The sequence below is a fragment of the Trifolium pratense genome, linkage group LG3, assembly GCF_020283565.1.
Source record: "Trifolium pratense cultivar HEN17-A07 linkage group LG3, ARS_RC_1.1, whole genome shotgun sequence".
NCBI classification, from domain to species: Eukaryota; Viridiplantae; Streptophyta; class Magnoliopsida; order Fabales; family Fabaceae; genus Trifolium; species Trifolium pratense.
The window spans coordinates 7,381,877-7,495,380 of record NC_060061.1 but is presented as its reverse complement, the minus strand read 5'-3'; the positions used below and the strand labels follow the sequence as shown (position 1 = coordinate 7,495,380).

The window sequence follows — 113,504 nt, the reverse complement described above, 5'->3', positions numbered from 1 at the left end:
AGAAATAATCAAATTGTGTGCGTTATTTTACATAAAATAAGGGACTAAAAAAAACATTTAAGCCAAAACAAATTTCTCTATACTTTGTTACTTACTAGTAGTACATTTCTTAATTTTAAATTGATTAATGAAAAGTTAATTAGAAGTCAAAGGAGTTTCAAAAAGGAGAAGTAATGGATATCCAAGGTGGCCAAATTGAAAAAGAAGAGACAAGAACATGACCATAGAGAAACCAAAAGGTTACAATTCAATACCACAAGGCTTAAAATATCATGACTAAGTCTTAACTTTAACCTTTGGTCCTATTGGAGAAACATGCATTTCTCAACTGGCCTAGATTAATCCTTTGCAAGGTAACATCCAGGTACCTTCCACATTGGCCCAGAGTTCTTATTTTGTCCATGGACGCCTATATGTCATGCTCCACATCACACATACTAATATAGGTTTACTATTTTGTGACTGTGATTTTATGAATGATCCATTTACTAATTATATTATATATAGATATAGATGAGACAATTAAGAATGTTCCGGTTTGATAAAAAGGATAAGTAAAAAATAGGCTAATGGGTGACATAAGCCAAATGCAAAATCTTGTTAATTAAAAATGTGACTGTGTGTTATGTTTAACTTATCCAATAATTTTTACTACACAGTTTCATTATGAACTGGAGGCCATCAGATTAGGCCACTAGCTAGATTATTTTTACTGCATAGCATAGCATAGCATAGCATAGCATAGATAATAGATGGTAGTATTAGTGTTATAGCTTTTTATTATAGTAAAAATTACAGCTGAATTATAGCAAAGGATGGCACGAAAACTAGTTGGGTCTGTGTGTTTCTCTTGTTTTGGCTATCTGATGAAAATTGTTCGTTCATCAAATGAGTCTGATTACAACTAAGACAGACGTTAATTATCTCCTCTTAGGATTTAGGCACATGAAGAAAATTCAACCTAAAAATTAGCCAATAAGTGAGAGAGTTTTAAAACTTAAATATCACATTAAACATTTTAATATATTCAATATGAGACTCGTAACACCTTCGTACCAACAATGAGTTAGTCTAAATAGTAAAACTTTTAGATATTTTAAATTATCAAGAGTTTGATTTCTAACTATTCTTGTGTATGAAAAAAAATTCAATTAGTACTACTAGCAATGATTATTTTTCATTTCAATGAATCAACTCGGATTAGGGCCGGCCAACAAAAGGTAGGCTGATTGCCAATGTCCAATGGATAGAATATAAGTATAGTATTATAGACTAGTACGGTACACATCTCTGTACTCACAGTTTGAAAAAAAACTCGTACCCAAATTTATACTCATATGTTAAGATACCCATATCCACATCTATATTCCCACCCTTGTGAATAATTACATTCTCATATTCATACACATAACATGAATTTTTATCCCTACTTATTATGAGTATTTTTTTTACAAATATCCATTGAATATGAGCTCAATTATCTATCATCCGGCTATTTTATGTCTCACTCACACTAAAATTAAAATGAACGGCTAAAATGTGTTACATGTGCATGTGTGCTAAAAAAGAAAGGGAAGTATTTGGGCTTAACAGAGATGAGATGAGATGCAGAGCATTTGGGAAAAACTGTACAGTGTGTTGTGTCGACCCAAAAACAGGAGAGCCCCCTCCCTACGACAACAGTCAACCTTTTTACCAAAACAGTCTATACAAGTGACGCAAGCCGTGACACATATAAGGGTCCCTCGCACGTGTCCTATACTCCATTCACGTATTGCCACGTGCTGTCTGCGTTCACCTTTACCAACGAAAAAACAACCTTACATGGTTTGAAGTTCGAGGAGTTTCTCTTGTTTTTGTGTCACTATATACACCTTCCCCTAACTTCACTAATCCCACGTGTATTTTTTATTCAACCTTTTTGACTCATCAATTTAAATTCATCCTATAAAACCATAGCTTCTTCCTTTCTTACAACTTCGAACTTCAAAACCGAATACAACCCAACCCAAGCCACCAAAAGAAGAATAAGAAATATCAAGAACAAGAACAAGAATGCAAGGTGGATTAGAGTTCCCACCTGGGTTTAGATTTCATCCTACTGATGATGAACTTGTGAATCACTACTTATGTAGAAAGTGTGCTTCACTACCTATTTCTGTTCCAATTATCAAAGAAATTGATTTGTATAAGTTTGATCCATGGCACCTTCCAGGTACTACTTCCTTTTACTTTTATGTGAAATTATACTACTTCCTCCCCTTTTTTCAGTAGAACATAATTTAATTTTTAGATTTATTGAATAATTAATATTAAAATATCTTTTTAGATTTATTGAATAACTAATATCAGTATTTCAATAATTTTAAAATATAAATTGTCAATGAGAATCGAACCTAAAATCTCATGCATACTAGTCACGTCACTGGACCTAGTGACTTAAAAACCTACATTTGATAGTTGAAATAAAATTTCAATCTCAAGTCACCAAATATAATTGCATACCATTGATTACAATGGGAATTAAGCTAATAAATTATTAAATTCTAATTTCATTTTTTTTTATGTATATAGAAATGGCTCTTTATGGTGAGAAAGAATGGTATTTTTTCTCTCCAAGGGACAGAAAATATCCAAACGGTTCAAGACCGAACCGGGCTGCAGGAACCGGATACTGGAAAGCCACTGGAGCCGATAAGCCGATTGGTAAGCCGAGGCCACTTGGAATAAAGAAAGCACTTGTGTTCTATGCTGGTAAAGCTCCTAAAGGAGTTAAAACCAATTGGATCATGCATGAATATCGTCTTGCAAATGTCGATAGAACCGCATCAAAAAATAATCACAATTTAAGAGTAAGTACATTATTAAATCAATTTTGTACACAAAAAAGTTTAATTTTTAAACACATTAATGACTCTGTATGTCAGCACATTACAATCAACCATATATATAATTTTATAAAATACAATATGTTTAATGATCTGACGATTACGATTACGATTAAATGCAGCTTGATGATTGGGTGTTGTGTCGAATTTACAACAAGAAAGGGAAGATTGAGAAATACAATGACACAAAACCATCAATGTTTTCAAAGGAAGTTCAATTTGAGAATGAGACGAAACTTAAGATCGAAATGAACGGCCTGGATGACTTTAGGATAATTAATGATCAATTATGCACTGACACGTCAGATTCAGTGCCACAGTTTCACACGGACTCAAGTTGTTCTGAGCACGTGGTTTCGCCGGATGTCACGTGCGATAAAGAGGTCCAAAGCGAGCCCAAATGGAATGAATTTGTTTTGGGCCCAGACCCAGTTTCAGCCTTTGATTTTCAGTTGAATTTTATGGATGATGGTGAAGATGACTATTTTACCCCTCAGGTTCAGTACCAAATGAATAATTGGCAAGATGTGTTTATGTACCCACCTAAGTAATCTTGATTTGTTATTTTCAATAGTAAAATAATAGAAATAGGTCATGGTCATGGGGTTTGAAAATGAAAATGACCCTTTGGAGGATAGGGGATCCTAAAATGGTAGGGGTCCCATGGGTATTTTAAATTGGTTGTAGACAAAAATCATGTTCATACCTACCAAACAACTACTAACTGCAACTGCAAGTGGAGGTCCTAGTGGTGCATGTGTGTTCTTGGGTAGGTGATTACTAGGGATTGTTTAATTTGGGATGATATTGATTTATGATTAGTATGGTTGAAGTTGAAGAAAAATGGAATCATTTTATTTGTAACTAAAAAACAATAAGCAAAATGATTTCAATTCTCAACTAGGTGGAGATTCAATTAGTCATGTTATTAGGGGTATATGGTAGTGTTAACATGTAATTCATGTAGAAAATTCTTGTTCCAATTCTTATTATTGTAGTAAGATTTTTTTTATAATGTTTGTTTTATAATATATAATCTAGTGATTTAATTCATTGGTGTATTCTTCTAAGTGAGAATATACAAGTAATTCATCACTATAAAAAAAAAATATACAAGTAATTAATGTATATGTAATTCTTCAAACATCAAAGGAATCAACAAATAAGTGAATGTTCTAAAAAAAAAAAATAGGTACGTTTGAGCCAACTTTTTTTTATGTGTAGAAGCTATTTTAATCGTAAAACTAAAAATAATAGCTTTAGAATTAAAATTAAAGTTGTTTGATAAATCTTACTTTTTTTAAAGAAAAAGGTTAAAAGTCATTTTTTAAATATTATTTTATAAAATTAAAATATATGTTTGATAATATATTATAGTTCTATAATATCATATAGTTTGTTTTCACAAAATAGCTCAACTACTCAAGCATGCATGCGTTCATTCATCCCCAACTAACAAACAACACAAAGGAATCAATCAAATGCAATATAAAGGGAGGAGGAGTTGGCTATGTGAAATCCCCTTCTCTCTCTTTTGTGCGTTTACTCTGTTTTCATTTTCATAGCTATTCTTTGTTTTTATTTTTATTTTCTCTAGTATTTTCTTTCTCATTCATTCATTCTTTTTTTTTTTGTTCCGTTTCTCCGATATTTATCACCACTACAAATAGTCTACAAACTCTATAGACTATTACATATCCGGTCCTTAATATAAGAAGAAATGCATTTTTTTAGATACATTTACTTTTTAATGTATTTAAAAATTCAACTTATTCTTATATATAAATTACTATTATAAATTTGATCTCTTAGTGTCTCACATGTTTTTTAATTCTCTTCATGCTCCATAACCTTAAATGAAAAGGGATGCTGAGTTTTTATTCTTGTTCTGTTTTGAGGTGTTGTCTATGTTGAATATTTCTCGTAATTTTTTGTTCATGAGACACCGTTGGTTTCACTTTTTAGAAACAACAAGTTTATGTCGTTTGTTGTTTTTCATTTTCTTCATTTTTTCGATCTCTACTTATTTTATGAGATTGAGCCGCCACCACTCATTGTTAAGGAGTCTCACTTGCAATAATGCAGATGTTTCATCAACTGCTCCCTCAACAACTCGTATATACGAGTTATCCATGTATTCCCCTAATAGTTTTTTCGGCAATAATGATGTGGCTGGAGCAAGTTCTGATGGTTTTAAGACCACAGCATAACCGGCTGCAATAGCTCCAATGATAGGATCAAGTGATAGCAAAAATGGATAGTTCCATGCAGAGATTACCAAGAAAACTCCTAGTGGTTTCGATACAATTTCTGCCGAAGAATGAAAAGTTGTGAGTGATGTTTTGACCTTTTCCAGAGCCATCAAATGCTTCAATTCCTTATTGCAATTTTAGTTTTTCGATAAGGATTAATCTTACTCTTATTTTTTGTTGTTGATTTACAGTCTCTAACTATTTCAAAATAATAAAAAATAATAATAATTTCAAGTTCAATATACAACCTCGTTTCGTGAAGTCTGTCAATAGAAAGATAGACAAACTAAATTCTTAACTTCTACACTATGACGCCCTCCCTCGTTGAATTTGCATGACCTTCAGTTTATCATTAAATCAGCTTTATACTAGTTTATGTTTATCCAGCCAAAAAAAAAAAAAGAATAAATTGACTAAATATCAATTAAACTCTTGTTTGATTCCTATAAAAAAAAAGTTAATGGATATGCACCGACGGTGTAAAATAGTTTTACACGATCGTCCAATAAACAACTATCATTTTGTCATGTTATATCAAGAAATTGGGGTGAAGTGGGGTGATGTGGCAGAAAAAATGGTTGATATTGGTTGACAGTGTAAAATTAATTTACACTGTTAGTGCATATATTCCTTTTTCTCTAAAAAAAATTAAATCAAATTAATAAATTATAAACTTAATTTTAAAAAAAATTTAGGTAAATATAACCCTTTTTATTAAACTTACACATTAACTATAATTTTTTATAACAATTTTTTAATTGGATGATAATTTTTAATGTTTTTATTGATATTATTTTTACAAAATTGCTATTTTTTTATAATGGCTTGAAGCCCAATGGGCTAACCCGACCCAGTCCAACCTAATTTTCATATGGGTTACATGAGTTTGGGTTAAAATGGTCTGATTACATTTAGGCTAGGTTGTCACACAGCTGACCGCCTAGAATAGCCACTTAGGATAGCCACTTCATTAATAATAGGGGGACCTGTTTGTTTCAGTTCTAAAAAATGTATTTTTTTTTGTATTTTTTAAAATAGATTTTATAAAATTGTTTTTCAAAATATTAAAAGTTTTTCTATATTCATTTTTTCTAAATTGAAACACTAATTTTGACATCATATAACATAAACATACATTATTCAATAAAATGATGAAATACCTAAAATAGCATTTTAAGAATAACCATTCAAACCAAATTTTCATTTGATGCCTTTATAAAAGTTTCTTTGTAAATTTCTTTTACATAAAATTATATTACACTATGAGAACCTATTTTAGAAAAATCTATAACAAATAGGCCAAGATCTTTTGCACCGAAAGATTGCTACCCAAAAGGATTAATGCATTTTACAAATACAATACATACTACTAAAATTATTGGTTCTCATGAGCTTAACTCAGTTGATAGAAATATCGCATATATAATGGAAGAGTCGGAGTTCGAACCCCAAACACTCCACTTATTGGATTATCTAGCCACTAGGCTACTAGACAAAAAAAAATAAAAATTATTGGTCCAAAAAAAATACTCACATAAATCTGTACTAACCTATGAAGTTAACATGTTGATTAGTTTGTGCAGTAACAAGTGCAGACGATCTTCAGAATTTTCCTCAACCCGATCGATTCAAATTTTCAAAGCAATATTTATCTAATATAATTAAGTTTGAAAATTGGACTGTTCAATCAAAACTAATCTATAACTTTATGCCTAGATCAACAAAATACTTCTTGTTTGTCTTTCACTATTTATACCCGCAAAGTAGCAATCTAATTTTCATCATATTATAATAATTTTTTGCTTAAATTAATAAAATTGGTGTGAACTAGGCCAGTGAAAAATAAACTTGGCTCCATTATGAAACGTCTCCCTATTGTTTTTGAGAAACACGGACTTATAATACTCAACTGAACGACTTTAACGGTGATGATTATTCAGTTATCAGTTTTTTTTATTGCCTGTAATAGTAGTTAACGAGCATCGAACCTAGGACTTCGTGCATACTATCCAAATTTCTCGCTACTATACAAAACCTAGTGGCCTGAGGTAGTAGTTGATGGTGTATGTTACTTCTGTTCCAAGCTTTTATTTAATCCTATGTTTTGGTGAATGTTTTCTTATTCGCTCGAAAATTATTTCAACAACAGATTATCGTTTAAGAATAATTTATTTTGTGGTGGCATCAACTTGCTTTGTTTAGCCCTTCTAATTCTAGATAAGTTCCTCAGGTTAATGTAGTCATACTAATGTGATATGACTAATATAATAACTTCTACAATCATCATAAGATAACATTATACACATAACACTATACACAAGTCATAAGCATCACACCATGAAAATGATTCATTAGTGTTTACCATCACCCTGCTCTATAAACTGCATTAATTCATGGTCTACTCTCTCTCAATGATATATCAGTCATAGATGCTTGAATTAGTAACTTTTTTTATGATCATAAACTGGCATCTCTGGATTTTGGAACACCATTGCAATCTGCTGGTCCCCATCCAATCAACTGTTTTTCGTTGTCGAATACCATCACTTTGTCTAGCATGGATATGTCTGCATAAACAACATCAACACTTACATAACATAATGCAGAGTTCAACAATCATTTTTTATCTATGTCACTTCAAATTTAAGACGTGTAGTGTCTGACACATGCTAATGTCAAACACTAACACGACCTGACATGTGTGATTATATTCAATTACGTTTTTTAAAAAAAAAATTATTTTTAAAATCTATGTGTCAGTATAAGTGTCGATGCTTCATAGATTATCATCCAAAATGTTATAGTAACAATGTAACTAAATTTCCACCTCCAATAAGGTTCAGTTCACCCAACCCTACTTCAGGGCCATTTAGAATGCCCAGACAAACATTTCCCTTGTTCTGGCAACAAAAAACAAATTGTTAGCATTCACACATATTGAAATGTGTCTGTTATTTGTTATAGCAGTTAACAAACACAGAAGTGTTTGGTAAATTAGAACTTACTGATATTATAAGATAAGCTTCAGGAGGAATCTCAAACTGAGGTTTAACTCTTCCACCATTGGTGAAACTAAGTGTTAGTGGCTTGAAGTATTTCTTCACTTCATTTAAGCTTCTGAAAGGTCTTTTACCGTGCCAACACATCGGTAAAGTCTGGTCATCAGGTGCAGCTTTTATTGGCTTTCTATTTAATTCCTTACTCAGCTGCATTTGAAAAGTTTAACAAAATCTCATCTTTAGCAACCTGCCAAATCACCAATATTTTCTAGTATATACAAAAAGCATATTCGACGACTAAACAAACTAACTAACTAACGAGAGGCACAGGAGAATGTTTTCGCAAATTTGGTTTATTCGAGCACTAAAAGGAAGCATAGTGAAAAATATTTTTAACTGACCAAAGTAATCAATGCTTGGTAAGCCTGAGAGTTGAAATAAGTATAGGAACTTCCAGTATCAAAAATAATATTCAGACTTCCCACACCAGTCTTCCTTCCTCCGAAAACAAGTTCAGCTGGTCCTGCCGAGTAATGTTTTCCTCTGATACAAACAACAAAGAAGATTTAAATCAAGATATATCATCAAATTATGATTCACTATAACTCGTGTATCAGTTAAAATGAGAATGGTGTACTAACGAATCTATAGATGAAATTGGTGTCCAACTCATTTTAGAAGAATCATAAACATTTCCGAAGAAGATATATCCTCCTCCTCGCGAGCTTAAACAATGTCCGATCACATTTCGCACCAGTCCCTGACTATTCAGCTGTGATACCAAGCTAGCTTTTCCCCTTCCAAGTCCAAGTATTCCATCTAAGGGATGGTAAGTAGAAGGTGAAAAAATCTGATCATATCCACATCTGTATAATGGAATTAGGTACATCAGACAAAAAATTTATAACATCCTAACTAAAAATCATATGGCATAAATTTTGGATCAAATATATTATGAATAAGCCAAATCTGATCATACGATAAAACTTAGGTACAGAGCTATAGGTCTTGTTCCTACTGTTCTTAACAAAAAAGATAGTACATTGTCGCGAACAAAGTTTGAAAGGGTGTAAGAAAAAGATAAAGCATAGCTTGCAAAGTAAACAAACCCGAGCGCCATCCGAACTTTAAGTTGGACTCCATTGGTGAAGTTGAGAAGGTAGACATCATTTATAAGTACACCAAGAGTCGAGTATTGATCAGCATACTTAATTTCGTAGTCACATTGATTAGGGTCTTCACATGTGTAGTCATCAGTAGGCTGCAAGGATGCACATATTGGATCCTTGCAGGGCACAAAGTCATTGCTAGGCTTGTAGAGTGGATGTGGTGTCTGAAAAAAATTATCAGCAAATTCAAATCAATATGACACACATTATATGCAAATTGTGAGATTTTTTATATAGTTGAACTTGAATATTATTACCTCAGAACATTGAGAACAAGGGGCATCACATTGAAGCCATGTGAGTTCACTACCAGTGTCAACATCAAGATAATAAGGCCTTGGTGGTTGGCCTATGTTGAGAGTAACATTATAGAACCTGCAAAAATTGAAATTTATGGTTATCTGAACACTCTAGTACACATCTTATTTGGATATGTACTGATGCACAACTGAGGTGGATAATTCCGATAGGTTCAAAATAAGATATGTACGGTAGATTTCACCTATTTAATATTAGAAAATCAATTTCAGTCCGACCTTAAAAAACTTTATTTATTTTTTTCCTTTCTGTTCTATAAATAAATTAACAGATTTCAAAGGGGAATGAATCTAATCATTGAAAAACAAGAAAGAAATATTCCACAGCTATGAATTTGGAGATACTCACATCACATCTTTCAATAAAAATGAAAATGTCATACAAAATATCATAAAAGATTAACACTTGAGAAAAGTGCTATGCTTTTTGAACAGAAAAAACATTATAAAAATGAACTCCAAAACATGAAACAAAACAAACAACATAGAAAGAAGTGAAATATCATACCCAACAGGATAAACGTTGCCATAAATAGGGAAAACAATTGAAGAACCAGCAGCATGGTTCATGAGACTTGGTCTTGAAGACATAGCTTCATCTGGTAGAATATAGTTTCCTCCACTTTTGCGTTTATTACCAAACCAAGCTGAACAAGAAGACAAGTTCAACATCATCATTGTAATCACCAATATCACCAATCTCACCTTACCTATCTTCATCTTCTTCTTTTTCTTCTCTGATCTCTAGTAAGGAAAAAAGCTAAAAAAAATTATTATTTTTTTATATTGTATGGATGAAAGAAAATGAAGAATGGTGGGGTTGAGTTTAAATATTTAAATAAATTAATGATTCGTGTTGGGAAGAGTTGGTTGTGTGTTTATGAAGGAAAGGAGAGAATGAATTCTAACATTAGAAATGGAATTGCTTCTTATGCTATGTTTTTTTTATCCCTTTTTCTTACTCACAAGACATTCACACATGAATCTTGCAAAGATTCTTTATGTTATGAGCACCCTTTGAATTGATATTGTAGGAAAAGAAAAGAAAAATAATTATAATTGAGAGAATGTGTGAAGAAGAAAAGTGAAGGTGGAAGCAATGCTAATGAGCAAGTGTTGAAATTTTAGTGTGCTGTTTATTTCCTGGAAAGTTCTTCCCTGCTCCTTCTATGGCCACTGTGATAATGATTGCCACAAAAAACAACAAAAAAGTAATAAAAAAAAAGGAAAAATTTTAATGAATTTATTTTGTCTTTGACTTTTGTTACTGTCAGTTTGTGGTTTTATATTCTTGAACACATTTTTTAATTTTTATACCAAAATATATACTGCTCCTACTTTTGAACACATTTTTCTTCTTAAATTTTAGTTCTAAGCCTTTTAAATTGCTACAATTAGCTTATTCTTATCAATACATTTTAAGCAATCCACTTTGCATTTTTATCTCACCATTAAGCATATGTTTGGTCTTGCGGTATGGTAGCAAAAACCACAGTGGCGACGTAGAAGTTCACATTTTTTGCTTCTGCGTTTTCACGGTGGAATAGTATTATGACGCGAAAAAACCAAGTTGGACGTATTTCCAAACATATGTAAAGTGTGTCACACTCCCTTTTCGTTACTTTTTAATAGGAGTTTATAACAGTTTATAAATAAGTCAGATTATAAAAATATTAAGATGCAATTGCTAATTTTGATTTATTTAAAAAACTTGTAAACTGTAAAGTTCTTTTAACCATTTTTACAAGTAATTGTTGATAAATATATTTACAGGGGCTTCTGGCCCTCCAATCCACCTTACCAAAACAAATGCAGGAACAGGACACATACATGTAAACATGCCTAGAGAAATCACACCCCATCACCAGAGACTGGGAGGAACAAGAACATTACATTTACATGTCCCTTTACTTAGACCATCCAAGCAAAGCAAGAATTATTGCAAAAATATTTCCGTCTAAAATTGCCCTCAACATTTTTGCCTTCTCAGGTGTATATGGTGGATACCTTATGTCTGGATCTGAATCAAAACCTTTATACAAAACTGCCTTCTTATGGCTGAAACTATCAAAAGAAAACTTTCCATGGTAACAACCCATTCCACTCTCTTCAACTCCTCCAAAAGGCAAACCACGAGTTGCAACCTACACCATTGTTGTACAAACAAGTTAATATAATGCCATTGCCTTCATACATGTCTATATCTCTCATCTGGGTGAGCCATGCATAAATATGTACTCCCTCCGTCCCAAAATATAAGCAAAATTAGGTCAACAAAAGTGAATGTATTTGGTCCAAATCTTTAACCAAATACATCAAGTTTCTTTGACCCATATTTGCTTATATTTTGGGACGGAGGGAGTACATAGATTTGATGAATGGGGGCAGTTACTTGTGTAGCACTGACACTTCAAATTATGTGTGTTTGGTGTGTAACATGTATCAGTGTCGGACACGGATGCATACATACAATTATACTCAGCACTATATCAGCCAACAACCAGAAAATAGCTCAAGCAAAGTTGAGCCATTTTATGTATGTGCCAATGAAAGATGCCAAAGAGAATATAAATTTTCCTATTGTCTACTGATGCACCACAAGATAACAATAGATTTATGAAAACAAAATCATATTTATAAAATAAAAAGTAGGAATTCAATAAATTTTCATGTATAAATTTCAGAATTAAAATAACTACATGCACGACAGCGTCGTTGATGAGCATCCCTCCAGAAGATATCTTATCCACGTAATCCTTCTTCAGCTGCTCATTGTTTGTGAAGAGATATGCAGCCAGAGGTTTTGGCCTTGATTTTATTATACCATAGCTATCTTCTATGTTGTCTACCTGCAAAAATGTGAGAAAAAGATACAAAGACTTAGATTTATGTGAAACATAAAAAAAACATAACATGTACTTTCCTTTATGATCTAGTACTGACAGTGATAATTGGCAATATTGGCCCAAATATCTCCTCTTGCATAACCAGAGCTTCTTCTGGAACATCCAATAAGATAGTTGGAGCAATCTTTCTGCAACATAGAGGAAGAGTTGATGTTATGGTAATGTTATAAATGAGTCATTCCAATCTTAATAACCAAGATGGGATAATGCTAACTCACAATTTCTTCTCATCCCTCTGACCTCCTAAAACAATTTTGTCAGATGCCTTATCCTCATCCAAGAGTTTCACGAGTCGTGCGAATTGAGTTGGAGACACAATACGAGACATATCTTTCGATTCTATCGGATCTTTCCCAAAAAAATTCTCCAACTCTTCTTTTAAAGCAGCTATCTGTTTAATGATAATACATCAAGAGTAGTACATTGTAACATCACGCTGAATTTTGTATTATATATAGAGCCAATCTTACAAGTGTTGGAGCAAAGTCTTTTCTTGTGATGATATAATCAACAGAAATGCATGCTTGTCCACTATTACATGCCCATTTGCCAGCAATTATCCTTCTAGCAGTGACCTGAAATTTCAATGATTATATTAAAGATGAAAATATGTTATTTTGGATGTGTAAATAACAAGCTCCAGAGATTATGTTACTTGTAAGTTGATATTTGAATCAACAACTGCTGGACACTTTCCTCCAAGCTCCAGAATTACTGGAGTAAGATGCTTTGCAGCAGCAGCCATAACAATGCGACCTACTCGAGCACTACCTGAGCAAAATCCGTTTATTATGCTTAAAACCTTATAGTGAAGTTGCCATGCTAATTGGACCAAATACATGTGATGTTTTATTATAAATTTAAACCTGTGAATAAAAGCCACTAATTACAATGATTTATTACAGGATATTGATATGATATTATCGGAAAAATTACCTGTGTAAAGTATCTTATCCCACTTCTGGTCCAGGAGTGCAGTTGTTTCAGGAACGGACCCTTCAACAACTCTTACTGCAGAGTTGTCTAGATAAATTTCTAGCAAATTTGCAAGCAGAGATGATGTTGCAGGAGCAATTTCTGATGGTTTCAAAACCACTGTGTTACCTGCTGAAATGGCTCCAATGACTGGATCCAATGATAATGCTGAAGGTAGGAGAAAAAATCTTCATCAGTGGAAAGGAAAGGATACAGACAGACAAGATGAAAAACCAATAAATTAGATATTATCAATATAAACATGCTAGATGACAGTGATTAAGATGAACCAAAGTTTTTCTCCATTGTAACCAAATGTGATGTGGATTGTGTGAAAGATGAACATGTTCTACATACAGAAAGGAAAGTTCCATGTTGATATGATCAACACAACTCCTAGTGGTTCTGATACAATCTCTGCTGATGATGGAAATGTTGTGATTGAAGTACTCACCTAAAAGAAGGCGAAAAAGAAAGTGTATTACTAATGAAGTCAAACCGAGTCATAGTCATTCTTATTCTTTGTTATTACCTTTTCAGGCTTCATCCAATGTTTCAGTTCTTGAAGTGCTTCATTACATGAAGATTTCGCCTGAAAAACCTGCGTTTAAAAAGATGGTAAGGTTACAAGATGATTACCATACAAATCGAAACATTAACTTAATGGCATCATGACAAGAGAGAACGGAGATAAATATTATGATGTAAGATTCTATTAACAATAACTTTGACAGAATTATCACCATTATCTACAAATGGAAAGAATTCTTCAAAATAACAGTTATAAATGTATCCATCCATTGCCGTTTGGACTTTGGAGTAACGGCTCTTCAAGTGCCTATTTTCGAGTCTGTGAACCAAAAAAATAGGCACTTGAAGAGCTTTATCCTTTTATATAGTGGTTGCTGTTAAGCTGCGAACATTTATGTTGCAGTAAATTGCAGCAACTACGGTTGCAATGCCGTTGTGAACTATAGAAACGAAAGAGGAAATTGATTGAAGACCTCAGTTATATATGCTTCTAGTCTTGGTTTAGAAACATCCTTATGAAGAGCATCAATAATTTCATTCTCTTTCTCTTCTAACATCTTAGCTATGGCCTCTAATTGTGAAATCCGCCATTCATAGCTCTTAGTCTTGCCGCTATCAAAATTATTTCTGAGCTCTCTGACAAGCAAAGCAGCCTTGTCTCCATCAAATACTTGCTTCTTTTCTACTTCTGATTCGGCAGATAGAGTTGCAGAACTCCTTCACAACATAAAAAAAACACTATCATTCTTATACAAATAAGTAAAATTAAAGCATCATGATCAAAATGTGAAGAGAAAGAGAGAGAGTTTACGACGAGTATGAAGAGACAACAACACAGCGAGAGTTGAAATGAAGTTGCTTAGGAAAGCACTTTGTGGTTAAATGGTTTGCAAAGAAGACTCTCCTATCAACCAAGGCACTGCTACAAATCATGAAGAACAACTAGAATAAGACACTCTCCAATTATGATGATGAAATATAGCTTTTTTGGCAACATAGTTTTGGTAAATAATCATTGGTTTTATTATGTATGAATTAAAGACAGAAGTAAAGAAACAAAAGAATTGGAAAAAGATGTACCTGGGAACAAGCAACGGTTGAAGACAGAGGCTTTTCATGGTAAAATTGTTTGTTGTCTTGTCTTCAATTCAGCTAGGAATTAGTAGTAACATAGAATTTGCATTTAAGGTTGTTGGTAACAATGAGGTGAGCATTGACTACCTACTTTATAGTTATAAACTGAGGGGGTCAATGGAATTTGTGTTGCTTAATCTAAATTTGGTGTGTTTTTAAGTTATAATTATAAGAGAAGAAAAGTAAAGTATATAGTTGGTGAAGGTGGATTATTGGAAAGGAGTGGCTATGATTTATTCTGTTACGTGGGATAATAAAATATCCTAAAGAAACGATAGTACTATATTGTCTATTTGTACTAATAGAGTGGGACGGCTCATAGAAAATGTTAGCAAAGGAACAAATTATATATAAGTCAAAATGGGATCTGTATGTGGCATTATGGCGGCATCGCGACATAGTTACTATTACTAATCTCTCTTGTTAAAAACCAATAATATTACTTGTATATAAAAATGTCAAACTTTGATGTAATAATTTTCTATTTTTATTTTATTCTTTATTTATTTTACAACTTCTTTTATCTAACCAAACAACCATTTAAGAAAAGTTACACATAAAAACACATGGGAAAATGCTCCCCCATGGCAGCAAGGTTTATATGGCAAAATGATTCAGAAACACAAAAACTGAGATCGGAGACCATATTCCGATACATACGGATGGGATACGTTTTGCGTTTTTTTTAAATAATTTTTAGTTCGGACTTTGTTTTAATAGCATTGCTCTTTAAATAGTCAACTGGGAGAGTAACATTGGAGCAGGACGACATAAGCATAAGTTGGTCCAAATCTTGCTTCATGCTTAAAAAAAATATCAAAAACTTTTTCACTATAAATAAATAAAAATTGAAAAAATTACAAATTGTTCTGTTTGTTTGTTGTAGCATAGTTTGATCTGACGATGAGGTCACAGACTCGCAGGTTCAAATCATCTTGGGGGGGAGCATTAGGATAAGTTCATTTTTCCTTGTACAAATGAAAAAGTATCGATACATTTGTTAGAACTAATTATGGAAATTGATTACACTTTCCTAAAACATTTGAGACAGAACCTCTTGGGCTGCCTTTCACGATGCTGGGATCAACCCAATCTGAAGATTTATTCAGCTCATAGAACTCACAAGGAACCCACAACATAGCATAAGCAAGTGCAAACACTTTTGACAGGTGCCTATATGAATATTCATATAACATTGTGTACATTGGTATATCAATATTCAAAACAAATATTATCAAATTGCACTTTAGTTGCCTTCCATTGGATATCAGATATCATCGAATGCCATCATCGAATTTATCATTATAGTTGGTCTCTAATCCACTGACCCCAACACAATATCATGATGTCTGTTCCATTGGCAAGTGATACATTGCTACTCATTTGGCCAATGGTTAGCAATTAATTGTGTCTGGATATTTTTCAATTCAAGATTGTACTTATGGAGTATACACATGTTCAGTCATTTATGTGTGTGTGTACGTCCTGAAATCTAGCTAAGGAACGCATAATTGCTATTATACGTCCACAAATATGATAATCAACCAAATATACTCTATAGTAGTTTCATAGTAAATATCTATAATCACAAAATTTAAGATGGCAAGGAAATAAAACAAGAGTTCAAAAAACAGATGGGAGGGGTGGGGAGGGCCGAGGGCAGATAGGACTAAACAAATATGGTAAAGCTCTGTACCAATGGATCACGTTGTATGAGCACTGTGCGTCCGAGAAGCCCATATTCCAAAGACAAGAAACCAGAAAACAAACAATATTGCCCAATAACGTGCAGGTCCATACTTGATTCTGGTAAGCACAAACTGCAATAACCAATTACATGAGAGAAACAATTAGATTGTCATTGGCACCAGAATTGAAAGAAAACAAATTGCAGATCAATTATGCATATGCCATTAAGATCAAACATCTTCTGTATTTGCTTTCATAGTTCCTGCTGATATGATTTTGAAAATGATTCATTCAGTTATAAGTTCCATACTTGTTTAAATTGAACAGTGAAGCAACACATACAATCACGGTCTTCTTTTATATTGAATTATTTTTAAAGCATAGTCAAGTTTTAGTCCCGCCAACAGAAGAGTCTGAACCAAGTTTCTTTAAAAAAGTACAGCCATGGAAGTACTTACGAAGCGGAAAAAAATCACCACTGTTAAAGCACAAACACCTCCAAGTAGGATATGAAGACCACTTCTTGCAATATTCTGGACAACAAATATAAGCAGCAGTATTAGTATTAGGCACATATATCACAGATATATAAAATTGATATGTGGCCTTCCAAATAGGTTTGTCGAGATTCGAGAAGGAAACTTTGAAAACTAGAAATGTGGATCTCTTGGAAAAGTAACTCTACATGTAAGTCCAAAATCTAAGTCTCCCATCATAATTGACTGATAGACATAAAATCTAGCATGAACAAAGAAGATTGTAGTTTATGAGTTTTCCTGTCATTCAAATATCCTTAGAAAAACATACCATGAATAGAATAGAAGCAGCTAATGGTGACTTATGCAAAGTAAAGGGGAAAAAAGAGAGAGGAAAGGCCTGCAGAGAATAAAAATTCCGGCCAATGTTCTCCCAAAAAGTAATTAAGTATCATCACCAGTCCAAAAGAAATAAATATTCAAGAATTAGAGTAAGTTAATTAATGATTGCTACGTTGGCATGGGCATGACATCAATTTACTCCAGTTCATGCTTGCTAGTTACAAAGCAGAAATCATGACCTATTTTACTAGATACTCATAAATGAATGCTTTACAGTAGCAAGAATAAAAATGAACAATTTCATAATATACACCACAGCCATAATCTTACCATTCAATTTCAATATAATCGACCATTTCATAGTATACATAAATGAAATTCCGAGATAAATCTTAAGGGTATGCTTAGATAGAGGAAAGTGTTGAGTTAATTGACCCTTGTTAAGGAGTTTATTGAAATGGGTAGGAAAATGAATGATTATCATCATGCCTAACTTAATACATGTATCACTATGAGAACGTTTGAAAATTTAAGGGCATATTTAAGCAGAGAAAGAACATCTAAGCACTATCTTCCATATAAACATATTAACAAGTTCAATTTTGCATACCTTCCCAACACGAGGAGCTATAAGCCATGCTAGGGTGATGGTAAGCAGCCCTGTAGCAAGCAGGATCCCTGTACACTCTACGGCCCACTTAGTTGCAGGACTCTGTACGGGGCCAGCTTCTTCGACAACAATATTCAAAGGCTGCTCAGAAACAAGCTGTGAAACTGAGTCCATGTTGCTACTGTTGTTAAAGTTATTGCTATTATGAGGACAAAACCAGAGTGCAATTTCACTTAACCGTTGCCTCCGGATAGCAGCCACAGCATCAGGATCCACGCCAGTATTTGTATGATCTTGTGCAGGACCAGGAACTCCATTGACAGTTCTTTCCCTCAATGATTCGTACTCTTTTAAAGAACCAATAACCTTATTGAAGTCAGATATTCTAATATTATTTGCTATATGTCCGCATATTTCACAAACGGTAGATCCATGGTTGATAAACCACTTGAGTGCACAAGCATAATGTACTAAAGCAAGGTCATTTTTACAACAACAACCAAGTTCAATTAACGTATCTTCATGAGACAAACCAATTTCCAAATCATTCTTACAAACGAAAACCTCCCCATTAGGGCCTACAAATTCCATCATCCCAGGTTTGCTTTCACGGTTTCGGTTAACAGTCACATCTTTTGGAATTCCCTTGTCAACATCAGACTTTTCATCCCCCTTGCTTTCTATAACCGGGGTGATACCCAAAAATTCTAGAGCAGCATCACCCCGTTTATCAGACTCAGCACACTGGCACACACGACAACTCGCCAAGCCCATCTCCCTCTCCAAACTAAGTCGAGATTGAGATTCTAAATCCCCGATCTCAACACTCGATGAACCATCCTCACTAACTTGTTTCTTCACAGGTGACTCATTTTCCTTGCCCATCTGATCAGTTCAATCTTTAGATTCAAATACAACACTTCAACTTCAAGATTATTGGACCATCGGTTGACAATGCTATCTTCTGCATCGAAAACTACCAAACCAAAAACCCGAAGCATGAATTGAGGCCTAATCAAGCAAAAAAGGTGGATGCAATTGCAAACATTCTCCAGTAGACTACAGAATTTGCAACACTACAGTGCAGATTAAGTTGTTGCTAAACCTGAAGCATGAATGTTAATTGCACCTTAATATAATCCTTTATTGAATCACCAAAAAAGAAAAATATAAAATAAATTATTGTGTGATATCCATCCAATCAGAATGCCTAAATTCAGATATTATAAAGTAAAATTGACGGAATAGAATCAACGAGTTGTTTGAAACTAAAATATAAAATAATATATAAAAGAGAGTGGGAGATTGATTAAATTAAAATTGATTTAAAAAAAAAAAAAAAAAAGTCAAAACAAAATTGAGATTAAATCCTATCACTATCAGAACAGCATAGTTGAAATGAACTTTACCAATGAGAACAAGGAAAACCCGTAGAATTCGTGAATCTGGGTTGATTAGAAATAAATAATGACATTAAGAAGAGTTTGGGTGTAACTTACTGTGAATTAGATTAGAAGAGACGAGATGAGATAACGGAGGAGCAGAATTGAATTCCGTTTTGTGTATTATTGGTGGTGATTATTACTTACTCATTCATTCACTCTAACGTCACGCACTTGACTACTACTACCGCTACTGTTTGTTTAAGTAAGTTTAGATTTTTATACTGTTAATTAATTACAATTACAGATTCCTCCACTTCTCAATCCATCCATTACGGTAACTTATATCCTTTTTCCCGTTTCGTGGCGCCACCCATTTATGTAATGTAACTTTTCCTAAACAAAGACTCACTCTCAAAAATGGAATATTTCATTTTCCCTCAAGTTTCTCACTCTCACGTCCCAATTATTTTTTTTTTATTAACTATTTGACTGTGAGGTAAATAAAATCTTGCCAAGAATTGTGGCTATCAAGAATCAAATTTGAATTTTTTTTTCAAGTGATTTATCCTAATTAAAGTTGATTAGTCACTTTAGTTCAATATCTTGATTCCCAATTTTTAATAATACTTGGCGGATTTTAAAAGATGTTATGAGTTTGGATTATAGAATCCATGTGAAATTGTTTGAATTTTATAAATGGCTTTCTATTTGCAGAGGGTCCACAACTTTATACGTAAATTATAATGTTTGATTTCCTATCGATGAATGAATATTGTTGAGTACACGTAAATAACTTAAAAAGATACATTTTTCTTGATAAAAAAGTTTTGGATTCTATAATTCGAACTCTGGTTTCAAAATTCAAACACGTAAAAGATTGAAATTTAATTTTACACAAGAGAGTTCCAAATCATGTATAGGGGTATTTGAATTATATAATCAATGGTAAAAAAAATGATGTTTTGATTCTAAAATAGTCGGATATAATCATGTATAGGGGGCAACCTCCAATATTCCAAAATTATTGACATAATACACGTTCGCATTTAGAATGTGAACGCTTACAAAACATATCACATTGTATAATGTGAACCACATCCAACACAAGCCCCACCACTTTCCCCCCACATTCTTATCAATTTCTTTAAAACGTTAAGCTTATTCAAAAACCGCCGAAATTTGAAACCCTCGTTAAATTCTCTTTTTCTTTGAATTTGTGGTTGAAACTCCCTTACAACTTACAAGTGAAAATTATACTCAACAAATAAGATGTTAATACACAGCTCATATTTACACAGTTTTGCATTTTATTTTGAGTTTAATTGATATGCACCGACGGTGTAAAATAGTTTTGCACAATCGTCCAATAAAAAATCATTATTTTGCCATGTCATATCAAGAAAGTGGGATGGAGTGGAGTGATGTGGCGGAAAACATGGTTGGTATTGGTTGACAGTGTAAAATTATTTTACACCGTCGGTGCATATCAATTAAATCCTTTTATTTTATGGGTATTGGTTCAGTTCACATTCTAGTAATCTATGGTATGAACCTTGTTTGTGTTTAATTGATTTTTTTATATGATTATGTTGTTAATTTTCATTCAATGTACTATATTGTTATTGTTATTGACAGATCTACATTTTTCTATAGTTTTTTATCAAACATGTTCGCACCCTAGAATTCGAATTTCATAAATTTTGATCAAACGAGGGGACATTTAAGAATCTTCGGAGGGCGCACGAGAAAAGAAATTCACCGAAAAAATTTACATTCATATAAAATAAAAGTCATATTTTTGGGCCTGTTAACCCAAATATTAAAATGGGCCGAGTCCAATCTAACTTGCCCTCTGTAGCCGTTGCCACGTACATTACCCTCCTTGTAAGCTTCTTCATCGTTCTCCTAAAACCCTAAAAATGGCGTCTCTGCAACTTCGTAGACTCTTACTCCGATCCATCCGTTTCCGTTCAATATCATTCATTTCTTCATCTCCGATTCAACCACCTCCTAATTCCCGCCACCAAATCGCTTCCAATTTTTCATCACATTTTCAACACCCAAACCTTTTCGCTCAACATTCACTCTTCCAAACCCAACACTTCTCATCAGAATCCGTTTCCACAGCCGAAAAACTCTCAGACGAACCGGATCCGATTGCCCGCGCAATCTCATTGGAGCTTCTCAAAGAAACCGACTCCGATCCCACCTCTGTCGCTCAGCGCCTCAATCTTAGCTTCTCACACATTACTCCAACTCCCAATTTGGTTCTCCAAACCCTAAATCTCTCCCTTGAAGCTGGAAGAAACGTGTTAGGGTTCCATCAATGGCTCACTTCGAATCCCAAATTCACACAAACCGACGAAACTCTATCTTACTTCGTCGATTACTTCGGTCGCCGGAAAGACTTCAAGGCAACGCACAAAATTCTCACCGGAGGCGGCGCTGGATCGAAAACATTACTATCGGCAATTGACAGGCTTGTTCGTGCGGGTCGTCCCAGCCAGGTGGTTCAATTTTTCGAACGAATGGAGAAGGATTATGGTTTGAAGCGTGATCGTGGTTCACTTAAGGTGGTTGTGGAGAAGCTTTGCTTGAAGGGTTATGCAAGTTATGCGGAGAAGATGACGAAGAATTTGGCAAAGGAATTTTTCCCTGATGAAGAAATGTGTGATTTACTTGTGGCGGGTTATTGTATTGATGGGAAGATTGAAGAAGCTCGGAGGCTTTCTGAGGAGATGTATCGCGGAGGGTTTGAGCTCGGTGTTAGAGCTTATAATGCCATGCTTGATTGTATGTGCAAAATTTGTCGCCAAAAGGATCCTTTTAAGCTTCATTCTGAGTCTTCGAAAGTGCTTGTGGAAATGGACCAACATGGGGTTCCAAGGAATGTGGAGACATTCAATGTGTTGATAACGAATCTTTGTAAGATTAGGAAGACTAATGATGCTTTGAGTTTGTTTTCTATGATGAGAGGGTGGAGATGTAATCCCAATGAGACTACTTTTCTTGTTTTGATTAAGAGTCTCTATCAGGCTGCAAGGTTGGAAGAAGGAGATGGAATGATTGATGGAATGAAATCTGCTGGGTTTGGAGCTTTTCTTGATAAGAAAGCTTACTTTGATTTTCTTACTATTTTGTGTGGCATTGAGAGGATTGATCATGCTTTGAAGGTCTTTGCTATGATGAAGGCTGATGGGTGTGAACCTGGTGTTAAGACTTATGATTTGTTGACGACGAAATTGGGTGCACATAATCGTATTGATAAGGCTAATGCTCTATTCAATGAAGCTCTTGGTAAAGGATTGCCTGTGACTCCCAAAGAGTATGTTGTTGACCCGAGATTCGTGAAGAAGAAGGCGGTTAAGGCTGAGAAGAAGAGGGAAACTTTGCCTGAGAAAATGGCTAGGAAGAGAAGACGCTTGAAACAGATTCGTCTGAGTTATGTGAAGAAGCCTAAACGAATGATGCGTGGATGATCTCATTTTTGCACTTAGAAATAGACTTCTCTGTTTGAATATTGTTTTTCATTTTGTCATGGTTAGTTTTACTCTTGCCTTGTGCTTGGCTGGTGTAATTTAAGAATGAAAATAATTTGTTGAAAAAATTTAAAATGCCATACATCTGAATGCTCTTTTATCAAACCCGGTAACATTGACTGTTGCATCTTGTATTTTTAATGCAATGCATTTGCTCCCAATCCCCAGATATTGCTACACCATGTTTTAGGTAGGGAATGACAACCAGTAAGCACTATCCAGAATGAGACTAATGAACTTCAGAAATACGTGAAACCCATTCCGAAACGAGCGGAAGCATCACCATCACTGCATGGTTAAAAAATAATCACCAACTGGATTTCCAGTCAAACTCATACTATGAAGTTTAGCTGTATGTTTTTCTACTGTTGCAGCATACTTTATCATTTGATTTTATGTCCTTATTATGTTATCTTGCAATACCATGTTATCTTTTGTGTGTTGATGAAGTTTATTGAAGGTATTTTAACATTTAAGAGTTGATGTTGACGAGCAATGCTAATAAAGTGTTATCAATATTTTGAACTATTTGCTTGCTACCCCAGAAAATCTGACATAAACATTCAAACAGGTTAATTACAATCATATGCTGTGTTCCAGCCTCTTTTCTTTCAAAATCTGTTACAATGTACACACACACACACACTGAGTAATTGGTTTGCTATCACTTAATGTAAGTGATGATGATTTAGTCAAAAAAAAAATGTAAGTGATGATTAGAGCTTCAAAGATTCGTTTTGGTGAGAAGCTCAAGCACATATCTAACCTTAGGCTAGAGTATTTCTATTAACATTAGGAATATATAGCGGGGCGGAACATATCTAATGATTTTGTTCCTTCTACTTAACTATTATTGTAGCTCATTTTATTGGAAGCTTTGATATTATAACATCAAACTGCAGACATGCCTGTCCATGCATTAGCTGGTGGGCATTGAATGAAACTGATTCTTTGATGAGACTGAAGATTTTTTTTTTTGGGTGAAAGTCAGATTGTGACGAATGAAGATTGTCTGGTATGGATAGATTGGTATGCATTCCGTTGCTGTTTAGCTGTGGAGTAGATTATATTGATGCACCTACACCGCATATGGTGAGGATTAAGGTGCAGATACCTCTGCTCTGGCAATGGATGGTGTAACACTACTTCTTTAAGTTCTCTGTACTTGGTTCAGGGTGTTCTGTGTTAAATGCTTTCCCCACTTCTATTGGCAGCTTTTGTGGGTGTCAATCGAAGTATAAGAAAAACAGAGTTGGTATAACAAGCACGTTGCACAGACTATAAAACTGACTCTGTTTTTCAGATTTTGATTTAAAAGATTCTGTTTAAGGTTTCTCTGTTTTCTGTTTGTTGAGTCAAAATTGGATACTTCATGACATTTATTGCCCATGTCATTTAACTTATTACCCTTTTATAATAATAATAATCAAAATCAACACAAACACCCGGTTCAGTGGTGATTGGCGCTGAACTTGGTAGGGAGGATCACGGTTCGATCCCCCGCAACTACGATCGGGAGGGGGTTGGAACCACATGATGCCAGAACTGACCTCCGAACCAGATTAAACTGGTGGTGAAAGCAAAAAAAAAAAAATCAACATAAACACCCTGAAACAACAAATATTGTTACCCCATTACATCACTTTTTTTGTAGCAACTGATTAATTGACCAAGCATGCAGTAGAAGACATTTGCTTGCATACTCAAATGTCCTCTTTCTATGAATCGTACGAATAAAAGTATAGCCATTGTACAAAATGCTAATCAGTGGACTAATTAAGCAGGTTTTTTTATGGTCTAATATGAAATTGAATCAATGTCGAAACATGAACTAGGAATCCTGGTATGTTTCACATGAACCTCTTTTTCTATGGCCACCAACAAAAAGGACTTGGTATTTATTTGATTTACTCATACTTACCTGAAAGATTGGCAGTGGCACTGACGTGCCAATATGTCCGCTTTAAAGATCAATCGAAAATCAAATATTATTAGTGTATCGTCTTTGATTTGGCTTAATAGAGAGAAATAAGTGTAAAATAAAAGCAACATATTTTATTTTTGCAGCTGAAATAAAAGAAAACATGCTACATCAAAATATTATTGTATCCCCTTGATATAATATATAATTAGAGGTTACTACCTTAGTGAACATATGTGTCCTTATTTTTCTTCATCTTAGTCTTGATGAACATTACATAAACATAAAATCCAAGGTAGTGAAAGATAATTGTACCCTAATCTAACTCAAACTCCCTTTAGTTGAAACCAATAAATTGTTACTGTTAGGAATTATGGCTTTCACCCTCCCTAATACCTTGTTGGCCTCTTTTGGCAACATCCTTCTTTTTACCCCACTCATGCAGCCTCAGGTGAAGTTCTGCAGCAGCAATCAGGAAATAAATAGCTTGTTTTGGAGTCAGAATATTAACAATTCCCTGCAATGCTCTCAGCCTTAAATCATCAGCTCTATGCAAAATCCTCATCAAACCTTCCACTTTAGGTTCAATAACTGATTCAATCCTCTCTTCCAATTCTTTCTTCTCATTCTCTCCTCCTCTAATCATCTCAGAAACCACATGAGACAACTCCACCATCGGAGCATCAGCCACCGTCTCCTGATGCTCGGCCATCATATCAGTGATTTCCCTATCTTCCCTAACAGTCCTCTTTTGCAAATTATCGAACTCAGCGAGTTGAGACGCCGAGAGATCTCCGAGGTCACATGTTTTTTGTCCTTGAATAAGGTCATTCAACCTTGCTTGAAATTGCATACTGCATTTTGAATATAACAAATGAAATGCCATGCTTGGTCTCCATCCACCAATCCAAAGAAAAGCCGCTTCTAAAGAGCTTAACCATGGTGGTGAAAATATGGACAAAACATCTTTCTTTGCACAAATTGACTTAGCCTTGTAGTAATGTTCATAATGCTCAGTCACCCTATCAACCAGTGCATGCATTCTGTCATTTGTGAGCTGAGATTGAGCTGATTTAGCTGCTACAAGTTCATTCAGATATTGGTTTTGCTGAACCATCCAACACTCATAAAACTTTTGAAAGTTTTCAGTACCATCAAAGTTAATGTCATAAGTGGAACTGCTTGGAAGCAGAGACATCACTTTTGGTGGTTTAGTGTTTTGCTCAATGTTGTTCTTATTGCATGAGCTAAAGAGCAATGTTTGCATGTTTTTATAGGCAAGTTGGTGTAACATTTACTCCGGCTATCAGTATCAAGGTTTCTTTCTGGCGCTGATTTTATATTACTAATAGACATTTGATTGGTTACTGATATGTGTGGTTCTTAATGAAAAGGTTTGGATGTGTGTGCGTGTGAGTGAAGACAAGTTGCTCAAATTGTTGATGAAATGATATAATCATAGTAAAGATGAGATATGGAGAACTTGAAAAAAATGAATGGCAGAAGTAACTAGAAAGCTGTCCAGTGCAGAGGATCATGTGCCACAGTGCCAACCTTGCTTCTTCAAAGTATTGATAACAAACAAGCTAAGTGCAAGTTGTATTATTATGTAATAATATACTACCGAGAATTTCGTACATCCCATATGATACTCCTATTTTCTAAAAATTCAAAGATAACAAAATATTTCAAATAAAATTTCATCCCAAAATACCATTAACATCAGTGCATATGAAAAACATAAACATATGTCGGAAGCCACCAAGTATGATTTAGCGGTGAAGAATTTGAGTAGTATAAATGAGATTTTAGGTTCAAATCTCAGGTGCTTCAATGTAACAAAAAAAAAAAGAGAAAAAAGATATGTTAGAAAAGACCAATCAACCCTTAAATATTTAAATAGATTTCATTAAGTGTACTCAACCCTTAAAAAAAAATTGTTCTTTAGTGAGAGCCGACTTTGATAGAATTTGAACTCAAATTTTCTTATATAATTTTCAAGAAGTTACTTCCATTTTATTTTATTTTTAACAAAATGAAGTTATTTCCACTTAACCATTAATAATCCTAATAATAATTACTTGTGGTTCACAAAATTAAAGTTTGAGAAATACTACTCTGTTTTTGGCTTTGTGGTTATAAAAATTCATTTTGAGTGAATTAATTTTGTAAAATTGATTCTAATTAAAATTGAGTCGAATGGTAATTTATATTTTGATATATTAATGTAAAAATAAGTTGAATAATAAATTTAAATGTAAAAATTACCTCTTTAAACTTAAAAGCTGCAAATCATAGCTTCAAATCGTTGAGATCTATCAAGTGTGAGTTAAGTTACACAATAGTTTGAAACAGTTGAAGTTGAATATTTTATAAGTGACATAACTCATAAACCTAATATTTTAAGGTTTTAGATGAAAGTGTTGTATTAAAATCACTTGTATGGTTGTTCAATATCCCCTAAGGGCACATGTTAAGCTACCTAAAAATAGAAATATAGCATTTAATGATACAAAGAATTTAATGTTTAGATAATTAAATACACCACAAGTTCAATAATTTTTTTCCACATTTATCTTCTTAACATGTGCCCTTAAGGGCACAAGTTAACATTCTCCTTAGTTTTATTATAATAAAAACCAAACATAGGCAAGTGGGTACCAAAAGTCCTAAATACGGGTGGAGTAGCAAAAATCTTAATTACAACAAAGTTTTTGGAGGCTTCAAACTTTCATGTTTCATACGATATTCTTGATGAGTCTTACTAGGACCTATTGACTTAAACATACTACAAATGGAGTACAATGACGATGTTGATTAGATAACGTCAGCAATTGGTGTGCATCTCAAAAAAGAAAAATCTAAAAGCGGTCCAATGTCGACTATACCAGTTTAATATATTGCAATGTATCTAAAAGCGGACCTATTTTAATATATTTTCTGGAAAAGTTCTAATATTTTATTCGGAAAAAAAGTTTTAAATATTTTCTGTTTTTTCACTCTTTTTTGTATCAGCAATACTTTTTCAGATGAACATTTCGAAACTATTTTCCCCAAAAAATCGTGAACTTTTTTTTCGGAAAAAATACGAAACTTTTTTCTCGAAAAAAGAACGGTAATTTTTTTTCCAGAAAAACTCCGGAAATTTTATCTGAAATCGGGAACTTTTTTCGGGAAAAAATAATTTTTTCCCGAAAAAATATCAAAAACGTTTTTTTCAAAAAATAAATAAATTAATACTGACATAATATCATATACACGTTCAATCCAATCCACATGACTCATTGGTGAGAGACCTATCATGGTCTCCCACTCTAAAATCCGCCTTAGTATTATAGCATTTGAGTCCTACTTTGACTACTTGATGATTGTTGTTATTTTATGTTGCATAGTGGCAGTGGCATGTTACTCACCTCACATCTAGCTGGATTTGAATTTCATTTGAAGATAAACCTGTCATTTTTAGTTTTAGAGGTGACCTTTAAGCGTGGTCAAGGGTGCACCATCCATCTACGGCGGATTCTAGCATGGGAGAAGGAAACATATCTCCCATAAGTAGGAGAGAATACCTGTTATAGCAGGTTCCACCGGTAATAATTTTTTTTATATTTAAAAATATAATATTATTTATTTATACTTTTGAAAAAAAAACATAATTTTTTTTGTAGGATATGATATTGTAATACTCCCTCCGGTCCTTTTTATAAGAAACACTTTGGAATTTTTATTTGGTCCTTTTTATAAGAAACACTTTGACACAATTCCATTTGTACCCTTATTAAATACAATCAAATAATTCATTATAATGCTAGTGCATTAATTAGAGAAGTCTATTTCCCATACTAGTCAAAGGTTAGTTTTGGAATATAACATAAAATGATAGAATCATTAATGAGAAAATTTACCTTCCTTGGTCTGTGTGATTTTGTCAAAGTGTTTCTTATAATAAGGACCGGAGGGAGTACTTCCTCCATCCCATTTTAAATAACATATTTGACCATTTCACACATTTTAAGAAAAGTGCATAAATAAAAGAGAGAGTTGTACATTTACTAAATTGTCCTTACCTTTTTTTTTTTATAATCAGTAGTAATGATTAAATTGATTGAGTATGCCACACATAAACAGGGCCCACATAAAAGATAAAATTGGAAAAATGGCTTTGAAAGTTGTATAGGTCATTTATTTTGGGACAAATCAAAGTCGAAAAAATGTCATTTAAAATGGCACGGAGGGAGTAAAAGTTGGTCAATAAAAATGGATGTATTTGATCCAAATCTTTAGTCAAATACATCAAGTTTTTTTGACTCACTTTTACTTATATTTTGGAATGGATGAATAATGTTTCCTGTCAAAATCTTTGTCATTTTGCACTATATTTTCCAACAATTTACAATTTTCAAGCATTTACTTTCAAAGTCTTTAGTTTCTAGCACTATCGTACTTTTATGCACCTTTTACATTTCATGCTCATTTTAATTGGTATAATTAGTCCTTCCAATTATTTAATATTGGCTCTTCTTGCCATGCCGCAAATCATCCATCTGTATATATCTATCATATATAGATTCTTTATTAGGCTCGACCCAAGAGACTGGCCAACAAAGTTGTTGCCTAGAGCCTCAAGCCTCTTTTTTTTTTCTTTCTTAAACATATCATGTTTGAGTTAAGTTCGCTAATCAATTAGATCTTCAACAATCACATAAGTGAATTTGATATTATTATCTTCTAACTCAAAACATTTAGATATTAGATTGTTTCGGTAAATATGAGGTGAATTAAGTTCTATATTATTTGAAAAAATTGAGGCTGACCACTTTATAATTAAGATGATTCATAAACCTAATGCTATACGATTTTGGGTTAAAATGTAGTGTCTAACTCACTTATATAGTTGTTCCATGCCTAATCCGCTGCACACATGAGCCAAAAGTTAACCCTAATTCTCTTTAATTTCTGTCCAAACTCATACCTTCAAGATAGAACTATACTAACTCCACAAAATTGAGTTGTTGAAGAGCTCAATAAATTACATGTTATCGTTGAATTTCTGGGAAAAAAGTAACATATTTGAGTTTTGATTCTTCATATTCAATGAACTCCAATGTCGTGTTTATACTCGTGAATTCTCAAACACAATTACAACTTCAATGTTAGGTAGACTAGTGGCTAGAAATTTCACTCTTAAGATAAATAAGTTGATGTCCAATATTCAGACTTCAACCCCTCAATATAATATGTTATGTCCCTTACCAACTAAACTAATCTCACATTAACGAAACAAACTTATTTTAATGATTGAATTAATAAATATCACCATTAAATCAAACATTAATCTAAATATGAAACTTATTAATCTATTTACATAGTTGAAATTGAAATAATCTTGCGCATAATGATTTGTGTGCATCCGTGGAAGCAGAACACCCATCCACATGATACCGCAATACCCAACTACTTCTTCTTCTTCTTCTATACTTCTTCATCGGTAAAACCAATCCTAGCTTCATTCTCATATTCGCTTCACAAATGTCACACATTGCTTTCACTACATCAGCCACACACGCCGCCGTTGCTTTTCACCGTAGTACGCTCTCTTTCTCTTCTATCAAATTTTCACTATTTTACTGTCAATTTAACACCACTCGATTCTCAATTATTTTTTTTCAAATCAGGCGGAGCGAAACAATGGAGTACACTATTTCCGACTACATGGAGAACCAGGGGAACCAATTCTTCTTTATTTCTAAACTCTAACAGAAAACGGTTACAGTCGCGGTTTTTCGCATCGGCAACAAATGGCGGCAATGGAGCTGTTGTGGATGAGATATCCGAAACTGTAAAGGCGCACACGAATTTCGTGTGGCCTGATAACAAGGTTTCACAGTGTGTTACTTTTAAAATTTTTTCGATATTTAATTTGAATATATTTTGCTAATTTGTTTGTAATTGATTAATTGTTTGTATGTTTATTCTCCGATTTATCGATTGCAGAAACCTAGAGTGTGCATATTAGGTGGTGGATTTGGTGGTTTATACACTGCTTTAAGGTTGGAATCACTCGAATGGCCCGACGACAAAAAGCCTCAGGTAGCTATTTTAATATTCAAACTCAATTCAGTTCTTTCATCATCATGCGTATGGATGTTGATGCAAAACCGCGATAGGAATAAACACTCATGAGACTGTTTGAAAGAATGTATGATATGTATATGCTTTACATAAGCTATTTCTATAGCAAAAGATAAAATTGAATTGATTTTTGTATATATATATATGCCATAAGCTATTTTCATAAGCTATCTTGGAGGACTTGTGAACATAAGTTGAAAAAAGCATATGAAAAATGTCATAAGCTGTTTTTATAAGTTCTCTCAAATAGTCTCACGAAATTTATGGTAGTAGATAAGCTCAAATAAGCCACTCCAAAACTTATGAAAACAACTTATAGTTTATACATATCACTTATATGATTAACACTTATGCTATATTGAGCTGTTTATCCAAATAGAGGCTAACTCAGATGATAAGCTGCCCCGTATATTTTGTTCTTCTCTTGGAAGTTGATTATACAACTATCATTATCATACTATCTTATATTATCCATGCACTGTGACTTAATTGTTACACTTTTTTGCATCTTATGGATGTTTTGAATATAAATGAAGTTCTTTATTTTATATGGAACAGATTGCTCTTGTCGATCAATCTGAAAGATTTGTTTTCAAGCCTATGTTGTACGAGCTTCTATCTGGTGGTATGAAGTATTATATTTATGCAACAACTGCAGTTTTCTTTGATTCAAATATGTTTAAGCAGAATTACATTGTGGAATACAGAAGTGGATGAATGGGAAATAGCTCCCTACTTCTCGGAATTGTTGGCAAACACTGGCGTGAGGTTTTTGAAAGATAGAGTAAAAGTTTTGCACCCCTCTGATCATGCGGGAGTGAATGGACCCAATGCATCTACTCGCGGAGGAACTGTTCATCTTGAAAGTGGCCTTCATATTGAATATGACTGGTACAATATGAACTATTTAAGTACCTCAGGGTATCCTGGCATCAATTATGTTTTATATGCTGCCTAAGATGATATGTTTTTCTCTGGATCTGTGATCTGCATTTTGACCTAGGTTCTTCAATTTATTAAAAATGAGCTACCTCTTGTGACCATGCTGTTTAGTTTATTCTTATAGTAATAATTAATATTTATGGGCAAGATCCTACTTTGTAGGACTCTGAAATGTTTCTTTAGCTATCTAAATTACCTGTAAAAGGAAAATGAACCCATGAGGTTTTCTATTGTTAAATGAAGTGCACTGGCAGTGGACAATATATAGAATTGTACTAGTATAGTATCTGTTGATTTGAACTTTTTTCATTTCTTCGTGCCGGACAGCCAGGCTGGTTCTTGCTTTGGGAGCTGAAGCTAAACTGGATCTTGTACCAGGAGCGGTAGAATTCGCAATTCCTTTCTCGACTCTAGAGGATGCTCGTGTAAGTGCAATGAAGGATGGGTTAATTATTTAACATCTCAGGACTAATATGCAATCTTTATATTTTTATTGATTTCACATGCTGGTTTCTCGTTGCAGAAAGTTAACAATAGATTAAAAATATTAGAGAGAAAGACCTTTGGTAAGGACCGCCAAATTAGTGTGGCTATTGTTGGTTGTGGATACTCTGGGGTTGAATTAGCTGCAACAGTAGCTGAGCGATTACAAAATAGAGGAGTTGTGAGAGCAATTAATGTCGAAACAACGATCTGCCCAACTGCTCCACCTGGCAATAGGGAAGCTGCACTGAAAGTAAGTTGTTTAGAGTTTAAATTAAATGCTTACTGGAACTTGAATATCTATTTTGTACATCCATGGGCAACTAGTTGATGGTCCTCACATTTTTGCTTTGCACTTCTCTCTATGGCATGGCAGTGAGATATATTGTTCTCTTTAAAATTTTCTTTTATACTATTTCGTTAATAACATGTAATTGAGTGAAGCCAGATATTTAGAGGCTACAGCTTTATGTTTGAAGATTCTAAATAAAATACAAATGAAAACGTTTTAGTGACTCTTAAAACTAAAAATAAGTGCCCAAATTTATGATGTGATTGTTTATTGTTTGAGTTGAACAAATGTAACCCAATTATATGTCGAGACAAGATGATCCTTGCTTAAGCTTGCTTCATTTTTTCCTAAGAAAAGTTGGTTTAGTCCTCTTAGAAAGACTTGATAATTTATTTGAGTAATTACTTTGTATGTTCCGGTAAGCCAAATTTGAATGCGTCCTTGTAATTTGAAATTTGTATTTGGGTCATTATAGTTTTCAATTGTTTTTAATACGATCTCCATGTTCACCATTTTGTTTAGCACTATGGGGATCCAGTCTTATTTAAAGTTTTAAACTATATGGTTCGATTACATAATTTAAACTGTAGGACCTAGTTGAATTTTCCTAAAAATCCCAAGCAATTTATCCTAAATATAGACTAAATACATTGGTTTTTCAATAAATCTAAAAAGTAACTTTTGCTTATAAATAAAGCCGGAGGGAGTAGTAAATTATTCAGAAGAAATAAATTCTGAGAAGTTTGAAATGCAAAATTTCTTCTATATAGCTTAAATAATTTCTATTCTCTAAAAAACACATTTCAAAACGATATGTGAATAACTTAAGCCTATACCATATAAGCATTAGCTATAATGGAATGCTACATTGGTTCCCCACGACGAAATTGAGATATTGAATGCTTTCGAAAACATCACCTATAATTCTTGTTTTTGTAGTTAATGCTTCTCCAGAATGATATTATCCCTTTCCTTAAACTATGGCAGCAGTATTATTTTCATACAATTAAATTTAAGTCCTTAAATTCCATTACCAATATTATTGCAACCAATGTTATGATTTCTGAAAGGAAATATTATATTGTGGATGTTAGGTTCTTTTGTCTAGGAAGGTTGAACTTTTATTGGGTTATTTTGTCAACTGTATTCGGAGGGCCGGTGAATTGGAGTCTTCAAATACCTTGACAGGGGTAGATGAAAATCGCATTGAAACAGTGCCTGATTTTGAAAAGTATATATTGGAGCTGCAACCTGCTGAAAGGGGAGTGCAGAGTAAAGTCATTGAAGCAGATCTGGTATTGTGGACTGTTGGATCCAAACCACCGCTTCCTCATCTGGAATATTCAGATGTACCATTTGTAATTCCACTTAATGCCAGGGGACAGGCAGAAACAGATGAAACTCTTCGTGTTAAGGGTCACCCACGGATATTTGCTCTTGGTGACTCTTCAGCATTAAGGGATTCAAATGGAAGGATCCTTCCAGCCACTGCACAGGTATAATTTTATTGACATTGTATCTAATGGTGTATTATGAAATTTATATATTTTTTTGACAATACTATCATCTTTATTTGCCGACTGTTTTTCTTTATTTTGCAGGTTGCATTTCAACAAGCAGACTTTACTGGTTGGAATCTCTGGGCTGCAATCAATGGGCGTCCGCTTTTGCCATTTAGGTATTGTTCCATTTAGAAGTTTATTATTTGCTAATAAAAATGGAAAAGCCATTATGGTGCTATACAAGTCCCCATCCTGGTGGTCTCCAGGGAAATATCAGTCTCGGAGAAGTTTGTTATTTGCTAATAAATTTGTTTAATTGTTTTGTAATGTAGACCTAACACTTTTTATTCTTAATCTGGGTGCTAGGTTTCAGAACCTAGGTGAGATGATGGTTTTGGGAAGATATGATGCTGCTATTTCTCCGAGTTTTGTTGAGGGGTTAACTTTAGAAGGTCCTATTGGCCATACTGGTATGTTGGCCTTATATGCTATTCTTCATTATGCTGGTAGCCTATTAAAAACAAAGAATAAGAAGAAACATAGGTTTGAACTTTCTCTTTTTATTTTTTGCAGCTAGGAAGATAGCTTATTTGATGAGGTTACCAACAGATGAACATAGGCTTAAAGTGGGGATCAGCTGGTTTACAAAGTCTGCTATTGATTCAGTGTCATTGCTACAAAGTACCTTATCCAAGGTCCTTTCAGACTCCACAACTCAATCAGATTGATGTATATAGCATGGCCTAGCAGTTTTATGTAGATATTATTATAGCATATTACCATTTAAATGTTATGGCCTTGTTTCTGGTGTCACAAATAACTGTGTAAGATGGGTATAATATAGATCCAACTATGAGATTAAGTTCACCAATTATTCAATTTAAGTGTTAGCCCTCATCTATGGCCATCAATTTTTATGATCGCTTTTGTAACATATCTGGTAATTTATGGAGCCCAACCATTGTCTCTCAACTTAGGAAGAAAGTTAGGTCTCGTTTACTTTGAAAAAGTTCTCTATTGTCATTTTCTTAAATATGTGTTCATTTTGACTTGTTAATAAGACGTAAGACTCTTGAAGTGCTAGCTACGGATAATGCATTTATGGAAATAAGGCATTTTCATTGTTTCAAAACAAAAAAAAAATCTAAAAACAATGAAAATGCCAATAGGAAGTTTCACAGCATTATTTTATCTCTTCCAAAATCTTTATTTTGGGATCCAAGTCATGGGGGGATTGAGTGTTGTCTTTGCCGTTTTCTCTGCCAGGTATGTATCTCTCCCCCTTGATTGCCTCTTCTACAGCACCCCTCTACCAATTTTTGGTCGGCCTCCACCTGAACCACCCTCTTCACCCTAAAACTCCATATCCGGTCCTTGATGACCTTTTTTTTAAGGTCCTTGATGACCTTGTCCGGAGTTTATTTGGAGTTAATCTTATGTTATTGCTTTGCTCCTTGTTTGTTTGGTTGGTGTGGCTTGCCCTTGTGCTTTGTATGCTAGGAGTAAATGCTTAATCTTGCATGTGGGTCTGTTGTTTAGCTTCGACCTCTCGTGCCTTGTGATCGGTTTGGATGTTGTTCCCTCCAGCTTAGCCATCAGCATGTGGGTGGTGCTTTTGTGTGTTTTCAAGTGGATTTATAGCTTTATTTAAGTTGCTTTGTTTGGCTGTTTTTTCAATTTTAGTTCTCAGTAAGTTTTCTGTAATTTATATGTTCTCTTTGCTTGTTTTATGTTGTTGCTGCCTCTGTTCATTCTTAGCTTACCATAAGCCTTCTTTTATTTATTATGGAAGAGTAATGCTATGGTCACACCAATTAACACACTACCTTTTATTGGTCCGCATCATCACTTTTTTAAAACTAGTAACTTGTAACTTGTAACCTGTGAAGGAAAATGTGGGAAATATAACATTTTTTTAATTATTATTATTATTATTATTATTATTATTATTTCATCACCTTCCACACTTATTCTCTCTCCTCCGAAACTGTGTATCTTCTTCATTCTCCACTACATTTTTTTTTCCGTTCCCTTCATCTTCCACACACTTGCTGCTGCACATGTTTGATTGTTAAAGCATCGACCAAAAAAAAAAAAAGCCATAGCTCCCACTCAATAAGGTAATTTTGTCAAAAAATTTATGAAGCATCAACAAAGTTGGTTGAATGTTTATTCTTACTGGTTTTTTCTTTTCTTTACCTGCATTTTGAACTGTCTGGAAGCAACTTCATATTATGTCTATAGGTTTTAGTGTCTCTTATTGCTCAAACTTTTGGTCATTGTTTTCACACTACATGTATATGTTTTTTGAAATATTAGGAATTAATGGAAGTTGTTGATGATGATGAAAATAGAGAACTTAATATTGAAGGAAACAGAGAGTATGTTGTTGATGATGATGAGAATAGAGAACTTAATATTGAAGGGCAAGAACCATACATTGGAATGGAATTTGATTCAAATGGAAGTCAAGAACCATACATCATCAAAACTAGTCGTCGTTCAAGGGTTTCTAGAGAATTTGCAAAAGGGTTGTTGAGGAAGTTAACACGATCACATGCTTACGAAACTAGAAATATCTAATCTAACATAATGCAACCCCCATTTCCCACTCAATACAAATTAAAGAAGGTAATTAAATGCAACCACACAAGTTTAAAATCAAGGACACATCGCTTCTTCTCATCCAATACAGTTTTTAGTTTTCATCCACACAAAAAAGTTGAGATCTGACCTCAATTATGTCTTCGCTCTCACTTGTACTGATCAAATTCCAAATGCAAAAAAAAAAAAAAAAATTACCTCCAATTGTTTATGACTTTTGTATAGTCACTTTCAAAATGTTACTCACATCCGTATTTTTGTCAAACTCTTGGCTAATACTGTTTTACTTTAAAGACAGATGATAATAAGTGGTTAAATATAAGTAAATTAAGTGAAACATTATACCTTGTTTCTGACTTTGTAGGGAACTTTTAAGTAGGTTATTGATATTATTAATATTTTAAAAATGTTTGTTAAATTTTATTCATATTAGTTTGAAAGTCAGAGATAAAATTCAATAGTATGAGATTGATGGAATATAACGGAATAGAGTAGAGTGAAATTAGATGAGCGGAATGAAATAAATCTTTCATTCTATTGTTTAAATATTTTAAAAATGATGAGAATAAAATTAAAGGTAAGTGATGGTATGAGATGAAATTTATTTCATCGTATTCCATTACATTATTATTTTTCAAATCCAAACAATGTAAGTATGAAACATTATTATTTTATTTCATCCTTTTTTATTATATTTCATTTTATTTCATCGATAGCCCTAATTAAATAATAAATTTAATCTAAAAATATCTTAAAGCCAAAGCGGCTGCTTTCACTTGCCATCCTTTAGGCCGGCTCTATTTATTTCTCATTGCCCTTTCCTCTAATCTTTTTTTTTTACTTATTTGATTTGATTATTATCATATCATCATTATTTTCCCAACTGTCATATCCTATCTTATCTTTAATATTCGTTGTACATTACATCAATATATGATACACTCTACATGTTAGTTGTACTTGTTTGCATACATGCCAAGCATATATCACATCATCATAAACTTTTTATTAGATCATTTTTAAGTTTTAATTACTTCCAAAGTGGTGAGTAATCCTGAAATTAGCACACACATGCCGCTATACTAAAAGAAAAATTGGACATAACAGTGCAAATTTTTTGTAATTAAAATCAACTTCTTACTAATAAACAAACACATGCATGCATGCATTCATGGATGTTGTCACGAGCTTGAGGTAATCTATTACCTAATAAAATATATGAATATGATGATTTACTTCAATTCGACTTGACTAGTTTGGTATAACTACTGCACATAAAGTGGAAGCTTGTGATGATCATTATAGCAAACAAATACATCTTGACCTGGTAAAATTTCTTTCCTAACCACGAAGCTTGCATGCTTTAATTTGTGTAAATAATCTTACCAAAACCATCATGAATTTAATAATATACTCATTTCGTCATAAAATATAAATAAAAATTGATCGATAAAAATTGATATATTTAATTTCAAATTTAGATCATATACATTAATTTTTTTGACCAATTTTTACTTATATTTTTAGACGAAAATAATATGTACGGAGAAAAATTAATAATATATGTCTTTATATATTCAGGAACTTTTTTGTTTCTAACAATTTCTTAGCCATATTGACTTTGTCCATTACCATCATATTGCAAATTCAAATCTAACATGGACCACATCCGAACCCTATATTTGAAAAATGTTTAAAACTACTACAAAATGTGTTTATTTGAAATAAATTTTAATGATATTTTTATTTTCACAAGTGAGATATTGATTTAATAAAATTTCTGTTTCTATAAAAATAAGAGAAAATAAATATGTTTGATACAAGAATTGACACTAATTAGACCACCATCTTACCGATAAATAGGATTATGAGTTATTATTTTTAAAACGTATCGTCGGTTGTCTTTAGAATTTTTAAATATAATTTTTTTTTAAGGTAGACCACTTATAAATGTGTTTTTTTGACGAACACTTATAAATGTGTTTTCAAACCAAAATTTAAAGGTCAATTTTAGAAGTTAAGAACATCAACTTCACTAATTATTTATAGGCCCTACAAATTCAAAGTTTTCTATTGCTTAATTTACACGACTTAGGAGATGGTTCCACTACTACATTAGTAGTAGATGAGAAACTTAATTACAATAAAAGTAACTTATTACTAATTTAAAACTTTTACAGAAGTTATGGCAAGGCATTAAATGACCGATTTTTGTAGGTTATATAGTACACCACTATAGACCTTGTTTATTTTTTAATTTTCTTTTTATCAATTAGTTTAGTGACTAAAATTTCATTGTGAATAAGTGAGAATATCATGTTCGAATCTCAATCTCTACATATTACATGCAATATTCTTACGAACTGGACAATTCTCATAGGATATATTTCTTTTTTTTTTTGGTTTGGTCAAATAGCAAATAGCCGTAGATAGAAATTTTACCTTAAAGGTGAATCTGGATTGTCCGAAGTTCGAACTTCGACTATTACATGTATAATGTGATGTCCATACCAACCGAACTAATATCACGTCGTATTAGAGTGAACCCATAAACATCATATCAAATACTACTAACAACTTTTTTGCAATGGACCACGAAAAAATTTAATGCAGTAATGCAAACCACGTAACTAGATATCATTATGCAATGGCCTGATTTGGAAAAATATATCTCGTCTTAACCATTTTTTACCTTTAATTTTTAAAAATAATTAGTAAAAACAATAAAAAAAAATCTGTGAGTTTAGCTCGGATATTGTATTATACATGCAATATTGTATTATATATGCAGGGGCCCGGAGTTCGAACTCTGGTCATCCCATTTATGCTTAAGGGTAGAATTTCTAAATAAAGGTGAAAAAACAACAATAAAATTTCTAAATTTCTACATGACAACAAAAAACAACAATAAAATTTCATTTTGAGTATTTTCTATACAAAATCTTAAAAATAAACAATTAAATGAAAATGAAATTAGTTTATTTTCTTTAATCAAACCAATCCTACTCCATCCATTTCAAAATATAAACAAAAATCGATCAACAAAAATGAATATATCTAGTTCAAATTTTAAATCCAATATATTAAAATTTTTTGATTCATTTTTTTTATATTTTGAGACGGAAGAAGTAAGTTTAGAAACAAACTAAATCAACCTCGTGGTTGTTTGTGGGGACTAGATCTTCAAAAAGTACTACAAAATGAGCTGGCCAAATTTTTAGCATGGTCACAAAAATTATAGTGCGCCAAAAGAACTTAATTAATAAACACTGTAAATTTTATATATATATTAGCAGGAACAAGAATAGCAGGAGGAATATAATGTTGAACTCTTAGTGTTTTTTTTTTTCATGCAAATTTGTCACTGTTACAATGAAAATGACATATTTTCTAGTAGTTATCATGCCAAATCCAAATCATGAATATAAAAACTAAGAATTTATATGTACATTGAATTAATGTATTAGTTCCACTTGCCATCACCGCCAAATCTTCTTCCTACAATATGCAATTTATTTTGTTGATATTTACATTTTTCAGTACATTTTCAAAGACCAAATACTTCCTTAGAGTAATGGGTTTGTTCAAAAGTAACCGTGTGGTTTATAAGCCTGTGAAGGATATGAATTTAGGACCTGATAGCACTGAATTCTATCTTCAAGCTAATGTCAAAGGTTCATAATTTATATTGTTTTTTTTTTTATTTTGAAAAAATTATTGATTTGAGTGTGACATGAAAATATTGGTATGTTTTTGTTTTTATGGAAAGTTTGTTATGATTTTTTCATTTCCTTAATTGTAATACTTTACAATTCTGGCTAGATGCAGAGAAGTTCTGTAACAACTCTGTTAGTTCAGAATGAAGTATAAGGTGATTGCTCTTTTTCCCGGTGTTGCTCAAACAGACAAAATACACTACCGGAAGATATCTTCCAAAATACTGGAAGATATCTTTCAGTAGGATATCTTCCGGTGGGATTGAGGGGATTCTGAGCAACACGGGATGAGAAGAGCAATACTCCGGTTTTGAATTGAATAGTTAATACTTATATCAAAATATTTGATTGTTTGAAAATCTTAATGGTTTAAGAATCATGATCATGATAATCATCATTTGAATTATAGCTCCAAGGATGACTGGAATTGTGGTGAAGATTGTAACTTGGCTGTTGGAGAGTAGAATATTTGGACCTTTACTAGTGTATATATTGAAAGGAAATAATCTTATTCATAAGGTATGTTTTTGGTTTATAGTTTCTTGCATTCTATTTTCATGAAATTCTGATTCAAAATAACTTCATCTTCAGCTTGTAGTAACACTTTTCATAGTAACACTTTTCATATATATTTCTATCACAACATTTTGGTCTTTGAGTCATGTAGATACAACTTAATTAGCATTTTCATCTTCCACAAGTTCTGAGCAAGTTTTTATTTTTTAAAAATCTGCAGCATGTTACAAATGCAGATTTAGAAGAACCACCATTATATGTTCCCTTACATCATTTTGAAGGTTTGTTATTTTCAACTAGTACAAATTTTTATTTTTATTTTGTTTACACCGCTAGTATCTTGTTCAAAATGTGTCCTCCCTATCAAGTTCAGCGCCAATTACCACTGGACCAAGTAACGATTGGTTCTAGTACAAATATTATGCTTGCAATTATCATAAATAAGAGTTAATTTTTGTGTTAAATGTGTCTATGAATGAATGATGCTGAATAATTTAGTAGTTGACTGATTTAAGTTTAATCTAGCAGATCATAAAGAACAAGAAGTCAAATGCTTGGATTTTAATTTAACTCCACCAGAGAAAGTTGAAGTTGCAATTAATTGTTTACCTACAACTTTTGATAAACCAATTAATGGAACAAAACCTTCATTGAATCGGTGGACCATAATGGACTATTTCAATGCTTACAGCTCAGGAGTCATAACACCAAACATGGTAATGTTACTATTTCAAATTTCACCTCTAAGATATTTTTTCTTCATGTCATAATAAGCTTATCATTATTGTGTTAACTATTAGTCATTAACACAAGTTTGCATAACCTTAATGTTTTATTGTTCAAAATGTTGCATTGAATGAATATGCTTTCGCAAATTCATTTGAACTTAGGCGATTATCTATTCAACAGGTTGCAGAAAGATTTATAGCTGCCGTTGATGAATCTTCGAAACCTCGACTTCAAATGGGATTCTTTATAAACTACAATGTTGAAGATATACTTAGACAAGCAAATGAATCGACTATTCGGTATCAGAAAGGTACTTTATAGAAGCAATTCATATGCCAATTCAAAATGAAGTAGATTGTTTTTTATACTCATTTGGCGGAGCCAAGGCCCAACAAGTCTGGGCAGTTGCTCGGGCTCTGGCCAAAAAGTTTGGTATTTTTAGGGGTTAGTTTAGGGCAAAACTGAGATTTTTTGTTAGACTATTTATATATTATGTCACATGTGAAATTTTGTCCAGGCTCTATAATTTTTCTGGCTCTGCCATCATTTGGTGTATGTTGTTTTTGTAGGGGAACCTATCTCTGTGTTGGATGGAGTTCCTGTTGCTATCAAAGATGAAATAGATTGTTTGCCATACCCTACTACAGGTAGTGCTGCTATGTCTATCAGTGATGTATTCATAATTTGAAATGTTGTAGCTGCTGATTTCATTATTCACCTTAAGCATCTTTAAATGGTGTCGTCTAGGAGGTACAAAGTGGTTGCACAAACAAAGGCCTTGTACGGACGATGCTGGCTGCATTACGCGTTTAAGATTATGTGGCGCCATGCTTGTTGGTAAGACTAATATGCATGAACTCGGTGCTGGAACTAGCGGTATAAATCCACATTATGGGTAAGAAACCTTGTGTTATACTTATACTACTTGTATTCTCATTTTGTTACATTTTTCGGATCTGCTGAGCAATCAGCTATAGATTAATGAATTTGTATTGTATCAGTTGATGACAAGAGCTTGTCTGTTTATTTACACTACACAGGGCTTCAAGAAATCCATATGATGCCAGTAGGATTGCAGGAGGTTCTTCTAGTGGATCTGCTGCAGTAGTATCGGCAGGGTTGTGTCCTGTTGCCCTTGGTGTCGACGGAGGAGGTATTTTTTTATGTATTTGTAGATGAAAAAGATAAGCTAATTATAAAATCATTTCACATATCTATTTTTTAGTTTAATTTTGATACCGTTTTATACTGTCAATAAATCACAACCAATCAGGTTCAGTGAGGATGCCTGCAGCACTATGTGGTGTAGTTGGTCTGAAACCTACTTTCGGTCGTATACCTCATGACGGGTGAGTATTCGATTTTGTTTTGTCATGTTGGAATATTCTGAGAGAGGATTGTGATTTGCAATGATTTAGGAGAATGATATTTTGTTACATTCAGAGTTATTCCTCTAAACTGGTCAGTTGGGATGGTGGGAATACTAGCAGGCACGGTCGAGGATTCGTTGATCACGTTAGTACAAGTCGTTCCTACGCTATTTTTTCTTCTAGTAACTTTTAACATTTGCTTTAAAGCTTATAATATTTCAATATTTACAGTTATGCAGCTATCAGCGGCGAAATTCCCTCACATCAGCCCTCTGGTGTGCCAGTAAGTTCAAGTGATTTTGATCACTGATTCAAGTTCATAAATGACATATTTGTTTCGAATACCACATTGCTTGTGAAGTTCAACAAATTGGTCTTAACTGATAAATTAATGAAAATATTTTGATCCATACCTTAGGCCAAGATAAATCTTCCAATACTGCCCTTAACAAAATCCATATCTAACATCAAGTTGGCAAAGTATGGCAAGGTCAGAAATACATTTTTCATGACTTGAGCTTGAATATATTGATTGGTTATTCATTCATAAATATTGGTTATTCATTCATAAATATTGGTTTTTCTAACATTAGTCATGTCCTTCAACCACTAATTTCATAAATTAGTGGTTTGATGATTGCAGTGAAGATGTCAGAATATGCTGTTCACATGCTTTGAAAAAGCTCCAGGGTCGTTATGGTTGGAAGGTACCTTAAAAATATAGGCCAAAAATAGCTTTTGAATGTTGTCTTAATTAACATATAGGCTATAGCCTGTTTGGATAAGCAACTTAATGAAGCGCTTATACCACAAACGCTTATTATATATGTGCTTATTGTATGAGTTATTTTTAAAACAAAAAATAAAATAAAGTCAAGCTGCTTTTGTATAAGCTATAAGCTGTTTTCATAAGCTATCATGGAGAGCTTATGGAAATAAGCTGAAAACAGGTAATCAACATGTTATAAATTGTATCCATAAACTCAAATAAGCCGATTCAATGGACCTTTCATCAAGTAAAGTGATTACTTGCTAACTTGGCAATTTTGTTTTACATAAACAAGATTGTAGATGTCACAATACCAGAAATAGAAGTGATGCGCCTGGCGCATTATTCAACAATTGGATCAGAGTGTCACACTTCACTTGATTCTTTTCAAGATAAGTATGACATTTTAAACCCTTCAAATTAATCTTTATTGTCCTCTAGATTGAGGGAAGTTATGATTACTGACATTACAAAATTACTACTGAAGAAATTTAGCAGAATCTGGATGGGATGTAAGGGTAGCACTTAAGATCTATGGTGCTTTCAGCAGCATGGAGTATATTAAAGCTCAGAAAATTAGGTAACTTATGACATAAGTTTCTTATTAAGTGATGTGAAAAACATAAAGTGATTTCTATTATTTTAAACCTTAAACATTTTATGATCGCAGGAACCGCCAGTTGCAGTTTCACAAGAAAATATTTTCCGAGGCGGATGTCATTGTGTCACCAACAACAGGGTTTGTTCCATTTTCTCAAATTTAAGACATAATTTGTTTTAACATCTAGCAATTTTATTTTCTTGAGTAACATATGCTTAATACATACGACAGTGTCACTGCATACCCAATTCAAAGTGATGCGTTGAAGACCGGTGAACTTGACTATGTCAACGGAGGTATATAGATTCGATTTAATTTATATGCACTAAACAAATGGTATAATGAAAAAATATGATTGAATGCACGCGTAAAACTTTTTTACACTAAACCGTGCATGCTACTTATGAAAATGTTGGTAACATAAAATCTGATTGGTTTGTCGGCATTATTTCAGCTGCACTTATTCGGTATTCCATAGCAGGAAACTTCCTGGGACTTCCTGCTGTGACTGTTCCGGTATAACCGATTATATTCTTCTTTTAATCTTAAACTGTGATCATTTTTATAAAAGAACTCAGCTCTATCATCCTTCATAACACAGGTTGGATATGATAAATCGGGTTTACCTATTGGTCTTCAGTTTATAGGGAGGCCTTGGGCTGAGGCAACACTGTTACATTTGGCATTTGCAATGCAGGTAAATCAATTCCTTGCTTTACAAGTTAATAAATATAAATGTAGTAGTAATCGAAGTTTTAAAAAACGCACATCTACAATTGTGACTAAGACGTCAAGGTTTTTAACATTTCCGCGATTGTAGTAAAACAAAGATAGCAATGCTACTCCTGATACGTGACCACAATCGTGATTTAAAACCTTTGTGAACGTAAAAGTTTTAAGTATGATGATTTTGTTATGAAAGTAACTTGAGTGAGTACTAACAACATTATGATATTGTTATGATTTCAGGCCATATGCATGTCAGAATACAGAAAGCCAGCTATATATTATGGTTATGATCTGCTCAGAACAAAATAAATAGATTCATTATTGATTGGAGTATATTCATAAGGAAGTGGGCACAAATTTTAATATAATTTCAATGCAACTTTTATGTCCCTGCCTATCAATTTCAATGCAACTTTTGTTGGACAACAATTGATTTGAACAAATAAATACAAAAATTTAAAATGGAACATAATGTGTTCAACAAATTTGGTGGTGACTCTTTGAAAATCTTCCTCATACAACCAATTTAGAGCTTTCAAAAGACTCCTAGACTCAACTTCTTTAGAGGATAAATCAACTTGCTTATATATTGTTTTTCCCCAATTGAACTCATCTTTGTTGTTGCGGTGTGCCCATATTTTTTTACGAGCTCACCTTTCTTTTGAAATAATGTAGTGTCGACTAAGGGATTATCCACATTAGGTCAAGACATCTTAATAGATTAGTCCACCATAACTTAGACTTAACTTTAAACCATCACCTCACTTGAATTTTAATTTGATCAACCATTGACTCAATATGAAACTTCCGAATTAAAAACAATTGTTATGCGTCTTTCAAATAATCCAAAATGTAGCTTTTGAAAGGGGATATCCAAGGAAGCAATTAATTAATTATATATACACATGATACATCAATACCGTTAAATTTAATTTTCACAAATCTTGTACAATCAGGTATGACAAAGACTTTCCATCAATGAAATCAAAACTAAGTAATGACTTGATAAAAAGTGGTAGACGGGAAATTGAGACTTGAGAGGACATGCAACTATGCAAGTTGTGATTAGAATTAAGATAGGAAATCAAGAGTTGAAAATATTACATTTGTTTGGGCTTCATCAATTTCGGAAAAAGTAACGGATGACATATAAATTAAATGATAGGTGAGTTTATGGCGGATAAACTAATTAAAAATATCTTTTCATTTTATAGTTTGTTCAACTGCTAATTTTGCGAAACACTTTAATTCAATAGTATGCTTATATGCTACTATAAATTATAGTTAACTTTATCCAATATATTTGCTATTTCTTTTTTCATTGAAAAAAAAATTAATTAATAAATAAATTGTTTTAGTCAAAAAGAAAAGGATAAATAAATTGGTGGTTGACAAAACTATTGAATGGGCTTCTGCAACAAAAGAAAAAACTTCCATTGATAACCCCAATACCCATACCCGTGTTAGAAGAATTCTAAAGAAATTGTTATAAATAATAATAATAAAAAAAAGAGGTCCTACCGGGAGTCGAACCCAGGTCGCTGGATTCAAAGTCCAGAGTGCTAACCACTACACCATAGAACCTTTGGTGTTCGTAACCACAAACGTTCAATTATATATTATCTCATTTTGAGCAAAGGAACTGCACACACACTGCTCTAGTAATTATTAAGAAGTTATGAATTGTTTAATACTTTGCGTTTGCAAGGCTTCTCTTCCTAGAGATGCTTGAATTTTTTTTATTTTTTTTATGTTAAAATATACAGTTGTTCCTCCTTTACTCAAAAGTCAAAACATATTAGAGAAAATTATTCTATCTTCCTCTGAGAGAATCTTGAATTTTATACTCCTTTCTTATATTAAAACCTACATTTTTTTTATTTATGGATGTTAAAATCTACATTTTATTCCTTTAATAAAATTCCATTTTAATACAATGAAACTTGTAATACATATATTTTTATTATTTTTTTATTCACATTTAACGTATAGTTTTAACACTGTCATGACGCTATACGAAACAAATAAATAATCTTAGAGAAATCACTAAAGTCGATTGAAAATATCATAAATTAATAATAAAATTTCTAAAGAAAATAAATTAATTTTGTAAATGATGATGAAAATCGCAACAAAACAAGAGTTGTGATGGTGGATATGGTGGAAAGATGCCACAATCGGGGTGGATATATAACCAATTGATAAGTCGCGAGGACGCTACAACTGACTATGAAAGCTCCGATTGATAAGTCAAATGTTAGCGTCACGGCAAATCGATAAGCTAAAAACACGATTCAGAGAACCAAAGAGAATAAATCTCATATTTTTACACAATCAAAAACTTCCTCTAGCAAGAGTTACATGCCTCCTTTATATAGGAATGACTTATGATTACATAATAAACAAGAAGTAACTCCTGAGAAAGCAAAAGAATTTCAGCCACTATCAAGATAGTGGGGCTGAATTATTATAAGGAAAATGCAAAATAAAGAAGAGATGGTGGTGCTCTTTGATTGCTTAGTGCACCACTTTCATATGTTTAGTGGAACTCTTTATTTTCCACTTTTCTTATGCATTATTGTGTCACTATCACATGTTTGGATGATAATCATAAACTTTGGTTCTTTCTCTTTAACTTGGACCGAACCTTCTATTATTTGATCATGAAGTGAACTAAGACATCATTGACTCTTCTTGCACGTGCCCTTGTCATAGGATATTCTAAGTTTTAGATTGCATCACTTATATCTTAATTTTCAGCATAAAATAGTGAAAGTTAATTATTATCACAAAAATATTTATTTATATTAAAATTAATTAAAATGTATATTTTACCATAGAATAAGAGAAAAGTGTTTTATTGGTTTTGTAAGTTAATTTTCAATGTGCATATATTTCAGTCCTACTTCAATTCAAATCCTAGATGATGAGTTTGTATATAGATCAGTGACCCCTCTTTGAAGTATGAATGAGATACTTCATACGTGCAAGCAGTTCTTGTGATTAGGCAGCTCATCAGTCACGTGTGTGGGGTACGAGGAGGAGCTATTAGGTATTATGGTACAAGACTATTCATATGTTAAGCTTTTGCACACGTTGCCCATGTTCCCCCATGCATCACGCACACATATGGAGATGGAGGGACTTTTTAGCTGTTGAGGATGGAGATGGATTGGGTCCATAATACAATGGTTGAAATTCAAACACAAGCTTAATCAATTGTAATGTTTGCTTAGTTGGAAAGGTTACATAAATACATACACACTTGTTGTTGTGTTATTTCAAGTGAACAACTCAATTTAGAGAAACTAGATCTCCAAATATATATATATATATATATGGATTTGCTATAACACACCCACCTATTTTTATGAAGGTGTGCATTAGCAACGTACACTTTAGGGTGTATTTAATCACTTTTTAGTTATTAGTTGCTAAAACACACCTTCTAAAAAATTAGTGGGTGTATTCTAGCAAATGCTTATAGGAGTTGCTAACGTAGGAGTGTTTTAGCAACATGCACATCAAGGTGTATGTTACCACTTTTTAGTTATGACTTGCTAATACACACCTTCTAAAAAACAAGTGGGTGTACGTTAGCAAAACTCATATATATATATATATATATATATATATATATATATTTTACTAATCTCCAAATATATATTGTATGTACGTGAAATGAACCGTTGGACCGGACATAAAGTTCAATGTCACGCACATTATTCCTTCCAATATCGTATTTATTAGCCTATATAAGCATCACACTATAATATTATAATATATCTCATTTTAACTTCTCTCATCTACGACAAGCTTGTATTAATTTGAGTGTCGAAGTAATTGCAAGTACACCTTCCACCATCATTACACTATCATCTCCACTCAAATTTTGATCTCCATCACCATTCACGAAGCATACCTTCTCCTGATTCTCAAACTCTTTCTGAATTATGTTCAAAAACACATTTCTTACAAAGTGCATCATCTTTATTTGATATCAAAAAAACTGCAAAACACATTGTATTAGATATAATGTATATATGGTAAGCTAGTTTAACATCAAAGGGGTGGTGGCGCAGTTGGCTAGCGCGTAGGTCTCATAGCTAAGAGTTATCCTGAGGTCGAGAGTTCGAGCCTCTCTCACCCCAAAAATATTTTTTAATTTTATTTTCTCATAATTACCACAACTTAATCAAATAATTAATTATACCAATTGCCATGACTAAATTTGTTTCAACCGTATTTATTAGCACTAATGAGTACAAATAATTCCCACTGGAATGTAGGGATGTTACTACCTACCACCTGTCTAATTATAGCAAGACTAGAGACACAAGCAAACGATATAGTATAAAGTATAAACTAGTTTTAAAATTTTGACTTTTATGTATATATTTTTGTTGTTTTGTAACCATTTCAATTCTTAAAAGTTCATTCAAACACTGCTAATTATGTAGATACATAACTTTGGACTCATACAACATTGAATCACAAAGTGATAATAAGAATGAACAAAACCAAAATTTACAGCTCAACCTTATCATCATCAATCATGTCTTATCTCCACCTTTTCACATGATTTTCAACGAATTCTGCTAACACTCTTGCTTCTTGGTATCAACTTACCAAATCCATTACGACTTTTCTCATTGGTAATAGATGAGTTTAATGATGAATCTCTTTTAACCAAACTCAAATCACTATGATTTACTACTTTCAACTTTTCACCTTCCTTTTGAGGAGGATCATGTGCAATAACTTCACATTTTAACTCCATGGGGTTGTTGTCTGAATCAAGCAGAAAGTCTTCCAATGTTGCAAGAGACTTCAACTGCTTCCCAAGAGATGCAATGGTTTTTTGACATTCAGCAAATCTGCTAGTAGCTAATGCAAGTTCTTTATCCTGAAATAGAAGATGCTAAGTTTTAATATGGAAAAAACAAGTATAAGTTGCCTAAAGCAATGTGATTAATCAACTACCATAGTGCATTTAGGTTTTTAGGAGTGACACATGGTATTTTAACATAAAATAGCTTATAATTAAACTTAATTTATGTTGATCATACAGACAATGCGAAGGAATTGGGAGCACTACAAGTTTTCTGCTTTCGGCGTCCAGACTACAAATACGTTTTAGTTGTAGTTTGGACTCTGAAAGCAGAGAAATTGTTTGACTAGCTAGTCAATGACAATTAAGTATTTGTTGACAGACCATGATTGTAAGATTTCTCTGTAAGTGTAAGCGCGCACACAGAAATTGTTCCAACAACAAAAAAGGATTGATGAATTGTGTTTATGGCTTATGCATGCGGCATTTGACAATTTTTATCATAAAAATTGATGTTAGAAGGTTAGCATTAGCAAACTGACCTGTTTTGACTTCAAATCGCGATTAACACTTTCCTTCTGCAAAGTCTTGGTGTCTTGCTGAAGTTGAGCTTCATGTTTCATTCTTGAAAGCTCGTCCTTCAACTTCTTGCTTTTGATCGAATTCTCAGCAGACAAAGCTTGCTCCTTCTGAATCTCTTCCTCCAATGAATGGATTTTTGAAATTAGTTCTTCTACCTCAGTTTGAGCATTTTTGAGTTTCAACTCAACTATATCCTTCTTTGTTTTGGTTTCTTTTAGTTCTTCATATGCTTCTTGATTTGATTTGTTTGCTAGAGCCAACTGAGTTTGAAGCTCTTCTACCTTCAACTCTGCTGCCCTTATCCGACTCTCTGAGGTCTCAAGCTGCATTTGGCACTCAGTTAAACTCATCTCTACCTTAAGTTTATCTTCCTCCATTCTCTCCAGCTTCTTTTTCAACTCTGCGTTCTTTTGAATCATAGCTTCCACTTCAGCTTCCATTGTACTGTGACCAACAATAAATTGATCAGATGCTCGTCCTCCATTAGCATAATGGCTTCCCCTTTCTGTATCTGGCAAGGCAGCGAGCCTTTCCATCTCAAGGAAATCATCCATGAGATTGATCTCGGTTGAAGTCGCATGCGCAATATGATTTTTTCCAGTAGTCTTTTTATTCTTTAATTGATCAAGTTCAGAAATTAATGCAGATGAACATGAATCGGAACAGCTTGGTTCATATTCATTCATCTCTCCACCATCTGACATGCTATCTGCGAAGGACTCGATATAAACTGAAGATGTGGTCAAAGATCTGTTATCATTCAAATTAAATGTTTTACGAGTCATGGCTTTCAGTCTACGGCACTCAGCTTCAAGCTTAGCAATCTTTTTTATGCTCTCCAAGTTTTGTTTACTAGCTGTTTCAGCAGCTTGGGAACTCAAATCCCTCTCTGCTATCCTGAATTCTAGTTCCTCAAGTCGAGATTGTAGCTCAAGCTGAAGACTCAAATTCTCCTTCTCCACAGTCTCGAGTTTCCTATGAAGATCGGAACGAATAGATGCAACAGCATCTGCTTTTGATGTTTGAAGTTGAGCTTCAAGCTCAGCAACTTTTCTCTCAAGTTCAAATCTTTTAGATTCCGAGTTATGAGAATTATTTGCAATGGCTTCATGGATCTTTTGCTCTTGCACTTCCCTAGCTTGGCGAAGCTGCCTCATACACTCTTTGAGTGCCCCGTCAAGGTGGCTAACTCGGTCTTCAAGACCTGAATTCTTCTGCCTTGCAGCATCAAGTTGTTGTTTTAAAGACAATGCTTCATTTTCAGCCTTCTCCCAACCTAAATAAAACGAAAAGAACAGATATCTTTCAAAAAAATTGAGTTTAACCTCGGTAAAGTAGAAGATTGTCATAATAGTCATGACTTCCCAAGGCAAGAAAAACGAACCATAGACAATTTTACTAGAATGTCCTAATAAAGCATAATCCACGGATCATGATAATTGTGCAGAAAAATTTTGCTTTAGTTTTCAATATTCATTCTTCAAAAGCTGCAACAGATTCAGTACTAGCTTTAGTTTTCAATGTTCATTTTATGAGTCTCGCATCTTCTTATTAACAAGTTCAAATGAACACATATTTTAGAAAATGAAAACAGAAAATGGTTTCATAAAGTAAACATCCCCTAAGATTTTAACATATGATCCAAACAGTAAATACCTGAGACAGCTTCTTCAGCAACCTTAGAATGCTGCTTTACCAAATCTTCTTTGGCACTAATATCTAGCAGAGCTGCAGCTAATTCGTTCGTAAGAGTCTTCACGTCAATAAAGTCTTCTTTATATTTTTTCGGTGTACCAACTTCTTCATTTGGTGCAGCCTTAGATGTGACCTCTGGTGATAGAGTAGCTTGGCTTGGATATGCCTTCACAATTACAACACGGGGAAAAAATAATCAGATTCATCGCATTATTAATGTGCAAACCGAGCAAATTCATTACAACAAAACCCTGAATGCTTCGTAAAGGAACAAGACCGAGAAAAAAATGCAGACTGCACAATAACCATTGTTTTGCAATGTCAGCAACATGATAAATAAGTAAATAACTTCTTCTTTTTCGTTAGTTGTCACATTTAGACCTCGGCTAATGCAAATGTCAAAAACCCACCTCCATATTTTCACCAAATAATGTGATTTTCACTTGAGAAAATGACCATAACATAAGATAACCCTTATAATCTAGTACACCAACTATAAGAGCTAGCTAACCCCACAAGAATAAATTGCAGAATAGAAGTTACAAACAATCTAACATATATGCAATCAAAATCGGCGGAAAACAAAGTCAATTAAATTACTTGAAATACCACCTGATCATCAGAAAATCTTTCTGAGAGAGATGATAATGATCCTGAACTCTCCGTTTCGCCTGGACTTTTCTCAGACGACTTCCTACGCCATAACCAACTCCTCCGGTCCATCTACAAGACTACAACACAACTAAAAACTAGCAGCAACAGCACCTAACTTACTCCCTCAAAAAGATTTCATCTACAAGATCATCAAATCAATACAGAAACTCATAAGTACTTGATCTGCAAAATTCTACTAGTACTACCCTTCAATCAAAAGTATCAAATCTCAATTGGCAAAAAAGAAAGTAAAACAGAAATGAAATGAAATATAAAATAAAATAAAATAAACAGAAAGTGGAGTTAGTTATGAACTTTGCTTAGAATTCAATTAATTTCATTTTCATATACTATATATCTATCTATCTATCTACCTCCATTTTCAACAAACAATGAAGCTTCCCAAATAAGGATAGTGCTTTGAATATGAATCACCGCTACTCTATATTGTTATTAATATTACCATACGTCAAAATTAAACAATTAAAATAATAAAAAAATTGAATAGATTGAATGTCTTTTACTTCAAACACAAAAATTGTAACAACTTATCTGACAAAACACACACCTACCATAATACCATATCAATGATTCCCCAAAATTGATACCAATACTATGAATTTCAATAAAGTATTTCAAATAATTCTTAACCTAACAAAAAAAAAAATGAAAGTGAATCTAGATAGAGAGAGAGAGAGAGTAACCTAATTGAATGCATTGAAGAGGATGTTATGTCAGAAGAATTTTTGAGAGTTCAAAGGAACATAATAGGAACATTCATTTTAAATAATAATAATTGATTAACTAAGTAATATTTAACACGTTTGTTTGAGACAAAAAAATGAATATTAAATTAAAAAATGATGATAATGAAAAAGAAAGAAATAATGTGTGAGAGAGAGAGAGGAGAAGGAGAAGGTAGCATGTGCGGAGAGAGGAAAAAAATAAAAAAAGACAACTAAAAAGTGTAATGTTAATTTAAATGTTTTTGGTTTTACTTTGAAGAGATTTGGTTGAGATAATTACATTTGAGAGAGACATTGGGTTGTTTGTTGCTTTTTGTTTGTTTTTGTGTTTTCAAATGTGGAGTGCGTTATTCCCGCCTATTGGTCCCGTCATTACACTGCACAAAAACAGTAGTGTACAATTTTATTCTTCCATTTCTTCTTATATTGTTTCTTCATTTGTCCTCTTCAATCAAATGATGATGACATGAGTGGAGGATGAATATTTTGGTTTTATTCTTGATTTTTTATTTTTTTGTTTGTTACAAAAGAGACCATAGGTTTCAAGAATTCTAAAAGAGGGTGAAGTTTCTTCAAGTCTCGTCAGAAGATTTATCATCGTCGGGTTCTGTCAATAACGATTGGATTAATTGGGTGGCGGTTCAAGGCAATGACAAAATGGCGGTGGATGACGTGTGGGGGATCGGGAAAGCTATAGGGGTTAAGTTCAAGGGAGACAGTGTGAACATGTTCAATATTCTTTCTAGGGCGAACAAAGGAAAAAAGCAGGTTTCAGGGCAGTTGTCTGGGGAAGGGGGGACCCGGAAGGACAACGATTGCTAGTGTTGTGGTCTTCTAGCTGGGGGGGGGGGGGGGGGGGGGGGGGTATGTGTTTCTGATGAAGATTATTTCTTGGAATATTAGAGGGTTGGGAGGCCCTGAAAAGAGGAAGGAAGTGCGTAAGATGGTGGGGGATCTGAAACCCTTTATTTTTTGTATCCAGGAGACGAAAATGCAAATTCTCGATGATCTTCTTTGTAAGACTCTCTGGGGCAGTTCTCCACACGGGTTCTCTTATCGCCCGTCGCTTGGGGCGTCAGGAGGGCTTTTAACTATGTGGGACACGTCTGAGGTGGAGGTGTGGTCGACTGAAAATCGTGAGCATGTTTTGTGGTGTCATGGTCAGTTCCTTAGGACAGGGGATGAGTTTCATGTGGCAAATGTCTACGCGTCTTGTGATGACGGGGCTAAGCAAGGGTTGTGGGATTATTTTTCGGTGCGGCTTGGTTCTATGGTAGGAAAGAAGGTGTGTGTGTGTGGGGATTTTAATGCTGTCAAACACTTTGATGAAAGACGGTCGGTTAGGGGCGGGCATCGATCTTTGGATCATATCTCTTTTAATCGATTTATTGAAGATAATTCTCTGATTGATCTTCCCTTAATTGGACGTAAGTTTACTTGGTTCAAAGGGGACGGTGTTTCAATGAGCCGTCTTGATAGGTTCCTTCTATCTGAGGAATGGTGCTTGTCTTGGCCACACTGCAAACAAGTAGCTAAGTTACGGGGGTTGTCTGACCATTGCCCTCTGGTCTTGTCTGCGAACGAGGAAGATTGGGGACCTCGTCCGTCGAGGATGCTTAAGTGTTGGAAGGATATTCCTGGTTACAATGTGTTTGTCAGAGAAAAGTGGAATTCGTTTCAGGTTGAGGGCTGGGGTGGCTATGTGCTTAAGGAAAAATTCAAGATGATCAAGGTGGCTTTGAGAGATTGGCACTTGGCTCACACTCAAAATATTCCTAGTCGCATTGAGTCTTTGAAGGTTAGGCAGTCTGCTCTTGACGAGAAGGGGGAGGAAGATGGTCTTTCTGAGGCGGAGTTAACCGAGCTTCATGGGGTTTCGTATGATATTCACTCGCTGTCTAAGTTACATGCCAGTATCAGTTGGCAACAATCTCGGTCGTTGTGGCTCAAGGAAGGGGACGCTAACTCTAAGTATTTCCATTCGATTTTGGCAAGTCGCCGTCGCAGGAATGCCATATCTGTTATTCAGGATGATGGTGTTACGTTGGAGGGGGTGATTCCAATTAGGCAGGCGGTGTTTTCGCATTTTGAGTCCCACTTTAAAGCTCCAAATGTGGAGAGGCCGGGGGTTGAAGACCTTCAATTTAAGCGGTTGAATCAGGTGGAGGTTGGAGGTTTAATCAAACCCTTTTCGGAGGCTGAGGTGAAACAAGCTGTTTGGGATTGTGACAGTTTTAAAAGTCCGGGTCCCGACGGAATTAATTTTGGTTTTATAAAAGACTTCTGGGTCGAGCTGAGAGGTGATGTTATGCGTTTCCTTATTGACTTTCATCGGAACGGCAGGTTGTCTAAAGGTATTAATGCTACGTTCATTGCCTTGATACCCAAAACGGATAACCCTCAAAGGTTGAACGATTTTCGGCCTATTTCGCTTGTGGGAAGCCTTTATAAAATTCTGGCGAAGGTTTTAGCTAATAGGCTGCGGCAAGTAATTGGTAGTGTAATATCTGAGTCCCAGACTGCGTTTGTGAAGAATAGACAAATTCTTGATGGTATTCTAATTGCAAACGAGATAGTGGATGAGGCGCGTAAGTCTAAAAAGGATCTTATGTTATTCAAGGTTGATTTTGAGAAAGCATATGATTCGGTGGATTGGGGGTATCTTGATGACGTTATGGGGAGAATGTCGTTTCCAACTTTATGGAGAAAGTGGATTAGGGAGTGTGTTTGCACGGCTACAGCTTCTGTTTTAGTTAATGGAAGTCCGACTGATGAATTTCCACTTCGGCGAGGTCTTCGGCAAGGTGATCCGCTTTCTCCTTTTCTTTTTCTTTTGGCGGCTGAAGGTCTTAATGTGCTTATGGAAGCGATGGTAGCGCGTAATTTGTTTACGGGATATAGTATTGGTGGTCAAGGGTCAATCAGGGTGTCACATCTTCAGTTCGCTGATGATACTCTCTTGTTGGGGGTTAAAAGTTGGGCAAATGTTCGGGCTCTTCGGGCGGTTTTAGTGCTGTTTGAGATTATGTCGGGGTTGAAGGTAAATTTTAACAAGAGCTTATTGGTTGGCGTTAATATTCCTGATTCCTGGTTAGGTGAAGCTGCGTCGGTCTTGTGTTGTAAAGTGGGAAAGATTCCTTTCCTTTACTTGGGCCTCCAGATTGGGGGTGATCCGCGGCGCCTGGTGTTTTGGGAACCGGTGTTGACTCGTATAAAGAATAGATTGTCTGGGTGGAAAAGTCGATTCTTGTCGTTCGGTGGTCGTCTGGTTTTGTTAAAGTCTGTCTTGACTTCCTTACCTGTCTATGCTCTTTCTTTCTTCAAGGTCCCCTCAGGTATCATTTCCTCTATTGAATCTCTTTTTATTAAATTTTTTTGGGGGGGGTGTGAGGATTCTAGGAAAATCTCTTGGGTGAGCTGGAAAGACATTTGTTCGCGTAAGGAGTACGGAGGATTGGGGGTTAGACAGTTGCGTGAGTTTAACCTAGCGTTGCTGGGTAAGTGGTGTTGGAGAATGTTGGTGGATAGAGAGAGCTTATGGTTTAGAGTGTTGGCAGATCGGTATGGGGTTGAGGATGGTAGACTTTGTGAGGGAGGTCAGCGAGGCTCGGTGTGGTGGAGGGAGATAGTGCGTATTAGAGAGGGTGAGGGTGAGTTAGGTGGGAGGTGGTTTGGGGAGCATGTTATGAGGAGGGTAGGGGATGGTTCAGATACTCTTTTTTGGACCGATCCTTGGTTGGATGGGATCCCGTTGAGGGAGCGGTTTGGTCGCCTATTTTCGTTGGCTGAGACCAAATCGCGCTCGGTCGCAGAGATGTTTGCTTTAGGGTGGGGGGCAGATGGAGAGGCGTGGGTGTGGCGGAGACAGTTGAGGGCGTGGGAGGAGGAGTTGTTGAGGGAGTGTCAGTTTTTACTTCTTGACATTTCTTTGCAGGATCAGACTTTGGACAGGTGGCAGTGGAGCCCAGATCCTGATACAGGGTATACTGTTGCGGGAGGTTATCAGATTCTGACTCATCAGGTTCATGCTGTCTTACATGATGCGGAAAATCTTATTTGGCACCCTCAGGTTCCATTGAAGGTTTCCATTTTCGCGTGGCGCTTATTGCGGGATAGGTTGCCCACGAGAGCCAACCTGGTCACTCGTGGAGTTCTGTCTTCTACCGTTGACTCTTGTGTGTTTGGTTGTGGAGGGACTGAATCGGTCCATCACGTATTTTTATCTTGTAGCATTGCTGTCTCTCTTTGGGACTTAGTTTGTGTGTGGGCTGGCATTTCTTCGTTGGATTTTACTACTTTACATGATCATTTTGTTCAGTTTACAGCTTCGGCAGGTGTATCTCGAGCACGACGGTCTTTTCTACAGCTTCTTTGGCTAGTTTGTGTTTGGGTGATATGGACAGAGAGAAATCATCGTTTGTTCAAAGGCTCAACAGGCACACCTCATCTTTTGTTGGATAAGATCAAGCTATTCTCATTTAGGTGGTTAAAGTCGACGAGTATTACGTTAGCTTTGAACTACCATAGCTGGTGGTCTAATCCATTGTTGTGTTTGGGCTTTGTATGATTTGATTGTATTTGCATCTTTTTGACTCTATTGTAAACTTTTTTAGTCTACCTTGGTACGTCTTGTGCTGAGGAGGCTGTTTGTGTTAATATATTTCATTTTGGCTTCTTCAAAAAAAAATGATCTTGATGGTTAGAGTTTCACAAACTTCAATTGTGCAACTAAATTCTTTAAACCACTTGTCGTTGAATTGGCGAAGAAGCTCCCCATGTCTAATCACCGGCTCTCCATTATCTTTACATGCTCTATCACAGTCTCACATATGCAACAAGTTTATAACGGAGCAGCAAGTGACTATTGTCCGGTCTCAAAGAGCATGAAGAGATAGATGAGCCAGCGGGTGGTGAGGTGTAAATTGAAAATGTGAGGTTGGTCATATGAAAATTTATATTCATATGTAGAGTTTTTACAATATAGGGTGTGCAAGTGAACACCCTCAACTTAGAGTAGATCCGTCACTGACGATGTGAATCGCATCATATCTCCAAAACACTTTTCAATCCCCTTTCATATTAGAATGGTTTTGAAAAATTAGATTGTGGCCAATCTTAATTAATAAGTATTAGTGTCTCTCCACTTAATGGTGTCAGACCCATCAACTTAAATAGGTGTAAACGTACAACGCAAATAGCTAAAAACTGCAGTGACATTTGATTTTTTTTTTTAAAAAAAGCACTTCATAACTTTTAGTGAGTGTGTAGTATCACCACTTATTTAGAACCAAAAAAAATTGTAAAGAATTTAATGGGCATAACAATATAAGTCATTTTCCTTAAAAAAAAAAAACAATATAAGTCCTTTTTTTTCTTGGTACATGAAGAGGACACAATATAAGTCATTTTACTATGTACCCAAAAGAAGTCATTTTAGCAAAATAAAATTATTGGCATGTAATTTTACGATATTAATAAATTATTAATTTAATTTTTTTCAATCAGTTTGTGGCTTAAAATTTCAGCCATAAGATAGATAAGTATGGTGGTTCAACCCCGACCCCTGGATTGGATTTAGAATGCAATCGATTTATATAACTATTTATTACTCTTATATTCTCCGATTTTTATTTTGCTACTTAAAGTTGAATGATCATTGATCGACTTCAAAATTCCAACGCACTCCCTCTAAAATAACGAGATAAACAGTATGACCCAACAAACATAAATGATCCATTTTGTAATTGTATGTGGAAATGATTGGTTTTTGTTTTCTTGGTACAAAATGATTTACCTATTTTATTTAGACAATGACAATGCTGATTTGAATTAAAAAAATTGACATTCTTACAAGTAGTAGCAACACGAATAATCATTTATTTGACTTTAGGGTTGTGTGTTGTTCTATCATAAAGCTGTCAATAATACAATAATGGAAATAATACAATACCAACTTCATTAAAAATTATTAAAATAAATAAAATTATATATCAACAATATAATATTGAATTTTAGGTATTTTATTAATCAAATTAATATCATTTTTATTTTTGTTGGAAATTTTATAGAATAATTATTAGTAAAGGGCCGTATCGTCTATGATGTATATTCACAGTATCATAAAAATATTGGAAAAGTTTTAAAAAATAAAACTAGTAATAGACTCGTGCTATTGCACGAGTCGTAACGTTACGGCGATATTTTTTTAAGTTATAGTTTGGTAATTAAAATTGGAAGCAAATGTTTTTAAAATTTAGATGTAGTTAATAAGTATTTAGAATTTTGTTGGAAATATGCATACAAATATATTTTTTGCAAAGTATTAATTATGAATTTTGATAAGTTTTAAAGGTAAAAATAGTTATATGGTGTAAAATTGTGAAAATACATAAGATTCACTTTGAACATGCACCTAAAAGACATAAGATTTTAAATAGTTACATCATTCTTTGTAACCAAAAGAACATTGGAAAACAAAGTTAGAACTTATCCCGCATAAAATAAGTTTTTTGAAATTTTTATAAGTTAGAATTTATCTCATATATGATAATTAATTTTAAATTTATATAAATTCGAAATTATCCTGTATAAAGTAGGGTTTTTTTTAAAAAAAAAAATTAATAATTATAACTTGTCTCACGTTTAATAAATATTTCTCATTTCTTCAGTTAGAATTTATCCTATACTAGATAGTTAACTTGGAATTTATATAAGTTATAACTTACCCTGTATAAAATAAGTTTTTTGAAATTTTTATAATTTAGAACTTGTCTCACATATGATAATTATTTTGAAATCTTTATAAGTTAGAATTTGTCCGGTATATGATCATTAATTTGAAATTTATATAAGTTAGAACTTATCCCGTATAAAAGTTTTTTTTTTTTTTTTATAATTTAGAAGTTGTATCACGTTTGACTTGATAATTATTTTGAAATTTTTATCGGTTAGAAATTGTCTTGTATATAATAGTTATTTGAAATTTATATAAGTTAGAACTTATTCCGTATAAGATAGTTTTTTTTTTTTAAAAAAATGTAATTGGTTACAACATTGATAATTATTTTAAAATTTTTATCAATTATAATTTTAGATGAATTCTATAAAAAAAAATGCAGATTAGAAAGACGAGAGAAGTGAATGATATGAAAATGAGTATGTATAGAATTTTAAATAAGTGATGAGGGGAAAAAAATTTGAATTTGAAATTTGGCGAGACATTGAGAGAAGCAAAAAGATGTCGCATGTGTTTGTGGCTTAGATGACTTAGATTGGTGTGTGTGATGCCTTTCGTGCTGAATTGTGGGGAATGTATCTAGGTTTGGATTTGGCTTGGAATGAGCGCATTCCCCAACTCGTTGTGAAAAGTGATTCCAAAATTCCGATTGATATCGTTACTGATAACTACAAGTTAGTGGTTCCCACTTTGGTGCAGCGTATTCGAAACCTTTTTGCTTTAGATTGGAGTGTTAAATTTTGTCACATTTGGAAGAAGGGTAATCGTTGTGGTGATTGATTTGGTAACTTTAACCTCTGTTTAGATTCATTAGTTTGTGCTGATTGACTTGGAATGGAGACTTGAGACTTCTCAAAGTGAGCTCCATAAACTCATTTTTGACGATATTTTTGGAGTTTGTATGCCTAGAAATATCCGTTTAATTTCTTAGTTAATTTTTTGCTGGGCCTCGACACTCTTTAATAAAAAAAACTTACATGTACATTTTATTAATAAAATAAAATATTTTGTAAAAAGTTAATAAAATCTATTTATTACACAATGGTTAAGTACAACAGTAGAGTATTTACAATATTTCCAAGGGTTAAATATTTTTTTGGTCCCTATAGTTTTACAAAATTTTCGTTTTATTCTATGAAGTTTGTTTTCACATTTTTTAGTCCCTGAAATTTCTTCACTCAAGGTTTTTAGTCCATACTTTTAATCAAAATATTATATACTTTCACATTTTAGAATAATCTTTTATATTTATGTTTATAATATTATAAGAACATCTCCGAAAGAAATTTATATTTTTTTAACATAAGATGAATTATTTATGTGCAAAAAACTAAAAAATTCATATTTAATTCATCTCTTGTTAAAAAAAATTAAAATTTTGTAACAAAAATTCATATAATGTACCAATCATGACCGCAAAAAAAAATTAAAATTTCGAATGATATGCACAACACGAGTTGAATGAAAAGTATGAACTAAAAACCTAGAGTGAAGAAACTTCAAATACTACAAAGTGTGAAAACAAACTTCAGAAATTAAAACGAAAATTATGTGAAACTATAATGACAAAAAACATATTTAATCTGTTTTAAAAAAAACATATTTAACCCTATTTCCGATAATTAACTATACTTTATTTTTACGACATAACTTATGTTCCAACTCTCATCTCCTAAGTTCTAACCCTAGCCGTTACCTTTTTTCTTCTTCTTAGTTTATCAAAGAGGGGTGATTTCAGGTCAAATCTTGACCTAAAATCACCCCTCCAAATTGTTTTTTCTTTCTCGTTATTAAATAAGTGTGATTTTTCACATATTTGTTTGGTTTTGTGTTATTTGTTATCCCGTCCTTGTGCGGTGTATTCTGTTGTGCCGTCTCTGTGCGGTGTATTTTGTTTTCCCGTCTTTGTGCGGTATTCATTTGTTTCAGGTTGAAGGATTAGATCCGATCAATTACAAATCTATCCAATGTCGACTTTTGTGTCATCAACGCTGCAGATCTGGGGGCATGGACATTCCAGACACTTCAATATAGTCATATATGTAGGCTTATGTAATTTGCCGTTTTATGCTATTAACATGGATGTTGTGAGTTTGTTTGCAGATTCATCCTTTTTGTTTTTAGCAAATTTGAATTTGTATTACATCGATGTACTCTATCAGTTTGAATGAATGAATATCCTTTATTTTTAGTAAAAAAAACTATACTTTATTTTTTTTAACCCACCCACAAAGTTGGGGGTCCATTTTCCGACAATTGGACACATACAAACCACAACTCAATATTATGATTAATTTTTCCTTTCTATTTTTGCAAGCAAAACAAAATAGAAATCATGTCCATTTACTCATTTTGTTTCAAAATTTAGCTACACCTTTATTATTTTTGGTACAAACCTTTATTTTATTATTTTAAAAAATAATCTACAAAAATAAAGAAAATCTGAAAATTGGTGCAAAATGAACCTCTGATCTCACTGATAGACTAATAATTAAAGAATAGAAAAGAAAAAAAAATTTAATAAATATATTTCTAAATCCTAAAAGAGGAAGAAGAAAAGAGAGGAGGGAGAGAGAGAGAGAGGTTGATGGTGGTGGCTGGTGGAGGAGATACAGAAACAGAAGAAGAACCCTAACAACCTCTCTGTCTCTGTTCCAAAAAAAAAAACAAACATGAGCGGTCTAACCAGGAGGCACAGTGGGACCCACAGGCGTCCTCCTTCTATGTCCAAAAAATTTGAAAATGGAATCCACAGCGAACCTTCCAGCAAACCTTCTTCTCCTCCTCCTTCCCTCGAGTAATCTCTCTCTCTCTCTCTCTCTCTCTCATTATAATCAGATTTTGTTTTTATTTTTATATGTTATGATTTCTGTTACGTTTTTCTGTTTTGATTGTTAGTTAGTTTGTTAAATTGTTTTGATTTTTATGGTTATATTAGTTAGCTTGCGGAATTTTTTTTTATTTTTTATTTGTTTTTTTGGATTTTATATGAAAGATGCAGTTACTGGATTGTAATATTGTTGGTTTGGTATAATTGTGATTGTTAATGAAATGATTTAGGTCTGATGGAGGAGAAAGGACGGTTAAGAAGCTTCGATTGTCGAAAGCCCTCACCATATCTGAGGGGACATCGGTTTCAGATGCATGTCGCCGAATGGCAGCTAGGCGTGTTGATGCTGTTTTGTTGACTGATGCCAATGCTTTGTTATCTGGAATTATGACTGACAAGGTTTGTGAATATTATGTGTCAATGTGCACGTTCATTGAGTGAATGTGTGTGTATGTATTGTATTATCAGATTTAATGTACAATGCAAGGATGTGTGTCCTGTGTTTAGGATATTGCTACCAGAGTTATTGCCGAGGGTTTGCGACCGGATCAGACAATGGTGTCAAAAGTAATGACTCGGAATCCTTTATTTGTGACATCGGATGCGTTAGCAATTGAAGCTCTTCAAAAGATGGTCCAAGGTTAGCTTCATTCCTACTGTTAATGTCATTGTTATTATTAGATTTTAGGTGTGTAAATCAGACTAGGGGCGTCATATATTGATGTTGTTGTCACAAAGTTTTAGGTATGTCTTCGTTCTTTGTTACATGAGTGATGAGACTTTATCAGATGTGCTGTACATTGGGAAATTCTTTATTTTCATCTTTAGCTATTTGAATTGCTTTGCCATCTTTATATTCCATGTTATTGTCCTCAAAATAAAAAAATGGTAGCTGATTTTGATTTGCAACCAAACTTGTAGCTTTCTGGTATTTAAAGCTATAGGTTATTTAATATGACAATCTGTGGCATATTTTGCTTCTTCTTTGTAGCAGTATTTTTCTCCCACCTTCAACCCGTTTCTTACTATTGTATGTTTCTTTAATTAATGATGATGCCTGGTGGTGCAAGAATTAGGCGTTTCTTCTAGATTATTTGTTTACATCTTATATAGATGTATAAACATAAAATATTCCATGAAGTGAGGTATAATTTGATTTTTGCTCCCAACTGATAGGTAAATTCAGGCACCTTCCTGTTGTGGAAAATGGTGAAGTCATTGCCATACTGGATATTACCAAGTGTCTTTATGATGCTATATCTAAGATGGAGAAGGCTGCTGAGCAGGGGAGTGCCATTGCTGCTGCAGTTGAAGGCTCAGACCGCCATCGGGGTAGCAATGCATCTGGTTGGTTAACAATTATATTTTCATACACTTCTTACAGTATTAAATACCAATTGCATTTGAATTTGTAAATTGCATCCACATGCATGCATGCCTTTTAATGATTATACAGTAGAGACCACTGTTGAATTCTGAAGCAGTTTTTGTTTTTAATATATGACGTCTATCATTTAGTATACTCTTAAGTTGACTTGACTGTTTCTGCAATCTAAATTTTAAACTTTATTTATCTTGCTTCTGAAATTAGAAACAAAGGAGCTGGTAGTTAATAGGGAAAGATACGGAGGGAGAAGAGAATTACCACTGCACACTTTTTTTCTTCTCTTTCTAATGATATGTCTTTTTAGTTTTTAATCACCAAGTGTCTGAAGAGTAGATACTCTGTGAATCCTCTATTAGCTTAATCAATCACTTGTGTGGTTAATTATTTCCTAAACTTGGTATTATTTTTCCTGGACATTCTTCAACTGGTATCTGTTGATTCTCTTAAAAAGTTCTTAATTTATATTCTCGCTTTGAGGACTTAAAGTTTTTATCTAATGGACTGGGGAGGGTGCTCTCACATCTCAGTATATTATACTTCGATGACATACTTTAGTGGTTAACTTGAAAGGTTTATATGGTAATAGTAAGCGGAGTAGATAGATGAATGGAGAATCAGATGTTATTAAGAGAGTTGCATTGAAACTCTGCAAGTTTAGGCATTAAGATTAAATGTGTACCTTTTAATGCATGCAGTTAAAGTTGTTTCTCATTTTTAAAACTGATTTGAATGGTTTGTGCTTTATGTTTCTTATCTTTAAAATTGATTTGAGTGGTTACCATGTGTTTTGACGCTGTTAGTCAATCCCACTTAGTGGCATTAGATTTGACTTCTTTTATTAGTCCTCCTTCTGTAAATTTCCAACTTCTCTATCCTTGCTTTATCAAAATTTAGAAGTGCTGTATATTTTCCTTATTTCTACTTCATATTGAAATGATGCTAATGTTCTGCTTCAATTTTTCCCATCTTTATCAGCTCCAAATGCTTTGTTGGATACATTGAGAGAGCAGATATTCAAGCCTTCCTTGTCAACCCTAATCAGCGAAAATACAAAGTAATTTCCGCATTGTATTTTGTTGTGTGTGTATGTATGGCATATATTGCCACACAATGTTTATACGGTCAGATATAATTGTTTTACAAAGTTCTGTAGCTTTATGTTTCTAGGGTTGCTATTGCATCACCAGCAGATCCTGTATACGTGGTTACAAAAAAGATGCGGGATTTGCGTGTTAATTCAGCTGTTATCGTTTCCTTGTCAGGAACCAGGATTCAGGGGATACTCACGTAAGATCATTTTCAGAGCCTTTACTCTCTTCTGTTAGAATTCCCATTCTATGGAATAACATTAATGATTGTACAGTATGTTTTCTTAGATAATACTCCCCCTTAATGATATTGGAATTGGGCTTTGAAACCTCTTTTTTGTACAATATGTTGTTCTCCGGTAGGTGCCTACTGCCTAGTATTTTATTACTGAAGATAGGGATATTCTCATTTACAGAGATCTAATCCTTAGATTCAGCACTCTCACACACTTACCAGAAACAGATAATAGAGCATAAAACACTGCTGAATTTCAAAGGCCCCACAGGTCTCCCTTCCCTACTCAAAGGCTCCAAAATGGCAAAACCTGTCTGAATTCCCGTATTTTACCTCCTTACGTTATAATAACTCCCCTTTTTGACTTTCCTCCCATCTTTTGCCAAGTGGATTGGAGGTTACATTTCCGTTCAAAGCTGATGTTCCTATCTTTTCCCCTTACTTTCTGTGTGATCCAACTCAATGCAGACACTCTATCCCATCCTTTCTAATTTGCTCCTTTGTCGTTGTATGATGCCTAACATTCTATACATCTTTCATGCAGTTCAAAGGACATACTTATGCGTGTTGTGGCTCCAAATCTCTCCCCCGAGTTGACTCTAGTGGAAAAGGTTAATATTTTATTTCTTAAAAAAGTAATATATAAGTGGAAAAGAGTTATTGTTTTGTGAGACATTTTCTTCTGTTGCCTTGTTTTTGTTCGATATTTAGAACTGGTTTGATTTTCTTCTTGATTTTTCCCTTTCTCAAATAGGTAATGACTCCAAACCCAGATTGTGCAACACTAGATACAACAATACTTGATGCACTGCATATGATGCATGACGGGAAATTCTTACATCTTCCTGTGGTAGACAGACGTGAGCTTTACTTTCCTAAATTTGTGGGCAGATTCTAAATTCTTACTTTGTACTGACTATTATTGTTTCTGCAGATGGATATGTCGCTGCTTGCGTCGATGTCTTGCAGATATCTCATGCTGCAATTTCCCTGGTAAACTTCATGTTTGAGATACATATAAATTATAGGTAGCATTTTGTAGACAGTTTAGAATGGGATAAAACATAACATAAAGGGTTCTGTATTATGTATGGTGCATTTAAAAGTGGTGTCCGCTTTTAATAAAATTGAAGTCTATATTATCTTGTGTAGAAAGAGCCATGTACCACTTTTTAGTAACAGTTGATATAGATCATGCCGATTTCTGATTACTAAGATGTACCTTAGGTTGAGAGTAGCTCTGGAGCTGTTAATGATGTGGCAAATACAATTATGCAAAAATTTTGGGACTCAGCTTTTAATCTAGAGCCACCAGAAGATTATGATAATCACAGGTACACTTGATTGTACTCATGTTTCAACATGAGATTTGTTTTGTTCTAATCTGTAAATCAGACTTTACGATGTTTTATTGCAGTGAACTTTCTGGACTCATGACATCGGATGGGGCAGAAACAACAAAGTCTGCATATCAGCCTATGAGTTTTGGAAATTCATTTCCCTTCAAATTTGAGGATCTCAATGGTCGGGTGCACCGATTCAACTGTGGTAAATATGTTGGGCCAAAATTGAAATTGAGAAGACTTTGGTCTAATTCTTTTTTTGTCTTTTATGTTTGATTTGTTATAAGAACTTGCAGTTATTTATCTTGCTGTTTTTTTTAGGTACTGAACATCTAGATGAGCTAGTATCTGCAGTCATGCAGAGAGTTGATATCAATGACAGAGAACACCCTGCAATTGTGGTATGTTTTATGCTAGTGCAAATTCTTCTGCCTTAAGAGTACTACGTGTCTTTACTATCATACTAAGTTTTTCCTCATTTTATAGTACGAGGATGATGAAGGTGATCGAGTTGTTCTTGGATCTGATAACGATCTTGTTTCGGCTGTCAGCTATGCTAGGTCTGCAGGAGTGAAGGTGAAGTTATATGCTTCTACTAGCTTGTGTCATTTGATGATATTGGCTTCTATGGGATAATTCATTTGGATTTGTTCACTACATTCTCATGTAAAAATATCTTTGTATTTCAGGCTTTAAAGTTATATTTGGATTTCGGCAATTCAGCCAAACCAACTACACCACAATCTGGTACAGTCACTACACAGAAGTCTAATGTTTTGTCTCTCAGGTCAAGTATTTTTGCAGGTGCTATTGCTGTAACAAGCATTGGCGTATTAGTCTACTTAAAACGATCCAAATGACATGTTTCACGGTTTTAGCGGGAAAAAAGCAATAATCAATCTGCATGAATCCCAGAGCTCTTTTGCCTTTTAAATGCTCATTGCAGCAAAGGAAATACTGGATACTGAACTAGAAGAGCTTCTCTAAAATTGAATCTTTTTGTTAGGGGCTAATATTTATCCCCATGAGATGAGCCAAAGTGATTAGTTATGATGATATCTTATATTTTTTCCATCTCTGATGTAACTTATATATTTTGGTCTCTGATGTATAGATAATGTCTTGTTATACATACAACAATGAGAAAGTTGGGTTTCTGCATTTTTTATTTATTTCAAGCTTACTTGCAGATTGCAATGATGTTACACAATATATGAACTATGAACTTGCTTTTTGTATTCCTAGAGCTGCTGTAATTTGTACAAGATTATATCATAAATCTCTCACTATGAAATGTGCACTATTCAATTAAGATCTCAACCATGAGTCATGACATCTTAAACTTGAAAATTTTCTTTGTTCGTAAGCCACCAATTTCAAACATAAAAAATTATTCAGAAACATTTTATACTTTCCAGTTGTTATTTTATTCAGTTGTCTTATACCACAGCACATATCTCAAACAACATAAACTTCTTTTTAATTTTATTTGTAATTTTATATGTGACTATACTAGTGTGTTCGATTCATGCAATTCATTTGAATGTAATGGTAGAATATCAAGTTGGGCATCACATATGCAGGTAAGAAAGATTCTTCCAGATTTTAGAAGAATAAAATATAGTGGGATTTGAAATATATAGATTTGAAAGTTAATTAATATAATAGTAGGTGCAAATTTAAAAAACATGACTTTTATTTTATAATAGAATTGTCCTATGAGCATAATTCAGTTGGTAGGTGTAACAGTCGGGATCTATTTTCTACTATTTAGTACGCAATTCTGATGATGTACTTACGATCTTCTCTATCTCTCTCTAGTAGAGTTTTTGCCTTTCGTAGAAATCGAACCACATATCATGAGATTCAAGTACATGTTCAATCCATTTTCACTACTCTTTTGAATTTAAAGAATGAATTTGTGAAATTATAATATTTTAAGTGTTATGATTTTTTTTAGAGACCAAGTCATCCAATTCGACCCAGTTTATACATATAAAGTTTTTGTTACATATACCAATTTATTAAACCAAATTAATTGGTCCCCATGAGCTTAGCTCAATTGGTTGGGACATCAGCATTTTATATGCAGGAGCCAGGGTTCGAACCCTGGACACTCCACTTATCCATCTTTAAAGGTGGAATTTCAAGCCACTAGGCTACCTGACCAAAAAAAAAAAAAAAAACCAAATTAATTGATTTTATTCGGTTCGATGTCTGGTCTAATTTTTAAAATATTTAAAAAAAAGTTTTTAATATGTGGTTTAAATGTGATTGATCTCCAGTAAGGCAAGGCAATAACTAATATATTGAATGCATGGCTTAGAATATAATGACATGAAATTCGCAATAGCTCAACTAGCAAATTCAATTGATGAATTCTTCGAGTCCCGGCTGCGGAAAATATTTTTGATAAACTTATTTTTCTTTTTAGAATAACCGAAATTAATGTATTTAAATAAATAAGTTACATAACATTGACATGAAATCCGCAGTAGCACACATGGCAAATTCAATTGATGAATTCCGGGTTCAAGTCTCGGCTGCGGAAATATACTTTTGATAAACTTATTTTTCTTTTTAGAATAACCGAAATTAATGTATTTAAATAAATAAGTTACATAACATTGACATGAAATCCGCAGTAGCACACATGGCAAATTCAATTGATGAATTCCGGGTTCGAGTCCCGGCTGCGGAAATATACTTTTGATAAACTTATTTTTCTTTTTAGAATAACCGAAATTAATGTATTTAAATAAATAAGATACATAACATTGACATGAAATCCGCAGTAGCACACATGGCAAATTCAATTGATGAATTCCGGGTTCAAGTCCCGGCTGCAGAAATATACTTTTGATAAACTTATTTTTCTTTTTAGAATAACCGAAATTAATGTATTTAAATAAATAAGTTACATAACATTGACATGAAATCCGCAGTAGCACACATGGCAAATTCAATTGATGAATTCCGGGTTCGATTCCCGGCTGCGGAAATATATTTTTGATAAACTTATTTTTCTTTTTAGAATAACCGAAATTAATGTATTTAAATAAATAAGTTACATAACATTGACATGAAATCCGCAGTAGCACACATGGCAAATTCAATTGATGAATTCCGGGTTCGAGTCCCGGCTGTGGAAATATACTTTTGATAAACTTATTTTTCTTTTTAAAATAACCGAAATTAATGTATTTAAATAAATAAGTTACATAACATTGACATGAAATCTGCAGTAGCTCACATGGCAAATTCAATTGATGAATTCCGGGTTCGAGTCCCGGCTGCGGAAATATACTTTTGATAAACTTGTTTTTCTTTTTAGAATAACCGAAATTAATGTATTTAAATAAATAAGTTACATAACATTGACATGAAATCTGCAGTAGCTCACATGGCAAATTCAATTGATGAATTCCGGGTTCGAGTCCCGGCTGCGGAAATATACTTTTGATAAACTTATTTTTCTTTTTAGAATAACCGAAATTAATGTATTTAAATAAATAAGATACATAACATTGACATGAAATCTGCAGTAGCACACATGGCAAATTCAATTGATGAATTCCGGGTTCAAGTCCCGGCTGCAGAAATATACTTTTGATAAACTTATTTTTCTTTTTAGAATAACCGAAATTAATGTATTTAAATAAATAAGTTACATAACATTGACATGAAATCTGCAGTAGCTCACATGGCAAATTCAATTAATGAATTCCGGGTTCGATTCCTGGCTGCGGAAATATATATTTGATAAACTTATTTTTCTTTTTAGAATAACCGAAATTAATGTATTTAAATAAATAAGTTACGTAACATTTATATGAAATCCGCAGTAGCACACATGGCAAATTCAATCAATGAATTTCAGGTTCAATTCCCGGCTGCGGAAATTGCTTTTTAAACAAACTATTTTTTTTTTCTTTTTACAAATTTATAGTATTTTTGGTAAATAATTATTGACAACTTTACGTGATGGGGCAGGGGCACACGTATATGCCACGCTAGTAGCACACCACCAGGTATAGAACCAAAGGGTTGTAGGGACATTAATTTTTGGTAAATAATTTTTGGTCAATATGATTTGGTGGTCAGTTCTGACATTAAGTTAAAACTCCTTCCGATCATAGTTGTAGGGATCGAACCGTGGTTCTTTCTACCAAGTTCAACGTCAATCACCACTGAACTAATTAACGATTGGTCGATCACAATTTTTTTGTTACATCTAGTTATTAAATTTTGATAATTTAAATTTCGACTACGAGGTAAATAAAATTTGATAAAAAAATTAAACTCGAATTCTCCTAAACAATTTGTATTTTGGTAGAACTCATTAATTATTTGAGTTCAATGTCTTAGTTTAAATCGCAAATATTTACTGTACACACAAATAAATAAAATAATAATAATAATAACAACGATCTTGATCACTACATTCTCATTCTAGGTCTAGTATTTTTTATGATATTGGCTTCTATGGGATTATTCATTTGGATTTGATCACTACATTCTCATGCTAGGTCGAGTATTTTTGCAGGTGCTATTGTTGGAACAAGCATTGGCGTAGTATTAGTCTACTTAGGTCGAGTAAGTGAGTTTTACGTATATTTAGTTTTTTTTGTTATGATTTCATTTTCGTTGTCTTATAGTGTGACATTGTGTTGTTTTGTCGTCTTGGTGCGACATTGTTTTGTGTTCCGGTCTTACAGGCCGTGCATGTTTGGTTCAAATTGTCAGATTAGTTTCATTCTAGTGCAAATTCAATTAATAATTGACGTCATTAACGTTGCAAATCCGAAAGCGTATTTCAGACACATTAATTTCGTCATGTTTGTATGCATTTTACTATTAACTTAGATATTGTGAATTCATTCGCAAATTCATCTTTATAACTTTTAACTATTTTAGATTTATATTGTATAACATATTCTACAATTTTAAATGAATGAATGCGGTCTTTATTAGTAAAGAAAAAACTCATCTCAACATGTCTGTTGCTCATCAATGATTATAATATAATTCTGTCATATTCCTATGGTTACCGTTACTAACTACAGCTAGTAATAGTGGGATCCATCTAACTCTCTACTTCATGAGCAGTGAAGTAAGTAGCAGCAATCTCATAGAAAGAAACGATATCATGTTCGCCTATGAAGACATGCCCAAGTTACTATCACAACACCAATCTCATTCTCATCAACAACTACTTCACCTCTCTTCCTCCTCTATCAGAGATGTCAATTACAGGTCCTCTATCTTTCTCTCTTCCTCACTCTCTTTCTATAAGTAATGTGCGTATTGTGCAGAGACTCGATTATTATTAATAAATATATTTGCGGTTTAAAAAATATTACTATCGTTCAATTTGCTTGATGCAGTTGTGGTTCGTGCGGTTATGAACTGAACTTGAACTCAAGCAACCGCAACACAACATCTCTCATCGATTCAAATTATGGAAAATCAATAAAGAAGACGAAGAAGAAATGTCTTATATCGTTCTTCTCCATTGATGAGACCAGATTCACTCACATCCAACAATTCTCATTCTCATGGAGGATTTCCTTTTTCAACTTCCAACGCGCCACAACAACAACCAAACTCCTCTGCCGCAACTGTAGGAATCACCTAGGCTATGCTCGCACTTTCCTTTCTCACTCTCGTGATCACTCATGGGACGGTATCTCTGATTCTAGAATCTTCTACATCAAACTCAACGCCATTCAACCTTCCAACACATAACTCATTTTCTTGTTTAATTTCATAACTATAGATATCTCTTGTTGTATCTGTATGAATGTCAATTATTACTACATAATAGAGAAATAAGTGTTAGCTAATGTACTTGCTGGTATTCGGTTAGAGTTAGTTACAATTCGTTATTTCTCATATTTATAAATACAATGTAATTCTATATCTCTTTGATCAATGTGAAATCACCATATTTGATTCGGTTTCGTTCAAGCCAATTTGTATAGAAACAACAAAAAAAGTAAATTGAGTGTTGGAGAATCATGTTACTATCAACACATGGTTGTCTTAAATTAAAAGGCAATGAACACATATATGAATACTATACTGTGTTTCCCATTTGGGTTCGACAAGGCTTGAGAAATTTAGTCTCTGCAGTTGCTCGCGGAGAATATCCGGTTTACACAAAAAAAAACTACTATACTCTGTTTACTCAACCCAATTTATGTCCAACTGTTTTAGTTCTGTATGCCACTTGTGTGTGTCTTGAGAAATATAGGGTCTGGTTACTGTATTGATCTCACTATCTACATCTGCTGATTCTGTTTCATCATTTTTCTTATCCTTGTCTTGACTGCTTCTTTTTCTCCTCGCCTTTAGGGACAGAAGGCGAGAAACCTCATGAAGTCCACCCCACTTTTCCAGTGCTCGTGCAATATCAAAGCGACCTGCGAGTGAATTCCATTATCTAGTGCTAAGCTGAATATTTAAATGGTAGCAAGTTATTTTCATCGAGATTTCTTCGTTATCATTGAAAGTCAGCAATGCAAACAATAGAAATAACGTCAAGAAAAGGAATATTTCAACCTACCAACGCGTTCAAATGACTTCCTACTGGGCATAAGTGACGGGTCCATTCCCCAGCTCCTTTGGAATCTACTTATCTGCACGAAGAAATGAATTATGTTCCGATTGAACCTGTAAACAATGTTATTTGTGTTCCTTATGGTGAACTAATCTCTCATAGATGCCTAACATCTATCTTTCATCGTGTCATTGCCATTTATATTTAACTTGTTAATCTGGCAAGTGCCTACCTCGTCCTGCAAATTTTCAAGATTGTCCCAATAACCCTTTGGTTTGCGGTGTTTGTAAGCTAGAGAGAGGTTCATTATGGTTGCAATCTTTCTGAATCCACCCATCCGAGTTATAGCCTTCTCAATATCCACTCTTCCATGTAACCGAAGCTGCTTCCTCATTGGCATAAACCCTTCCTGACCATATTCAGCAACAAATTTCAGGAGTTCGGATTTTAGGACTTCAATATCCCTCTGTAACCCTGGAACTCTTGACCTTTGATTAGATGAGCTTTGAACATTACAATCAGAAAAATCATCAGCTGAACTACAGTTACTATCATCTACAGAGCCAGATGAAATAATTTGTTCTTCTGAATTTGAATTCTGCTCACAAACTTCCGAAAACTGCGATGATTTCCGGTTTTCAATGTAGTCTCTTATTGCACACAAGTTTGATGGCAGATCTTCATAAATGACCTGAAACAAAGAAATTATAACATTTCAGCCATTCGATTACTCAAACGTGGATCAATTTACCCTCAAAAGATTGTATCTGTAAAACAAAAACAGTTATTCTTTTTTAAAAAGTGAGATATGGATCTTGCTTCAATTTATATAGGCCAAACCTTCTGAGTAAAATGTCCATTTTAGGTACTCATTAAACTCTCGGAAATAATCAAGTTTAAATATTGAAAACAATATGCAATTGATAACCATACCAAACTAATAGACAAACCTCTTCCATGATAGCTTCAGAAAGGAAAGTATCCTTTCGCATTTTTGACTCCACAGAGTACTTTAGCAGTGTGTGGTGATTTCCTAGTTGCTCAAAAGTCCATTTTCCCTGGAACGAGTCGAAGTCACCTTCAGCCTGTTCAAAACTGATCTCTTGTTCTAGCTGTTCACACAAATCTAGCACAACACGAGCATGAAGCACCATATAAAGAAGGCCCTTACACCCTTCCTGCATATTGATTTAATGAGGAAATTACGATCATATACAAGTTCGTGCATGTATCAGTGTTTGTGTTGAGGATATATATATAATATCCGTATTTTATTGACAGTGGATGTCAATGGTAAAACAATGGCTAATTTGCATAATACAATGGCCGGAAAATATACAGTTAAGAATTAAGATTAACTCTGCTTCATTAAGATTGCTCCGTACCTGAAGAATGCGGACTTTATTGTTATCTCGTGATAAAATCTTGCTGATTGCTAAATTTGGAACTATCCTGCAACAAATGTTTTTTACCCTTGGCGTCAACTCAGAAAAGTTAAAAACAATACCCATAAATCTTTTCCAGTATACTTTGCGATATCTCTAGTGTAAAAAGGAAACACATATTACTTACTCGGGAAGAGTCTCATAGGAAGACATTACATTCCATACTTCACGAACAGGAGCTTTAACTGTTATGCTTGCAACAACACAACGATGAACACCTCCATTTTCCTTCACATGAAAATCATTTTTACTAGTAACTTAGCTCATTCTAAGAATTATGGCCACCTAATAACAATTTAGTACAGATAAGTTACCAAAAGTCCATCAAATCTCCGGAGATGAACTTCATCTACTACACAAGGCTTGTCAAGGCTACAAACTTTTCCAAATATACCCCAATTGCAGTTTAACTCACTGGAAGACGTGGGCAATGAACCAGAAATTGAAGTGTCCAAACCTTCTTTATCCTCTCCAGCTGCCAATTTGTCGTTTTCAAGCAAAGAACCATTTATCTTTTTGACAGAAGATCCATTAATAACCAAAGACTTTTTGTGCAAGTCATCTTCTGGCAGGGGAAGTTTCTGATTTCCCAATACATTTCTTTCAACTCTATATGCCAAGGCTCGGAGGTTTACAGGAAGATCTGATCTGATAATCTTTTCCAAGAAAATAGCTGGGAAATTGAATCTTGGTATCACATTAACCTCATAAGATAAAATAGTTGATGACGACCTGGAAAAGAAAGAATTGAGGGGATATAAAATTTTCTATGTAAACAGCAAATGAAGATAGTCAAGATAACTCCAGTGAAAAAACCGCACTTGAACTAAGACGCTAAACAAATAAGGATACAAAGTATCACTGTCTTATCAGGTTTTTTTGGTCTTAACCCATTGGTTCTCAGAGGAAAGGGACTCTGACAATCCAAAGTTTGACCGTAGATAAGTAAAGCCTGGCAAAAGATTTTTCCAGCCATGATTACCAGGCGCATACATAAGTGTGGCATAGTACATCGCTAGTACTACTTATAAACACACCAGTTTGGGTTGGGCAACGTTAACAGTGTCCAGTGAGTTCAGAAGTAAAATCAAAATATAGTTTCCTGAAATTATGCAAGGTTGTTCCAGAAGTATATAGGTTCTACCTTGTTCCAGATTTCACAGACCATTTACCCTCAAACTTCTTAAAGTCTCCATCAACCATCGAAAAATGAAGTTCTCGATCCCATTCCTGAAGCATTAAAAAAGAATTTTAGAGTATTAGAAAATAGAAAGTCCTCTATGATATCTTATCAGAGTTTGACTAATCTATCAAATATGCAACACCGATCTAACTGTGAATGGAAACAATTCTTGAGAGCGATTGTTTCCTATCAGTTAGGCGCCGGCGTCGCCATTGGCTCAAGCAGGTGCCTGTCTAGGAAGTACACAATTGAAAATAATTGCCTGTATTACACACTTGGAATTCATGTAACTTTTTTTTTTCATAATTTTATTTACATAATTGTCAAATGTAGATACATCAATACTGAAAAGTATCATAACTATGTCAATTTTATGAATTCTGCCTATGTTCATATAATTTTTAAAGTTTATTGTTTATTGAATCTGTGTTCTATTCTTTGTTTGTCCTACATTGTATCCACTCTTCAACGTTATCGACTTCTCAGTCACACATAGAACTGATTTTCTAGTATGCACTATGCAGTAACAAAATCAGCAAAGAAAAATGATTACAATACCAAATGTTTAAGAATGCTTACAGAATTTGTTTCAAAAAAAAAAAAAAGAATGCTTACAGAATTGAGGAATTCTTGAAGATCCAAGACAACACGAGCTTCAATGTGCCAATACATTGCCCTTTGAAATCCTCTTTGCTCTAACCATATCCTTCCAGGAAATGGGCAGGGAATACGCCCACTAACAACAAAAACAACTCTCACATTATCCATATTGCATATAAAAATTCTCACTTTTCTTTTCCATTTTTTCCTTCACATAAATCTAATCATGATTCACTATCTTTCATTTGGCATAATCATAACATTAATGATTGAATATATAGAACTGATGCCCTACTTGTATAAACAACTTAATTAAGAGTTACCATAAAAGTGCTTATGTACAAGTTATTTCTATAACAAAAAATACAATAAAGTCAAATTGTTCTCATATATGTTATAAGTTGTTTTCAACAACATGTCACAAGTTAGCCTATGTTCATAAGCTCTTCCAAATTGTCTCACAAGTGATTATGTAAGTAGATACTCTCAACTAAGTTAATCCAAACATGCCCTTATAATGAAATTGTGATTAACTGATAGATTACCTCCAAACAAGATTTGGTATGAAATCAGCAAGGTGTTCATAATCAGTGAGAGCATTCCAAACGGAATTAATATCAGCATTGATAAAAATCTCAGCTTTAACTCTCCTTTCTCTCCAAGAAACAACTTGTAGCTCACAGTGAACCTCACGGTCACTCTCTTCTTCAAACCCATTATTCAAGTTTCCATCTTTTCCACTCAAATGGCTTCTGGGTTTGCACTGTGTTGCTGAGGAGAGAGCAATGCCCTTGTGAAAGTTGCGAGGAAAAAAGAGGAGACTCAGAGATAGAAATGGTTGTTTGGAATGTAGGGAAGAACGTAGAGAAAGTGGATTGACGCTTGAAGAAGAAGAAGAAGAAGAGGTTCTGCATGTAGTGATCATGAGTGAATGGTGTGTGAAGAAGAAGAAGAAGTAGCAGTAGCTAAGTTGTTGTTTGTTAATGATGATGTCTCATGGCACACTGGCATAGGCTACAAGAATTGTGGCCACCGGTTTTTTGGTTTGTTTGTTGTTATCTGATCATTCTGATGTTTTGTTTACACTTCAGAATGGGTGGTTCCAACTATAGACACGTTTCGTTGGGAGTAAAAGGTAATCAACCAATTGGAGTTGCTCTTTTTGGGTTACACCATGTTGCTGGTCAGTGTTGATTAATCTCTATTGGAAAACGTGAGATGTATAAAGTATATAAGAGCATCCACAATGGAGCACTCCATTTTTGAGTACTTAAATGGTCTCACATAGACACATCATTAATTTATTATTTTTTTAATAATAATACCTAATAGGTACTCAAACCCTCCAATGGAGCATTTCTTAAAAAGTTCTAAAATGGGTCCCATCAATAACTCCACATCATTAAAATTTGAAATTTAATTTAAAATAATATTGCTAAATTAATTTTTTTTGAATATATTAAATAAAGTGGGTCCCATAAAAAGAAGAGAGAGAGTTCTTATATTAGAAGTAGTACCTATTAGGTACTAAAATGTGTTGTGCTACAATAGTAGTACCTAATAAGTACCATGAGTACCTAATAAGTACTACACCATTGGAGATGGTCTAATTCCCGTAAGTTTTTTTCTTTTTGTAAACTTGGTGGGGGACCCAATTTAAAGCCAGTATTTTTTCTGTATAGACTTAACTCACTAAAATTGGCAACAGGATTTAGGGGAATCAAACCTAAGGTCTTGAGAGGAGCATATTTCAAGGACCCTAAGCCAACACCACTAGACCAACCCCAAGTGGTTAATTCCCGTAAGTTTCACTCAATTAGCAGAGACATAACATTTTATGATGTTTTCTCTCCCGACCCCATCTTTCTTTTCTACCCCCTAAATTTCCATTTTTGCCCTTGGGGTACTTCGGTTTGTACGAACCGAATTTTTTTGTCATGCTCAAAAATTTCGGTTAATAAAAACCGAAATTTTGTGTTCCAATTTTTTTTCCAGATTTCCTGCATAAATTCAGCATCAGACCCTCAACTTCCACAATTTATTTGAAATACTAAACGATGTCCGATTTAAGTAAACGACCACTCTTTGAAAAGCTTAGGGTGTCAAGATTACAAATATAATTTTTGTTTTGAGGGTTAACTATCCAATTGGTTCAGTTTGACCAAATAATGGGTACTTGTACATAAACAGAGCAGAAACTTTTCTCAAACTTGTAGGTAGCTTTTCTCATACTATACTTAATGAAATTTAACAATTCCGGTGTTAATCCTGTAGTAAATTTTGTCTTCTTTACACTAGATTAAAAATCATTAGCATACGACTTATATTCAGAGAGATATGCAAAATTTACCACAGACAGCTCTACACGAATTTCCACATAAATCTTTCTTCTTTTCTTAACATTTATGTTATTTCGGTTTATATAAACCGATATTTTTTTCCATGTTGAAAAATTCGGTTTGTATAAACCGAAATAAGTTGGCCAAAATTTTCAAACCGCAAGTGGCAAAATGAGATTTTTGGGGTATAAAAGAAAGACGGGGTCGGGAGAGAAAACATCACATTTTATATGCAAAAGCCGAGCTTTGAAATCCGGACATTTCTATGATTTTTTAACTTCTTTGATCTTGAGCTCTTGAGCTCAAATCAGTTGAATTATTTAACTCTCGTTACCACATCTTCTTACAAACTTCAATACAAATATTTTTATAGGAAAAGTGATGTCATAAAATTCAGTATTAACAATACATAATTAATATTCTACACTAAAATATTAGAAGATAAAACAGCAAAATTATTTTCAAACAAGGACCATTTTAAACAATGATGAAATGAAACTTTTGTGACCACATATTTTTACAAACTTCGATTTAAATACCAATATTTGTAGGAAAAATGATGTCACAAAATTTAGTACTCCCTCCGTCCCAAAAAGAATGACCCAGTTGACCGAAACACGCATGCCAATGCATAACTTTGACGACTAATATCTTTAATTGTATAATAGTAAAAATTATAAAAAATTGATATTTTGAAAATACTCATCGAGACGAATCTAACAACATCTTATATGTTAATATTTATTTTTATTTATTAGTAGAAAAATATGGTCAAAACAATATATATGAATAGTGCATATATTCAAAATGGGTCATTCTTTTTGGGACGGAGGGAGTATTTAAATAGCAATCTTACACTAGTCATTTGCATAAAGTACATCGTGGAGAGTGTGAAAAATATACAAGAGTCTTAGGTTCATTTTCTCATAAACATGTTGAAGTCCTTAACATTACTTAGTATCATGCTGGTGATTGTTTCAATTACAATCCCTACACAAGGTCAAAAAATTGATTGGAGTCCTACAAAAACAACTGTGCGTGTTTCAAATGATATGGGCACCAATGTCAATATGCATTGTAAATCATCGGACGATGATCTTGGCAGCCGTGTTCTTGCTCAAGGTCAATATACAGAATGGCCTTTCCGTGCCAACATTCGTGGTACCACTCTATATTCTTGCGTCTTCAATTGGAGCGGCATGACAAAGAACGTCGTAATTTATGATGCTAAGAAGGATGAAGATGTATGTATTACCAAATGTTGACGAGTTCTTAGAACTGATGGAGCTTATTTTTATAATCAGTACAAAAGCTCTTGGGATAAAAGATATGAATGGTAAAAGATATGTAAGTTGTTTTACATGTACAAATGAAATATAAATAAAATATCAAGTAATATTAATTAATTATCGTCAAATATTTAAGTGTCGACACTTTGACTAGACTCACATTTACGCATCTATTCTGAGAGCAAATATGTGCTTTTACCCCACCAAATAAAAACGAGTGTTAACAATATGCAGCCTCCGACTGTGCAACCAAACACGGTCCAAAATTTATAATCAGGGTCTCCATCAAAGAGATCAATGTGAACATTCATGCCAAACAATCCAACAACCACAATCCCTGCATTGATTATCATGTTTATTGTGCTGAATGTTATTGATACTTGCAGAAGTTCATTTCTCTTATCATCTAACATTATGTTGATGTAGTCCTCTGTATCACCCACATACTCACTCATCTTAATCAAGTAACAAAAAAAAAAAAACATGGATCAGTTCAAAAATAAGAAATTTTTAAAGATTTAATTGATATGCACCGCCGCGTTAAATGATACCTACACTTAACAATTTTTGCAAGATGCCATTTATTTGTGCAAAATATGCTTCTAAAAGCATCTCCAATTCCTCAACATCAGGCTTGTCGTTAACCGAATCTGATTCATCGCTGCAAAGGAACAAATTGTGAGCATGACTCATGATTGTTGTGCAAAACTATGATTCAAAATAGAGCTGTTATTTATTAAACCATTGTTAAGAGTTAGCACCTTTCATATAAGTTTTCATCAAATGTTGAATTGTATCCTTCTTGTAATGATGTTTGATCCAATAAGCCATCATTGAGCTTTTGTGTCAAGTACATTTCAGCCATGTCATTATCGTCATCCAACAAATGTTCGAGTTGATCTGCTACCTGTGAAATCCAAGAACATGTTAGTCCTTTTTATAAAACAATCAAAAATATTGTTGCATCTACTCATATAGGCACTTGTGAGACTTTTTGTGCGAGCTTCTGACATGGCCATAAGCTGTTTTTTTTTTGCTCTCCGTGATAGCTTATGAAAACAGCTCATAGTTAACACTGACTTTATTTTATCTTCTGTCATAGAAATAGCTTATACATAGACACTTATAATCACGAACTTACTAACATGTTTCCTGTCCAAAAAAATAAGACTCTGCGTTGGCATGTGGTTTAGCAGAAAATTAAATTTTGAAAACCAGAAGACAATAACAATAACAATAACAAGAGACCGAAGAGTGAACTAATGGCGAAATTGATAACACGATGTTTGATCACGCCTATTATTTACCTTCTGCACACGACCAGAAAGTGCGACCAAACGATTCTTGATCAGCCTTACACGTTCGAGATTGAGAGTAGAAATTTCTGAGGTCAATTCATCCAAAGCTGGGTAAGCCTCTTCTTCCAATTTTTGAGTCTGATATAAATGCAAGTCTTAGGAATAAACAATCAACATTGATGTATGTCTAATGCAATACTGTGATTTACGATGCTGTAATGATTTACTACTATTAACGTCATTTCTAATACATACTCCTACCTCTTAAAATTAAGAATCTTCATAATACATACCTCACTTTCAAGGCACGTGCAAGCGGATTCAATACAAGCCTCAAGCGCTTTGAACTCAAAAGGTAACTGCTTAGGAGCCGCGTCCACATTGTTTGAAGAATCATCGGGGATTCCCTCCGATGCATTATTCGAATAATCATCACAATCATCGTGCGTCTTTTCACCCAACAAAGGTTTGTTTTCACAATCACCATCCACACCGTCATTACTAATCCGTTTCCGCGTTTCAACGTTATTAGAAGGCGGAACACGAGCCTGAAGATCTTGAAGAAAGCGGTTAAAGAAAGGGTTAGAGGAATTAATCATAAGCACTTCAGTAGAAGTGATTATGGCTTTAATGTGTTCTAAATTAACAACAATGGATCTTTCTCGTCCTAAGATAGAAGAAGGATTAGAAAGATGTGGATCTAGTACTCTAAGGTCGCGGGCCGGTAACCCTGTTCGTCGCATAATGGAATGTTTGTCAACATCCTCGACGCGTGCTTCACCGGTTTCGGCAGAAACTACCATCCAAGTCTTGACTAAAGTTACAATAGCCTTTCGCCTATACCCCCCAATCATCGTTGATGCTAATTTTCCCTTCTCTTCCTCCACTATGCTCCTTAACTTAGCCATTATCTAATTCTAATTTTGATGATGAAATGAATAATTAACTGTTTCTCTAGTTACTTAGATCTCTGTGAGGCTAATTCTTTGTTTAATTATTGTTATTGTGATTTAACGATAAGAGAAATATTCCGCGCCAAATTCGGAAAGTTAGTTAACTATTTTAAATAAAGAAGCTGAAATGAAATGATGTCCTACACGCATTCCGTTAGTTTTAGCAGGGGTAAATGTGTCCTTGAAAATTGATTTTTTTTTTTGTCTAGTGAATTAAGTCGATCTGTCAAAAAAAATTATTGTGCACTGTCGGTATAAAGATTATTTACACATACATCCAATGATGTGTTGTCACATCATTTAATGAAAGTGACACATCATGTGTTTTTAAATATCATACATGATGTGTCAGTATATTATTGAATGTATGTGTAAAATAGCGTATAAATTAAATTCTACATTACATATGTAATATGTAAGAACAATATCTTAAATCCTGATATTTCTAATTATTCACTTTAAAAAGTTAAATTCTAATTTCTTCGAACTTTTATCTTTATAAATTTTCAGTTTTCAATTTTAGTACCGGTTATTTTACAAAAGTTTAAGTATTATGTTCTAAATAACTTGATGATATAGGACCATTAGTTTATTTTTAAGTTTATGCAAACAGATTACGCAATATAAATTAGGTTTTATATTATTTTATAAGTTCACACTAGTGTAAATTGTATTTTTATAAACTATTTTATCATAAACTAAGTTGACAAACTTATAATAACATATAAAAATTGCATAAGCTGTTTGAATAAGCTCAAAAACAAGCTAATCCAAACGGGCCATTATATCTATACTCTATATAAAGATGATACATGAGTTTTGGTGTGGCCTTTTCATAATTCCAACTATACCCCTGATTTTTTTAGTAGCAACAAAAATATTTTATTAACAAACTTATCATAACATAAGACACATTTTTTTTGCAACAAAAATCTTTTATTAACAAACTCACTACGACATAAGACATATTTTTTTTGGACATAAGTTAGACACAGGCAGACGCGGAACACGCCTGCGTGACCCGCTAGTTATTATTAAGGTCTTAAAATATCACAAGTTTAATAACTTAATTATTTTTTAAGAATTTAATTTTTTTAATATAACAATAACTTTTTTAATGAATGAATCTTTATTTTAAAGTTATAGATAAATTAATAAAGACTTTTTTTTAAACTTGCTATTCGGCCGTAGGACCGACTATTTTAAGGGGATCAATTCCACCGCCCACTTGCGGGGTTCATTTAAAGATAGAGTTTTTTCTGCTTTGTATGAACTTTGCCCACCAAAATTGACATCAGGGAGAATCGAACCCGAAACATTGAGAGAAATATACTCAAAAGACCCAATCCAACACTACTAGACCAAAGTGGGTTTAAATTAATAAAGATTAAATAACGAAAATACAAAACTAACGATATTTTAATATTTTAATGTTTTAATAATGATATGTCAAGGAAATTTAGAAGCCTATAGTTTGAAGAAAATTTGTAGACGGATTAAAAATAAAATTGATATATTTAAAGGAAAAAAAAATAAATCTGCATAATTTAATTTGGAGTTCAATTTCGTCATCAAGTGATTTTAATCTCCTTTCGACCATAATTACAAGGATCGAATACCAACTCAAACGTCAATCACCAATAAACTAACTATTTACCAACTCAAACGTCAATCACTGCCGAACTAAATAAGTATTGGTTCTTATTTTGTCTTTTTGTTTGATGAAAAGAAAACGTCATTTCATAATCATTCAACCATCTTCACATAAACCCCAATACGTGGGCTGGTTGATGGTTGGTAGCTCTTACACGCGTAGTTTTTTTAGAGTTGGGAGTGGTTTGGTTTGATAGTAGGACGCCAATTTGTACCTCTGAGTTGAGAACAAGTCTCGTAGTAGACACATGCTTTTAGCCACACATTTTAGACACACATATAAAAGTTAAAAAAACTAATAGAAAATAAATTTGTCACATCAATTAATAATATTTTACATATTGTGTGTGTGCAGATATAAAGCCGAATATGTAATTTGTGGACAAACGGAAAATATCACATAAACTCATTTAATATTTACTCTTTACGCGTTCATATTTAGTGGCGGAGCTAGCCCGAAAAATTGGGGCCGGCCGCTACAAATATAAATCGAATATGCAAAAGAAATTACTAAAAAAAAGACATATCATATTGAGAGTTTGTCTAGTATGGATATCTCAAAAATAGTCAAAAGGTGGACCATTAACATGTTTATTAAATAAATTTTAAAAATATATTATGAAATATATTTTATGTCAAATGTGTAAACTTCATACTTTTTAATTAGTTTTTGTATTTATGTTTATAATATTATATGCATCTCTCTAACAAAAATTTAAATTTTTTTAACAAAAGATTGATCAAACATGAATTTTTATGCACAAACTCTATTTTAAATAAAAATTTGAGTACTTTTTTCTCCAAAAAAATATACTTGAATATTTCGACAAAATAAATTACATATTTTAAGACATCTATAAATTATTAAACAATAAAACATTAAAAGGGATGCTTAAAAAAATAAATTATGAATTCTGGGACGTAAACATAGCGGGGGTTTAAAACCCCAGCAAAATGCAAACCTGTTAAAGAATCCTGGATTGTATGGTTTGAAACTCCGCAAAACAAAATATAACAAACTATACAGACTATTTAGCGGGGGCTTGTAACCGCCGCTAAATAGTATACCTATGAAAAAAAAATTAAAAATTCTGGAGCGGGCCATGACCCTGTCCAGCCCATGAAGGGCTCCGCCCTTGTCACATCAATAAAAGTTCACATTTAATTAGCCTCTTCTTAAAATTAATTTAAATCTTTGCAATAGAAATTTCTATAAAGTAAAAAACATAACTGCATAAAAAAAAATTAAAATTTTAAATAATACTATATATAAGTTGATTGAAAAACATGAACAAAAAATCGTAACAAAAAATATTTAAGACTAAAAACTTAAAAGTAGAAAATATTTGAGATATTATCTATACCTATATATAAAGAAAGAGGATACATAAATTTTTGGTTTGACTTTTCATAATACCAACAATACCCTTGACTTTTTTTAGCAACAAATCTTTTTTATTAACAAACTCAACATAACATAAGGCAGACATTTTTTTAGCAGCAAATATATTTTACTAACAAACTCACCATAAAATAAGACATTTTTTTTTACATAAGTTTGCATAATTGATACAGACTGGCGCGAAACGCGCCTGTTAACTGCTTCTGCTAGTAAAGATAAAAAAAATATTTATTTACTTTTTGTTCATGTAGAGCCTTGGACATATTTACAAGTTGTTTATCCAATTTTTGTTTTTACTCGATGAATTAGTTCAAGTGGTAAGGATTTTGGTTATACATATGGTCAGAAGTTTGATTTTGGTTATACATATGGTCAGAAGTTTGATTTCCGTCTCATACGTACGGAGAAAACTCGATTGAAATGGGAGAATCCACCTTGTGTGCTTCACATGTTTCCCGACGAAGATATATCATGGTTAAAAAAAAATTAGAAAGAAAGAAAGGGTAGAATAGTAAATATAGTGAAACGCGTTGGGCATGCCCCATGCCTACGGTGTACCCAACAGGGAGGCCGTATATTGAGCAATGTAAAGCCCGCCCTTTTTACGTTTTCTCTCTCTGCTTTTTGCTTTTTTGATTTTCATATCATCTTTTTTAATTTAATAATTTGATCTACTAATAATAATCATATAACCCCACTTTTATTTACTTTTTAAACAAAGTAAGGCGAAACAAAAGGAGATCGAAATAAAAAACAAATCCAAAACCCCAAATCAAACGCTAAAAAGTGAACACTATGACGATGATAATAGTAATTATATAATTAATTAATAATAATAATTATAATTATAATTATAATTATTGTTATAGAAATCGTATCGTAGCAATGTTTCCTTGGAAGAAGGGGAAGAGAGGGGTTGTAACAAGATTCTGTTAAAGCTCCAATTCCTCTTCTCTCTCTCTCTCTCGTTCTCTGCAACCTCTCTTCTCTTCAGGTTTTACGATGACGATGACGACGACGACAATTTCTTCATCCGTTTTGATTTCTTTCATCTAAATCGATCGTGTGTTAGGTAAGGTACGTACATCATACAATACAATACAATGTCTCTTTCTCTTTTCAATTCTATTTCTAGATTCCATCATAAATTATATCTCTAATTAATCACGATTCTCGATTCACTTTTCAGGATTTTACCGTTCTAATCAACACTACCACCCTAATTTTTTATTTTTTTATGTCCGTTATTCATGACTAAGCAGTTTCATTATAATTTGATTTTGGTTTTAATTGCTTTTTAATTCATATATCACATGATTTAGGAACATTGAATGATCATTGATGTAATAATACAAGTAAATCTTAATTTTCCGTTTGATTAGGTTTTTTTGGTTCAAGGTACTCCAAACATATACATATACTACTCCCTTCGGACTCATCAGCAATTTACTTTTTACTACTTTTTAGATGTATTGAATAATTGATGTATCCGTCCACATATTTCGTCTAAACTACCAATATAATGGAGTATCAGTTATTTAACGAATCTAATAAGTAAATTGTTGCTTATATCCGGGACCCGAGGGAGTAATTCACATCACTACATATTTTTATTTTATAGATTTTATGGTTACTTTATTAGTTTATTTATTGTCTCCGACACTGCATCAAAGCTAGTGAACCCCATTCTGGAATAACCAACTGTCATTTACAACCAGTCCATTTTGATGCCCATACTTTATATTTATTTCTAGTTATTTTGTGAGTTAGATAACTTTTTTTTTTTAAAACTTATTTGTTATCTATAACAATGATTGAAGTTTTATATTGGATGGTCAGGTTGTATGTTTGGTAGTTGAGTTGAAACAAATGAATTTCATCATGTTAGATTTGGGAATTTCAATTTTGAGGTTTGTTACGAGTCCTGATGCTTCCATTGCATCTATTTTTGGATGGTTGGTCACTGGATCATTTGGACTTGTGGCCGTCATATACGCTCTTCTCAAGTGGCAGCGAAGAGCATCTTTGAATTGGATTAAAGCTGCTGCTAGGGAAAAGAAGAAAGTTTGGAAACAGTTTAAAGTGCCTCTATCGGAGCATTTGTGGGTTGAAGATTTTACTTACGGGGAACAACCGTCCACTTGTTGTTTCTGCTTGACTTCGTTATGGCCTTCTCAAAATTTGGGTGCAACAGCTTCACCGCGTACTCCTCTTCATCGTTGCTCGGTTTGTGGCGTTGCAGCTCATTTCCTTTGTTCTCCGTTTGCAGCAAAGGATTGTAAATGTGTGGCTCAGGCTGGTTTTAGTCATATTAGACACCATTGGTCTGAAAGATGGGTTAATGTGGATGATCATCATGAGATGTCTGCTTTCTGCTTTTACTGTGACGAAGCATGTGGTGTCCCATTTGTCAAATCCTCTCCTACATGGCATTGCCGTTGGTGTCAACGCCTCATTCATGTGAAATGTCATAACAAATTGACTAGAGATTCTGGTGATTTTTGTGATTTGGGTTCTTTGAGATCAATTATTCTCTCCCCTCTTTGTGTCAAAGAAGTTGATGAAGATCAAAAGGGAGCAAAACTAAGTTCTATTATCACCTCTTCTGTTCGTGGTCAGATTAGAAAGCGTCGTAACAATAATAAAAATGGAGGTGGTTGCCATGCTAATGGTAAGTCACGAGGTTCCTCAGTTGCCGATGCAACATTATTAGAATATGTGTTGAATGGTCTCCACCGGAACAAGTGCAATGATGGGAAGCTCTTTGACCCTACAAACAATGGTAGAGTATTAGGAAATGGTTTAACTGTTACTCCTAGCCAAGTCAAGAAATACACATTGGTTGATTTGCCAAATGATGCAAGGCCACTTTTGGTCTTTATCAATACCAGAAGTGGAGGGCAGCTTGGGCCTTCTCTTCACAGAAGATTGAATATGCTACTAAATCCTGTTCAGGTAATTACTTTGTTCTTATAAACACACATGGCTTTTATTGAAGTAGTGACTTGCATCTTTAAGCACATTGCAATTATATCTTCTAGATAGTTTTAAGGGTGAGATTAGATCACATGATTTAGGAGTTTGTTTGATTACAAGTTAAATTCTGTAATCTTAGATCAGGAATAACTTGATTCCAGTCTTTAATCTATCCTTTGTACTGCCTTGAATATATTATATTATACACAAATCTGTTTTTTAAGATATACGTTTTGGATAGGACTGCAGAGTGATGACTTGACTGGCAGTCAATTGCAATCTATGTTCATTTCTTTTTCTACCAATATTCTGTAAAGCAAGATAGTTATTGAACAGCATGCTAATATTTGCTTACCTTAACATTTTTAAAAGAAGAATTTTTTTTTTCTACACACTTTCTTGTAATAATGAACCTTGTGCTATGTCTTGAATCCTACATTTCCTGATTGCATAAACTTGTTGGGTAAGTTATCATAACCTGTTCATTCTTTATGAAGATTTATAAGCGAGTATTGTCGCATTTGTATTGAGTATTTAATCTGCTTTTAATAGTGAAAAGTCAACAAAAAGGAGTAAAAAGTAAAAACAAGGTGATACTGTAGTTACAAAAACTAAGCACAATTGCTTGTTTTTTGCATTGCAAGAAAAATTCAAGAAATTGTGTTTTGTTATTGATATCTTTTAATTTTCTTCCAAAAACAAAACCACTTGAAATTCTTGTGCCATTATCGTAGATATATGTATGAGTATGATATTAATATTGTATTGATTAATGTTTCACTGAATCTCACTAAATAATTCTTTATGTGAAAATTAAGGATGAAAATGGTTGTCTCCTTGCTTTATTATTCTAGCAATACTTGTCTGGACATTTTAATATTTTCATTTCATATCAGTCTTAATGGACGTTTTCTGGTTTGGTATTTTACTGTAGGTATTTGTATTGAGTGCTTCTCAAGGTCCCGAGGTAGGCCTGGAGTTGTTCAAAAATGTGCCATATTTTAGAGTATTGGTATGTGGTGGGGATGGCACTGTTGCATGGGTCCTTGATGCCATAGAAAAATACAATTTTGAGTCACCTCCACCTGTTGCAATTATTCCCCTAGGCACTGGAAATGATTTGTCTAGGGTAATGAATTGGGGAGGAGGCTTCTCTGCACTTGATGGACAGGGCGGGTTGACCACGCTTTTGCATGACATTAGTAGCAATGCAGCAGTTACTATGCTAGATCGTTGGGAAGTTAAACTTGCAGAAGAAAGCTCCGAAGGAAAACCATATAAAATGAAAACTAAATCCATGATGAACTACCTAGGTACTTACTGAAACAAAAACTATCTACATTGTTTCTTAAGAATTACTGACATCAACCTACTTTTATAGGTATTGGATGTGATGCAAAGGTTGCATATGAATTTCATGTTACTCGAGAGATAAATCCTGAAAAGTTTAGTAGTCAGGTACATATTCTCCCTCCTTGATGTTCCATCATTGTAAATTATCTACTCATGTTATAGACCACGTCAATTCTCTAGTTTTCTTTCAATGCACATTCTTTACAATACCATTTTAATGACCGGGCAATAGCAATATTCAGTAAAAATTATACTTCCGTACTTGCTAAAAGGCTAGGCTTATCCTAAATTTCCCTTATTCGCATTAGGGTACTAAATGCAGTTTACTGAAACATTGAGCTTTATTCTTTTAATCTTGTTAATCAACACATCTTAGCGGAAACCAGGAGATATCATAGTGATGATGAGTGGATGGCCAGAAATGTCATTTTGGACATGTTCACGTATTATACATGTTTATCTCCTCATTTTGACCCTTTTTATTGAAGACCTTTTGTTATGTTTTAATTCTCTTAAGTCTTATCTGAAGGTATTTAACTTATGCAATGCTCGAAAAGCCTTCACTTTTGGTATATTTATTTCTGATGGTAATTCTATTGACAGTTTTTGAATAAATTACGATATGCAAAAGAAGGAGCAAGAGACATTATGGACAGAACTTGTGCTGACTTACCATGGCAAGTATGGCTTGAAGTTGACGGGAGAGACATTGAGATTCCCAAGGTTAATTTCCAACACTGATAATTATTTTTACATTGTGAATATCACCTTCTATAAATTTATATGTAATAAAGCATGATTTTTAAATTCTTTTTCATGCAGGATTCAGAAGGCTTAATTGTGCTTAATATTGGGAGCTACATGGGAGGAGTAGATCTTTGGAAAAATGACTATGAACGCGATGATGATGATTTTAGTCTTCAATCCATGCATGACAAGATGCTTGAGGTAGTATGTGTTTGTGGAGCATGGCACCTGGGAAAACTTCAGGTATAAGATACTTAGTCAATTAATCATGTTTCTGAAATATCAAATCTAGTCTTCATAACGATACTGTTAATTTAAAGTATTCTAATATGTTTAAAATATTATGTTTTAACATTTAGCTGAATTCTTGAGGTATTATCTATTGGGAAATGCTAAACTTCAGGTGTAGGATACTTCTATATTTAATGATATGATTGAGTATATAGACTAGTCATTAATATAGTAATTTTTAATACCAAAAGAACCAAATGATCTTAACTTTTAACATTAAGAAAAAGTAAAAAATAAATAAATTATATGCTCAGACTATATCGGACAGATGATAGAAACTTTGAACGAGAGTAGAAACAATGGAGCCCAAATTCTGTACAAGTAGAGATAGGTGGTAAGGTAACCCTCTGTTAAGACCGAGAGTGAAATCAGAAAGAAAATGCTGGAAGGAAAAGGAATAAAAATGGAAATTATGCAGACAAACAGAATATCCCACCTAATTCAATTCTTGCTTGAACCTCCTCTCCCTCACATTTATCCCAATTTCTGGTGGTAATGCCCGAATCATTCCACTCATTCCTTCTCCATCAATATTGCACCAGCTGTCTAGGTTGTTAACAATTTCTTCTTTTGCCTGTTTCTCTGCTGTGAGTGAGACCCCTGATTCCTCCAAATTCCCCGTTTTTTCTCCTCTATAGTTTATACATCTGCAACCCACTCTTATTCAGTCAATTTTTCTTCATTCATGAGTAAACATGTGTTTGTTAAGGGTCTATGAATAAATCAAAATGAATTGATTGAAGTTTTGGAATAATGTTGATCATTGATCATAGTCTTGCTTCTTACTTGTCAATACAGTATATTTATTATTTGAAATTTAATCGGATGCCAGTATGAGATTGTTTTCACTATTAGTATCCTTAAATAAGAAAGTTCTATACTATTGTGGCAACCAAGTTTCTTTTTCAATTTTTTTTATAAACCCCTGTCTGCTGAACTGATTTTTTTTAACAAGTCTGCTGAACTGATTATTCTGAAAATTATTCAAGAACTACAGCTAAAAGTTAACGTGTTCATGTCAGCTAGTAATGTTTGATTTTCTGCACAGGTTGGACTTTCACAAGCAAGAAGGCTAGCCCAAGGTAAAGTCATCAAGATACACTCTTCCAGTCCTTTCCCAGTTCAAATAGATGGGGAACCATTTATCCTTCAACCAGGCTACATGGAGTTAACTCATCGTGGGCAGGTAATGACATGCTTTCGTGTTTTTGTTGTGAATGTCATTTTCATCTTTTTCTACCTCTTGGTATCAGTTATGTGTTTGGAATCCCATTAGGAATCCTAACCACGTTAGGAGCTTTTCAAAATGAAATCCAACAATACTGAACACAATAAATTTCATTCTTATAATAATGGTGATTGATATCATTGGCTCGTATTTGCTATACTCAGGTATTCATGATGAGGAGGACTTCAGAAGATGAGCCTAAAGGGCAAGCAGCTGCTATAATGACAGAGGTATTACTAGAAGCCGAGCATAAGGGCATTATTAATACATCCCAGAGAAAAGTTCTTCTCAAGGACATAGCCATCAATCTTTCTTAAGATTCGTTTCTTGTTCAGCCTTCTTAAATAGTTGCCCATACTTGGGTTTTTGCCCTCTAGTCCTTTTATATAGGACCATTTTTGGTAATTTCCAAAAATATATAGAGAAAAGTATAGTTCCACACTTCTACGAAACAACTAATGTAAGTGAGTGTAAACTGTTGTGTCTAACACCCTAGGCTTTGTATATTGCAACCCAGCGTATGTTCGGTATTATGGTGAGTTTGTCAAAATCATGTTAAGTCACGGTGATTTTGCAAAAGTTACAAATGGCAACTCATCTTGATTTCGGCAAATCTACCATGATACCAAATGTGTATTTTTCTTCAAATCTTTGTAGTTATGCCACCACCATCCAACTGAGATTAGAGAAAAAAAACTAACTGATATGCATGTTCATATTTTTTGGTCTAGGAAGACAAATATATGCATATGTTCATGAGTCTTTGTGTTTTTAATTATAATTTTTTTGTTGAATACTTTTTACTTTTCTATCTTGAAACAGTATTTTAAGTATACTGTTACCCTAAAATCATTGTTGTGGTTTTTCTATTGCAATGACGTATCAAGCACTATATGGCATCTAAGCCATACAGTATGTTGCTTGCAACGGTCCAACTCACTTATTTTCCTACAATTTGCTGGAAGTAACGTGTTATTTAATCTTGGAATTATTCTTCCCTGCCAATGTTGTATATGAAAAATCAGAATCATTCAAAGTGTATAAGAATCTGTGTGCTTCCGTAGTCATGTTTCTTCCCCTTTTTTTTCTTCATATATTATATATGAATTGCATTGACCTATGATGAAAGAAGTGTAATTTTCTTTCACTCAGATTTAAGAGAAGTCGAATGAACAATAGTAACAAACAAAAAGCTTACCTACTTGAAAATGCTAATTTCTAAGGGAGTTTCTTTTACCGCCCTACCGTTTTCTCAAACAACATCCGCTATTTAAGTAGCAACGGTGTTTTTCCTGAAATTTTTCATTTTTACTCATCCGCTACTTAAATAGCGGGTGGGTAAAAATAAGTCGCCCGATAAACTTGTAGGGCGGCAAAAGAAGGTCTCAATTTCTAATCGTGCTATACTTATAGTTATAACTAACATTGTTCAAGACTGGATTCTCTTAGGCTAGTAGAGTAGTAGCGATGATTGCTTCCAGTAATGTATTATGATCTTCTATCTTTTGTTATGCTTAAAAGATTAAAGTTGCTGATGTAAAATGAAATAACTTTAATCTTTTAGATACGGCAAAAGATAAAGATAAAAAATGTAAAAAAAAATAAATAAATAATAAAGAAGAAACACAAGGAAAAAGGAAAATAGTAACCAAATCCAATAGGAGAAAGAAAATAGACTATCCACTTATGTTGCTTACAAAGTAGTGCTTTCAAATACAGTTTTATTGCAATTTCAAACAAGTATATTGTATTATTTAAATAAATTAAGATAAATGTTAGTATCCAATCACACAAGTATAACACATTTGTTTGGCTAGACTTATCGTGAACCTTTGAAGCTACAAATTTACTGTGAACTTGCTTACCAAGGCAAGATAAAAATTAGTATCCAATCATGCCATTCTTGCTTACTAAGGCAAGACTTAATGTGAACTTAAGGGAAGTGGATTTCTTGCGGTAATTGCAGGATGACGTAATATTTGATCTGAGCCATCTGATTTTAAATTGACGGCTAAGATTAATTTTTAGTATATAATTGAATTTATAATTTGAACTGCTTAATTTTAAATTGATGGTTGTGATTCAATACAGCGTAAAATAGCATACAATCTCTACATTAGGGAATCAAGTGGCGGGTGAATTAGACACATCATTGCAACACGTAATGTAGTCCTTTTAACCGTTAGATCTGAAATTAACGGTCAAGGTCATTTATACGTAACGGCCAAGATATCTTTACAGCATGTAACTGTGTAATGTTTAACCGAAGACAGTACAGCTCCCAAGTATATTATTTGAAACATTAACTCTGTTTAATAATCATAGGAAAACAAAATGTTATGGTCAATAATCACTCTGATTGTGTTATGAAATTAAACATGTGAACAATTTATGTTATTAAAATGATAGTACTATTGCATGCATTGTAAATGATATATATATATATATATATATATATATATATATATATATATATATATATATATATATATATATATACTGAAATTTGAAATTAATACTATTCTGATGCTGGCTGTCATTGGTAAGCAGTTGAGAAAGAAACAGAAGACCTCAAATGATAATAAATTGATGTGGAAGCTGTCAACAACAAATAAAGCAGAGAGAGTGCAATGCCATTGTTATATTTATCATGAAAATAGCTATGTCTTTCTCTCAGTTTCATTTCCCAAGATACGTCAGATAGTGTATTTATGTCTCTCTCTCTCCCAACAAACAAAGAAATTGTTTTCATTCATTCAATTTCAATATGCCAAAACATATCTGATCACTATAACTATGACTCAATGAGGAAGCTGATAACATTGCTGAGATATGAGCTTTTTCCAAACATAGCTTCTGAATTTTCAACAACTTTAAAAGCTTCATTAATACATTACACTAAAACACATACTTATACATAGAAAATAGAACAACATCCAGAAACAAGCAGTACTGTACATAATGTTCATCTTCTTTAATTACACTATTAATTTCTCTTGCATCATCTTATATACATAAATCCAGATATATCTATCTATCTGAACTAGTCATTGCATCACAATAGAAGCTGGTCATATTCATACTCTACTCATATCTTGGAAATTACTAACAAGATGATGATGATGATGATGGTGATCACAGAACACAGATACCTAGCTATAGCTAAGAAATAGCTTCTCCTGATTCTCATCACTACTTTTTCTTGTTAATTGATCCAATCCAACACATCTCACCTGCTACTTACTACCTTCAATCAATACTTGATCATCATCAGTACTACACAACAAATTAGCTATTATTAATTCAATTCAACAGTACTACATCATCTTTCTAATTGTCACATCATTTTATTTATTTATTTATATTTTTACATGTGTGTGGAGTGTGGACAATATATTATTATTATTTCATTTATTTACTTGGCATCTTTAGACTGAGTTGAAGTACAATATTCATTAACTCAGTAATTAATTAAATAAATTGTTAGGTTTCTAACCCTGTATATTTTTTTTTGTGTGTGTGTGAAAAATTGTTAATCTTAAATAGAGTTGAACAAAGGTCAATTTCAAAACTGTCTCTGAGAGAATCTCTGAACTTTATATCTTGAGGTTACAAGTTTATCACTCAGCTAATACTACAGTACAAGTTAAAAACATAATACAGAAATGAGAAATGAAGAGGTGTGTGTGTGTGTTAGATTTACTGTTATTGAAAGAGCTAGATAGCATAGAGGTAGAGCAGGTAGGTATGGTTTTTCACTGAGATGATAAGAAAGAATTTCACTTGTGATAGGTTTTTTCACTGTTGATGCTTTCTTGCTTGCCCACGTGAACACAAACATTCTTGCAGCTGGACTGGAGGGGGCCTGGCCTGGTTACAATATGACCTAGCTAGCCAGCCAGCCAGCCATGTTATTTTTATTAATTTTACACCAGAAAACTAGATAGATTTTCACTGTTTCCTCTTTTTAAATCACATTATCTGAAAAGTTGCAGATCCACAAAACTTTTTTTAAACAACCAAAAATATCAAAAGTAATTTTAAACAAATGATTAAATGGTTTAACTTTTAGAAAAGCACACATCATGAACTCTTTAAAAATGGTAGTACTGTTTTTTCTTGCTTGAAGTTATAATACTGTTTTGAAGAAACTAAGATGAATGATCTAAAATTCACAATATTTACTACTGAATGGTCACAATAGTGTTATTATATACAAGAGTAAAAAATTGTGACTTGACAAATAAACCATAATATATAAAAGAACCTTGATAAGTATGCTTATATGACAGAAAGAAATGAAAAAGGAAGAGCAGAAAGCCTTACCAAAAGCTTACCAACAGAAGATGATGATATGAAATTATGAAAATGAAGGAAAGTATATAGCTTGCAAAAGTTGGTTGAGGGGAATGAAGCCTGGTCCGAGATTGGGAGTTAGTGATGAATGAGTTAACTACTCTTCCATCATCTCTATCACCTCGAGCCAGACAACGTTCCTCTCATCCTAACTCTTGCTTCTCTTTTATGGATGATTTCATGTATACTATAGGGAAAAACACACACACACACACAAGATGAACAAGAGAATAAACAATTAAGATTTTGAGGGGAATGAAGCCTGGTCCGAAGCCTTATAGTTCATACAATTAAGAATGAACTTCTTTTGTGAAACTCAAAAGCCTCGAGCCAGCCAACATTCCCCTCAAATAATACTCTCTAGCTATATCTTGAACTCACTCTCACCCTTTGGATGAAAACCCTAACCCTCACATACCTTCTTATATATAGCAAGCTGAGAGTGAGGCACATTTATTAGTGTGTATGAGAGAGAGAAAAAGAAGATATAAGCACTGACTCACACTACACTAATAATGCTGCTTTTTACTTACTCGTTCACATGTTCCTAAATTAGCTTATGCAAAACACTGCTATTTTCAACTAACTATCCATAAGGCGTATTAAGTAAGATAATCTAAACATAAAAAACACCTAACAATCGTACATATATAGGAGTAGTTATGCAATAACACCACAAAATGTTCCAAATAATTCAGATTTTTTTGTGATTAGCTATTGTTTGGTAAAGCTAATCCACTAGTAACTTATAAGGGACATCTTATGCAGTAAAAATTTGTTACATCAAAATATAACTATATGGTACTCTGTCCATCGAAAAATTAGTTGATTAGCAAAAAAAATATAAAATTGTTACATTTATTAATTTATTATTGTTTCTCTTAGTATGTGAAACAATCTTAAACGACACTTATTTTCAGACGAAAAGAGGAACTTTCATTTTCTTTGTGAATTTCTTTGCATTATTTTATGAGTTTAATTGTTGTGCACCGTCGGTGTAATTTTTTTTTACACATGCATCCAATGACGCGTTGCCACATCATTTAATAAATGTGACACATCATGTGTTTTTAATGACCATACATGATGTGTCGATATATTATTGGACGCATGTGCAAAATAACTTTACACTGACGGTGCATATAAATTAAATTCTTATTTTATAGCATTTTTTCAATTGTTAATTTATGCAACATTTGAGTGATTTTTTTTTTAAACTTGGTATCGGGCCCTAGGACCGACTAATCCAATGGGGACTAATCCTACCGCCCACTTGTGGGGCCCCATTTAAAGCCTGAGTTTTTTTTTGTTGCTCTATATGGACTTAGGCCACCGAAATTGGCATAAGGGAGAATCAAACCTGGGACCTTGAGAGGAGCATACTCCAATGAGCCAAGCCAACACCACTAAACCAACCGCAAGTGGGTTAACATTTGAGTGATTATAGGTAATAGGCTATCATTTTTCTTACATTTACATTCATTATTTTAATTAAGTTCTTTTTTATACTTAATAAAATAAAATCAAACGAGTCTCGTAAGTCCTAGCTCAACTGACAAAAAATGCCGAAATTGTTAGGTCGAACGTCGTGACCCGGGTTCGAACCCGGGATCTCACAATTATGTGAGTTTAGTTTCAGTGGATTTACCACTTCATCTAAGAAAAAAAAATCAAATGATAATATTACATTTGAAGTGCTAATTTGTGGTAAGAGCTTAATTTTTTTATCTTCAAGATGATATATAAGGTGATAATTATTATAATTTCCCCTTCTCCATATATTTATTAAAAAATTTAAAATACATGTGAAGAGTGAATTTTCCCAACAATTTAACCACTAAAAATTCACAATGATAAGTTTTTATCAACTATATATGAAAAATCAAATGAAAATAAATTTACCAAAAAATTAACCACTAAAAATTTATCTAGCATTTTTTGGTAAACTATATTTTGTGGTTAATATTTAGTCCTTTTTATTGTCATCATATACACCGTTTATCTAGCATTGACAAATCTTGTGTTGGCAAATAAAATGAATTCTCCCTGCATTATTGAATTTGGGGTGTGAATATAAATGACGGATATTCTTATTATAAATTTGATAACAAGCTGTTTAATAGATTGAGGAATAGACTCTGATACATCTTAAAATTGAAAATTTGACTTAACTCAATCTACAAAATTAGTTTCTAAGATAAAATTTTTTCTCGCTTATAAACATATATGATGATCATCTTGTAGACTTGTTAACAAGAGTAGTATATATACTATTACTTTTACAATTATTGGCCTCATAATTAATCTCTATTTAATTTCCACCAAATTAATTATAGAAAGAGAGAAACAAATGTAAATCTAAATAAATGGATGTGCATGGGAATAACCTGATGATGCCGGTGAACCAACCGACCCGTTACCTGCTACCCACCCACAAATGTTCAAATGAGTCAAACATACAAACAGATAGAAGAAGACAAATTGACTATTTGATTTTTGAAAATACGAGACATCATGCATGAATGTTATGTGATTCTTTCTTTTTCATCATTACCTTATTATTTTTAGCCTTTTCTTATATATATCCCTACATATATACATATTTCAATCCTCTGTACGAACCTTTGCATTGCACGGCCACATCATATATGCCTCTACTAAGAAATTCTAAGATTTTGTCAACAACAAAATTAGTTTATTAAATTTTTTTAAATGGCAAATATATTTATGTAAATGAACCAGAAAAATGCACAATAATACAAAAACTCAAGGAGTGGTACCAAAAGTATACATAATTTAAGGTGGAACAACTAAGAAAGTCAAAAATAATAAAACAAAAAACTACAAAACTATCCATACCAAAAGCAGCAAGAAAAATTCCACAAACCACCCAAGGTGTACCTGTGAAATAATACAAAACACTGCACTAGCATAAACATATAATTTTTGAGGACCTTTAAAAAATTCTTTTAGAGATTAATTTTCATCAAAAAAAATTTTACATATCAAATCAGAATATAATGTCATTTTTTTTAGGTTAGTTTAAAAATTTTCTCTATAAATATTTATTTGGTAAAACTAATTCGCTTAAAAATTATACATAAAAATAACATTTTTATGCACGACTCTTTGAACAGCTAAAAAGTTGTAAAGACCTGAATACTTTCTTTTATAAACTTAAAAATAAAAATAAAACATGGGACAATAATATTTAGAATCGGGTATTGTGAAGGAGGTTATGATACCATATTATAATTAAGTATTGAGCTAACTCAACTTATAAATCAATTTTGTAAGAATGAGTTAGACCTAAATTTCGATTCTAAGATATACATATAATTCAACTTCGAAATCATCTAATAGTCTCTCTTTGAAATTTATATACTATATAACTTGAACAACTTTATATGTAAAGTCAATTTTGGGCAGTAAGTACTGTTAATTTTAGTTTATATATTTGTTGCTACTCGATAATGTTAATTGATGAAGTACATAATTTGTCTATAATACTAATATGCAGACAAAGATCTGTATTAATCCATATATACACCATACTGTATACAAAAGAATTTTTCACCCCTACCTGGATGGCCTAGTTGAGCTACAGACAATAGTCTCTGCCTTTTGTGTCAACACCAATCGCTTCAATAATTGGACTTGACATGAAAATTTCATTGACTCTATTTATTTTCATCTTTATATGATTTGTACGGGTATATAATTTCATTAATTTTCCACACATTGATGTTAGTTTGTTGTTGTGGGTGTCCTCTAATATTTGAAATAAGTAAATAAAAGTTCATGTTCCAATGCAATGCTCTATTATTATTACTATAGCAAAGTAGTACTCCATAGTTTAACTATGCACACCTACTGCAGGTAATTCATTCAATTCAAAGAGAAAGTAGTACGTGTACTACTATTTTATTTTTAAATGATCTTATTCATGAGAAGCCATATCATTGACATCAAGGAAATAAATCTCCAATTTAGCCATTCTACATAGAGAACATATGAAAATTCATCTTATTGGTCTTGTTTAATTGGGTGGGATAGGTAGCTCAATTGGTTAAATTAATTGAGTTAAGAGTTAATGAGTTGGAGGTCCGGAGTTTCGCAAAAGAGAAAAAGTAACATAACATATTGAGTAACGACTAAAAATTATTCTATAATTAGAATCTATAATTTCTAACTTTAACTAAAATCAATTTTGAAAGCAAAATCAACTATATGTTGTGTTGAAGTGTGAGATTGGAATTCTCACAGCTTAAAAAAGTGAAGGTTGAACAATATATAAATGGTCACTATGCCGATGAATGCTGGGCTCCAAAGAAGAGAAAAGGTCAAAACAGTGAAGAAGAAGCAAATGTAGCACATGATAGTTCAAGTTCAGAAGATCTTGACTCGGTATGTATATGAGTTAGGATTCTTTCCATTTTTTTGATTATTAAAGTTTTAGAAATATATATAAATGTAATGATTTGACATTTAGTGGATCCAATTATTTAATATATATCCTAAAACTCATCAAAATTATAGTAATGGAGAAAACAAATAGAGAGGATTCTAACTCGTATATGTATATGCAGAGTTAACAAGTGTAAGTCTCACATGGTGCGCGGATATAAATGATAAGTGGCTCGTTTGTAGGTGGTCCAACGGATGTCGAAGAGACTCTGATATCATCTTAGAATTGAGTATTGAACTTAATTCAACCCTACAAAACCGACGACTTTAACGTGAAGATTACCTTTTACTTATAAATCATTGTCCAGACAAACTCACATCCATGATGGGGGACATTTTAACACGAATTAAATGGATAAGTTGTATATATTGTGAATGTTCTAAACGGACTTTAATTTGCTTATGTACTAGAACAGTTGACTTAATTAATTATGGAAGGATATATAGTAAATAATAATGATTATATTTAGCATAAGGTCCAGTTGCATAAACATTATGAGAAGAAAGACAATAGCAAAAATAGTAAGTTGTAGTCGTTCTGCCTGTGCAATTGTAGCTAGCATACAATACAACATTAATTTATCTCACCACCTGTGTAACTGTGTTTATTAAAAGAAAAAGTAAATGAAAGTAGATTGATTAATTAATTAGATCATTATATCATAATAATTTGACCATGATTGGTTTGGTGATGACTATACTTCGTAATGTAATGTGGGGATGACTGTTAGCGTGAAAAGGGTGTAGCATAAAACACGTCATGGGAAAGACGGCGAATAGGGAAGAATAAATCTGAACCGTTGAATAGAAGCATCTAAGGGCTAGAAAATAGGAAGGGGCAGAACGGACATGTTGTTGTCAGCGGGAGCGTAGGATGGGGAGGATGGAGTTAACAGCCCGAGTAACGAGGAAAAACACACAACACAACACAACACAACATTAGTATCATTCATATGCATACAACAACAACAACAACGACAACAACAAGAACTGTGCAAGACACAGTAGCAGCGGCATTTACTACTACTCTTTATATTTCAGTTGACATGGACCACTCGAACCAATACATGCAATGCCAGACAGACTTAGTCAAGACACATATGTATATACACTCGTCCACCTCATATGCTACCTAGCTTTCTCTTCTATTTCAATATGTATACCTCACTACTTTACACTTCCTTTTCCTTCTCTTCCAAGTTTCTTTCTTCAAAGGAAAAAACTCTACATGTTTGATGTACATCATATCATTCTTATATTGCATTTTATACATAGAAGTTGAAGTTCCAACCTAGAATTCATATCATTTCTAATCGTTAGACTACTTGACAAAAAAAAATAATAATTTGAGATAAAAAATGAAACACTCGTTATCAACGTAGACTAATATACAAACTTGCGTGATATGACTGCTAAAGATGACAGATCTCTGCTGAAGAAACTATCGAACATCCAAGATGAGTTCTTCTCTTCCAAACCCATGTTCATTTGCTTAAGCGATTAAAATCTCTTACCACTTACTTCAATTCATTATTGATGAATTTTGACAATCTATAAGAGTAGTGTGCTCGTTTGTTATTATAAAATCCAATTCCATAATTTACTAACAAGAAAAATAATTATATAAATAAATTTATCAGATATGGCCTGACTAAGTGTTTATATACTAGAGACAATACTCACCTTATGACTAAGTGTTTATATACTAGAGACAATACTCACCTTACAAGCAGGTTTTGTAAGGATGAGTTAGGCCCAATACTCCATTTCTAAGATGATATCAGAGTCTCTCCACGATCCGTCGGGCCACCACGTTATTAGGTTTCCGCTATCGGGCCACCCACCGTTTATATCCGCACACCAAGCCCAATAGTGATGGGTGCGAGGGGGTGTGTTAAGAAGTCCCACATGGTTGAGAGATGGTCTGACTAAGTGTTTGTTTATATACTAGAGGCAATCTTCACCTTACAAGCCGGTTTTGTAAGGATAAGTTAGGCCTAAAACTCAATTTTAAGACTTCTCAATTATTGATATTGATCATTTTGGACCTAAGATCTCTGGCTAAAAGCGTGAAAGAGGATCGTTGATGGCGGACTTGTTGATCAACAACTCTCAAAAGTAGGTGGGGGGATACCTACAAACATTTTAACGATCAAGTAAATAATAAACGTTGTAATTTGAAATTTTAGTTTTAGGGTTAGAATAGTTCATACGAAGAAATTAGGGTTTCATGTCCTAACACTTTCTTCAAAGTCCTTTAATCAATCGGTCGTAGTGAGACTCTCAGTCTCGCTTCAATGTACCTCCATGACTTGTTTGTGTGCCGTGTTGTTTTTTCCAGATTTTGTTGTTGTATTTAGTAGGCTTCTATAGCCTCTTTGTTATAGGGTGATTTGGACTTGTTTTGGGATCCGGATTTCATGCTGTTGAATTTTAACGCAGTTTCACGCAGTAACAGATCGCAGCCATCCATTACAGATCAGACGGTTATGATTTAACACACAGTTTTATATATTAAAACAATATCAACCACATGTTTTAGATCGGACGGTTCTGATCTAAAACTGTGTGAAAACTGCACCTTTTTGGACAGCATTAAATCCTGTTCCCTTGTTTTGTACCGGTGGTGTTCACCTTTTCTTTGCTCTTTTGCGCCTTCTATACTTCTTGTTAGGAAGGTTGCTTAATAAAATTTTGCCGATTCAAAAAAAAAAAAAAAAAAGACCTTGACGCAGTCCGGAACATATATTAATTAATTATAATAAGGGAGAACAAACTAAATTTATGTTTCTAATGTAAATTAAAAAAAGACGGTCAAAACAATAAATATGAATAATGCATTTAGTCAAATGAGATCTTATAAAATGGGACGGAAGGAGTAATTTTGAGAATATAAATGAAAGCGTGTAACACAATTGAGGGGGTTCAAATATCTTTTACACACCCCAAAATATTTAAAAACTTTGGTAATAAAAAAATAGAAATAATAGAAAATAGAGGAATTCCAACTCGGTAAACTTTGGAATAAAAAATTTATGCTTTTACTACTAGACTATACTTTAAGTTATTTTCTTTCTTATACATTGTTTCAAAGGAGTTTTATTTTTTTTAGATAAGAGTCCAAATGAATACTACATGACTCTATGGGTCCGTTTGATTCGCTAAAAATAAGGGACTGGACAGAACAACTGTAGTTATACTGTGTTTGATTGTAAAACTGTTTCAGGAACTGGACAAACTGGGAAGCAATGGACAGGAAAAAAACAGATTTTTTTGTACCTCACTAAACCACAGCACAACTTTTTGTCCGTAGTACAAGTTGTCTAAAATGCCAAAATACCATTTTATTAACAAAATATCGTATAAGACAAAAAAATGTTCAATATCCCAAAAGTTTGTTCTGTGTTGTTCTGTCATTTGTTGTGCTGTTCTGTCTTGTACTGTTCTGTCCAGTACTTACCCTTTAACAAATCAAACACACTCTATGTACTACACAAATTTGGGTATATGTAAATTTGAAAAGTGTCATGCTAACAGTTAATCCTAGCATTTTCCATTTGAAAAATGTTACGTACAATAGTATTTTTGTTTTTATAAAAAAAGTCAGGTTGAAAAATAGTAACACTCATCCGCGCCAAAACATTGAAAATGAAAAGAGTCAAACCCCTGTAAGTGGAATCGACGGCTGAGGTTTTTCGATCCAAGCATGGTACACTGCAGGCATCGGCATGTGATTCCAATAAATGCTCGTTGGTACGGCGGAGTGTGGGACCGGCACGAGGGAACAGAAGCACATGGTCTCAATTTAAGACTAAGTCACGTGGCGGGACCACCGTTGCATTGCCTTCTTGGCTCTTCTTCTTCAAGTAGGGACCCCCCCCCCCCACATTTTCAATTATGGGATCATCATAACCCTCTCATCACTAGTCACTAGTAGTATCATGTGTGTGCATTCTATTGCGTATTTTTCTCATAGTATCATGATTTGATGATGATTACTCTTAAACAATATTCTCATCTGTCTTAAATATAAGCAAAAATCGAAATGCATTTGCCTTAAATTAAGATAAAATACATTTTGATATTTGCTTATATTTAAGATCGGAGGGAGTACTTCATTTGGCCTTATTTATAAATAAAAATTAACAAAAAAAATTTGGCCTTATAAATATAAGCAAAAATTACAAAATCAAGTTTATTCAATGCAATTAAGGTCATTTTAGGAATTATAATATAAATTTTACATAAAATCAAGATTTAAAAGTAACTTATTAATAAGTGTGCAAATGAGCTTATTTGCTTACAAAAGAGGCCGGAGGGAGTAAAACACCGTATTTTTTTGTAAACTAATTAATAAAGTGTCGTCCACGTAATCAATTGTTAGTTGGTTCAATAATGATTGATGCTGAACTTGATAAGAAAAGCAATTGCGATCGGAGGGTTGAAACTACTTAATGCCATAACTGATCGTTGAACCAGAACATGTGTCCAGTTGACCAAAAATTGGTGGTGAAAAAAAAAATATCATCCGCGTGTAGCTGTTCTAGATATTAATTTTTTAAAAAATAATTGAGATTCATTTAAGAGGTTGACACATTTTCATAAATGTGTTTTTCATACACGTCGGTTAATCTAGATATACTTCCTCCGGTTTTAAATATAAGCAAAAGTCAAAATGTATTTGGCTCAAGTTTTGACTTTTGTTTATATTTAAAATCGGATCAAATAATAAGGGACAAGTATTTACGACTTAGAGCATCTCCAATAGATATAATCTATGTAACTCATTTTGAGTACTTATCTCTTATTTAGTGGGCTCCAATGTGTTACATCATATTTATATAATCCGCAATAATTTTACTCCAAAGTGTATTATTAAACAACTTATAAGTTACTATAAGTTACTTTAGCTTAATTAATTTTTTTTGTTTGTTGATTACAAGCATGATTAATTGTCCCTCTGTATGGAACAATACATATTTTTCAATTTTTTATGAAACTCGTATTGTCATATTCAGATGTGTTTCAATGGAAACAAAAATCATGGTACGACCGTATAGTGTTTAAAACTTAATGATGAAACTCTTGTTAAAGGAGATGCTCTTGGTGTAATACTCTTTCCGGTCTTTTATATAAGAAACACTTTGGTGAAAAAATTTGGTCATTTTTATAAGAAATTTTGACTAATTTTCAAATGTTTGATTTCACTTTTGCCCTTATTTATTATGATAGAGAATATTAAAAATAAGAAAGTTAGTTGAATTAAGAGTAATTAAATAAAGGTATACATGGAATAAAATTAAATTTATATGAGTATTAAATAAAAATAATTACTTACAATATGTTTTCTTGGTCTGTGTAATTTTTTCAATGTGTTTCTTATAAAAAAACCGAGGGAGTAAAATTCGTGACAATTAATAAACACTCTAAGGATAGTATATATATTTTGGTATTAACCTTGATTTACGAGAAATGGATCAGATAATCCATGTTTCGACTGCAAAGCAAAGTAATATTAAATTTATTAGTATATTACTCTCATCATAAATTAAACTCAAATTCTTTTAAACAATCGAAGTCAAATCTCAATTATTTAGTTTGTTTTTGTAACGGCATGCAAATAACAACTACTCCCTCCGGTCCTTTTTATAAGGAACACTTAGGGCAAAAACTTTGGTCCCTTTTATAAGAAACTTTGACCAATTTTCAAATGTTTTAAATGTTCAATTTCACTTATGCCCTTATTTATTATGAGAGAGAATTTAAAAATAAGTAAGTTAGTTGAATAAAGAGTAATTAAATAAGGGCATACATGGAATAAATTAAAATTTATAAGAGTATTAAATGAAAATAACTATGTTAAATGTGCTTCATTGGTCTGTGTGATTTTTTCAAAGTGTTCCTTATAATAAGGACCGGAGGGAGTACTACTATAAAAAAAGAGGTGATAGAAATTACTCCTTCAAAAAACATGGATGGTAGAAATTGAATAAGATGGTGATATAATAAGGTCTCAATTGTTGTGCCATATGCTCAAGAACAGGAAAGCTATGTCCCAATGTTTTGACTTATCAGCGCAGATATTTATTACTAAAATCGACTTTATAGGAAGAGTATATGAAGATCTGTGCATGTCAAGCCTTGGAATCCAAAGATGTTTGTTTGGCCTTTCGACAACTGGAACTACTACTTGCATTTTCAACCTACAAATCATATCACAAGCTTTATGTTTTTAAGGACAATTAATTGCTGATTGCATATTTACAAATAGTGTTATTTTAAATTTTAAAATTTCATTTTTTGTTTCTTTAATCGGTGCCCTCAGTGTTCCCGTAGCACCGGTTAGCATGACTCAAAAATAAAAAATAAAATATATTGGAGAAGTCTCGTGTTGCTTAGATAAGTAAATGGTGGAGAGCTCAATGTTATACATAAAAATCTCAAGTTTTTTGTTTTAACATGTGTTATAACAATTTTCATATAATATTTATTCTTTAATTGTCGATTTAAGCAACAGTAGTAAGTTATTCTCCGATTTTGAAATTTTTACATTATTATATTCTTATGTTAATTGTGCTAATATTTATTTTTTCTTCTTCAGCTCTCTCTCTCTGTGATTTCCTAACACAACTAAACAAACCTGAATTACAGATACTACTACCATTTTCAAATTAAAGAAATAGTGCTACTACTATATTGAATATTGATGCAGAAGAGCAGTCTTGATAGTAAAAATACCGGGAACAAAGAACGATATCTGTGTAATTTCTGACCACTGTCATGTCATATTAAATTTTTATGTCCATTTTCTTGTTAGTCAAACTAAAAAGATGAATTGGAAATTCATATTGAAAATGAGCCCACTGTCGTACAAAGTTACTACTGGTATTCCGATATGCTTCATCACTTCACACACACACAAAAGACATAAACAAAAGAATAATCATGCACACACAATATACAAATAAAAAATAGGATATAGCATCAGCATGTAGGGTGACAATTAACAAGAAGTAGGTTCATATTATTCCACCAACTATGTTTTATTAAAATTAAATACAGTAACAAAAATAAAATGAATGCAGCTTGGAATGAATTCTCATAAAATTCACACCAATGAAAACTTGATGTGTGGAGAAATAAAACGACAATCAAATAACAAGCGGAATAAGCAATAATAATAATAACCGATAAACGAGATAAATGAGAAGAAAGAACACAATAATTTGTTTACCCAGTTCGGTCCAATAATGATTTAATATGGGGGAGAGAGTAGTCTCTCCGTTCCACTATATCAAAGAGTAACTTTACAAAGAAATCCGCAATTGGGTTACAAGGAATTAATCATAATTCTACCCAAAACCCGAATATCTTCTCGTGGCCAAGAGACTCAATTAGCTAAGTGTTTCCTAAGGTGTATTGAATAACCATTTGCACAACCCTAGAGTCAACCCAAGAGACAATCCTCTTGTTTCTCTCCAAAAACCCTAGCCTTGGTGTTGCGGCAAATCCTTATTCACTAACCCCTCATATGGTGCTCTCTTTCCCCCTCTCTCAATTTTTCTATGAATAAAACACTCCCTATTTATAGAAAAATATATATGCCAAAAATTAGTAGTAAATATGTTTTAAAATAAAACAAATCAAGTCAGAGTGTCATCCAAGAAAAAATATTTTTTCTCAAAAAATCTCAAAAACAGCAAAGATGCAAAAAGATTCAACAAAGATTTTCTAACTTCTTGTAACTGAGATTTCAAGGCATATTTCAACATAACTGGCAAGCTTGGCAAGCTTTTCACGAGAAGCAATAAAATGATATATTCCTAATGCATAAAGAATGATATCCTCATGTACAAATAAAAAAAGAATGATATCCTCGGTCCCTATTTGTGGGCTCGTTTTTAAAATTGTTACTCCTAAGAGCCCGTTTGTTACGAATTAAAAAAATAGTGATTTTGATGTAAAATAATTTAGAGATTAATTTTTAGAGAATTTTAGAAAAGTTGAATTTACTTTATGTTTGTTTATTTAAAAAAAATCAATTTTTTTAAATAAAATAATCTTTAATTTGTTTGGATAGAACTTATAAAAGTGATTTTTTTAATTATAAATAATTTTCTTCTTTTAACATTTTTTTTTTCTCTCCTCTAAAAAAAATCTATTATTTTATAAGCTACTCTTAGAGGCCGTTTGTTACGGATTAAAAAAATAGTGATTTTGATGTAAAATAATTTAGAGATTAGTTTTTAGAGATTTTTAGAAAAGTTGAATTTACTTTGTGTTTGTTTATTATAATAAAAATCATTTTTTTAAATAAAATAATCTTTAGTTCGTTTGGATAGAACTTATAAAAGTGATTTTTTTTTTAATTATCAATAACTTTCTTCTTTTAACATTTCTTTTCTCTCTCTAAAAAAAATCTATTATTTTATAAGCTACTCTTAGTAACTTTTCATTTTTAGCTGTTTTCTGATTATTTTTAGCTTCTGATTATTTTAAAAATTTGTTACAAACAGATGCAAAATAATTAAAAGTGATTATTTTTATAAAAAAAGTGATTTTTTTTTAAAATAAGCTATAACAAACGGCCTCTTAGTAGCTTCTCATTTTTAGTTGTTTTCTGATTATTTTTAGCTTTTGATTATTTTAAAATCTGTAACAAACAAATGCAAAACAATTAAAAATGATTATTTTTATAAAAAAAATAATTTTTTTCTAAAAAAAGCTATAACAAACAGTCTCTAAATATAAATCCTAATGTAACACAGTAGATATATTATTATTATTTTTGTTAAAATGGAAAGTTCACACTCCTGCAAATAGATATTCTTGTAGTAGCTACTACTAATTAAGATTAAGATGTATTTATAAGACAAAATATTCTTACTACATTCGTTTTCTTTGTAATTGTCCTTTTAAAATTAATTAAATATACCAAAAACACTAATAAATGTTACTTTTCATAAAATTATTTGTCATTTTCTTATAATAATAATATTATTAGGTGAATTATTCGGTACATGTTTATTTAAATATTTACTGATACACTATTGGGGTGAACAATTCTAATATGTTCAAAAATAGTGTTTATCACTTGTTGAGGTGTACAATTGTGATAGGTTCACAAATAACACTATTTGTGGATCTATTAGAATTGTCAACCTCAACAGTATGCCAGTATATTTTTAATAAGGTATATATCAGAGTGTTCACCATATTTTTAACTACATCATTTACGCTGGGATGTACTGCAATGGTTATATGATAATTTAGGAGATGTCTCTATGTATAGTTGTATACCACTGAGCTACTTATAGAGACCCTACAAACTGCTTTGTGGTATACATAGAGGCATCTCCTAAATTATCAAGCCTCAACAAAATCTTCCGCAGGTAGACAAAACAACGAACAATCCACATCTACACACGTGAACTTCTTTTTGGTAAAGATGGTAGTACATCCTACCAATGATTTATGCCCTAGCAAGCAGGACACTCATATCTACCATGTTGAAGTTGTGTTCGGTACACATAAAATATCCACTCTTGACTTTAATATTCACCCCTTTGCTTCCTTGTCTCATCCATAGCAATGTCATAAGACACCGCCAACAACTCCTCTACAAGTGTCGCAGCTCCTTCATCGTTGATACCTGAGGGTGGAGTATAAAATTCACCCCTAATAGGAAGATGATCATGAAGTAGGCACTAGGCAGGAGACATCATCAAGTGTAATCGTTAATTCACCCCTAAAGAGTTCTATTTAGACATCATCTTTATTAGATGTGAGAGTTGAGTTTTCATAATACTCTATAAACCAAAGTAAGTGTGTGTTTGGTTCAGCGGTGGCTAGAATTGAGTTTGGTAGAATTGAGTTTGACAGAATTGATTTTAGTTAAAAGTGAGTTGGTCAGAATTGATTTATGTTTGGATACATTATTTAAAAGTGATTCTCAATTTTTAATGTTGTTTGGTAATTTGAAATTAAAATTGCTTTTAGACGTGGAAATTACCATAAGGGTATAATATGCAATACCAAGATACTCCTATACCTGTTTAATATTTTGAGTTTATCTAATTAATTAAAATAAATTTAAAAAACAAACAAGAATTCTCTAGAACCATTAATCAAAAATATAAAAAGAATTCTCTAGATCCCAATGTAAAGATGAAGAAGACTATTCCGATGCTAAGATGAAGAAAATTGTTCTCAGTCTCAAAAATTCTATTGCAAAATTTCATCTCCTTCATTCTCAATAAAATATGTCACCAACTACCCAAATCTCTTTTTACTCAAAAAAATAAAATAAATACTTGCACAAAAAAAAAAACACAAATCTCTCATCGCACAAACCACCGTCAAACAGATCAAGATTTGCCGTCATGCAAGCAACGATTTTTCACCCAAACTCTACGCTCCTTGTTCTCTTGTTTGGCTTCTTCCTCTTTGAAACAACAACCATGGACACTCATCTTGAACAACAAACATGGCAGATACTAAAAAAGGGTAATATGGGAATATGAGCCTTGGAAACAAAAACTAAAGTTCAGAATCGATTCTAGGAAACGCAGAAGCTCCGAATCTTAGCTTCAGCTCAACGTGAGTTTGAGAGAGAATCAATTTTGATTTGAATCCAAGCCAAACATGAAATTTCATAGTCAAACCATGTTTGACCGTGAGAAACGCGCGTCTGGGTCGTTGTAACGCCAAACCAAACAGATACTAAGTAAAATAAATAAAGTAAATAAAACTTTAGTGAAAAAATATATCTCCTCAATATCCATAAAAAGATAAACATATATATCTCCCCAATGCCATCTGGATCATAAACAGAATTGCTGGCATCATACCTAAGTGGATAGCAGATGCTACAATCAACAAAAACAGAATTTTTTTACAGCAATTCCACTAAGCTACGCTACATCATCACTAATTCAAAATAGCTACATGGTCAGGACATAGAAGATAGAACCATAGCTTTTTTATTCAAATGAAAATATAGCAAATAACCAAGGGTAAGTGGGTAACACGTAACAATTTTCATGACCAATGGTTTTATGACATTACTCAAAATATAAAAAATTCACTTTTCTAGGTTCATTGTAAAACCAATAAAAATATTCATCGGATACATTAATTATGTAATGAATCTAAAAAGATATTGTTCTTATATTTTGTCACGGAGGCTAGCTTCAAATAGCTGGTATAGCCATTACTTGCCCAAGAGTTTTTGTATTCAATCATGCAAAACCAATTCTTCATGGCTTTTGTCTTCTTATTCACGCTTTTTGATAGGACAACTTTTAGTCAGCTTTCTATTTTCTGAATAGTAAGGCTCTACATAGGCAGCAAGTTTTACGTCAATGCATGCCCAGACATTAGTATTTTTTTTTTCTCTTTCAATTTGGCGTATTATTAAAGAACCATGCAGGGGGGGAGGGGGGGATAGATACACTTCATGTCTGCAAAATATTTACAGACATTAGTAGCTTGATGAACATCTCGAAAAGCATGTTCTTCTGTAAAATAATTACTTAACAGTCATGTCTGCAACAATTCAACTGTAAACAATAAATAGCATTACAAAGCATTACAAACATGACAAACAGAAGACTACAAGAATGAAACATTAAGCATTTCAGTTAGGTCACAGGTGAGAGACCATCTGAGGATCTCAAAAATTATTTTAAGAATCAAAACAAAAGTAATCCAATGCT

The 113,504-nt window shown here is 33.1% G+C and overlaps 16 protein-coding genes, 1 long non-coding RNA gene and 2 other non-coding genes across 25 annotated transcripts; 10 read left to right on the top strand and 9 right to left on the bottom strand.

The window, feature by feature from the left end:
* Window positions 1-1,533: 1,533 nt before the first annotated feature.
* Window positions 1,534-3,941, top strand: LOC123916104 (NAC domain-containing protein 2-like). The gene is made up of 3 exons (XM_045967468.1): window positions 1,534-2,215; window positions 2,575-2,852; window positions 3,011-3,941. Exons 1-3 carry the CDS (start codon window positions 2,056-2,058, stop codon window positions 3,437-3,439), a joined length of 867 nt encoding a protein of 288 aa, XP_045823424.1. The 5' UTR covers window positions 1,534-2,055; the 3' UTR covers window positions 3,440-3,941.
* Window positions 3,942-7,348: 3,407 nt separating this feature from the next.
* On the bottom strand, window positions 7,349-10,787 carry LOC123916102 (aspartic proteinase Asp1-like). 2 transcript variants are annotated; one of them, XM_045967463.1, is made up of 8 exons: window positions 10,134-10,787; window positions 9,566-9,683; window positions 9,249-9,472; window positions 8,781-9,005; window positions 8,541-8,682; window positions 8,146-8,346; window positions 7,968-8,040; window positions 7,349-7,707 (listed from the first exon to the last, which is right to left on the bottom strand). In XM_045967463.1, the coding sequence occupies exons 1-8, from the start codon at window positions 10,343-10,345 to the stop codon at window positions 7,598-7,600; spliced, it is 1,305 nt and encodes a 434-aa protein (XP_045823419.1). In that variant the 5' UTR covers window positions 10,346-10,787; the 3' UTR covers window positions 7,349-7,597. The 2 variants fall into 2 exon arrangements, with proteins under 2 accessions (XP_045823419.1, XP_045823420.1); XM_045967464.1 differs by lacking the exon at window positions 7,349-7,707 and adding an exon at window positions 7,868-7,893 and having other exon boundaries at window positions 7,952-8,040.
* Window positions 10,788-11,298: 511 nt separating this feature from the next.
* On the bottom strand, window positions 11,299-15,439 carry LOC123916101 (aldehyde dehydrogenase family 3 member H1-like). 2 transcript variants are annotated; one of them, XM_045967461.1, is made up of 12 exons: window positions 15,118-15,439; window positions 14,849-14,959; window positions 14,511-14,754; window positions 14,039-14,107; window positions 13,864-13,960; window positions 13,468-13,674; window positions 13,187-13,302; window positions 13,002-13,106; window positions 12,750-12,922; window positions 12,569-12,659; window positions 12,325-12,474; window positions 11,299-11,769 (listed from the first exon to the last, which is right to left on the bottom strand). In XM_045967461.1, the coding sequence occupies exons 1-12, from the start codon at window positions 15,153-15,155 to the stop codon at window positions 11,533-11,535; spliced, it is 1,638 nt and encodes a 545-aa protein (XP_045823417.1). In that variant the 5' UTR covers window positions 15,156-15,439; the 3' UTR covers window positions 11,299-11,532. The 2 variants fall into 2 exon arrangements, with proteins under 2 accessions (XP_045823417.1, XP_045823418.1); XM_045967462.1 differs by having other exon boundaries at window positions 14,849-14,956.
* A 1,006-nt stretch (window positions 15,440-16,445) lies between these two features.
* On the bottom strand, window positions 16,446-19,956 carry LOC123916103. Of its 2 annotated transcripts, none has more exons than XM_045967466.1 (4): window positions 19,788-19,956; window positions 18,289-19,393; window positions 17,319-17,393; window positions 16,446-16,991 (listed from the first exon to the last, which is right to left on the bottom strand). In XM_045967466.1, exons 2-4 carry the CDS (start codon window positions 19,171-19,173, stop codon window positions 16,875-16,877), a joined length of 1,077 nt encoding a protein of 358 aa, XP_045823422.1. In that variant the 5' UTR covers window positions 19,174-19,393; window positions 19,788-19,956; the 3' UTR covers window positions 16,446-16,874. The 2 variants fall into 2 exon arrangements, with proteins under 2 accessions (XP_045823422.1, XP_045823423.1); XM_045967467.1 differs by having other exon boundaries at window positions 18,289-19,264.
* A 1,563-nt stretch (window positions 19,957-21,519) lies between these two features.
* LOC123916100 (pentatricopeptide repeat-containing protein PNM1, mitochondrial) lies at window positions 21,520-23,667 on the top strand. Its single transcript, XM_045967460.1, has 2 exons — window positions 21,520-23,213; window positions 23,381-23,667. The coding sequence occupies exon 1, from the start codon at window positions 21,593-21,595 to the stop codon at window positions 23,150-23,152; it is 1,560 nt and encodes a 519-aa protein (XP_045823416.1). The 5' UTR covers window positions 21,520-21,592; the 3' UTR covers window positions 23,153-23,213; window positions 23,381-23,667.
* A 1,618-nt stretch (window positions 23,668-25,285) lies between these two features.
* LOC123916099 (protein DOG1-like 4) lies at window positions 25,286-26,538 on the bottom strand. The gene has a single exon (XM_045967459.1). The coding sequence runs from the start codon at window positions 26,425-26,427 to the stop codon at window positions 25,498-25,500; it is 930 nt and encodes a 309-aa protein (XP_045823415.1). The 5' UTR covers window positions 26,428-26,538; the 3' UTR covers window positions 25,286-25,497.
* A 3,982-nt stretch (window positions 26,539-30,520) lies between these two features.
* Window positions 30,521-35,381, top strand: LOC123916097 (alternative NAD(P)H-ubiquinone oxidoreductase C1, chloroplastic/mitochondrial). The gene is made up of 11 exons (XM_045967456.1): window positions 30,521-30,720; window positions 30,809-31,011; window positions 31,128-31,223; window positions 31,824-31,890; window positions 31,973-32,156; window positions 32,539-32,632; window positions 32,731-32,943; window positions 34,077-34,478; window positions 34,584-34,660; window positions 34,851-34,954; window positions 35,058-35,381. Exons 1-11 carry the CDS (start codon window positions 30,663-30,665, stop codon window positions 35,210-35,212), a joined length of 1,653 nt encoding a protein of 550 aa, XP_045823412.1. The 5' UTR covers window positions 30,521-30,662; the 3' UTR covers window positions 35,213-35,381.
* Window positions 35,382-35,423: 42 nt separating this feature from the next.
* LOC123916098 lies at window positions 35,424-37,211 on the top strand. The gene is made up of 2 exons (XM_045967458.1): window positions 35,424-35,750; window positions 36,804-37,211. The coding sequence occupies exons 1-2, from the start codon at window positions 35,586-35,588 to the stop codon at window positions 37,065-37,067; spliced, it is 429 nt and encodes a 142-aa protein (XP_045823414.1). The 5' UTR covers window positions 35,424-35,585; the 3' UTR covers window positions 37,068-37,211.
* A 3,024-nt stretch (window positions 37,212-40,235) lies between these two features.
* Window positions 40,236-46,003, top strand: LOC123916096 (fatty acid amide hydrolase-like). Its single transcript, XM_045967455.1, has 20 exons — window positions 40,236-40,762; window positions 41,214-41,323; window positions 41,541-41,601; window positions 41,849-42,036; window positions 42,230-42,359; window positions 42,619-42,696; window positions 42,797-42,944; window positions 43,090-43,202; window positions 43,323-43,398; window positions 43,493-43,564; window positions 43,651-43,702; window positions 43,838-43,909; window positions 44,046-44,126; window positions 44,484-44,584; window positions 44,676-44,768; window positions 44,859-44,927; window positions 45,021-45,085; window positions 45,244-45,305; window positions 45,391-45,486; window positions 45,759-46,003. The coding sequence occupies exons 1-20, from the start codon at window positions 40,594-40,596 to the stop codon at window positions 45,825-45,827; spliced, it is 1,905 nt and encodes a 634-aa protein (XP_045823411.1). The 5' UTR covers window positions 40,236-40,593; the 3' UTR covers window positions 45,828-46,003.
* A 1,027-nt stretch (window positions 46,004-47,030) lies between these two features.
* Window positions 47,031-47,102, bottom strand: TRNAQ-UUG. The gene has a single exon. It is a non-coding gene; the product is annotated as a tRNA-Gln (tRNA).
* A 2,483-nt stretch (window positions 47,103-49,585) lies between these two features.
* TRNAM-CAU lies at window positions 49,586-49,669 on the top strand. The gene is given in 2 exon segments: window positions 49,586-49,623; window positions 49,634-49,669. It is a non-coding gene; the product is annotated as a tRNA-Met (tRNA).
* A 215-nt stretch (window positions 49,670-49,884) lies between these two features.
* Window positions 49,885-54,310, bottom strand: LOC123916095 (filament-like plant protein). Of its 3 annotated transcripts, none has more exons than XM_045967452.1 (5): window positions 53,985-54,310; window positions 53,239-53,419; window positions 52,588-52,792; window positions 50,892-52,207; window positions 49,885-50,424 (listed from the first exon to the last, which is right to left on the bottom strand). In XM_045967452.1, the coding sequence occupies exons 2-5, from the start codon at window positions 53,347-53,349 to the stop codon at window positions 50,104-50,106; spliced, it is 1,953 nt and encodes a 650-aa protein (XP_045823408.1). In that variant the 5' UTR covers window positions 53,350-53,419; window positions 53,985-54,310; the 3' UTR covers window positions 49,885-50,103. The 3 variants fall into 3 exon arrangements, with proteins under 3 accessions (XP_045823408.1, XP_045823409.1, XP_045823410.1); XM_045967453.1 differs by having other exon boundaries at window positions 53,655-54,249; XM_045967454.1 differs by having other exon boundaries at window positions 53,853-53,986.
* An 8,811-nt stretch (window positions 54,311-63,121) lies between these two features.
* On the top strand, window positions 63,122-68,806 carry LOC123916094 (CBS domain-containing protein CBSCBSPB3-like). Its single transcript, XM_045967451.1, has 14 exons — window positions 63,122-63,559; window positions 63,823-63,991; window positions 64,100-64,232; window positions 64,769-64,939; window positions 65,955-66,033; window positions 66,147-66,266; window positions 66,847-66,913; window positions 67,057-67,162; window positions 67,237-67,295; window positions 67,530-67,636; window positions 67,720-67,850; window positions 67,967-68,046; window positions 68,132-68,221; window positions 68,335-68,806. Exons 1-14 carry the CDS (start codon window positions 63,435-63,437, stop codon window positions 68,503-68,505), a joined length of 1,608 nt encoding a protein of 535 aa, XP_045823407.1. The 5' UTR covers window positions 63,122-63,434; the 3' UTR covers window positions 68,506-68,806.
* A 3,853-nt stretch (window positions 68,807-72,659) lies between these two features.
* LOC123916093 (uncharacterized protein At4g08330, chloroplastic-like) lies at window positions 72,660-73,536 on the top strand. Its single transcript, XM_045967450.1, has 2 exons — window positions 72,660-72,901; window positions 73,033-73,536. Exons 1-2 carry the CDS (start codon window positions 72,747-72,749, stop codon window positions 73,391-73,393), a joined length of 516 nt encoding a protein of 171 aa, XP_045823406.1. The 5' UTR covers window positions 72,660-72,746; the 3' UTR covers window positions 73,394-73,536.
* A 132-nt stretch (window positions 73,537-73,668) lies between these two features.
* LOC123916092 lies at window positions 73,669-78,539 on the bottom strand. The gene is made up of 10 exons (XM_045967448.1): window positions 77,981-78,539; window positions 77,451-77,571; window positions 76,797-76,882; window positions 75,967-76,384; window positions 75,780-75,880; window positions 75,593-75,659; window positions 75,158-75,385; window positions 74,440-74,898; window positions 74,214-74,286; window positions 73,669-74,070 (listed from the first exon to the last, which is right to left on the bottom strand). The coding sequence occupies exons 1-10, from the start codon at window positions 78,358-78,360 to the stop codon at window positions 73,832-73,834; spliced, it is 2,172 nt and encodes a 723-aa protein (XP_045823404.1). The 5' UTR covers window positions 78,361-78,539; the 3' UTR covers window positions 73,669-73,831.
* A 2,167-nt stretch (window positions 78,540-80,706) lies between these two features.
* On the top strand, window positions 80,707-81,039 carry LOC123914531 (S-protein homolog 3-like). The gene has a single exon (XM_045965733.1). The coding sequence runs from the start codon at window positions 80,707-80,709 to the stop codon at window positions 81,037-81,039; it is 333 nt and encodes a 110-aa protein (XP_045821689.1).
* Window positions 81,040-81,233: 194 nt separating this feature from the next.
* On the bottom strand, window positions 81,234-83,269 carry LOC123914530 (magnesium transporter MRS2-F-like). Its single transcript, XM_045965732.1, has 5 exons — window positions 82,655-83,269; window positions 82,371-82,499; window positions 81,825-81,970; window positions 81,619-81,724; window positions 81,234-81,518 (listed from the first exon to the last, which is right to left on the bottom strand). The coding sequence occupies exons 1-5, from the start codon at window positions 83,267-83,269 to the stop codon at window positions 81,234-81,236; spliced, it is 1,281 nt and encodes a 426-aa protein (XP_045821688.1).
* Window positions 83,270-87,165: 3,896 nt separating this feature from the next.
* LOC123916091 (diacylglycerol kinase 2) lies at window positions 87,166-93,723 on the top strand. Of its 2 annotated transcripts, none has more exons than XM_045967447.1 (8): window positions 87,166-87,441; window positions 88,209-89,324; window positions 90,280-90,658; window positions 90,727-90,803; window positions 91,302-91,421; window positions 91,521-91,688; window positions 92,785-92,922; window positions 93,129-93,723. In XM_045967447.1, exons 2-8 carry the CDS (start codon window positions 88,239-88,241, stop codon window positions 93,279-93,281), a joined length of 2,121 nt encoding a protein of 706 aa, XP_045823403.1. In that variant the 5' UTR covers window positions 87,166-87,441; window positions 88,209-88,238; the 3' UTR covers window positions 93,282-93,723. The 2 variants fall into 2 exon arrangements, with proteins under 2 accessions (XP_045823403.1, XP_045823402.1); XM_045967446.1 differs by having other exon boundaries at window positions 87,167-87,446.
* A 1,973-nt stretch (window positions 93,724-95,696) lies between these two features.
* Window positions 95,697-97,800, bottom strand: LOC123916090. Its single transcript, XR_006812056.1, has 2 exons — window positions 97,291-97,800; window positions 95,697-96,240 (listed from the first exon to the last, which is right to left on the bottom strand). It is a non-coding gene; the product is annotated as an uncharacterized LOC123916090 (long non-coding RNA).
* Between the last annotated feature and the right edge of the window lie 15,704 nt (window positions 97,801-113,504).

Excerpts from the sequence above, each read along its gene's own strand:
- LOC123916104 (XM_045967468.1), top strand. The coding sequence starts at position 2,056 with ATGCAAGGTGGATTAGAGTTCCCACCTGGGTTTAGATTTCATCCTACT. Across the intron at positions 2,216-2,574 it reads TGATCCATGGCACCTTCCAG|AAATGGCTCTTTATGGTGAG; the intron begins GTACTACTTCCT and ends TTATGTATATAG. Across the intron at positions 2,853-3,010 it reads AAAATAATCACAATTTAAGA|CTTGATGATTGGGTGTTGTG; the intron begins GTAAGTACATTA and ends GATTAAATGCAG.
- LOC123916102 (XM_045967463.1), bottom strand. The coding sequence starts at position 10,345 with ATGAAGATAGGTAAGGTGAGATTGGTGATATTGGTGATTACAATGATG. Across the intron at positions 9,473-9,565 it reads CTTGTTCTCAATGTTCTGAG|ACACCACATCCACTCTACAA; the intron begins GTAATAATATTC and ends AATTTTTTTCAG. Across the intron at positions 8,683-8,780 it reads CCAATTTCATCTATAGATTC|AGGAAAACATTACTCGGCAG; the intron begins GTTAGTACACCA and ends TGTTTGTATCAG.
- LOC123916101 (XM_045967461.1), bottom strand. The coding sequence starts at position 15,155 with ATGAAAAGCCTCTGTCTTCAACCGTTGCTTGTTCCCAG. Across the intron at positions 14,960-15,117 it reads CAACCGTTGCTTGTTCCCAG|CAGTGCCTTGGTTGATAGGA; the intron begins GTACATCTTTTT and ends CATGATTTGTAG. Across the intron at positions 11,770-12,324 it reads TCAACGACGCTGTCGTGCAT|GTTGCAACTCGTGGTTTGCC; the intron begins GTAGTTATTTTA and ends ACAATGGTGTAG.
- LOC123916103 (XM_045967466.1), bottom strand. The coding sequence starts at position 19,173 with ATGGGCAAGGAAAATGAGTCACCTGTGAAGAAACAAGTTAGTGAGGAT. Across the intron at positions 17,394-18,288 it reads TAGCTCCTCGTGTTGGGAAG|AATATTGCAAGAAGTGGTCT; the intron begins GTATGCAAAATT and ends TTTGTTGTCCAG. Across the intron at positions 16,992-17,318 it reads TGGTGATTTTTTTCCGCTTC|TTTGTGCTTACCAGAATCAA; the intron begins GTAAGTACTTCC and ends TGGTTATTGCAG.
- LOC123916100 (XM_045967460.1), top strand. The coding sequence starts at position 21,593 with ATGGCGTCTCTGCAACTTCGTAGACTCTTACTCCGATCCATCCGTTTC.
- LOC123916099 (XM_045967459.1), bottom strand. The coding sequence starts at position 26,427 with ATGTTACACCAACTTGCCTATAAAAACATGCAAACATTGCTCTTTAGC.
- LOC123916097 (XM_045967456.1), top strand. The coding sequence starts at position 30,663 with ATGTCACACATTGCTTTCACTACATCAGCCACACACGCCGCCGTTGCT. Across the intron at positions 31,224-31,823 it reads CCGACGACAAAAAGCCTCAG|ATTGCTCTTGTCGATCAATC; the intron begins GTAGCTATTTTA and ends TATATGGAACAG. Across the intron at positions 31,891-31,972 it reads GTACGAGCTTCTATCTGGTG|AAGTGGATGAATGGGAAATA; the intron begins GTATGAAGTATT and ends TGTGGAATACAG.
- LOC123916098 (XM_045967458.1), top strand. The coding sequence starts at position 35,586 with ATGGAAATAAGGCATTTTCATTGTTTCAAAACAAAAAAAAAATCTAAA. Across the intron at positions 35,751-36,803 it reads TTTGCCGTTTTCTCTGCCAG|GAATTAATGGAAGTTGTTGA; the intron begins GTATGTATCTCT and ends TTGAAATATTAG.
- LOC123916096 (XM_045967455.1), top strand. The coding sequence starts at position 40,594 with ATGCAATTTATTTTGTTGATATTTACATTTTTCAGTACATTTTCAAAG. Across the intron at positions 43,399-43,492 it reads GGTCGTATACCTCATGACGG|AGTTATTCCTCTAAACTGGT; the intron begins GTGAGTATTCGA and ends TGTTACATTCAG. Across the intron at positions 43,565-43,650 it reads GTCGAGGATTCGTTGATCAC|TTATGCAGCTATCAGCGGCG; the intron begins GTTAGTACAAGT and ends CAATATTTACAG.
- LOC123916095 (XM_045967452.1), bottom strand. The coding sequence starts at position 53,349 with ATGGACCGGAGGAGTTGGTTATGGCGTAGGAAGTCGTCTGAGAAAAGT. Across the intron at positions 52,793-53,238 it reads AAAGATTTTCTGATGATCAG|GCATATCCAAGCCAAGCTAC; the intron begins GTGGTATTTCAA and ends GTAATTGTGAAG. Across the intron at positions 50,425-50,891 it reads GCGATTTGAAGTCAAAACAG|GATAAAGAACTTGCATTAGC; the intron begins GTCAGTTTGCTA and ends CTTCTATTTCAG.
- LOC123916094 (XM_045967451.1), top strand. The coding sequence starts at position 63,435 with ATGAGCGGTCTAACCAGGAGGCACAGTGGGACCCACAGGCGTCCTCCT. Across the intron at positions 63,992-64,099 it reads CTGGAATTATGACTGACAAG|GATATTGCTACCAGAGTTAT; the intron begins GTTTGTGAATAT and ends TCCTGTGTTTAG. Across the intron at positions 68,222-68,334 it reads CTAGGTCTGCAGGAGTGAAG|GCTTTAAAGTTATATTTGGA; the intron begins GTGAAGTTATAT and ends TTTGTATTTCAG.
- LOC123916093 (XM_045967450.1), top strand. The coding sequence starts at position 72,747 with ATGAGCAGTGAAGTAAGTAGCAGCAATCTCATAGAAAGAAACGATATC. Across the intron at positions 72,902-73,032 it reads ATCAGAGATGTCAATTACAG|TTGTGGTTCGTGCGGTTATG; the intron begins GTCCTCTATCTT and ends TGCTTGATGCAG.
- LOC123916092 (XM_045967448.1), bottom strand. The coding sequence starts at position 78,360 with ATGATCACTACATGCAGAACCTCTTCTTCTTCTTCTTCTTCAAGCGTC. Across the intron at positions 75,881-75,966 it reads GGAGATTTGATGGACTTTTG|GAAAATGGAGGTGTTCATCG; the intron begins GTAACTTATCTG and ends TTTCATGTGAAG. Across the intron at positions 74,071-74,213 it reads GAAGTCATTTGAACGCGTTG|GTCGCTTTGATATTGCACGA; the intron begins GTAGGTTGAAAT and ends ATTCACTCGCAG.
- LOC123914531 (XM_045965733.1), top strand. The coding sequence starts at position 80,707 with ATGTTGAAGTCCTTAACATTACTTAGTATCATGCTGGTGATTGTTTCA.
- LOC123914530 (XM_045965732.1), bottom strand. The coding sequence starts at position 83,269 with ATGGCTAAGTTAAGGAGCATAGTGGAGGAAGAGAAGGGAAAATTAGCA. Across the intron at positions 81,971-82,370 it reads TTTCTGGTCGTGTGCAGAAG|GTAGCAGATCAACTCGAACA; the intron begins GTAAATAATAGG and ends TGGATTTCACAG. Across the intron at positions 81,519-81,618 it reads TCTTGCAAAAATTGTTAAGT|ATGAGTGAGTATGTGGGTGA; the intron begins GTAGGTATCATT and ends TACTTGATTAAG.
- LOC123916091 (XM_045967447.1), top strand. The coding sequence starts at position 88,239 with ATGAATTTCATCATGTTAGATTTGGGAATTTCAATTTTGAGGTTTGTT. Across the intron at positions 89,325-90,279 it reads TGCTACTAAATCCTGTTCAG|GTATTTGTATTGAGTGCTTC; the intron begins GTAATTACTTTG and ends ATTTTACTGTAG. Across the intron at positions 90,659-90,726 it reads ATCCATGATGAACTACCTAG|GTATTGGATGTGATGCAAAG; the intron begins GTACTTACTGAA and ends CTACTTTTATAG.